At 36.3% G+C, this 113496-nt stretch overlaps 4 protein-coding genes across 9 annotated transcripts; 3 read left to right on the forward strand and 1 right to left on the reverse strand.

The window, feature by feature from the left end:
* The first annotated feature begins 12398 nt into the window (after positions 1 to 12398).
* hdac10 (histone deacetylase 10) lies at positions 12399 to 22624 on the forward strand. Of its 3 annotated transcripts, XM_067379427.1 has the most exons (21): positions 12399 to 12471; positions 12569 to 12645; positions 13910 to 14044; positions 14138 to 14234; positions 14313 to 14410; positions 15811 to 15915; positions 16037 to 16105; positions 16391 to 16517; positions 16697 to 16762; positions 17922 to 17981; positions 18115 to 18204; positions 18319 to 18425; positions 19270 to 19337; positions 19925 to 20186; positions 20269 to 20359; positions 20435 to 20520; positions 20630 to 20683; positions 20802 to 20880; positions 20959 to 21153; positions 22130 to 22325; positions 22487 to 22624. In XM_067379427.1, exons 2-21 carry the CDS (start codon positions 12581 to 12583, stop codon positions 22498 to 22500), a joined length of 2064 nt encoding a protein of 687 aa, XP_067235528.1. In that variant the 5' UTR covers positions 12399 to 12471; positions 12569 to 12580; the 3' UTR covers positions 22501 to 22624. The 3 variants fall into 3 exon arrangements, with proteins under 3 accessions (XP_067235528.1, XP_067235527.1, XP_067235529.1); XM_067379426.1 differs by having other exon boundaries at positions 12418 to 12645; XM_067379428.1 differs by having other exon boundaries at positions 12418 to 12645; positions 22130 to 22310; positions 22487 to 22609.
* Positions 22625 to 22996: 372 nt separating this feature from the next.
* On the forward strand, positions 22997 to 41157 carry parvb (parvin, beta). 2 transcript variants are annotated; one of them, XM_067380083.1, is made up of 14 exons: positions 22997 to 23086; positions 23888 to 24016; positions 33028 to 33117; positions 34407 to 34477; positions 35276 to 35378; positions 35488 to 35628; positions 35736 to 35851; positions 35929 to 35990; positions 36095 to 36114; positions 36412 to 36473; positions 36559 to 36627; positions 39803 to 39904; positions 40440 to 40512; positions 40754 to 41156. In XM_067380083.1, exons 2-14 carry the CDS (start codon positions 23905 to 23907, stop codon positions 40828 to 40830), a joined length of 1098 nt encoding a protein of 365 aa, XP_067236184.1. In that variant the 5' UTR covers positions 22997 to 23086; positions 23888 to 23904; the 3' UTR covers positions 40831 to 41156. The 2 variants fall into 2 exon arrangements, with proteins under 2 accessions (XP_067236184.1, XP_067236185.1); XM_067380084.1 differs by lacking the exons at positions 22997 to 23086; positions 23888 to 24016 and adding an exon at positions 26291 to 26543 and having other exon boundaries at positions 40754 to 41157.
* Positions 41158 to 44651: 3494 nt separating this feature from the next.
* On the forward strand, positions 44652 to 55360 carry parvg (parvin, gamma). Of its 2 annotated transcripts, XR_010893962.1 has the most exons (15): positions 44652 to 44797; positions 44932 to 45060; positions 46131 to 46183; positions 48454 to 48518; positions 48666 to 48768; positions 48920 to 49060; positions 49147 to 49262; positions 51046 to 51101; positions 51207 to 51241; positions 51375 to 51436; positions 51519 to 51587; positions 53970 to 54071; positions 54248 to 54300; positions 54427 to 54499; positions 54872 to 54917. XR_010893962.1 is itself a non-coding variant. In XM_067380349.1 (14 exons), the coding sequence occupies exons 3-14, from the start codon at positions 46132 to 46134 to the stop codon at positions 54943 to 54945; spliced, it is 948 nt and encodes a 315-aa protein (XP_067236450.1). In that variant the 5' UTR covers positions 44653 to 44797; positions 44932 to 45060; position 46131; the 3' UTR covers positions 54946 to 55360. The 2 variants fall into 2 exon arrangements, 1 of the variants encoding a protein (XP_067236450.1); XM_067380349.1 differs by lacking the exon at positions 54248 to 54300 and having other exon boundaries at positions 44653 to 44797; positions 54872 to 55360.
* Positions 55361 to 57807: 2447 nt separating this feature from the next.
* Positions 57808 to 101856, reverse strand: shisal1b (shisa like 1b). 2 transcript variants are annotated; one of them, XM_067379928.1, is made up of 5 exons: positions 101638 to 101856; positions 78364 to 78546; positions 75354 to 75567; positions 70168 to 70488; positions 57808 to 59973 (listed from the first exon to the last, which is right to left on the reverse strand). In XM_067379928.1, coding segments are annotated over exons 2-5 (603 nt in total). In that variant the 5' UTR covers positions 78431 to 78546; positions 101638 to 101856; the 3' UTR covers positions 57808 to 59972. The 2 variants fall into 2 exon arrangements, with proteins under 2 accessions (XP_067236029.1, XP_067236028.1); XM_067379927.1 differs by lacking the exon at positions 57808 to 59973 and having other exon boundaries at positions 70164 to 70488.
* Positions 101857 to 113496: the final 11640 nt, after the last annotated feature.

A 113496-nucleotide genomic window follows, 5' to 3' on the forward strand; every position in this document is an offset into this window, starting at 1 on the left:
ATAATGGTTGGTTTAGCTAAAGAGGCCTAAGATATTAAAGTCAATATCAAGGAGTCAGTCAAGCTTTGGATGGAAAAGTTATGGACTCAGTAAATGGAAGGTTTAAACTCAAAGTGTTGAGGGAAAAAATGCTCTTTCTGTGAAAAATGTGTAAACCTTTCAATATTTTTTTTTATTGTATTCAGTAGGCTACATTGTTAAAGGTGCCCTAGAACTTCTTTTTACAAGATGTAATATAAGTCTAAGGTGTCCCCTGAATGTGTCTGTGAAGTTTCAGCTCAAAATACCCCATAGATTTTTTTTAATTCATTTTTTTAACTGCCTATTTTGGGGCATCATTAACTATGCACCGATATAAAGGTTGCTGCCCCTTTAATTCTCGTGCTCCCCCTCCCCCGGAGCTCGCACTTGCCTTGAACAGCATAAACACAGTTCACACAGCTAATATAACCCTCAAAATAGATCTTTACAAGATGTTCGTCATGCATGCTGCTTGCATACATCGGATCATGCAAGTATAGTATTTATTTGGATGTTTACATTTGATTCTGAATGAGTTTGATAGTGCTGCGTGGCTAAAGCTAACATTACACACTGTTGAGATTTATAAAGAATGAAGTTGTGTTTATGAATTATACAGACTGCAAGTGTTTAAAAATGAAAATAGCGACGGCTCTTGTCTCCGTGAATACAGTAAGAAACGATGGTAACTTTAACCACATTTAACGGTACATTAGCAACATGCTAATGAAACATTTAGAAAGACAATTTACAAATATCACTAAAAATATCATGTTATCATGGATCATGTCAGTTATTATTGCTCCATCTGCCATTTTTCACTATTGTTCTTGCTTGCTTACCTAGTCTGATGATTCAGCTGTGCACATCCAGACTTTCTGCCCTTGTCTAATGCCTCGATCATGGGCTGGCATATGCAAATATTGGGTGTGTACACCCAGACTGTTACGTAATTTTTTTTCTCTGGCTTATGGTTTTTGTTGCACTTTTATGTGTGTTTTGTTGTTGCTGTTTGATCATTTCCTGTAAATTGTTTGGCGTGAATAAACAGAAATGCATTACAAAATCAGCTGTATTTATACCCAGCTGCTCTGTCGCAAATGTGCGCCTTAGGTAAACAAAACCCGATTCCGAACATTCTTATTTATGATGTTACGTCGTGTTGCAAATTTCAGGGCAATATTCTTGTCAGTTTATTACTGTTTATAATTTTAAAAAAAATGTCATTGTAATGTGATTAAATGGGATACAAATAGCAATGTATCTGATAGGATGTCATATTTTAGAGTCATCCAGTGGCAAATAAAACAGAGGTCTGTTACCATTTTACTTGTAATGATCACCGTCTGTTCCTGTCACTCCCCGGACTACACTTCCCACAATTCTCCCTGTCAGTCACATGTTCACTTCACACCAATCACCTGTTGCCACATCCACCCTAGCACACCACACTGATTACCACACCCAGCTGCAGCTCATTAACAGGACTATAAAGGACTTCCAAACACACCACCTCTCCGCGAAGTATTGTTTAACTGTTGTTGCAATTCCGAGTCTGCCTGTTCCTAGTTGCCGTTACTGCCTGTTCCCTGTTTTTGACCCATTGCTGCCTGGCACCGTTAACCTGTTTTAATGAGGAGTGCCTAATGATATTTTTTCGCGGTGGACTATCTGACCCGCTCAGTTCTGTCATGCCGCTACACGATCCAAACAGGACGTTGGAACAGTTTATTGAACAGGCTTTACTACTGAGCGGATCTCCCTTTACTGTGGGTGTCGCAGAAGAACGCGACACCATGCTTAATCACGTAATGGCCGCCGCATCAAAGAACACTCACAAAATGGTGGTCACCACAATAACAACACCAAGTCAAGTCAGCACTGATCGCCTAGAGCAACGTCACGTCTCCGCTGATCGCCCAGAGCAACGTCACGTCTCCGCTGATCGCCCAGAGCAACGTCAAGTCTCCGCTGATCGCCCAGAGCAACGTCACGCCTTCGCTGATCGCCCAGAGCAACGTCACGCCTTCGCTGATCGCCCAGAGCAACGTCACATCTCCGCTGATCGCCCAGAGCAACGTCACGTCTCCGCTGATCGCCCAGAGCAACGTCACGCCTTCGCTGATCGCCCAGAGCAGATCAGTCCGGGAGCGGAGAAGGTTGCGTTCCAGTGTGACTGATCCACCGCTGATTTCAGCACGAGCGGCTGGCATTCCTAAACCTCCGCCGGCCGCTACACTCTCAAGCCTGCCGGCCGCTTCGCACTCAAGCCAGTCGGCCGCTTCGCTCTCAGGCCAGTCGGCCGCTTCGCTCTCAGGCCAGTCGGCCGCTTCGCTCTCAGGCCAGTCGGCCGCTTCGCTCTCAAGCCAGTCGGCCGCTTCGCTCTCAAGCCAGTCGGCCGCTTCGCTCTCAAGCCAGTCGGCCGCTTCGCTCTCAAGCCAGTCTGCCGCTTCGCTCTCAAGCTCGCCGGTTGCAACGCTCTCAAGCTCGCCGGTTGCAACGTTCTCAAGTTCGCTGGTTGCGACGCGTTCAGACGCTCTGGACACGATGGACAAAAGGGCTGCTTTGCCAGTGCCCTCGGGCAAGATGGCCACCCCTGCGGTGCGTAAGGATGCAGGGGGCGTTCCAGCCACTGAGTCCGCTCCAAAATCCGCTCCAACCAGTGAATCATCGCCTCACCCTCAGAAGAGGAGGAGGAAGAAGGCGTCCTTCTCTCCTCAAGACCCAGACGCCCTTCAAGAGGCCGCTGTGGGCCTGGATACCATTCCAGAGGTCTCTCCTGCTCCGCCCAAGCGCCTTGCCCTGCCGGCGCCACCTGTGCTTCTCGCCCTGCCGACGCCACCTGAGCTCCTCGCCCTGCCGGCGCCACCTGAGCTCCTCGCCCTGCCGGCGCCACCTGAGCTCCTCGCCCTGCCGGCGCCACCTGAGCTCCTCGCCCTGCCGGCGCCACCTGAGCTCCTCGCCCTGCCGGCGCCACCTGGGCTCCTCGCCTTGCCGGCGCCACCTGAGCTCCTCGCCCTGCCGGCGCCACTTGAGCTCCTCGCCCTGCCAGTGCCGCCCAAACGCCTTGCCCTGCCGCCGTCATCCAAGCTCCTTGCCCATCAACCCCCTACATACTCCGTTGATTTCCCCAAGAACTTTTTGGGGGGGGGGCAGTATACCTAGGGGTGGGGAGCTTGTGGGTGGGGACCCTGCTCAACCATGGCCTTTAAGGGCCTCTGAACCACTATGGCCATTCATGGACTGTAGGCCACTAGGGCCATGTATGGACTCTGTCCTGCCGTGGCCGTCCAAGCCACCTGACCTGCCGTGGCTGTCCGAACCATCTGACCTGCCGTGGCCGCCCGAGCCACCTGACCTGCCGTGGCTGTCCGAACCACCTGACCTGCCGTGGTTGCCTGAACCACCCGACCTGCCGTGGCCGCCCAGGCCACCCGACCTGCCGTGGCCGCCCAGGCCACCCGACCTGCCGTGGCCGCCCAGGCCACCTGACCTGCCGTGGCCGCCCGAGCCACCTGACCCACCGTGGCTGCCTGAGTCCCTGGGGCTGCATTGGAGATCCCGTTCCCGGCTGCTGTTAGATCTCCAATGCACAGGTACTTGAAAATAATTTTTTGAAAAAAGTTATGCTTATGTTTTCATCTTTGATCCTCAGACAGCCAAAAATGAAACACGTGTAGTTATTGGAAAACTCCTGATGCACAACACTGTCCTTGATGACACTGATATGAAGACATTTCCCTTTCATACAGAACAAGATTAAACAAACCACACAATGGTGTGCAACAAGTAAATGTGTATTGCATATTAATAAATTGTAAATATACAGAGAGAGACAGATCAAGTGAAGAGATAAACTGGAACGCAGTTGTGTTTTTGTTAACAGACACGCACAGGTGTTTTATTCAAATTAGATCTGATGTCATGTTATCACAGCGACACAAACTGACTGTTTAAAACAGAAACTGGAATACGTTCTAAAAATGAGCCCTGTCAATGGGATTCTGGTGCTGTGATGTGCTCTTTTTCTCCAGCGTCAGAATGTACTCTGCAAACTCCCGAATGGATCCGTGGCCACCGGGTCTCTGGCAGATGTATTTAGCTGCAATGAGATCAGCCACAGGTGCGTCACATGGGACGCCATTCAGCCCCACCTGAGACAGGACATCTACATCTTCAGCTTCTGAACCTGTGAGGGAAAATATCACAGACTGCTCAATAAACCTTTAATTATTTTGCATGTGGTTCCAGGTTTGTTTACACCATTCGTTTGGACCTTCACATCTCTTACAGTGCAAAACATTGCAAAATGGTCTAGAGCAAAGCTTTACCTGACGGCCTATGATACATGGAATAATTAATAAATAAAAGAGCCAGCTTCACATTCTCTATATCTATCGCCTCGATGGCTGGCAAGTCTTTCAATTCAGTAGAAAAGTCGCTCCTCTTCATAACATAAGGATCACGTCCAACATATGTTGTGATTTTCTGTTTATACCTTTCTAAACCAGCACAGAACGGACTTTTCTCCATCTCTCCCATTCTAATTTTCACTGCTCGCCCTCCACCATATTTTCACATGTCATCAGAACCATGTGATTGCAAACAACCTGTTTTGCCTTGCATGTTTCCTGCTTGCTGTTTTTCGTGTGATTCCCTGTTCCCATAATGTGATCATGTCTTGTGCTTCCCAAGTCTTATGTGTCAGGTTCTGTTGTTCTGGTTATGTGACCTGTTTTCTTATTGTTTCCTTGTTAGTCATTACATGTGTTCTGGTTTAGCTTTGTTTGGTGAGTCCACACTGTAACAAATTTCTGTAGTTTTCACAGCATTATTACTGTAAAATGAACAAATCCTTACCTGTACACAACATATTGCTGTAAATCTGCAAAGCATCATGGTTAAATTTTAATGGTGGGTAAATTCTACAGTAAATTTATTTTTTGCTGTGAATCACAATAAAGAAATTTTGAGCAGGAGAAACTGAGGAGATTCCACAATTTCTTTAGGATTTGTCTTCAACAAGGTAACTTTTCTCCTATTTTGCAATGTTAGGTTAATTTACCAAGGCGTCCTCATGTAAATTCACTTGTGTTTAGGAGTGCACCAGGAGAGAGATGCAGAGAGTGGCACTAGTAAGCCATATCATTACAAACATAACTGTTTGCTCATGTAAATTTGATAGATTTCTTTTTATCTGTCAATATTTGATAATGTCATTAATTTGGTGGAGTAACATTGCTAGATAAAAGTAAACTGGAACTCTATGCACATGCATGTGTGTTAGCAAAGTGCGCTAGCCGTTTTTTCTTGTTTTTCTAGCTATGGTGTGATGAATCAAATAACGAAGCAGGCTGCAGTAAAATGCAGCAACAGTTAAGGATTTTAAAGAGCACAACATTTTTCAAAGGATCATGTTTTTCTGAGCTTTTCTGCCAGGAAAAATACAGCACCTACATAGAATAGATGCTAGCTTTTTTAAGTGAATTCATGCCTTGGGGAAGCATATTATGCCATTGTATTGTCATTGTGTTTGTTTTTAACTGTCACGGGACCCTTCATTTACTGTTTAACCCCTTTCTTTTAGGCTGCGTCAAAGAAACCACGACAGTCATTTCAGGTACGTACTAACTAGGGATGTCCCGATCACGTTTTTTTGCCCTCGAGTCCGAGTCCGAGTCATTTGATTTTGAGTATCTGCCGATACCGAGTCCCGATCCGATACTTAATAGCCTACATAAAAAAGAATAAAGAAGAGCGAAAAAACAGATCCAGGAACAGTGCTTTTCAGGTTTTTCAGGTATCTAACAGTTTTCAAATAGTAATCAAATATAAAATATCACTGCATATTATCTTTACTGTATAAAATAAATAAAGATTAATCATTATTGAAGTTACAAAAAGTATTCAGTCAAGAGCAGTGAGTGATTTCTTTGTTATTTGTTGTTTGATTTAACATTAAATACAGGCAGCAGGAATAGTTGTTTTCCCTTTAAGACATGCACGATCCAGTACATACTGTTCCACATGCGCTGTCTTTCTCGACTAATATACGTTCACTTAAGACATAACCGACTATGTTTGTAGGATACTCACTAGGACGGGCATGTTGACATAATTTTTGTATGAATGTGGCCGCCGAAGCGCAAGACTTGAAAGAGAACTCAGTATTTGCGCGCTGACTGGAATAAGCGTGTGCGCGCTTCGGATGAGCGCACACAAATCTTCTCACAGCGCGCGCGAGTTCTCTTTCGCGTCTTGTTCTTTAAGGTTTAAATCAGCAAGGCTTAAACGAGTTAGTTTAAATACAGACAGCAACGTGTGCTGTTCAGGTCTCACCTGCGCTCGCGCGCTATCAACGGGTGATGACGGCGTAAATGACTGAACATTAGAGCAGACGGCACTCGCAGTTAACAGTTTACAAAGAGTGACTGTTTTGTCCACGCTTTCTGATTATCGTTGTTGTAACGTTTTGTGCATCTATCGACTGAAACATACATTATCTGAACTCTGTCTGTTTTCCACGTTGCTATTTTAAACACACCATATTAACCAATAGATGCGTCGTCATTCAAAATGGACCGCAGTTCAAGTGCGGTCCGTCAGTGAAGAACCGTATGGTTCGATTTTTCACCGAGAACCGTTGCACCCCTAATACATATATATCCGAGTCCTGATCGGGAGGTAATGTCCGATTCCGATCGAGTCTGAAACCACATGATCGGGCCCGATTTCCGATCACGTGATCGGATCTGGACATCCCTAGTACTAACTATGCATAATATGTCGAGTCATGCTTTATAGAGAATAGAAATGAGCATTATAATATATGGTGACTGGTTCAGCGAGTTTTGTTCGGGAACTTGAGCGATATGGAACTTCACTGATATAAAATGGATATGACGAACTACATCGTTGTGTTGTGGCCAATCGATGTTGTCATGACCTCAAGTTCATATGTTCTCAAGGCCACAAGTTTAGTGTAAAATAATCTACATGATATATAGCAACATGCTTTTCATTTTTTTTCTATAGTAACTGTCATTAGTTCATTTGCTTTCAGCTGTGTTTGATTAATTAGTCTCGTTCGTATTAACTAGTTAAAGGTGCCCTAGAACATCTTTCAAAAGGTGTAATATAAGTCTAAGGTGTCCCCTGAATGTGTCTGTGAAGTTTCAGCTCAAAATACCCCATAGATTTTTTTTAATTCATTTTTTAACTGCCTATTTTGGGGCATCATTAGAAATGAGCTGATTCAGGGTGTGTGGCCCTTTAAATCTGGTGCTCCACGCCCCATGAGCTCTCGCTTGCCTTAAACAACATAAAAAAAGTTCAAACAGCTAATATAACCCTCAAAATGGATCTTTACAAAGTGTTCGTCATGCAGCATGTCTAATCGCGTAAGTACAGTGTTTATTTTGATGTTTACATTTGATTCTGAATGAGTTTGACTAACGGCTAATGCTACACTGTTGGAGAGATTTATAAAGAATGAAGTTGTGTTTATGAATTATACAGACTGCAAGTGTTTAAAAATGAAAATAGTGACGGCTCTTGTCTCCGTGAATACAGTAAGAAACGATGGTAACTTTAACCACATTTAACAGTACATTAGCAACATGCTAACAAAACATTTAGAAAGACAATTTACAAATATCACTAAAAATATCATGTAATCATGGATCATGTCAGTTATTATTGCTCCATCTGCCATTTTTCGCTATTGTCCTTGCTTGCTTACCTAGTCTGTTGATTCAGCTCTGCACAGATACAGACGTCCTGCCCTTGTCTAATTCCTTTCATAATGTTGGGAACATGGGCTGGCATATGCAAATATTGGGGCGTACACCCCTACTGTTACGTAACAGTCTGTGTTATGTTGAGATTCGCCTGTTTTCCGGAGGTCTTTTAAACAAATGAGATTTATATAAGAAGGAGGAAACAATGGTGTTTGAGACTCACTCTATGTCATTTCCATGTACTGAACTCTTGTTATTTAACTATACCGAGGTAATTTCAATTTTTGAATCTAGGGCACCTTTAAGTTGTGCCTTGTATCCATTCTCTGTTTGGTGTTACGATTATGTTAAGGTGTTTCACTCTGCCTGTTTAGTGGATTGTCTTGTCTTTGGGGAATTTATTAAACTTGGTATTGGACTTATATTCAATGCTGCAATAGTATTTTTCTGTCTGCCGGCACACACACCCATTGTGTGACAATAATATAGTATAATTGTTACAATGCGTGGTTAGGAAAGTCACAAAGATGAGGAAACTTTCAAGGACAGACTTTAATGATGAATGCTTAGAAAACAGGAATAAAAAGAAATGCTTTCTGTCACTAGAACTGATGAAGACTAAGGGAAAACTGAGGGCTTATAAGCATGAACAAACAAAGGGACCTAATAAGATAATTAATGAGACAACAGGTGAACAGAATGATTAATCAAACAGACTGAGAAACTAGGTCCAACAGGGAAGAACCAAAAACAATGAAGACAGCATACATGTTAATATAATACAATATAATGCAGCCATTATGCCATAATTGAAAATAAAAAGTGTTTAAATTTATAGTAAATAAATAAAGAGCATAGTGAGCAATCTGAGCATTGTTGCTCCCTGATTTTCATGGTGCATTGTGGGACTTTTTAGGAAGTGAATATTTCAGTGCACTGGAAAGATTATGTGAATGAGACAGCTCTTAAAATGGCTGACTCCCTGATCAGTGCTGACTACTGAACTAGGGAGCTGATTGAGGCCCACTCATTATCATGTCCACACTAGTTAATATGGTCAACATGGCAATATTAATGTTGACTGGATTATTTAAAGGTCCCGTTCTTCGTGATCCCATGTTTCAAACTTTAGTTAGTGTGTAATGTTGTTGTTAGAGTATAAATAAAATCTGTAAAATTTTAAAGCTCAAAGTTCAATGCCAAGTGAGATATTTTATTTAACAGAAGTCGCCTACATCGAACGGTCAGTTTGGACTACATCCCTCTACTTCCTTCTTTAATGACATCACTAAAACAGTTTTTTGACTAACCTCCGCCCACAGGAATACACAAGAGTTGCGTTTGTAGAGTGTGTTTGTCGCCATGTCGTCGAAACGCTGTTATTTTCATCCCGCAGTCCAATCACCGGGTCTGATTCCGGCTCAAATTGATAGGGTAAAATTAAAGACATGTTTACAGTAACACTGAGCGCGTGCATCTCCACGTTATGGTAAGAGGCGTGACCTTTCCGGGCAAGGTTCACTAAGCTGCTGTCGAATCACAACACAGGAACCGCTGACACAATCAGAACTCGTTACGTATTTCTGAAGGAGAGACTTCATAGAACAAGGAAGTCATCAGCCCGTTTTTATGACAGTGGAAACAGCGGTATACAGATAAGTAAATTATGTGAAAAATACTGTGTTTTTTTACACGTGAAACATGAACACATGTTATATTGCACACTATAAACACAATCAAAGCTTCAAAAAACCACGAAAAATGGGACCTTTAATTTAGCCAGACCAACTTGTAATCATTGTCATCAAGCCACCAGTCTTGCCTTTAGTTGTCTACATTAATGACTAATTTTTTCCACTGCAGGAAACGACTCCAGCCCAGAAGGAACTTTCCCATTCAGGAATAAAGTTGGTATTAAGGATTTTGATGCTTAAAATTCTACAGTTTTTATATTATATATACTTTCTGTTTTATTCATTTCTAATTGTATCCGGAAATTTTAATTCAGCTTCAACAAAGATGATGGATTTGTATGTTTAGGATTGTTGTATACCAAATAATAAAAATGTATAGCCTATAAATGTGTATATAATGTAAAATATTTTATGTATTTTCACATTTAAAATGTTTAAAATAAATGTCATTTTGTGACAAAAATCATGTCTTCATTTTATAGTACACAATAAAAACAGTTTACAGTAATCTTATATTTGCTGTGATAAAAAAATACAGCAGTATTAATAAAATATTGTGAAATGTACGGTAACTTGCTGGCAGCAATTAGCAAGTAAGTTGCTGTGTTCTATTCCACAGTATGCATACTGTGAATGTAATCACAGTAACTATTTTGTTACTGTTTTTATTTTTACACAGTAATTTTACTGTAATAAGAAACACAGTAAAAAAAGTTACTGTGATTTGATTTACAGTTATTATTTTGTTACTGTGTTTATTATTACAGTAAAATTTAAGTTACTGTGATTACATTTACAGTAAGTATACTGTGGAATAGGACACAGCAACTTACTTGCTAATTGCTGCCAGCAAGTTACTGTGCATTTTACAGTGTTCTTCTTACAGTGCATGTCAAGTCCAGGTTTATGTTCAAGTTTTGTTTATGGTCATAGTTTTATCATGTCAATTCTTTTTGTATTTGGTTCACATTTTGGTTAAATAAACTACACATGGATTCTTACTGCAACTCGCCTCCAGTGGATTCCATTACAGGTGATTTCAAGTATGAAATTTAATCGTAAGCTTGGTGAACAGCTTTGGAGAATTTGATTTCCCATTAATAATTAATTTATTACACCACTATGTAGGTGACCTACTAAAAGCCAAAAGGTTATTAAAAATAGCAAGACGAAGTCTGAGCATTAAAACACGCAACTAATCTTATTCAGTAAACTCTACTCTATTTTATAATAATTTGACTCCTGCTTTACGCTATTGCCTGGCTTTCGAATTCAACTTCTTAATATTGGGTTAATAGTTGCTAAATATAATCAAAACTCCCTTTAAGGCAAGTCACTTCACTCAGCGGCCATCTTTGAAACGCTTCTCCGGCAGCTACTTCAGTCATGCAAGTACAGCTGCTATTTCTTTTAAATGTACCAATAAATCATGCAGAAATTAATGAAGTCATAAATCCTGTGTGTGTGGTGTTTAAATGTTTAATTTGAATGTTTGAAATTTCATGTCAACTGCTTACATTCTCATATATAAACATTTATTTAGGTAATGTACACAAAATGTGTGTATGCAAAAATTGGGACAGAACTAAAAAGTAAATAGTAAGCGCAAATTCAGAGTAATTTTTCTCAAGAGTAATTTAATTTATGGCCCAGTTTAATATCTATAACCTACAGGAGTTTTTGATATCCCTGAAATAGTAGCTTGTTGAAAATAACAAAATATACATAAAATAGCATTTATATTATAAAAAAAAAAAAAAACATTTATTTGAAGTAGGTAGGAAAGTATCAGTTTCTTTAAAACAAATCTTAATGACCCCAAACTTTTGAAAAGAATATACATGCACACATACATAAAGTGAATCACACCTTAAAAATTACAGATTAATTTTAGCTGTGTCCTTCCTGATGTCCTCGGACTGGCAAAAATGAAACACGTATAGTTAATGGAAAACTCCTGATGCACAACACTGTCCTTGATGACACTGATATGAAGACATTTCCCTTTCATACAGAAGAAGATTAAACAAACCATAGAATGGTGTGCAACAAGTAAATGAGTATTGCATTTGAATATATGGTATATAAACAGAGAGAGACAGATCAAGTGAAGAGATAAACTGGAACGCAGTTGTGTTTTTGTTAACAGACACGCACAGGTGTTTTATTCAAATTAGATCTGATGTCATGTTATCACAGGGACACATACATGCTAAACAGTAGATGAGATGTTGCATTTGAGTGCTGTCTGTTTATTATTTTGGAAATAAAAACATTATTTAAAAAAATTTGTCTAAAAATGTCTCAACTTCTGGTAGTACGATTAAATCAAAGTCAGAGTCAAAGATCAGATCAAAACGAATAAAACAATCACAGCTGTAATAACCTTCGGTTCATTCATCACACTGAAAATTGGATGTTGATCGATCACATTGCATTTTGGGATACAATATTGCATGTGTTCTCTGCTGTATACATTTTGACAAATGTATTTGGTTGTATGGGTATTTCACACATAAAAATTTGCATACATATTATATATTGCAATAATAGTTAGAATGTTATGCTAGTATGTCATTTATATTCCAATATTGAGGTCAAAACAACCAACAAAGACAAATGTAACTACTGAAAGTGTATATTTAAAAGAGTTTATTTTCTAAAAGTTCTCAAGATCAGAAGTGACCGCAGTTGCAGGAACATTCACAGGTGCATTTGGTGAATGTAAGTTACAAACAGTTCATCCTTAAACAGAAAAGAAAAAAATCAAAGCAATGGTCAGGTATATGCACGTGTAGATTCTTTTTAATTGTAGCATAAATAACAGTTTGTCTCTAATACTTAAACATTCTTAAATCCCCATCTTTAATGGTAAATGTCTTTTGAACTTGTTTCTCAGATTGTTATTCAATGGATCGTCCGGTAGGGGGCGGTAATGCAACAGCCGCGCCGCGTTCAAAGAGCGAAGAAAAAGACACAGCATGAACCAACAGCATCAGACTTTTGTGACTTTAAAAGTGAGCACGCCTGCTTCATCGAGAGTGAATTAAAATTATAAATCACACTGATGATATATAGTTATTAATAAGTGATTTGTATTGACATCATCCACAGCAGAGTGTTTAAATGGCGTCAGGAAGCGCACTGATCTTTGATGAGGAAATGATTCGTTATAAACTCCTCTGGACAGAGTAAGTCATCGAATCACTTACAAAAGTGTCATGTTACAATATTGCTGTTATAAATGATATTATGGTGGTACCATAGCGTTCAGTGAAGAACCTCACAGTTATGCAAATACCATGGACACATGAATACGGTAATCATTCTGTTTGTTTGTGTGTGTGTGTGTGTGTGTGTGTGTGTGTGTGTGTTTTATATATACACACACACACACATATACATACATACATACATACATACATATATATATATATATATATATATATATATATATATATATATATATATATATATATATACATAATTCTTTTTGTAAGGGATTTGATTTGTAGAGATCTACATATCATCCCTTACATGTCAAAATGATCCAAAATGATCATAATTGATATCTGAGAATTAAAAATAATACTTTTTTAGTACAAGTTAAACTAAATGAAAATGGGAAATCTTACCTTGACAACTAGCTGAAATATAAGTTTTTGAAAATATTTGATTTTGTTTCAGATGTTTATTTTCTTTCAAATAACATAATTACATCAAAAATTAAGTTTTATTTGTAAGAAGTATATTATGTGTTTTTTAGTATAGCAACCTCTTAAAAAAGAGTAATAATCGCAGTTTGAAGTCAATAACAAAATTACAGTAGTTGACTGATATCACTAATTAGTTTATTACTGGGAATAATTACATTGTTGATCGTGACCATTTAATATGTCGATATTTGGCTATTTTGAATGTATCGGCATAAATCAATAACTGCAGTCTTGGCAGATTTCCTTTCTGTCATTTCTAAAATCTATCAATAGTCATGCAGTAGATAATAAACATGGTCTGTTTTCACAGAAATATCTAGTTTATTCATGAAACTCTAGAGGGCGCAGGCACAAGCTGATTGGCCTCTGCTTATCCTCCAGCCAATTAGATTGCTTGTTCATCATTTAAATAGTCTGGTTCAGTGTTTGCTGTACGAATATCGTGCAACACGCTCATCTGAACCCCTCCACCTCCCCAGCTCCACCTGCCTAGATCTGCTACGGGATTTATGTGGGTCTGTTTATGCAGCAGCATATCTTACATGCTCTCAGCAACACGTCTTTGTATCTGTTAGTAGTAGCAAGCCCATACTTGCTCTGCAGCAGCAATAATAACCAGCAGCAGCAGCAGATCTAGTCCACCAAGAGCAAATACATTAACATTTCCATATTCAGTAACATGCTAAAACTATTCTGAGAGTTGTCATGATTGAAATCTAATTGCTGTTTCTCTATCCAGTCCAGCCTGTGAGATCGAGGTGCCCGAGCGTTTGACCGTGTCTTATGAAGCGCTCCAGACCCACGGCGTGGCACAGAGGTGCACACATGTGCCGGTCCGTCAGGCCACCGAGCAGGAGATTTTACTCGCGCACAGGTTGGTGAACTTTCGGCACATGACCTTAAACCAGGCATATTTCTTTTCCTATACAATTAAGTTTGGTTTCGAAATCTTTTGTGTTTAATATAGTGAGGAATATCTGGAGGCCGTTAAACAGACTCCGAAAATGACCGTGGAAGAGCTGAAGGCATTTTCCAAGAAGTACAACGACGTCTATTTCCACCAGGTACGTCCAGATTGTTTGTGCTTGTTGGGTTCGGATGACTGTAAACGCTTTCTAACGCAGCCTCTCGTGTGACTGCAGAACATCTATCACTGTGCGAAGTTGGCGGTGGGCGCCGTGCTGCAGCTGGTTGACAGCGTGATGAAGAGAGAGGTCAGGAATGGCATGGCGCTGGTCAGGTGAGCACACAATCAGAAATAAATGGCCAAGATGTTACCAAGATCTTCAACAAGTTGACGTTCCTGCTTAAAGGTGAAGTGTGTGATATCTTATCTTCACCACTAGACACTAACATAACACCAACACTATTAACATAAACACCACTAGCTCAACATAGAAATATTTGCTCTGCCAGTGCTGTGAGTTTGAAGCAGGACTCCTTGTTTGTCTAAAACTTATATAAAACGAAACACAATAAAATAAAACATTTTTATTATAGATAGTCATTGTTTAGCCCTTTATGCACTTTGAAGTGCTGATCCTATCAATGTTGACAAAAACCCACACAAACATTATTATTAACAATATTAATAACATTTAAATGTAATGTTTTTAATTTAATAATATATTTAATTATTATTATTATTATTATTTACAATATTTAATTGTTAATAGTAAGTATTAGTAATATTTAATAATTTAAGTTTGTGTTACGTTTAATTATGAGGTATTGTTGATTTTGTTATTAGTATTAACAATATAATGTATAAATGTAATATTTAAATTTAATGTTTTTAATTGAATAATTTATTATTAACACTGTTTAATTGTGTTCATATTAAACATTAATATTATAAAATAATTGTTAGTATTATTTACACAATGAATCATGTATAAATTTAATATTTATATTATGTTTTTAATTTAATACATTATTATTATTATTGTTGTTAACAATGTTTAATTATTTTAACACTAAATATTAGTAATATTTAATACAATTTAAATATAACATTAATTTAATAATGTAACACTAATATGTAATGTTTTTAATTTAATACATTTAATTATTTATTACCATTAACAATATTTAATTGTTAATTTTAAATATTAATATTTAATACAATTTTAAATTAATACATTTAATTCTAAATTATTATTATTATATAAATATTAACAATATTAATAATGTATAATTTAATGTTTTTAATTTGATTTATTATTATTATTAGAAATGTTTAATTGTTAATATTAAATATTAATAATCCTTATAAAGGTAAAGTTTTAATTTAATAATAAATGTAATACATAAATGTACTCTCTTTAATTTAATAATGCAATCAATTATTATTATTAATAGTAAAAATTAATTTTTTAGATGAGAAAATTAATTAAAAAAGTAATAATATTTGATTATTAATAATATTGATAAAATAATTGTAGTCTTTTGAAATGAGGATTTTATTATGTCAAAACAAAAATTGAAAACAATAACTAATCATCACTTCTGCATGTTGGTTATTAGATCAATAATCTGTACTCGTATCGGTCATAAACAACACAGTATATGTCGCTCTCTAGTTTTTTTTAGTAATTAATTCTTGTTCACTTCCTTCCTTTCCTTTTTTGTGACCCTCAGGCCTCCAGGACACCACAGTCAGCGCTCTGCTGCGAACGGGTTCTGTGTGTTTAATAACGTGGCCATCGCTGCTCTTTATGCTAAACAGATCTACAACCTGAACAGGTGAATGCGTGTTACATTCTGACTGTTGAACAAAACAGTAATTTACACCTCTAATACTCAATGAAGAAGAACTAAACTGCTGCCATTGCAGAAAGATTTTCCATCTGTGGTTTCTTTCCAGGGTTTTGATTGTGGATTGGGACGTCCATCATGGACAAGGTGTCCAGTACTGCTTTGAGGAGGACCCAAGGTGAGTCCTTCTCCTTCTGATGGACAATATAAATTAATATCTAGATTTTTACATTTTCTGAAGAAAATGTGAGTGATCTTTGCCCAAGCAATATTTTATTTTATTTTATTTTTTACATTTTCCCCATCTGTTTTATCATCCACCAGATGAAAATAATGTCAACGACCTGCACAATTTGAGGAATCATTTATGCAGATAGCACAATCTTTCTCTAAGTATGAGCACTTGTAGTAGTGATGCCTTTAATAATTTAAGGGAATTAAAATGATTTCTCTTTTAACCTAGCGTGCTTTATTTTTCCTGGCATCGTTATGAGCATCAGACCTTCTGGCCCAATCTCCCAGAGTCGGACTACACAAGTGTCGGGAAAGGCAAAGGATCTGGTTTCAACATTAACCTCCCCTGGAACAAGGCAAACAAAATCAGTGCTCAAAAAATCATCAAACTATTACATGAGTGAAATGTATTTCACAACAGCAGTGAATGCCAACCCAATCCAGCTTTGAACAACCATTCTTATTAGTTTTTTCTTAAAAAGAAACAAACTACAATTTCATGATGCATGTGGTTTCTGTGCCTTGTTTTTTGCAGGTGGGCATGACGAACAGTGACTATCTCGCTGCCTTCTTCCATGTTCTTTTACCTGCTGCATACGAGGTACCGTCACACTAGAGGAAAGGCCCGTTCACACCACGGATGATAACTATAACAATAATATAGTTCTAGAAACTCATCCTAAATATAAAAGAATTGGTACCACAACTATAACGATAATGGCACAGAAGAACGATATCTTTGAAATAACCAGCTGATGAACGATGAAAACATTGACAGCCAATCAGAATCCATCCTGCTTTAAAGAGCTCAAGCATTTAAAGCGACAGATGACAAAACTGCAGCATACGAATATAATAAACAGAATATCATCCGTTGGTGTGAATGCTAATATTCTTATTGTCATAGTTATCTTTATAGTTATTGTTCTTGGTGTGAACAGGCCTTAAAGGGTTAGTTCACCCAAAAATGAAAATTCTGTCACTAATTACTCACCCTCATGCCGTTCCACACCCGTAAGACCTTCGTTAATCTTTGGAACACAAATTAAGATATTTTAGTTGAAATCCGATGGCTCCATGAGGCCTCCATAAGGAGCAATGACATTTCCTCTCTCAAGATCCGTAAAAGTACTAAAAACATATTTAAATCAGTTCATGTGAGTACAGTGATTCAATATTAATATTATAAAGCGACAAGAATATTTTTGGTGCGCCAAAAAAACAAAATAACGACTTATTTAGTGATGGCTGATTTCAAAACACTGCTTCAGGAAGCATCGGAGCACAAATGAATCAGTGTATTGAACTTGCTGTTCGGAGCGCTAAAGTCACGTGATTTAAGCCGTTGGCAGTTTGACACGCGACCCGAATCATGATTCGACACACTGAAGCAGTGTTTTGAAATCAGCCATCACTAAATAAGTCGTTATTTTGTTTTTTTTTTGGTGCACCAAAAATATTCTCGTTGCTTTATAATATTAATATTGAACCACTCTACTCACATGAACCGATTTAAATATGTTTTTAGTACATTAATGGATCTTGAGAGAGGAAGTGTCCATTGCTCCCTATGAAGGCCTCACGGAGCCATCGGATTTCAACTAAAATATCTTAATTTGTGTTCTGAGAGGTTTTACAGGTGTGGAACGGCATGAGGGTGAGTAATGAATGACAGAATTTTCATTTTTGGGTGAACTAACCCTTTAACTGTTGGGCCATTGGACCATTTTCATTGTTTCTACGTTTTTTTTCACTTTCAGTTTGATCCAGAACTGGTTTTGGTGTCTGCTGGTTTTGATTCTGCCATTGGGGACCCAGAAGTAAGAGTCTTTTTGTAAACCTGTTACTTCCCTTTCAGGATCTTGTTTAGTCCATCTATCAGGCTGTTCTCCAAAGTTTCAGCCCTATTTCATGGTCCATATGGGATGATATCTGTTATCTTTTCTGGTTTAGGGTGAAATGTGTGCTTCTCCTGAGATCTTTGCCCACCTTACCCAACTGCTGATGCCTTTGGCTGCAGGCAAAATGTGTGTCGTCCTGGAGGTCAGGTGTCATTCTCGAACAAAACTTGGATTAATTTCATTTTAAATACCCATTCTGTTCGGTTTTATCTTCAGATTGCATAAACTTCTCTTGGTTTCTTTTGATCATGTTTAGGGAGGGTACAACCTGACTTCTCTGGCCCAGTCAGTTTGCCAAACAGTCCAGACCCTTCTTGGAGATCCGGCCCCACGGCTGTCAGGGCTCGGAGCCGCTTGTGAGAGGTGAATTGAGCTGTCAATCAAGCGGCTAGTGCTTTTAAAGGATTAGTTCACTTCAGAATTCAAATTTAAAATATACTCTCCCCCATGTTATCCAAGATGTTCATGTCTCTCTTTCTTCGGTCAAAAAGAAATTAAGGTTTTTGAGGAAAACATTCCAAGATTATTCTCCATATAGTGGACTTCAACAGGTTGAAGGTCCAAATTGCAGCTTCAAAGGGCTCTACACGATCCCAGATGAGGAATAAGGATCTTATCTAGCGAAATGATCTGCCATTTTCTAAAAAATAAAATAAAAATTATAGCAATTTTAACCAAAAACGCTCATCTTTCATGTTGGAAAGGTCACACTTGGCATGGGTGGAAATATTGAGCAAATGTTTACAAAGCAATCGTGCAAAGACTAAGTCAAACGGCCTTTACAGAAAAAAGGTAAAACGATGATATCAGATGATTTTGAAGTTAGAGGAGAAAGTGAGATGGTTTTTTCACCCTACCACGGTACTTCCGCCTACGCCACACGTGACCTTTCCAACATGATTACGTAATGCGTGGCGCTCCACAGAGCTAGTGCAAGACGAGCATTTGTGGTTAAAAAGCGTATATACTAAAAACCTTAATTTCTTTTTGACTGAAGAAAGAAAGAAAGAAAGAAAGATACATATTGGATGACATGGGGGTGAGTAAATTATCAGGTAATCTTATTGGTCTAAAGGCCTGCCTGCATAGGTTAAACATCAAATGCATCCTGATTGGTTGCATTATGCAACATTTTTCCTTTTAACATGGACAAACAAACTACTTGTCACTGGAAAGCTGGAGTAATATGTTGTGTGTTCTTTCACAGCGCATTGGAATCTATTCAAAATGTCCGCAAAGCTCAATCATCCTACTGGAGCTGTTTTAAACACATAGGTTAGTGTTTGTTTACTCACTTTTGCTTGAATAAAATAAATTGTGTTTATTATAAAGTCAAATTGTATTACTCAAGTAGCAAGATCAAAGACATATACAAAAGTTAGATTTTTTAAAAGACTGCATTTATGTAATCAAAAATACAACAAAAACAGTAATATTATGAAATATTATTACAAATTTAAATAACTATTTTCTATGTAAATATATTTAAGAATGCAATTTATTCCTGTGAATTTTCAGCATCATTACTCCAGTCTTCAGTGTCACATGATCCTTCAGAAATCATTCTAATATGCTGATTTGCTCAAGAAAGATTTCTGATTAATATAAATGTTGAAACAGTTGTGTTGTTTAATATTTTTGTGGAAACTGTGATACTTTTCATTCAAAGAATCCTGAAAAAAAGCACAGCATTTATTTAAAATACCTTTATGATTCTAACATTATAAATGTCTTTATTGTTATTGTTGATCAATTTATTGCATCCTTGCTGTATAGTTATTAGCTTCATAACTAACTTTTGAATTGTACTGTATATTAGATTAGATGATTAGATATTTTTTTTATCCCCCCTGTTCTTAAAGAGGCTCATTCAGAAACGAGCACAAAGCGGCCCAGACTGGACGAGAAGAACGGCGGAACAAAAGAACCTGCAGAACCTGCACCAGAGACCAATACGGAGAAAAAGACACAGGAGATTGTGTGGCCTGAACCTTTAGCCAGGACATCAGCTTGTGTGCGAACAGTCATAGCGCCCCCTCCTGGTGTGGAGCTCTCACTGCCAGAGGGCTGCCAGCATTTGGAGGACGTTTCCCAAAGTACCACTAAAGAAGTGCAAAGTATCCGGTTGGTACAGTACTATCAAATCAAAAAACTTGGCAACACTCTTTTAGGGTCTCATTGTAACTTGTTTTTTTTCCATCTCTAGGGATAAACTTTTCCAAGACGTAACAGACCAAAACATCCTCCAGCCTCTTGGAAATATCATTTCAGTTCTTGACCAAATGATGAATAAAAAGGTGAGGAAGCGATAACACGGTCTGGTGGTTGTTTTTGTGTGCAGTATTTGATAACGGACTGTAACACTTCATCAGGTGTGTAACGGATGCATCGTGGTGTCTGACTTGAGTGTGTCCATATGCTGTGCTTTTCAACACGCACTAATCGGCCTTGCTGAACGGTACAACACTTCTAAGACTAAGAGAAAATTATTTTCAAAAATCACTTTGATCAGATCAATAATTATCTGATATGTGATATTAAATACAATGCTTGTGTTTTTGATGAAGGGTGATGGTTGTTTTTATTGGAGATGGGAATATACCAGTCATTACTAATGATGGGTGAGCCAGTTATTACATATATTTTTTAACTCTATCTATCTATCTATAGCCCCGTTTTTGGTCAGTTATTTAAAAATGCCTAGCTTTCCTTGACCACAGTGGGCTTCTTTCTCCTCAGGAAGGTGTTTCTAGTCCAGATCTGTGCTGAAGAAACCGAAGAAAAGTGCGTGAACCATTTGTCCTTGTGTCTGAGAGAGGTGCGTGATCACTCCTGATATTGTCTCAGATTTCAGCTTGTTTCTATGAAGTCACTTCCTCTTCCTGCTTGTTTCCAGGGCGAGAGCTTCACGGCAGGTTTCATGCAGGCAGTTCTGGGCATGATCCTCCCCCTGGCATATGAGTTTAACCCTGGTCTGGTGCTGGGGGTTGTGGGAGAGAGCAGCATGAAGACTCATTTGACACCAGTCTGGGGTCACCTGACCAGCCTACTTCAAGGTGTGGCACAGGGCCGGACGCTCACCCTACTACAGGTCAGATTCAGTTTTTTATTTATTAAACGGGCCAAAATATCCATCTATTATGTTTATTTGTTTTTAAATATATTTAAAACAACTACATTTAAAACATGTAAATACATTTATTTATTTTAATTGTTTTAAATGTATTTATTTTAAATTTGATTTGTTCTAAATGCATTTATTTTACATTTATTCAGTTTGAATTAAATTATATTTATTTTTAAGTTTAAAACAAATGAATACTTTTAAAACTAACAAACAAATAAATACATTTAAAATAATTTTTAATTTTATTTTAAATTTATTTTAAATGTATTTGTTTTCAATTTGAAAATGAATTTTATTATTTTATTTTTAAATAATAAAATTTTGAAATTTTACTATTTAAAAATAAAAAAATATTTTTAAATAAACTTAAAACAAATAAATAAATGTTAAATCAATAATACAATTATTTATTATATTTATTTTAAATATATTTATTTGTTTTAAATCGATTTTTTTTCAAATGTATATGCTTTAAATGTATTTATTTATTTTAAATTAAAATATATTTAAGTCAAATAAAAACTTTTAAAACAAATAAATACATTTGAAATAAATAAATGAATACATTTATTTATTTTAAAGGTATTTGTTTGAAATGATTTTATTTTAAATGTATTTTTTATACATTTATAAATTTAAAACAAATAAATACTTTTAAAACAAATACATAAATTTAAAATAAATAACTCTATTCAATTATTTATTTATTTAAAATGTATTTAAATATATTTATTTAGTGTATTCTCTTTTGTGTATACTTCTGTATGAGAGTGATATTTTTAAGTGATATATCATATTATCACAATGGCCCAGAATATTAACTGAGAACCTGTTGGGTTACCCCACAGAACATGGTGTTTTGTGACATGGCATAGTGGTTAAGCCCATGCATTACTTAACATTGCTTGCTACTAGTGAATCACAATGTGCATGTCTTCAGGGCTACGACAAAGATCTGGTGGAGGTTACAGTCGCTGCCCTCTCTGGGAATCCTGTCCCTCCCCTCGGGGCTTTAGGGACTCCCAAACCTGAAGATGTTCAGTTGATAGAAAAGCAGAGACAGAGGCTGCAGAAACGCTGTAGTTCGGTGCAGGAAGGTTGGGGTCTGCTGCGGTGCACAGGTACTGAGACTGAAGGTAACTAAAATATTAGATGGAGCATGTAACACACATCACATTATGTTCATCTAATCATACCTACATTCATATATAGTCAAATATAAATGCATTCTGTGAACTTAAAATACTTTAATGTACCTACATGAAGAATAGATGGATAACAGTGTGTGTTTGTGCAGTTTCAGAAAGCTGATGGAAGCCTCTTGAACATTGAACAACCTGCGTTTTGATGTCCAGATATGGAAAATCATGACTTCTTTACTACCTTTTTGTGATTTTTACATTTTGTATGGCATTAAAAATGAACCTGATACAGTATTTTTTTGTTTGTGGTGTTTGTGTGTGTGTTTGTAGGGTTTGTCTGATCTGAAGTGAGCTAAATCTGACCTTCAAAAATTTCATTTGGGGATGTAAGCAAGTAATAATTGCTATAAATTTTGAATTATTAATTATAAATTGCTTGCTGTGTTCCTCATTTGTTAGTTTGCTTTGGATAAAAGCTTTTGCTAAATGAACCAGGGTTAATAATTGTTATTAGATTTAGACATCTTAGCTAGCTAGGTAGACGTGTGTTTTGTTTTTGGTTTCTCTCTGACAGTAAGGGTGTGTCTCAAGATGACGGAAGTGATGTTTGTTATGACACTTTTCCATGACTATGACTAACTCTCAAAGTATATCTGGAGTGACAATTTGGTCATACTTCCTTTTTTTCTGCTATATGCCTCTTACATTATTATCTGTTTTTGTGTGCTAAATTCTTCACCACACCCAGAGAAACGGTGAGTAGCTTATACAATGTTATATTTTGTATTCTTTGATTATTTGTTTCTCATTATTAGTTATTAGCCAATCATTATCAAATAGTATTAGAGATATCCCGTTCTTTATTATCTTTTTTTTTGTGTTTTGCTGTTATTATTCATGATCTGTATGATTGTGAATGGCATGTGATGCTGTTCCATGTGTGGAAAAGGTTACCAGCTAAAACATTGAAATTAAATACAGTCGTCCAGTAGGGGACGCTGATTGGCCTGAATCCTCAGTTGAACTTACTTTTATTATCGATAATGGTATAACCACTTGAATTTACATCTTAGTCAAAGCAGATAAATATTGATTTTACGTGGATGAAGCTGTGAGGGATAGACTTGCACTTTACAGTGGTACGTACTGTATAAATGTAGATAACACAACTTTCAAAACTCACAACTTTAAAAGGGTTTGTCTTTTGAATGCTTTTGCTTTTTTTGTTTTAATGTTTTGTCAGCTGATCGACTAACATATTGTACAATCTATTGAAAATACCATCTCTCACAGCCTCATATTAGTAACATGTACCACGTGACATCGCCGCCTAGATTTAGCACCGATCTAGACAATATTTTGCATATGAAAAATGACACTGAGTGAATTTAATATCTGTTGAATTGAAAGCACATAATAAAAAATTTAAAATGGTAAAATATTTATTTTAGCAAGTCGTACCTGACCAATTAGAGCGCGCTTTCGGGCCACTACGCCCCGCCCCTTATAGACAATGCTTATTTCCATTCTTCTCACGTATTCCGTTTCTGTGACAGAAACCGCAGCGGAGCAGATGGCGGCGAATCCGACGAGACCGTCCGGGCAGCCGGGCAAGATGAAGAAGGATGAGTCGCTGCTGGGGAAACTGGGAGGGACGTTAGTTCGCAAAAAGAAGCTGAAAGAAGGTACTATTTTTAGGATATTGTTACTGTGAACAAAAGAAAGTATAAAATAATGTAATTAGAAGAGCACATGACATCATGCTGTGAATGATTTTATCTCTGTCCATGGTGCTGCACTTGATCAATAAATAAATTTATGAAAATGCTTCTTTCTCGGCTGGATATTTAACCACTTTTATTATTTATGTTAAAATAGCCTATTTATATTTTAAATATAATATTTAATATAAGTAATATGTATTTCTACCGGATTATATTACTATTACTATTATAAGTAATTGTATAATCCTAATTTAAAAATAAAATAAAATGTTATATACTCTTTGTATATCAGCATAACTTCAGCCACAGTTATTTTGTGTTGTTGTCTGGGACAGAAATAGCCAGGTCAGGAGCTCAAGGTTATTCAGATAACAATGAAGCAGGTTGTGTTGTATTTCTTTTAGTTACATTGTTTTCCCCTGTTAAACTCACAAGAGTTAAACATCTATGTCTGTGCTTTTTAGATTTCTTGTTTTGTACAGTTTTAGATTAAACTCAACCCTTCCAAGCCTCTGTCTGTGTGAACAGCTGCACAGTAAAGTGTGTGTGTGTGTGTTTGTCATTCCTGTCTCATTAAGGAACAGAGAGGAAGGGCTGATTTTAATAGTTTTTGTACTGTTTTAACCTTCACACAGTCACGCAGTTACACAATGTGTTAAAGGCTCTTTAGTGACTCTCTCCGTTTAGGGATTTATTTGGGACATTTGAAAAGAGTTTTGAAGTTTGAAGTATTTGCCTTGCTAAGTGGTTAGTCTTCTGAATGCTTGTCAGGCTTGAGTGATCTAAATGGTTGCTAAATGTAGGGTGTTTTGGATGGTTGTTAGGGGCAGGGTGTTGCTATGGCATTCTGGCTAGTTGCTTGGATGTTCTGGCTGGTTGTCAGGATGTTGCTAATGTGATTTGACTGGTTGCTAGGGTGTTTTGCTGATAGCTAGGGTGTTATGGATTGCTTTTAGGTTGTTAGGGGTCCTGGATGGTTCCTGGGATGTTCTGGCTGGTTGTTAAGGTGTTGCTAGGGGTGTTTAGGCTGGTTTTAGGGTGTTCTGGTTGGTTGCTAGGGTGTTCTGGATAATTTTTATGGGCAGGGTATTGCTAGGGTGTTCTTGCCAGTTGCTTGGGTCTTCTGGATTGTTGTTAGGATTTATGGCTGGTTGTTTGGGTGTTCTGGATGGTTGTTGGGGCAGGGTGTTGCTAGGGTGTTCTGGATGGTTGTCAGCATGTTGCTAATGTAGTCTGGCTGGTTACTAGGGTGTTTTTGCTTATTGTTAGGGTTTTCTGGGTGATTTTTAGGTTGCCAGGGTGTTGCTAGGGTGTTCTGACTGGTTCCTAGGATGTTTTGGCTGGTTGTCAGAATGTTGCTAATGTGGTTTGGCTGATTGATATGGAGTTTTTGCTGACTGTTAGGGTGTCCTGGATGTTTCTTAGGTTGTTGGTGTGTTCTGGATGGTTCATAGGATATTCTGACTGGTTGTTTGGGTGGGGTGTTCTGGATGGTTCCTGGGATGTTCTGGCTGGTTGCTAGGGTGTTTTAGCCAGTTGCTTGGGTGTTCTGGATGGTTGTTAGGATTTGTGGCTGGTTGTTTGGGTGTTTTGGGTGGTTGTTAAGGTGTTGCTATGGCATTTGTTGACATGGCATGGCTGGTTTCTAAGATGTTCTGGCTGGTTGCTTGGGTGTTCTGGCCAGTTTCTTGGGTGTTCTGGATTGTTGTCAGGATGTTGCTAATGTAGTCTGGCTGGTTGCTAGGATGTTTTGAAAATTGATAGGGTGCTCTGGGTGGGTTTTAAGTTTTTAGGGTGTTACTAGTGTTTTCTGACTGGTTCCTATGATGTTCTGGCTGGTTGTCAGGATGTTGCTAATGTGGTCTGGCTGGTTGCTATGGTGTTATAGCTGATTGTTAGGGTGTTCTGGATGGATTTTAGGTTGTTAGGGTATTCTAGATGGTTCCTAGGATGTTCTGACTGGCTGTTTGTGGTTCTGACAGATTGTTAAGATGTTTCTAGGGTGTTTTGGCTGGTTGCTATGGTGTTCTGGCTGGTTGACCTGTAGTCAGAACTGTTCTCTTTGTTGGATGTAGTTTGAAAACTCTAGGAGGAACAAGCATACATTTTGATGGAAGTCTGTGGAAAATTTGATGGTATGCTGGTCAAGTGTCTACAGATGAGTGACTTTGGTCAAGCATGTTGTTTTGTGTAGATGAGTCTATAGCCCCACCCAGAGGACATTTGCTCGAAAGAGTGTTTGTCTGTTTTTTCAGGAAAGCAGTTGTCATGACTGACAGCAGCTTTACACAGCAGATCCACACATTTTCCATCGCTGCTGTGCAGACGCTGATAGCAGAAAAACCTTTAAATATGTGTGTGTGTAAGGATGTGTACACATTGTGTGTGTGTGTGTGTGTATGAGAGATACTGACAGATCTGACTGTTGCTGCCTTCATTTGTTAATTACCCTGAGACTTGTTGAAACCCTTGAAGAACATGGATTCCAGTAAGTTTCACTCTTGTCTATGTAATTTTTACATTGAGAGTCGGTGTGTTTGTATTTAACTCATTGTGTTGGTTCTCATAGCTCATAGCTGTCTCAGTTGAAGTGAAACTATATCAGAAAAGCTTTCAATAGAAAGCAGAAGCTTAGTTTGTCATCACTGAATGGTTTAAACTACTCACAGCTTAAAATACTAATACATTTTTCTTCTTATAATAGATTGGTTGGTTATCATCACCGCTTAACATTCCCAGTCCAACAGTAATTAAAATATATTTTTTAAAATGTTTAATTGTATTGTATTTTAAAATAGACCATTAGTATACAAAAATGTGTACACATTTTTATATTATTAAAATTGAAAATGTTTTCACTTTTTTTTTCAATTTATTCAGTTACAAACTTTGCTAGATGAGTTAATATACTGTAACACTGTTGTGGTTGTTCTTTAGAGTTAGTAATGGTAAATAAGTAAGGCCATAACCTTATATTCAAGCTTAAGTTAGTAGTTTAGAATCAGCCTTTGAATAACATATTGCTGACCACTAATCTGAATTTTGAGGCAGCTATGGTACTTTTGGTTTGAGGTTGGAACATATTAAAATCAGCAGTAGATCATGATAGTTTTCTAGCACAAATGACTGACATTATCTGTAGTAATGACAGACAGTATGTGTCTGGGGACTAGCTGTGGACCGTGTGTAATACAGGAAGTGTTTGTGACATGACACAATCTTATTTTGTCTGACATCTGAACTTTGTGTTACTCATCTGGCGTCCCTTTCCCTCTCCAGCATCCCAGTGATCCCACAAATAAGTGCTGCTATATTTAAGATCAGCTCCATTCCTCTGACCGGACTGTTATTTTTGTTGGCTTTGTAATAAATAACTTTCCCCAGGCGCTACAGACATACACACCTCTGACAAACACTGCACACACACACACACAGACACACACACACACACACACACACACACACACACACACACACACACACACACACACACACACACACACACACACACACACACACACACACACACACACCCACTGCAGTGTGTGTTGATTTTTCAGGGGAGTGTTTGTTGTGTCATGTCTTGTTATTGCAGTCGCTGATGTGCAGCTTTTTACTAATTGATTTAAGCATTAAGAATCAGCTTTCTTAGAAAAAAAAACATCAGATTCACAACACAAATCAAATATCTTAATGAACTTAAATATCAAAATTTAAATCAAATTAAATAGAATAGAATAAAATTAATTAGACAACACAAATCCAAGATCTAGAAACCTTCAAAGATCCATGAGGATTTATTTCATGTGTTACAGAAATATTTGAATATATAATCCATAATAGAAAAGAAATGAATAGAATTATTAAGAGGGCACACATCTAAGATCCAGAAATATTCGAAGATTTCATGTATAACAGAAAAACGTAATATCTAATCCAGAATAAAATAGAATAGAACAGAATAGAATTATTAAGACAGCACATATCTAAGATCTGGAAATATTCAAAGATCCATGAAGATTTCATGTATAACAGAAAAACATAATATCTAATTCAGAATAGAACAGAAAATAGAATAGAATTATTTAGAAGCCGCACAAAAAATGGAAATCCTGAAAGATCCATGAAGATTTCATGTATTGCAGAAACAACTTGAATATCTAATCCATTATATAATATAATATAATATAATATAATATAATATAATATAATATAATAAAATAAGATTAATCAGACAATATGCACCCAAGGAAATCTTCAAAAATTCATGAAGATTTCATGTATTGTAGAAAAACTTGAACATCTAATCCAGAATAGAATAGAATAGAATAGAATAGAATTATTAAGACGGCACACATCTAAGATCTGGAAATATTCGAAGATCCATGAAGATTTCATGTATAACAGAAAAACGTAGTATGTAATTCAGAATAGAACAGAAAATAGAATAGAATTATTTAGAAGCCACACAAAAAATGGAAATCCTGAAAGATCCATGAAGATTTCATGTATTGCAGAAACAACTTGAATATCTAATCCATTATAGAATAGAATAGAATTGAATAGAATAGAATGGAATAAGATTATTCAGACAATATGCACCCAAGGAAATCTTCAAAAATTCATGAAGATTTCATGTATTGCAGAAAAACTTGAATATCTAATCCAGAATAGAATAGAATAGAATTATTAAGACAGCACACATCTAAGGAAATATTTGGAAATATTTGAAGATCCATGAATATTTCATATATTGCAGAAAAAAACTTGAATATCTAATCCATAATAGAATAAAATTGATTTGAATATTAAGACAGCACACATCTAAGATCTTGAAATCTTTGAACATGAAGATTTTATGTATTTCAGAAAAAGCTTGAATATCTAATCCATTATAGAATAGAATAGAATAGAATAGAATAGAATAGAATAGAATAGAATAGAATAGAATAGAATTAAGATGGCACACATCTAAATCTGGAAATTTTTGAAGATCCATGAAAATTTAATGTATTGCAGAAAAACTTGAATATCTAATCCATTATAGAATAGAGTAGAATAGAATAGAATAGAATAGAATTAAGATGGCACACATCTAAAATCTGGAAATTTTTGAAGATCCATGAAAATTTAATGTATTGCAGAAAAACTTGAATATCTAATCCATTATACAATAGAGTAGAATAGAATTATTAAAATGGCACACATCTAAAATCTGGAAATTTTTGAAGATCCATGAAAATTTCATGTATTGCAGAGAAACTTGAATATCTAATCTAATCCAAGAGATGTATTGTGTTGGAGGAAAAAAAAGAATGAATAAAGACAAATGTAGAATCCTGTAAAAAGCAGAGGTGTATCATCTCTTCATCAAGTGTTGTTCTAGTTAGTCCCTCATTAGTGTGCTCATTCATTAGTGTGTAGTAAGCAGCCTCTCCTCCTCATTGAAACAGGAGCAGTGAGGGTGGGGGGTTTCAAAGGGACAGAAATAACATGTGATGACGCGAGTGCGACTGCTGTAGCCACACTGGCGGCCTCCCACACACACACACACACACACACACACTCGCCACTAAGACTCACTGCAGGGACATTAGCGGGATTCAGTGCTGTTTAACGAGACATGGCTGGTCTACTGTGTGGAACGAAGAGAAGAAAGCAAGGTAGACTTTAGATAGCAGGTCTGTTTGTGTGTGTGTGTGTGTGTGTGTGTTCACTAGGGCTATTTTGTGCAGCAATTTAATATATCTTAAATACATGTTTGTGTAAACATTACCACGTTAGATTAACATGATAAATAAATATTTATTTATTTATTTATGAATAGAAATGCTTTTGCAATTAAACATTACTATTATATTTATTATATAGGCTATATTATTATATTATTTAATTATTTATAGAATAGTTTGTACAGTATATGTATGTTCACTATGGTTAGCGATTAGTAAATGGCTATTTTATGGTGCTTTGGTGCAGTGATTTAATACCTCTTAATTAAATTATTTAAAATTTTGTGTATAGCATCAACACATTAGATTTACATTATAAATATGTAATATAAATCTATTTCATATATGCTTTTGCAAACAAACACTGAACAATACTATAATATATTATAGTATAGTTGGTGCTTATACAGTATTTATGTGTGTCTGTTGAAATGAGCAATTAAATCACTATTTTATAGTGTAACCTTAAAATCTGTACTGCAGTGATTTAATATATCTAAATACAAATTGTGTTAACCTTAACATATAACTTTAATGTATTTTCTAAATACACAATACTTAAAATAACCGAAATGCATACATATATACAGTATTTAATATAAATAAAAATGCATTTGTATATATTGAACACTATATATATATATATATATGTGTATGGTGAATATATACAGACCTAGTATAGTATTTAATATACTGGTACAGTATTAGCATTTCTGGCTAGCCTCTGTCTCTTCCTATAGGATTTTATCTGTGTGTGAAACATGGACGGAACTGTAATCCTAAGAAAATGAGGCATGTTTCATGGTGCCCTAGAGGAGAAATGCATGATTATGATGAAAAGCAAGAAGCGTAATCTTGCAGGAAATGCAGATTGGGCGCGAGATGCATGCAGTGCTCTCTATAGGCTAGTGCAGATGAAGAACTGCCAACACAAAACTGTCCCTTTGGACCTCAAGTGTTTATCTGAGCTTACATGGGGGGCTGAACACATGAATGGCTGATGCTTTTGCCTCTTACTGTCCTCTTTGGGGCCGTTTACATGACACCATTTTCAACTAAATTTGTTCATTTACGCCATTTTTGGGGCCTGAAAACTCAAAGTGCACATTTTTGAAAACGATACTGTTTTCGAGACTGTAAACTACGAAAAAGTTTGTGAAAAGGGTGATGTCATCTGCATGCATATTACATGTTCAGTCCATAGGCATATAATGTTTCTTTACAAAGTGACATTGCCAACTACTGGCCTGGCAACAGAATACAGTGTTTTTAGTCGTTTTCGTAGATCCGTGTGAACTGGGATCGTTTTGAAACGCTGTCATCTGTATGTGAAAAATGCAAAGGAAATTTAGCATTCCTATTCATCTCAATGCAGGGTTATCATCATTAACTAATGCTAACACTTTCATTACGTGAAATAAAATGACTGAAACTTGAAATATTAAAAAAATAAAGGCAACACTTCTCATTTTCAATTACTTTAAGTTGAAGTACTAACTTCTCAATAATAGTTTCACAGAACAGGACTTCCTGAAAGCATGTGATTTGAATTTTTCTTCATGATTTGCGATGTCAAAAGGTTCATTTCACACTTTTAAGAGCCTCTAAAAATAATTTACCGGCGGCGAAAACATCTACCTAAATATATTGAAATATTAGCGATGCTTGCAAACAATTTTTTTTATCATAAAACACGACTGTCAGTGGAGAAAAATGCTTTTTTGGCTCCCGATGGCGTAGTTACGTCATCAACCACCAGGGGCTAACCATGCTAGCCAGCCAATGCTAACCAGAATTAAACGATTGTAAACTGTTATACTCATAGATATATAAACATAGATGCCTCATTAGCAGCTGTTTCTATGGGCCTCTATACGTAAGCCATCCGCAATATTAGAACAGTCAGAGCCGTGAACATTCGAGAGCAAGTTGACTGAGTGTCTGTAACCATAATCAGACGCATGTATGAATATCTATATCTCCAATGGACTTCTGCAGATGAGTTTGCTAAACTGGCACAATATAAGACGAAGGCGTCAGCTAACACAACAATAAAAAATGACCATAGTAAAAGTAAAAACATTAAAAATACCATAGTAAAAACCTGTAATATTGAGTTAATACATATAAAAACACATTCTCACCTGAGAAAGGTTATCCCATTTCTTCAGGAATTTAAATGTCTGTGGTTTTACAAATAGAAGCTGACGGCATGCTAACCGTTCCAATATGTTGGGGCGCCGACGTGTGGTCGAATGTGGCATCTATGTATACATATCTATGGTTTTACTCTCATTAGCCAGTATTAAAATACTCAAATATCTTCATGTACACTACCGTTCAAAAGTTGAGTTTCAGTTTTTTAAAGTTCCTTACCTTCCCTAAAAGTCCCTTCAGCTTACTAAGGCTGCATTTATTTGATCAAAAATGTAGTAAAATAGTAATATTGTGAAATATTATTTGAATTCTATTTTACTATATTTTAAAATCTAATTTATTTCTGTGATCAAAGCTGATTTTTCAGCATCATTACTCCAGTCTTCAGTGTCACATGATCCTTCAGAAATCATTCTAATATGCTGATTTGCTGCTCAAACATGTTGAAAACAAGTTGTGCTGCTTAATATTGTTGAGGAAATGTCATACTTTTTTCAGGATTCTTTGAAAAGAACAGCTTTTAATTGAAATATACATTTACAGAAACTTTTGATCCAGTTAATGCATCCCTGCTGAATAAAACTATTATTTTCTATAAAAAAAAAAAAAAAAAAACTTCTCTTTAGACTCTAAACATTCAAACAGTAATGTATGTATGTGTTAGTGTGAGTGTGGTTTCATACAGGAGGTTTCCTTTCTAGAGGAAGTGCACTAAACTGAAGCTGTTCTCTATAGGATCGAGATGTCGGTTACTGCTCATTTTATACATGAACTGTAATCACCTGATGGAGGAAGAGAATGAGTCAGTCATGAATCAGCTGATTAATTACTGCACACTAATCAGTTAATTAAGACTGCAGTGATGTACTGATCTAGAAACAGCAGAGAGTTACGTGATATTAGCCGTTGATATTTTCTTGAAACAAACCCTTACTGTGTACCATAGTACCTTGATATTTACCATATTATTACTGTATTCATATACTATGGTGTTTACATGGTACTCCAAGGTACTTTTATAATATTACCATGGTACATGTTCCAGAAAATATGGTGCTTATGATGCTTTATTATTCTCCTTAGTGAGTGACCTTCATGAAGAGGGTAAGAACGCCATCAACGCCCCCCTCCTGCACGCCACCCCGGAGCTGCTCCCAGAGGACACACTGCTTGGTAACATATTGCTCCTTTTCATCCATCAAACCCAATGTAATATGGAGAAATAGAGTGCTGCAGCAATGGCGTATTTTTGTAAGCCTGGTTTCCCCAACAAAAACCCAATATGACTTTTCCACTGGCTTTTGGATTATTGTAGATCAACAAACGTTTTTGGAGCTTACACATTTTTTTTTTCTTCATCATGATAATAATCAAAAATTAACACTTTTGTATTTCAAAACATTTCAATACAATCGTCAGAAATAAAAATCTAAAGTGTACTACACCATGGTCACATGACTTCAACATCACCACCATAAGCTTCTAACAATTCTTTCATCAGGGCTGCCAACCCACTCAGTGCATTCAGCGTGAGACTCGCGCATTTAACCATATGCATGGTTACTTCCTGGTTTTCATATGTACGTGTTAGTTCAAAATTCTCTGTCTTCCTCTTTATTACTAGATATAGCACCAAATAAACATGAATGAACATCAGAAGGTATGTTGAAAGATACAGTACTGAAATGTACTATGTTTCATGTCTCATGTAATTGTTCAATGAGTGTTCCAACCATGAAAAGATGTGAATAAAACAGCTTGTGAACAACGTCACATAAAGCCATTTAGTGTAATAATAATAATATTAATAATATTACCTTTAATAATATTACCAGCTGATAGGTTTCCCTGTATGTTTAAAACATACGTTGAGAGAGATTTGTTTCTTTGAGAAAAATTAGCATGTAGGCCCTACTGTACCTGATATTTAGCCAAATGAATCGATATTATAGTATCGAGTATTATCGATATTATCGAGTTATTATAGTTTCCAAGAGCACGAATATAAACATAATGAGACTGTACAAGTGACTGAGTATATGAAGTATATGAATCGGTGTAAGCTTAACTGTCATTAGGACGATAGAAGCGGAAGTGCTAAAATGCTTGTTTCCAGGTTTTGACCTACAAAAATATGCAATTACCTTAGCACTATTGACTCATTTGTGTCTGTTTTTATTCTCCTATTTAAGAATTTCAGGAGAAAGCTTCTAAGACAAAGCTGGCACTTGAGCAATACATTACTAAGAACTCCTAATCCCTATTTTGTTGTGGTGTTGGGTGTGGAGGACACTTCTCGTTTCCTCCATGTCTCTTACTCACCCTGAGTCACACAGCTGGAGAAATTCATCCACACCCACGACAGTTCTAGAGGATGGTCCAACATAATCGTCTGCAAAATCCAGCCTGTGTTTATGATCTTTATGTTGAAGAGTTTCTACTTTCATCCTTGATTTTTGCAGAGGAAAATGCAGAAAGGACCATTTTAGACCCCACGTCCAGAGAAGACCTCAATTTCAAAGACCTGCAGAAGGTAGAAAACACATTTTCCGACTGTTTACACTAACATCTCTGAAAAGATTATGCAATGAAAAGAACGGAAATGGTAGATAAAGACAATAACACCAGTGGGACTGTAAATTTGAGATTAAAGTCTGTTTAAACAGCATGCAGAGTTTTAGCTATTACTTCAAACCCCTTAAGCCAAGATGTAATATCTCTAAAGCCAAAATGTAATATAAGTCTCTGGTATCTCCAGAATGTGTCTGTGAAGTTTCAGCTCAAAATACCCCATAGATCATTTATTATAGCTTGTCAAATTTTCCCCTATTTGGGTGTGAGCAAAAAGACATAGTTTTTGTGTGTCCCTTTTGATGCAAATGAGCTGCTGCTCCCGGCCCCCTTTCCAGAAGAGGGCGGAGCTTTAACAGCTCATGCTTCGGTTGCTCAGCAACAACAAAGCTGGAGAATCTCACGCAGCCAAAATGACGATTGTCACGATGCTCAGCCTTATATTGATTGGCCTCACCGTTACTGACAATCGTCATTTTGGCTGCATGAGATTCTCCAGCTTTGTTGTTGTTGAGCAACCGAAGCATGAGCTGTCTCCGCCCTCTTCTGGAGAGGGGGCCGGGAGCAGCAGAGACTTGTATTACATCTTGTGAAAAAGGGGTAAAATAGGTCCCCTTTAACCCTAGCCCTATAGTAAGTACATGTAGTTAATTATTAACTCTTTCCCCACCATGGAATTTTCCATCATTTATGGCACAACACTTCTAAGCCACACCGACATTGCATGATTACCATTCTACTCACTGACTCTTTCTCTCAGGTTCTCATTGACTGGATCAACAGTGAACTGGAGGAGGACCGAATCATCGTAAAAGACCTTGAAGAAGATCTGTATGATGGACAGGTCCTGCAAAAACTGTTTGGTAAGACCAAGACAAGAACTTTTATGATTCCCTCCTGTTTTTGGATTTTTGTTATGGTACCAAAAGTTTTCAGTGTGGTACTAGTGAGGATTTGTGTCGCCTCCTTCAGAGAAGCTGTCGGGTTATAAGCTGAATGTGGCGGAGGTGACGCAGTCAGAGATCGGACAGAAGCAGAAGCTGCAGACGGTTCTGGAAGCCGTTAATGGAGTTCTCAGACCGCTGGAGTGGAACACAGAGTGGAGTGTCGACTGTGAGTGCTGAAAGACGCAGTTAGTCCCCAAAAAAATGGTTAATTTAGATCATCTTTAAATACATTAACAAAAATAAAGAAATTTATTGTCTGTGTCTCTTCCTCAGCCATCCACTCGAAGAACCTGGTGTCCATCGTGTACCTGCTGCTGGCACTGGCCATGTATTACGCAGCTCCCATCCGCTTACCTGAGCATGTGTCCGTCCAGGTGATCGTGGTCAAGGTATGATGACTTCAGTAAAGTGTGAAAATGCCTTCAAATGCCTTTAGCCTAATTACACAGGTTTGTTTTTGTCTCAGAAAAAAGAGGGAATCCTGCAGACTGCTCATGTGACCAAACAACTCACAAGTACTACAACAGAGTAAGCTTCATCTAGTGATGAAAGATTGTTATAACATGAATTTTTATTTTATTTTATTTGAGCTTGTGATCTGATGCTTACTTTGTATTCACTGTTTCCAACAGAATGATGATCGGAAGGTCAGGTGGGTATTTTCATACACATTTTCATGTTTTCCTTTTTAATAAAATCCAAGGCATACCAGTTTAAGGAGGTCAAATTAGTTTTTTTGCACATTGTAGCTGGTTCAAGGTGGTTTACAAGCCCTAATCTGCTTGACCAAGGTGAAAATAAACCATCTAGACCAGCTAAATGTGGAAACAACCTGACCTGAGGTAGAAACCATATAATCAGATAACACCAGGAGCTGGTTTTAGCTTAATTTTGATGGTTTGTCTATTTTTATTAGTCCCAAAAAGTTTCTTTGTATTGTCATTTGCAGAACGTGATGCTTTTGACACCTTATTGGATCATGCACCTGACAAACTGAATGTAGTGAAAACGGTAAGAAGCCAATCCGGACGGGACAAGAAGTTCTGTGTGATGGTGCTGATTATCCAAAATTAACATTTAATGTTTGTTTTCTCAGTCGCTGATCACATTTGTGAATAAACACTTGAACAAACTGAACCTGGAGGTTACGGAACTGGAATCACAGGTATAAATATCATCTGTTAAAGGGATAGTTCACCCAAAAATTATGCCAGGATTTCAAGGGCGTAGATTTGGTTTCAACATTGGGGGAGTGGAGCGTTGGTATGCTGCCTGTTATTTTATTTTTTTTAATTTGAAAAAACATCTGTTTTATGTGTAGCGTTATTGGATAATTTATCTATCTATCTATCTATATCTATCTATCATAACTTTATGGAATTTATGTATAACCATTCATCAAATTCTAACATAACGGAGTGATTCTAAAAATAAATAAATTCTGTTATATATTGAAACCGATTCAACGTTTTAATGAGTGAGCTACTTAAATTGTTCATTCAGCCAATTCGTTCAAAAGTCAGATTAAATAAGGGAGAAAACAAACACCGATTTGAATACTTTTGTCATTGATAAGACGCTATTGAAAAATGAAGTAACAAAATAGATGGCTGTTTTAGTAATTGGTTACAGTTACACTGATAGTTATGGCTAAATTGCAATGGATTAGATAGCTAAAATATATGTGGAGTGTACTTAGCTAATACAATGTTTTCATACCTCCTTCTCAGTAGGCTACATGCTTTATTCTTTTTAACGTCTCTCTTTGAACAGAAGTTATAGTCGGCTGGGAAGCGGTTCTCTTCATTTTTGGTGCTACCTGCTGTCTTTCATTCAAACAGTAGAGCTCCACTCGCGTTGTTTTGGTGAAAGTGTGATGCGCATTGGTTGGGCGTTACCAATCGGTTCAATCAAAGTCCCTTTAAGACAAGCCATTTCACTCGGCGGCCATCTTTGAAACGCCTCTCGGGCATCCTGGGCATCATGCAATCTCTTTGAATGGGGAAACATCAAATTCTCCAAAACTGTTCAGCAACCTTACAATTAAATTTCATATTTGAAATCACCAATGAAATCTATCAACAACCGGCTCATAAATTTAGTTTCTAAACGCTCGAATCATGACAAAAAAACACCTGCGTGAAGTTGGCCCCCCACCCAAAACATCTGCAAAATAGTCTCAATCGTTTGTGCTCCGTTTGTGCCGTAAAAAATTTGTTTGTGCTGCTTAGGTTTTTTAAATATTAAAAGAATATTTATAGGTCATTCTGAGGTCACTCAGCCCCCCACATGTTCCAAATTCACCGAAAATAGTCTCAAACGTTTGTGCTTCGTTTGTGCTGGTTTGTTCCGGTAAAAGTTTCATTTGTGCTGCTTTCGATTTTAAAATATTAGACTTTGAATGATAGGCGATGACGTCACTCAGCCCCCCCACATGCTCCAAATCCGCCCAAAATAGTTTCTTTTGTTTGTGCTCCGTTTGTGCTGGTGAAATTTCCGTTTGTGCTGCTTCGGTTTTTAAAATATTAAAATAACTTTTATAGGTCATTCTGAGGTCACTCAGCCCCCCACATGCTCCAAATTAGCCCAAAATAGTCTCAATCATTTGTGCTGGTTTGTGCCGGTAAAAGTTTTTTTGTTTGTGCTGCTTTCGATTTTAAAATATTAGACTTTGAATTATAGGCGATGACGTCACTCATCCCCCCCACATGCTCCAAATTCGCCCAAAATAGTCTCTTTTGTTTGTGCTTGGAGCATGTGGGGGGCTGAGTGACCTGAGAATGACCTATAAATATTCTTTTAATATCTAAAAAACCAAAGCAGCACAAACTAAAATGTTTACGGCACAAACCAGCACAAATGGAGCACAAACGATTGAGACTATTTTGCAGACGTTTCGCGTTGGGTGGGGGGCCAACTTCACGCATGTCAAAAACACTATTTTTCAGGCTGGATCAAGCTAATGCGCATTCGCAGACCTAAATGCGCATCTCTTCGGAGGCGCGCATCTCACTGTTTCTATAGAAACCGGTGATTCTAACGGCCGCTGAAGTGACGCGATGACTTTACCAGTCGGCGATTGGCTCTTATTTAGAAAGCGGGACTTATTCCGCCATATTGTGCGTTACACTTTCTCCCATTCAAAACAATACGAGTGACACGTCTTGTGTTATTCTATAGTCTTTGGTTCAATGGAGGGGGGGGGATTTTTTTGACTAATTTATTATGACAAACACATATTCAATTATAAACAAAATTATTGTTACAAAATAAATGAATTATACATATTTTAGTATAGATCTACTGTGATTTTCATGTTGAAATATTGGGGGGGGGCCCTGCAGGATTTACTCACCCTCGGGCCATCGTCTCAGAAGAACACAATCGGAGATTGTATCCTTGCTCTTCCAAGCTTTACAATGGTAGTAAAAGGGGGGCCAGATTGTGGAGCCCCATCCATTATAAAACTAATCCATACAGCTCCGGGACGTTAATAAAGTTCTTCTGAAGCGAGGCGATGTGTTTTTGTAAAAGAAAAATATCCACATTTAAAACTTTATAAATCCAAATAACTAGCTTTCTGTGGATGACCGTACACATACTGAGCAAAATGACTTGCGCAATATGAGCAACCCCTGACCTGATGTATGACGCAGGATGTAGGAGTATCATAATCTTAGACACCTCTCGCAGTTCAAACTAATAGGGCTGAGCAACAAACTCAAGTTCCTCTTCTCTTTATATATATATATATATATATATATATATATATATATATATATATATATATATATATATATATATATATATATATATATGATGTTTCTCTTTAAAAAAATATGTTTTAGACTTCTAACACGTGACCGGTGTTTTGTTTTGCTCTATCCACTTCTCTTCTGCATTCGTCATTACGTTATGCATCAGGTCAGAGGTTTCTCTTCCTCCACAAATTGATATGTACGTCTGTCTGCCGGAAGCTAGTTATTATAGTTAATAAGGTTTTAAATATGGATATTTTTCTTACAAAATCCCATCGCTTCTCTTCAGAAGGCCTTTATTAACCCCCTGGAGCCGTATGGATTATATTTATGATGGATGGATGCGATTTTTTTTGGGGGCTTCAAAACATGCCTCCCCCACTACCATTATAAAGCTTGGAAGAGCCAAGGATATTTTTAAATATATCTCCGATTGTGTTCGTCTGAAAGACGATAGTCATGTACACCTCAGATGACTTGAGGGTGAGTAAATCATGTGATAATTTTCATTTTTGGGTGAGCTAACCGTTTATCTCTCACATAGATTAAATCCGTCTCTCTAAAGCTGATGTGTGTGTAAAGTTTGCAGATGGTGTCTATCTGGTGTTGCTGATGGGACTGTTGGAAAATTACTTTGTTCCCCTGTACAACTTCTACCTCACGCCAGAAAGCTTCGAACAAAAGGTAAGTGTGCTGTAGGCTGGTGTAATGTGGACTGCTGAGGTCTGATGTGGTCTAAAGAGGACTGATTTCTTCTGTTGTTAGGGTCTAATGAAGTATAATGGTGCTTGACTAGACTGAAAGGGTCTGATGCGGTTTGATGAGGTCTGCATCAGACCTGTCAGACTGCATAAATCCACATCAGACTACATCAAACGACATTACATGATATCAGACCACACAAAGTCCATATCAGACCTTATCAGATTTGATGAATACTCTTCAGATGACATCACACCATATCAGACCGCATCAGTCTCAACGAGTCCACATGAGACAAGAAGTCTAATTCGGTTCTGATATGGTTTGTTGTGGACTCATGAAGTCTGATGGGATCTGATGTGGAATTCTAAAGTCTGATAATATGATGGTTCTGGAATTCTTATGGCATTGAACTGACAAATTACCAGAGCATTTCTGTTTCTAGCATTCAAAAACTGGTTTGTACTAATTACTAGCTATGGAAAAGAATTGCTAGAGTTGTTTTTCTGTCTTGTAGGTACATAATGTCGCATTTGCTTTTGAGCTCATGCAGGATGGTGGATTACAGAAACCCAAAGCTCGACCAGAAGGTACCAAAAAAATCAGTGCCAGCAATGTTACATTAAATACACAACCTTCAGATATCATAATAGACTAGCTCATAATCTGAGCCGGTTCACGGTGTTACCTAGATTATCCACTAGATGGAGATGTACCTCAATAGATGCAACACACTGTACCTTCCCTTCCCTTTCTGTTCTTTCACAATGACAGCTAACATATTCAAGCCTCAGTCTGTTTAACAGCAATTCTGTTGTTTGTGTCTTGCAGATGTGGTGAACTTGAATCTGAAGTCAACTCTCAGGGTGCTGTATAACCTTTTCACAAACTACAAAAACTCAGACTAACACTGAAAGCGATCCGAGTCGTGCCTCACTGATGCCAAGACTTCTGTGCTCACACATCCCTTGTGTTTCTTTTGTATGTAAGAATGAAATATTTTGTATAATTTAGCTTATTTATGCTCAGAATCTAATGTATTCAGCCTTAATGATCCGTCAGTGTAGCAGCTCATTAAAATATTTTATTTTGACTTACCTGCCACTGCTTTAAGCACTACACACGGAATGACTGTTTGTCCGGGAATGATTCATAAACCTGCACTGTGTATTATTTTAGTAGAAATGCTGTAATTATTTCAAATAAACAAGTGCTTTCTACATGCTGGAATGAATTCATTTTGACATCTCTGAATTTGATCTTGATGGTCTTTAAAATGATTTTATGAGCAACCAATAGAGTTTTTTTTTTTTTATCAAAATAAGCAGTTGCATATCACGTCTTCATACACAGAATTATTCATGCTTAACAACCTTGGTACATATAAATATTTCACCTTCATGTCTCACACAGGCTTGGAGTAGGCATGAAACAGAAGTAGTGATAGTCTTTTCTTCCATGTTGTGACATATATCCGAGTGAAACGGCTTCTCAAACAAGACAAAATGTAGGATGAGACTTTTGTCAATCAGGAATTGATTGGATGGTTGTCGTTGGCTGTTGCTGTGACATCGCTCATACTTATGCTGCATCTGAAATTGAATACTTCTCCACTATATAGTATGCAAAAAAGTACACCAAATGAGTAGTATGTGCAAATACATAAGGTGCATCCCAAATTGTGTACTTATGCACTATTCTATACGTTTGTGTTTTCTATTTTCAAAATAGAAAAAGTACACTTTAAATACCTGGATGATTTGTTTAATTAACCGAAAAAACGAAGTGTTCAATGTCGGACACTTATTTCACTCAACTGTCGCAGCTTTAAAGCAGAACTAAGTAACTTTTTTTTACCTTCATAAATAGTTTTCTAAGTCCTTACGATGGTTAATTGACTTGTAGTGGTGTGTTTGAGGCGAGCACTAACCCCATCTGACACGTCTACGCCAGAAGAGCACTTGCAACTTGAGCTGCACCGACCCGAAACAATCTCGCCTCATGTTCACGTTCACGCATGGTGACAACATGCTTTACGGTAATTCAAAAACAATGTATATATATTATGACTTTATAACACAATTTCGAAAATTACCCACCTCCATCGAGTTTACTGTATTTGCAAATTACCCACCTCCTCTTTCTTGTACTGTATTTGCAAAACTACTGCGCTGGTGAGCGTTGCAGTCGTTGTAGTCCAGAGCTGCGCTTGGAGTATTTACGACAGTGTGTTTCACTGAAGGAACCTGTAGGGGGAGCTTCGCAAACTGAGTTCTGCTTTAATTATGTAGCGGAGGGGGGAGGGGCTAGCAGAGTCCGATGTTGAATGACAAAATAACCTTTTAAAATGCATACTACACAGTTAAGTACATAGTGTATTGAACATCATTTGGGACGCAACTATAGTATTCGAAAAACAGTAGGTGAAAAGTACCCGCATGACCTACTACTTCTGCAGAGATTCTGAACTGTGCATTCGATGGAAACTTTATGAGGGAGGGGACAAATACGGTGCATTCCAAATGGGATATATCGCCCTCCGAAGGGCACCTCGGAGTGAAAACAATCATGGCTGCCATATTGAAGGGTCGTTCCAAACCGAAGTGTTCAAAACTGGCCACTTCAAAGGGCCCTTAAGAATTAAGGTTTTCGAAGGGTACAACTGATGGACACTTCGGGCCCCCATGATCCTTTGCACAGGGAAGATGTTTGGCATCACAGAATGGGTACAGGAGGCTCAGAGTTCGATTTTACCTATAATTGTACGTATAGTATTTTTCTATACGACTGTATTATTTATACAAGTTAGATTTGGTACATTATTATGGTCAAAATGATATTGTACTAAAACAAAAATACTTAACAGCTACCTTTATCAGTCTATTCAAATGTTTCAAATATAGACACAATATACATTATATTTAACGTAAATAAATAAATAAAGTTAAACAAAATGCGTGTTTACGCTGGTTAACCAGCGTACAACAAAAAAAAAGGTGCTTCCTTGATTGTCTCGTTAAGATGACGCAGAAGTGCATTCCAAAAGAAGAGGTTTTTTTTGACCCCTACACCCTTAATTCATCCCTTCGAATCTCTCACTCTGGAAGGTAAACCCTTTGAAGGGATTAGGGCATAGGAATGAGCCCTTCCGAATGGAACACAGTGATGAATGGCAGTGAAGCAACACAACTGATGCTGGTAGGTCACATAACAACATGGCGGATGTATTTCATTAATACTATCCATATTCATACTATATAGAATGTACTTTTTTAATGTTTGCGAAGTAAATTCAAATTCAAATGTAGATTTCAGATACACCGCTAGTGTTAGACATTAAAGTTTGACGTGTAACTCGCAGTGTTTGTGTTGGAGATATTAATGATTTATTATGTCTTTTTATAGAGTTATTATAATAGAGTCTTACTAAAGACAACTAGAGCTGCACTAGTCTGGATAAACTGAGAGAATCACGATTTTTTGGTTTAAAATACAGTTTACAATTCTCCAACGATTCTGAATAGACAACTGGACAAAATGTGTATTTTACTAGAGCTTCTGACAAAATGTTAATTGCTGCAGTCTATAACCACGTTTCCACCACAGGAACTTTCCCCAGGAACTAGGAACTTAGGGGTGGTACTTGGTGAACCAGGGTCCAAATGAATGTTCCGGGTAAAAAATTCCCCCTCTGAAAGTACCTGCTTGCTAGGTAGTACTTTTTCAAAGTTCAGGAACTTTCGGGGGTGGGACTTGGGCGCTAAACATGCTGATTGGTTGAGTTCACACAGCATTTTGATTGGTTGACTCCACCATTTTATTTCAACCAACGTTTTTTAAGTCTGTTGCGGTACGTGCAGCAAGAGATGTTTGCTATTCAAATCAACAATGGAGTTTAAAAATACGGCCGGCGGACTGACGATGAGGTTCAGGCTTTATTAGGCTTATATGCAGAGGACGAAATCCAGCGGGAACTGGAAAGTTACGCGCAGTCCTACGTCACCGGACTATCTTCTGGTACTTTAGACCGCTATGGAAACACAGCTAGCAATAGGTCTGGGGGAAACAAAGATCAAGATCACAATCCTTTAACGATTAATCATGCAGTTCTTCTAACCACCCACAACACCCAAGAAACCACATAGTAACACTATAGCAACCACCCAGAGCACTTTACCAACTGCATAGCAACTTTTAGCAACCATTCAGAATACTTTATCAACCACAAAAAACATCTAAGTAATCACATGTTTTTCGGAGTGGTTATTGCACTAAAATCTTAAATTAAAACTAAAATTTTAACTCACTAAAATTCATTCAGAACATGTAAGGAACCACAACATCCAAACAACCAACTGAAAACACCTAAGGAACCACACAGCAACATGCCAACAAGCCAATCTGAACACCTTAGCAAATGCCTAACACACCGCTCTCATTTTTTGGGGGGAATATGTAAATCGTAGTTTCCAGTACGAATGTACCTCCCAGGATGATGCGAATGTAAACAGATCCACAGATGGGAGAGTCTGAATCTAAATAATCCTGTTGTTTTCAGATGCTCCTTTGAGGGTCTTTTTTCAGTTGTTTGTTCTGAATTCAAACTTGTGTTTAATGGGGGAATTCATTGGGATGGTAACCATGGTAACCCTCAGGCCCAAATTACCTCTGTTTTTTCTAGTCAAATGGAGGCGTTCTCTCAGTCACAGAAAGAGAGAGAGAGAGGAAATGTATGCAATTGTTGCTCACAAACCTGGAGTGTGTTATTTGAAAAGAGGAAACATTGGATCACTGTTTGGTTGTATACTAAAAAGCCTTACTGTTAGTTACTGACTCATATCTCATGTTTGGACCTCCCATACTGTCTATTATAGGGTACGTGTTTCAATTTCAGAACATGTTTTGTGCTGTACAAACTAGAAAAAAAGGAGGAAGTGGTGCCTTACCACTTCCTGTCTGGTGTTTGAAATAGGCCTCACCCATATTTGAGTTCTTGTTTTTGTTTTTAGATGATTTAGAAAGATGGTCGGTGTGTTGAAGTAAATCGATTCTTGTAAGGAAGGTGACGGGACCGTTTGGATGACATTTCGTCTGCTGCCACACTGATAGAAGAAAGATTTCTCCAGACGAGAGCTGAGGTGAAACTTTTGACAGGAAACAGGGCTGGATTGTATTGGTCAGATATTGCTCTTTCATAGCTCAGCAGACTTATGGATTGCTCTGTTAGGTTCAAGTATTGCCTTTATCTCAGAATTGTTTTGGAGAAACAAAATGGACAAAATTGTTGGTGTACATTCATTAGAAAGCTATATAAAATGAATGTGGATAGCAAATCCCAGATAATTTTGGAATTGTTTAAGAAATGTTTGAGATAATGAGATATTTTTTTGAAATCTGACCACATTATGGAGATCTTTTCTGAAACTTCACAGGAGATGTAAATTTACTCACTCTTTCTTCTCTGGAGAAACATTTAAAAGCCTCAAAGAGCCTAAAAGTCTTCATTTGCACTAATTTTGCTGTCTAGGAGAAATAACTGAGACATTCAAAGCAATAGTTCACTCAAAAATGAAAATTATAATGCTTTTATGATCTTTCTGGAGCTTGAATGGTCACCATGATGACAGAAGAGCTGCATGAAAGTTACACATCATATGTGTCTGAAACAACCGTAAATATGCCAGTTGTCATTTTTGGCCGAACTATTCCTTTACAGAGATCTCGTTTCTTTCTCTTTCCGTCTTTCTTGTTTTCCCCTCCCTCTCTTTCTTTGTCTCCGAGTTACACAGCATGTTTTTTGTTGTCAGAAAGGTTTATGTTTTCCCCGTCAGTCTGTGTTATGTCAATGTGGGCTGGCGTGCATGATGCAGGAAGGCAGAAATCTCCGTGTGTTCTCCTCCGTTCAGCGCGAGATCAGTGCAGACTCCCGCAGTCGTCTGCTGTGTGTTGTGGAGATTCTCCGTCCTTGTGTTTTGACGTTTGAAGTCGGCTTCGGTTCGCCGCACTTCATCATAACCATAAAAATGTCCATTCGAAAACAAAACCTCGAGATGAATCAAGTCCTTGAAATTCCCTCAGGACACAAACACGCAGACAGAACCCGAACATCACTTGTTTTTTTCCCAAACAGAAGCACTAGAAACCAAATGTCTGCTGAGTAAAACTATTATTAAGTTCACTTTTTGACAAAAACAATGTTTTGAAACAGAATGGCAGACTATGGAGCTGAGGAGAAAAAGGACGAATTCGGCAATCTTCAGGGTGAGCACAATCACATCATCAACACAGTTTACACTCTTCTATCATGCACTTAAGTACGTACTTCATAATGGGAAAGGACAACTTTTGGCTACAGAGTGAATTCAGGTTGATTGGCACACTTTTTTCCCAGTCATTTCAATGGCAAAATGTTTCCCAATCAACCCGAAATCACCCCACATTTGCACTGGGACAATGAAATTGCATCTTGATGTCTCTTACTTCTTGGTGCATTTAGCTAAATAAGCTAATTACCTTAAATAAGGTGCTGCATGTATTTTTTCAAAATGTTAATTGTTCATTCATACTACTTGACAGACATCACTGAATGTTCTTGTTGGAAAATACACACTAGCTATGTTTCGAATAGCATAGGCCTACTATTTAGCCTAGGCCTACTAGCTCTATATATGTGCACAACTTGCAAATTCTCTATAGTATGCATGGAATACCTACCCAACGCTATCTCACGACCAATTCGTACGTATTTTACGAGATGGCTAAAGCCGCCTTTCCACTGCACGTCACAAACGACAGCCGTTGGACCGGAAGTCATTCATTTCCAATGGAAAGTAGTATGGTCGGGTGAAGGGGATCATTTTCATTGCTTGATATTTAAACACCCACCAGTTTGAAAACACCCACAAATACAGAAACGCCAACTTTTGTTCCACAGAGACCTCATACTCTTGAGTTCCAATCATATGCGAAGGCGGAAATTTTGTATCTGATTTGAGCTTCGGATGCTTTGAAATATTTTAACTTCTGCAACTAGACCGTATGCGACCGGCCGACCAGATATCATGTATTTTAATCAAAACTATTAGCGCAAAGTTAGAATTACCAATATTTTAACACTTTAACGTTATTCTGTAAACACTATTTCTGTAAAATGGTGGTTATCTATAATCATGTCAGAAGAAAAATTTATAATTATTAAATACATTTTTACATTGATTAGCTCTATAAAATCTACTATACTACATGCATTAATGTTACATTCATTAAAATCGCTCAGTTTTGGTCAATAAGCCAAGGGTAATGATTGCTTCACGACCAATTTCAAAGCTCTGTGCGACTGCCGCTAGGGGGCAAAATGCGACTATCGGATGCGAACATCGTGTGCAGTGAAAAGCGACTTAATTCGTACGATTTGTCTAAACAAAGGCTTAGGGGCGGGGTTAGGGGTTGGTCATTTGTACAAATTCATATGAACTCTTCAAATACGTACTGTACGATTTAGCAAATATCTTACGAATTTGTATGAGTGAGGTCATACGAAATTCGTATGAATTAGCCACCTCGTACGTACAAATTCTCGTGACATCGGGTTGGAATACCCCTTCTACATTTGCCATTATGTCCGGTATCAAGACAAATCAGGTCCTCCATCGAAATTGGGTCTCGCCAAACTGTCAATTAATGGTTACCCGATATACGAATGGAATTAATTTAAAATAGGCCTACCCATATATATATATATATATATATATATATATATATATATATATATATATATATATATATATATATATATATATATATATATATATATATATATATATATATATATAGCTTACTATATAATGCGTAAGAAATTGCGTAAAGTGCATAATAAAACCAATTTAATGTAATTTCTTACACTTGTTTAACTGTAATTAATATGTAATAATTATAATAGCCTATTAAGTGAATAACTGAACATCATTAATTTGTTTTATTTGGAATATTTGGACATTTAACACTTAATTTAACACATAATTACATTAAAAATGATTGTGAATACATGTAGGTTAAGTGCAAATGCGTTTAAACTATCCACTATGATGAGCATATATAAAAGCTATCAGGCTATGCTAACTAAAAGCTAAATAATACAGACATAAATGGTTAAATTCTTAACAGCATTTATCATGGTGAAACCCAATTTGTCACCGGTATACAACCAGAGCACACAGCACCGAATAGTATATCCCACAATGCAATGCGCTCAAACTTGAACTCCCATTTCTGTACACAGTGCAAAGGGTTATGGGTACAATAGCAAAAACATCAGAATGAGCTCACTGTACACATTTGGCTTGCTATTTTCAACATACTATGATTCAGAACACACTAGGCTACTCCTAATCTTCTATATAGTAAGTATAGTATTTAAATTAGATTGCAGTCACAGTCTTTTATGAAGGGCAGACTTACCATTCAGCTGAAAACAAATAAACATACTGAGACTTAAAATGTGGCATATAATGTGTTTCATTGTGGGATTTAAGGAGCAGAGAGAAGATTCATTCAACCGACATCTTTAGGCGACCCCAAACTCAACAAACTTAAAGAGGTGAGATACATCAACTTTTTAGAGTTGTGTGGCATAGTTATCAACATCATCTACTTATTGATCAGTTCTTACAAACCCTACCTCAATGTGAGCATCATTTCCTGAGAGTGTGTGAATATCTGGGTTTTCTGTGTTGCTTTGTGATAGGTTTTGGTCGACTGGATCAACAAAACCCTGAAAGTTGAACACATTGTGGTGCGATCGCTGGAGGAAGACCTCTATGACGGACTCGTCCTTCATCACCTGTTACGTAAGAACATTCTGAACAGGCACATTATTTAGAGAATCTCACATGCTTAAATGTCATGAAAGTGATGTAACATCACACGTTTCTTGTAAAATGTGTGAAACATCTGTCAGTACAAGCACATTGACAGGTCTTGTGTATGTTCTGAACCCAGGCAGGTTAGCAGGTGTTCAGTTACATGTAGAGGAGATTGCATTGAGTACTGATGTCCAGATACGGAAACTAGATGTGATCCTGACAGCCCTGAACGAGACCTTAGAGCTTAATGAGGAAACAGCTAAATGGAGCGTTAAACGTGAGCCAATCAGATCAGCTCTTGTTAATGACCTTCTTATATATTTATGAACACATGCCCAACATTCTCCCACTCCAATCCGTCAGTCATTCACAGCAAGGACCTGTTGTCTACATTACATCTTCTGGTTGCTATTGTGAGGCGTTTCCAACCCGATCTGGTCCTGCCTGTAAACGTCAGCGTGGAGGTCATCCAGTGTGAGGTGATTGATTAATGGAAATTACTTGAATGTGTCTAAATGTTTCCAAAACACTGAATATTTAAGAGGGTTATGCAAAACACACTGCCTCAATACTACTGTTCTATAGGTGGTTGCCAGAGTGTTGCTATGCGGCTGCTAAGATGTTCTTGGTGGTCATTTACATGCCAAAATGAGTCCACTTCCGAGTTTCTATGATATTCTGGACTTGAGATACAACTAATTATTTGAAATTTTAATACATATAATGAGAAAAAGTAGTTTTCATTTATTATTATATGCATTTTCATATTTTTTAATAATATGCAGTATATTATTAAAAAATATGAAAATGCATATTATAATGAACGATTGTATTCTTAATAATTTGTCATTGCATATTATTTGAAAAAAAATATATGCATATAATAATTAACAATTATTTTCATTTTTTTAAATTCATTGTATATTATTTGAAAATTAATATAATTGTTATAATGAACAAATGTTTTTCAATTCATCACGGTATAGTATTTAAAAAAATTAATATACATATTATAATGAACAATGTTTTCATACAGAAGAGGATTAGGGCCAAGCAATAATAAAAAAATAAAACCATCTCAAGATTAAGGTTGTTAAATTTTGAGAAAAAAATTCGAGATAAAATGTTGAGAATAAACTCGTTAAATTACGAGAAAAAAACTCGTTAATTTTCCAGAAAAAAGTTGAGAATAAAGTCATTAAATTACGAGAAAAAAGTCGTTAAATTACGAGAACAAATTCGTTAAATTATGAGAAAAACGTCGTTAAATTTCGAGAAAAAAGTCGAGATAAAATGTTGAGAATAAACTCGTTAAATTATGAATTTGTTTTCATAATTTAACAATTTTTTTCTCGTAATTTAATGACTTTATTCTCAACATTTTATTTCGACTTTTTACTCGTAATTTAACGACTTTATTCTCAAAATTTTATTTCGACTTTTTACTCGTAATTTAATGACTTTATTCTCAACATTTTATTTCGACTTTTTTCTCGAAATTTAACAACTTTAATCTTGAGATGGTTTTATTTTTTTATTATTGCTTGGCCCTAATCCTCTTCGTTATTTTCATAATTGTACACATTCATAATTGCATATTATTTGAAAAATTATTATATGCAGATTATAATTAACAATGTTTTCATAAATTGTTTTACAATTTATCAATGTATATTATTTGAAAAGGTAATATGCATATTATTTTAAAAATGTATTTAATATTTTTTTCACAATTTATAATTGCCTATTATTTGCAAAAAATCAATATGCATATTATAATAAACTATTGTTTTCATTAATTTTCACAATTCATCCCTGTATATTATTTGAAAAATGAATATGCATATTATAATGAATAATGTTTTAATATTTTTTTACTATTCATCTTTGTATATTTGAAAAATTAATTTGCATATTGTATTGAAAATTGATTTAATATTTTTAACAATTCATCATTGCATATTATTTGCAAAAAAAATCTATATGCATATTATAATAAACTATTGTTTTCATTATTTTTCACAATTCATCACTAAATATTATTTGAAAAATTATTATATAAAGTAAAAAAACTCATCAAAATATTTTTTTCCCCCTGGTCAAATAATCAAAGCTGCACATCCAGGGAAAATTTATATTAACCATTAGTATAATAAAATTCTAATATCCATAATTATCAACACTTACATTATTTCACTTTAAAAATATTTACTGAGAATGTTCACGTTGTCAGCATTCATTAAAATCTCACTTGTTAAACAGGTCACAAAAGGTGGCATCAAGGCAGATAAGCAGACAGAATTCATCACATTTCAAAGGTCTGTGAAGAACCTCCTTCCCTACTAAGCATGTTTAACATCACTTTGAAACTCAGTGACAATGTACAAACCAGCGTTTTCATGGTCCGCTCTGTGTCTCCGCAGTGATTCCGGTGAAGAGCTTGAGAGAGAATCTACCAGTGAGTCAAACTGAGGCTGAACTCTGAGCCTTTTCATTTCCATATTTATAAGCATCAGTAACTTTCAGATAGCGGAGGCGTATAAAGAAGAAAGCGTTTGCTTCTTAATCTCTCTCTTGCAATGTCTTTGCAGAGGAATGTCCCATTGATGAGCTCTTCAAGCTGGAGGCTCACAAAATTGAGACCGTGAAAAAGGTTCAGATCCAGTTCGACACATATCTAATTGTAGCCTTTGACCCAAATCTTTCACAGCTTCATCAAGTTTTCTTTCCTACAGGCCATTTTGCACTTTGTGAATAAGAACATGTCATCTCTGGGACTAAATGTGACCGACGTCGACAAACAGGTATGCAGTTTTTTTCTAGAGATCGTCTTACACTACCATTCAAATTTGTTTAATTTTATTCAGCAAGGACAAATTAAAGGGTTAGTTCACCCAAAAATTTAAATTCTGTCATTAATTATTCACCCTCATGTCGTTCCGCACCTGTAACACCTTCTCATTGCCAGCAAGATCATTAACACTTTCAATGCTCAGAAAGCAACTAAAGACATATTTAAAACAGTTCATGTGACTACAGTTGTTCAACCTTAATGTTATGAAGTGACGAGAATACGTTTTGTGCGCCAAAAAACAAATAAAACGACTTTATTCAACAATATCGAGTGATGGACGATTTCAAAACACTGCTTCATGAAGCTTCTAAGCTTTACGAATCTTTTGTTTCGAATCAGTGGTTCCAAAGTCACGTGATTTCAATAAAACAAGGTTACTCGTTCGTTACGTCTGTTTGTTACGTCATGAGTGTTTCGAAATTTCAATGGTTCACCACTGGGGGGCGTGACTTTGGCAGTTTTATACACGCTCTGAACCACTGATTCGAAACAAAAGATTCATAAAGCTTCGAAGCTCCATGAAGCAGTGTTTTGAAATCGCCCATAACTAGACATTGTTGAATAAAGTAGTTTTTTTGTTTTTTGCCACACAAAAAGTATTCTCGTCACTTCATAACATTAAGGTTGAACCACTGTAGTCACATGAACTGTTTTAAATACGTCTTTAGTAGCTTTCTGGGCGTCTGAAAGTGTTAATTAACTTGCTGTCAATGCAGGCCTCATTGAGCCATCGGATTTTATCAAAAATATCTTAATTTGTCTTCTGAAGATGAACGAAGGTCTTACAAGGGTGTGGAATGGCATGAGGGTGAGTAATTAATGACAGAATTTTCATTTTTGGGTGAACTGACGCTTTAAATCAACCAAAACTGACAGTAAAGATTATTTATAATCTTTAATAAAACAGTTATTATAAATTGTAATAATGTTTCACAATATTACTGTTTTTCTGTATTTTTATTAAAATAAATGCAGCCGTGGTGAGTATAAAAGACTTCTTTCAAAAACATTTAAAAATCATCCAAGCTCAAATTTTGAATGGTAGTGTATACAGTTTGTCAAAGAAAAGTTTACTTGAAAAGTAATTTAGTTTCATATTAAAGGGGTCATGACAAATGTTTATTCCTTGATGTTTACTTATAATGTTAATAAAGTTTTTGCACAGAAAAAAAACAAACATAAATATGCAGAAAAATATTTTTTTTCAAACTTTAAAGCTTGTCTAAATGGCCACTGTTATGATTGGCTGACTTCATTGCATAGGAAACAGTATCAACCAGTGTTGCCAAGTCTGCAGTTTTCCCACGGAATTGGGCAACACTGTTGCCACGGGTTGTTTTTCATGTCTGCAGTTTGAAGCAACCCTAAATAACATAATGAATGCAAATTTTACCTGGATAACCCAGCCAAAAATGCAGATTTTACCCCCTGAAATGCGATTGGACTAGTTTTGGGCGACTGACCGGTTTTGTTGTGAACACCTGGTAACCCTGGTATCAACGGCCCCTCTCTATTGCAAACGAGTAGGTGTTTTGTCATTTACATACAAAGCATTATAAAATCATTTATTTAACATTTGTGATGCAGCTACTGTCAGATCCAATACATTTGGCTGCTTCATCTGCCAACAAACGTTTCTTTGCAAACTCTCCATAACACCTCGTTTACAAAAGAAAATGCTCCAAACAAACATATAATCTTCGGACAGTATCCGGGATCATTCTGAAGTCTGTATAGAGATGCAAACGACCTGTCAAAGCGAACGTTCTTTCACTCTTCCATTTGTCCTGTTGTCGACAGGGGATCTATTTGCTTTTGACGCGACGCTCACATCCAGTGTAGGCAAATGTCAGCTGTTAAGTGACTGAACGCCAGTGGGCGGGGCCTATGGTGAGACGATGTATAACTATTCGTCGACGTCTTGCTCTGGAGGTAGTCATATGCAAATGTGTTTACTCGTGTGACATCACAGATCCCGCATTATCAAAACGAGCCGTTTTTGGAGCTTGATTAAATAAATGGTACAAAGACCTCTTATATGTCAAAAGATCAAGGCAAATTTGATTTCTCGTGTCATGACCCCTTTAAATATTTCCATTTTCTTTCTAAATCAACAGGCTGTTTTTTTTTTTTTTTTTTAAGTAAATGCTCTGTTATGATTGGTTAACACCTTTGTATGTGGCATGAGTAATTAAACTGGAAAAAAACAACAGCTAGTAAGATGACTGCAAAAGCTGACAAAAAATTGAATTGATTAAATGATTATTGACTTGTTTTTGACATTTCACATTCATGTTTCATATGTTAATGATTTAAAATGTGATTTTGTTAGTTTGCAGACGGAGTGATCCTGCTCTTGTTGATCGGTCAGTTGGAAGGCTTCTTCATTCCACTGTGCGACTTCTTCCTTTGTCCTGTTGGGAGCTCAGAAATGGTGAGAAAACATTTCGAGTTGTGCTCTTGCATTGACATGAGAACCATGATGTTAGCAAGCTTCGCTGCAGTTTGCAACAATAAGCAAAATTTAATCCAGGCTTATGGGATTTTACATCAGCGTAACATGCACCTCCAGGAAATGTCTCGCCATCGTATAATTAACGTCTCTTATAGGATGACTGTGGATATGACAGCACAGCAGCATAAGCCAGGTTAAGAACCTGAGGGTAATGCAAAAGACAGAAATCAAATCTAATGATCTTACGTTTACCAGAGTACTTGCAGTGTTTGAGGCATTTAGTTGTTTGTTTCTGATTCTGATTGTTTTATCGTTGTTCTTTGTTCACCTGCAGCTCCATAATGTGACACTTGCATTGGATCTCCTCATAGACCGAGGGTTTCCGGTTCAATCCATAGACCCTCAAGGTAATTATTTTGAGACTATCTGAACTAGTGAGATGCCTAGTGTGCACATCCTAAATAAAACCACTCAACACTCTTAAAAATGAAGATTCTTTTTTGGCATTGATGTTCCATAAAGAACCTTTAACATTCATGGAACCTTTCAATTGCTCAAAAGGTTCTTTAAAGTGGAAAATAAACTATATTTAGATTATTAAAATGTTAGCACACTAAGAAAAAAATGTGCACTGAAAGATTCTTTGGGGAACCAAAAATGGTTCTTCTACGGCACTGCTGTGAAAATACCCTTATTTTAAAGAGTGAAATAACTCAAATCTTATTAGGAAAGCATGGTTGTTCATTCACTAATAAGCAAATTTCTCATGTTTCTCACAGACATTGTTTCCCAAGATGTTCCAGCCACTGTGAAAGTGCTGTATTACTTATTCAAGAGGCACAAACACAAATAGGTCTAATTATAACCACTCCCAACCTTTCAATTCAATAAAACCTTCCCCGATGTCTTTCTAATCAAATTAACTGTAAATTTGCGACTTTCTTCTGACTAAAAATCATTCAGAGGCACAGAGATGACTGTCAGATTACTTTGGCTCTCAGAGTGTTAGAACACATTTGAAGCAATTGTACAGAGTGTCTCTGAACCATTTGAAGAGGCTTCAGAGCGGAAATGAGAGAACATGGCCACTCATCTCATCATGGAAATTGCGTTTGGATTCTGACAGCTTCAATTTAATTTCACCTTTTCACTCTTCCACTTTCCATGTTTTTTTTTTTTTCCTTTGAACAGATGCACATTAGACTTAATGTATCGCTCAGCATTTTTCTGCTGACTTCAAGCTGCACTTGTTTTCAAATAAAAGTGGTACATATATCTGAAATGATGTCCCTTTTTTTCTTTAATATACTTTATACTGTGTGTGTGGTTCATGTAGCTATAACCATTCTTTTGTTGGAGCAAAACCTTTATATATATATATATATATATATATATATATATATATATATATATATATATATATATATAAAACGGATGATTAGCTATAAAGCTCAAAAAAGCTAAATTTTATTAAGAATTACAAAATACATTTAATTTTGCCGCTCTTTAATGTCATGTGACCGATCGCTGTAGCGCGTGAACCAGTCATCTCTTCATCTTTACTACTGGAAACGAAAAACATGAATGGATATCAGAACAGAAGGTATGTTGAAAGATCCCGTACACCTTACTGAAACATAAACTCTCGTGTAATCGCCTAATCAGTGTTTCAATCGCGGAATTGTCATTAAAACCGCTTGTAAACGAAATGTCACGTGACGATACATTTTCCCTCAGAACAGTCATTCGGTTTCGTTGCAGCTATAAAAAATGACTTGCACTAAAATGCTAATAGATTGCTAAATGATAAACGTTTGATTAGAATGTGGACAAATGCACAATCAATCACATTATTTCTAAATTTTAGAAGAACTGAAACTCATATTGTCGTCAACAATATTGAGCATCTCTTACCCAGACTACCCCTCTATCCACCCCCGTAATTTAATTTCCTTAATGTGTGTTCTCTCAAATTGGATACAGTGAATGACTTCCATTTAATCTAAATGGCAAAAGCATTATGGGAGGTTTAAGAGAGTCTCCTCTCAGCAAATGGGCTGGGGGATTCAAGGTGCAGGCGGATGGATGCTCTGATGCCGTTTTAATGGTGAATTGCCCTTGGGTAATTTTTTACCATTGCTGTTAAAGAGCAGGAAACATATAAGAGGCTGACATTTTTCATCCTAACGCCCATTTGTTATTCGTTTATATTCATAACCGCAATATTTCAGCCTTTCTTATCCCTTGCCGTGGGTGTTAGAGTCATAAAAATGAATGGAATCTGTAGGATGGAGAGAGGTAAGAAGGCAGAGTGCAATAGAGAAGTGTAGGTGGGTTGGACAGACGGACAGAATGTCTGGAAATTCTCACATTATCAACTTCAAAAGCAGCCTACGTAATGACCCCGGCTGAGTGACCAGACGACACCCATCTAGAACTCTACAGCGCTCTGATTATATGGGTAGATGGGCTTGTGAGACACAAAACATCCGTCCCTCTCCAGTTCGCCCTCTATGTTTACTCCCAACCGGCTAATGACCTGCAGTGGTGGGGTGATTTCTGGCGGTTATTGAAGGTGGCGAATGGTTTAAATGAATACAGACGCCAGCAATGTATGACTGAAACCCCCTGCTGATGTATCATCATCTCAGGCCTAAGGCAAAAAAGAGTGAGTCACTGCTGGAGATAAAGTGTGGTAAGAACAACACATAAACAAAATTTCAACTTTCTAAAAGTTTATTTTTTCCTGTGTCCTACAAATTTGACAAAGTATAACATAATGCTACGTTGTACATAGTACCCACTTGTGAAACAATGATGAGAGTCGTGTTTGTCTGTGTTTACCAAACCACCTGTTGCAAGGTAAAAGCCAGAAAGCCGTACGAACAGGTGAAGATTGACAGTAAGGCAACTGTTTTCATGTTGATGTAAAGACTGGAGCATGACATTAGACTTTTTAGATAAAGACTGTAATTTATTGTACGTGAAGCAGGTTTCCAGCGGTGACTTGACAGTTTCAATCACGTACAGCAAAACTTGAGCTCCCATAGTGGCAAGAATCCAATTACGGCATGATGATTTTCCTTGTTTCCTAGCACGTCATGTTGATTGAAGGTCGAGGAATGACTCCTGGAAGGTGGTAACTGGTTGTTTAAAACCCACCCATTGCTTGCCGATCCCTGATACGAGTTCAGTCAAATTATTTGGCGTGAATAGCAACCAGCAAATGCCACCATTAGTACGCATTTTGATGTGGCACTCTTAAATAGCACTCTTCTTAGATTCTAGCCATTTATTAGCATGGGTGAATTTCACAAAACATGGCAAATAAAATCAAAAGGAAAATAAGAAAGGATATTTTGCTTAAAGAAAACAAAACACTATTTAGAGTTCTTATATTTTGACCTTTAGGGGCCATTTACACGACACCAAACAGAAAACTTTTTATGCGTTTTGGGCGCTTATTTGCACGACAACGGCGTTTTGGTGGCCGGAAAACGCAAACTTTTGAAAACGGGTTTCAAAGTGCAAGTTTTTGAAAACGGTCTTCATGTAAACAACAAAAATGAGAATCTGTGAAAACGATGATGTCATGCACATGCGCATTAGTGTATCATCGCCATCTACTGGCCTGGCAGCAGAATACAGCGTTTTTAGTCATTTTCATGGATTCATGGGGATCATTTTGACAATAGTGTCATCAGTACGCGGAAAACTCAAATAAAAACTTCTCCATTTTAAGCATATCCTTGTCATGTAAACATACCCTAATTGTTTATGAAAATTATGCAAAAAAAAAAAAAAATCTTGTTACTGTAATGCACATTTTTTATTAAAATATATTTAAAAAAAAAAACCATCATGATAGCTTTTTATGCTTATTTTAAATTAATATTGTACTCTAATAATGTAAGAAAAAGACTATTATAATTAGAATCATTCATTGGTAATAATTTTACTTAATCCTCAAAAGCAAAATGTACAGATGCATTACAGTAAAGACGAATGAAAGGTAAAATATGTTTAATTTTCACGAAAGTAACATTCAGTATGAAAACTGTTTAAATCTTAATATGCTTCAGATTATTCATGTAAAATACTTCTTTATTTTTTCCTTTTGATTTTAGAGGTGAAATACGTGACCTGAAAATCTTAGCATTGCCTAGGCCCACACAGAATCTGCATATTCCAACATTTTTGTGAATTTGTACTAACTGTGGCCAAAACAAAATAATGAAATAAAATTAAAAAATCTGTTTTAAAAGATGTCAAACTGAGCTGAAAGTTCAGCTGAAACATTTTTGTAAACAAACACACCAGGGTGCAAGTTTGGTAAATGACAAGTGTATTTTGCATAAATCTGTGGGCAGTGATTTCGTGCAGGCTTAGAAATGCCCAAACATCTTCAGCAGTTTCCATATGCTCTAGAATAGACGTGATGAAACACAGTCAATCCTCCTGCCAACAGACACCATAATTAAACTCACACCTGCTGAAAGCAGAGATCACGTCTCCTTCCCATAATCGTACCTGATCACCTTCACCTTGAGCTTGTTTCTGAACCACCAATTACCTCAATCCAAAGGTGGTGAAGCACAGCCATGATGCTGTGGTTCTGCTATATGAGTGTAATTGGGCTGCTGTCTGAGAAAAACTGAACACCATTACACATTTTCAAAACTTATTGCTCAAAACATGCTGTCTGTTGTGCTGTAGTCCCTGTTTGGTGCAGAATCCAAGACTGAAGAGCTTTTTTAATAGACCTCAACCTACTGATACCAACTCTTGAAATTTCAAGGACATCTGAAAATTTAACCAAGTAGATGTTTTGTTGGTCTTGGAACATTTCTATTAAACAATCATTGACCAAACCCTAAAATCAGAGGAAAATGATTGGTTGATGAGAATGCCATAAGCTGAAATCCTGAAATCTGATTGGCTGGCAGTAATACTTTTCTAGAGCAAGCAAGGATGTTGATGAAGAAACTACCTATAGTTTAGCTAAATTTCAACAGGCATGAGAAGCTGGTAACGGCTTCCTTGCAAAACCAAGGCAAGCAAAGGCCATCATTTTTGCTGACCTTTCTGAAAATGAATTGTCATGTTCAAGGAGTATGTAATCATGTTTTCATTTCAGAGGTTCAGACAAAAACTAAAGTCTAAATCTGATCAATATCAATATAGTACCACTAAACAAAAGTCTTCAAAACAACCTGACAAACATACATAATGAACTCTTCAGGGCATGAAACAAAATGGGGGTGAATAAAAAAGCTTAATTTAACACAATTTGCTACCTCACTGATTCTGAGAAAATGTCAAATCACAACAGTAGTCAAAAACGAACATTCACCATACTATTTCATTTCACATCTTCACTGCAGAACCACCCACGACATGTGAGTTTTGATATTTACTGCAATTTAACTTCAAAAGTCATGAGTGCTTGAATCTTGCAAATGACTTTTGACGACTTCATTCATCACTCCTAGCTTTCCCTGACAATGAATAAATAAACCGACACCGCACAGTTACAGAGAGTTTAATCCAGAAGAGCTCACAAAATGGCTACATAGGTCCAAAGATGTCCTGGCTGAGTTCTGTGTCCATCAAAGTCCAGTTCGGTCTGAAGTCTGTTTCTGTACTTCCACAAATCTCAGTAAAGCCGCTCCTCAGAATCTCTCGTCCCCCCACTTGTCTGCTTCCAGCTGAGTTGCGATTCTGGGTTTGTCGAGGGGTTGAAAGTTGTGCTGTGTGAGATTTGGGGCAGACAGGCACCTGTGATATGTAGGTCCATGTGGCAGGGGCATGTACTACATTTCCCATAATGCACTTCCTCACTGGGGGACTCCAGCAGTCGGTCCTTACATTTGGTTGGTCTCTGTTTAAAAAGGAGCATAAAGAATGATTAGAGGTAAATTGGAAGTAAAATAATTTAGCAAGTGCCAGAAACATTCTACAACAGTCTAATTTATAAAATCTATAGGTTCCAATTAGAGCATATACTGCCCAGCCAAAAAAAAAGAAAAAAAAAAAGTTGCTGTTTGGATTTAAATAGGCAAATACTTTGGTCTGGACCATTACTGATGTGATTATTATGTTTCTAGCATGTTATTTGTGTGGGAACAGTTACCGTAATTGATGAAATGTATAGCTTTTCATTTCTTAAACAACCATGTAAGAAGACGTATCATGGCCATATTCCAGGATGACAAAGCCAAGATTCATCAAAAATTGATGCACCTCTTGATGGAAATAACATCACAACATTTATTTCCATCAAGAGCTGCATACATTTTTGGTCAAGATCTTGTATTGACAATGCAAGAGGTGAGCACTCTGTAAAGTATGCTCCAGCACAACCCAAAGACTTTCAATGAGATTAAGGTCTGGACTCATAGGTGGCAATTCATGTGTGAAAATGATTCTTCATGCTCCCTCACAACCATTCTTTCACAATTTGAGCCTGATGAATCTTGGCTTTGTCATCCTGGAATATGACCATGATGGGTCTTCCTGGTTGATTAAGAAATGAAAAGCTACACACTCCATCAATTATAACATGCTGGAAACATAATAATCACAGCAATAATGTTCCAATCATAGACTTTTAAGCATTTGCCTATTTAAATCCAAACAATTAAGCAACAAAAACCATTCAACATTGAAAATAACAATAAAAAAAATGCCTATGGGATTTCAACCGAGGGCAAAATTCACCAAAATAAATTAATAAATTAGATTTGAAAATATATTCACATATAAAACTGTAATAATATTTCACAATATTACTGTTTTACTGTAGTTTTTAATCAAAGAAATGCTGGTAGTGTATATATACATTATTTTTAAGACTTGTAGACTTTTTGTTCTCCGCTTAATATGTGGCTAATAATACTGTGAAAATGCATCTTCGGCTCAAGCCCTCTTGTTCATTGCGACACTGCATCACCCATCTGACAGATAATTAGCTTACCATATGGACTGTGTTTCTGGATTAATTGGGCAAAATCTAGACAAGCCACCTGACTGGAGGCGGACTTGATTTTATTACATGCCATCTTATTGCAAACACATAAAGACACACACACACACCTTAGTCTTACATGGACAGACTTTTGGCTGTCAAACCAAGAACTGGTCATTTAGAGAAAAAGAGTCCATCTGATTGACATGTAAAGTGTTTTTATTGCTTTTTCTATGATGTTTAGAGGTGAGTCAATATGAAATTGGACATCATGTAGAACAAAACAAGATATAGTTGTGCTCAAGGACACCTGCAAGGCATCTGCCAAATGCAAAATAAAATGTGAATGCAGTGAGTGCAATGTGCATCAGATAGTCCAAGTGCAATATGTCTCTTTGTCTCTTTATGTAACTAGCAGAACATACTGAAATCACCTCCTCGTGTGTGCGTGTATCTGAAGAGGTGGACAGCAGAAATGTCACACTATGTGGCCTGTGTTTGGTACGGCTCTTGGAGCACATGGACATGACAAGTGCAGGTTTCACTGTGTGCTCTTACAGAAATCTGCCCACAGAACAAGAGAGAGAGACAGTGAGTTGGCAGACATTCTCTAATAATACACCATGTGCTGCAGCGCAGTTCTTTCTCTGAATCCAGGCCATGTCTCTGGTGTGAAACAGACATATGCACCCCTGACCAGAACGGGGCAGAGAGCATGCTGGGAGATCAGTCCCAGAGCAGCAGGAGACAGAGAGGTTAGCCAGTGCTAACATTAGCACAACATTAACCCAGAACTATCATCTCCATACAGTGAAACTGACCACAACATCACCGCCTCTTCAAAATAGGTTTGGGAATTGTAACGAATAGAACAATTGCAGTGCCTGACAATTGACTTTGAGGAAGGATTATTTGGGAAACAAAATTGCAATTCATTTTAATAATGCAAAACAAGGACCAATAAAATGTGGTAACATTTCATTCATTCTTTATTTTTGTGCAGTACCACTGATATAATGTGCATCTCTAACCAAACATTGTATTATTATGTGATTTAGGTCTCAAAAACCTTAAGGACAACATATAATGATAAATTTGGACAAATGATGTTCAATTTAAGAAACTTTTCATTGCTCAAAACAGTCATTATCTCGAGAATCAAATCTAACTGGTTGAGTTGTGTTTGGGATTCAATAAAAGATCTGACTCATAAGATTCCTTTGCACCGGACTGCACTGGTTGCGGTTTATGTTTGTGTTTTGCTAAAAATATCCAACTCACAAGAATCATTAGCTCAGAAATCAGACTTCACTGGTCGCGCTGTATGTTTGTAATTCGTTAAAAAGAAGCGGCTCACAAGAGTAATCAGCTCAGGAATCGGACTGCACTGACCATGTTGTATGTTTATGATTTACTCAAAAGAACCAGGTCACGTGATTCATTCTCTCTGAAATCGGAGTCATTGTGTAGAGAATCGGACTTCACTGGTCGCACTGTATGTTTGTGATTCCCTAAAAAGAACTGGCTCATAAGAGTCATTGTGTAGAGAATCGGACTTCACTAGTCGCACTGTATGTTTGTGATTCACTAAAAAGAACTGGCTCATAAAAGTAATTTTGTAAAGAATCAAACTTCACTGGTCGCACTGTATGTTTGTGATTCACTCAAAAGAACTGGCTCATAAGAGTCATTGTGTAGAGAATCGGACTTCACTGGTCGCACTGTATGTTTGTGATTCACTCAAAAGAACTGGCTCATAAGAGTCGTTGTGTAAAGAATCGAACTTCACTGGTCGCACTGTATGTTTGTGATTCACTCAAAAGAACTGGCTCATAAGAGTCATTGTGTAAAGAATCGGAATTCACTGGTCGCACTATGTTTGTGATTCACTCAAAAGAACTGGCTCATAAGAGTCATTGTGTAAAGAATCAGACTTCACTGGTCGCACTGTATGTTTGTGATTCACTCAAAAGAACTGGGTCAGCTGTATTATGCATGCCAATGCCATACAAATAGTTGGTGATGTCACTTTGTAAAGAAAGACTACACTCCTGCACATACCTATCCACATTATTTTTACAGTTTACTACACTTTGATATTCTTCTCGTTACTTCCCTACCATGGCTAATAAATCGGAAGTCTCTTCACAGATTTGCATTTTTGCAGTTAACACGGAGATGATAACGGTATAGTTTTCAAAAACTTCCACTTTGAAACCTGTTTTCAGAAGTTTGCTTTTTCAGGTCACCAAAACAGTGTTGTATAAATGAACGGCCAAAACGCATAAAAAGTTTTCAGTTTTAAGTTGCTGTATGTTTGTGTGTTTCAGTAGAAATAACTGACATGGAGTCATCAGCTCAGGAATCGGACTGCACTCTATTTGTGATTCATTTAAAAGATCCGGCTCACAAGAGTCATTCTCTTGGGAACTGGACTTCACTGGTCCCGCTCTATAAGAACCAATTCACAAGAATTATTGGCTTTTGGAATTGGACAGGTTGTGCTAAATAATAACACGGGGAACAATTTCACCATATTTTACTGCAGTGTTTTGTCCCTGTCGGCAGAAGAATGCACATGTGGAAACAACTGCCATGAAAATTGTTTCAGGTTTTTTTTTTTTTTTTTATGTCTCAACCCTAGCCTGGTAATACTCAAATCTATGATTGAACTTCCACTGTAAACCTGTTGTAAACACATGATAAAACAAATGTTTATCAAACACTCTTCTTGTTCTGGCTTCAGTTTGAAAAAGAGTTGAATGTTCTCCATAACAGAGCGAATTGCATCCCGTGTCTCGTTTCCCATTTCCGCGGTCGTTTCGGTTTTCGATTTCTCTAACCTACAATGTAAAACTCGGCGCTTAGCATCTACGTCACGGCTCTCAGCCCGCCCTCTGTTCGTTGATTGGCCCGGCTGTTTCCAGACCGGTGGTAAACAGAAAGCTCTGACGCTGTCTCAGACTGAGTACAGAAGCGAAATGAAATTGAGCGGAAGTAGGAAGTCTGACGTAGTCAGGCTATCTCAACCCTACTTTAGAAACTCTTTTAAATCTCAGTTGTTTCTCACTGACAGCAATAAGATTAAACTAAAGGTGAATAGAGACACTTTCTACTGAGGAACATCTGAGAAGCAAAGACAAAAGACCGCTGTAATCCCACATGTGCCATCTAGAGATTCAGAAGAGATTTCAGCCATGTCCTAAAAGCAATAATGAACAACCTAGCAATAAATGTTTTCTCTTGTGTTTGACTACGTCCAAAAACCATCAATCTGGCATGCTGAGCAACCAGGATCTAATCGCTTAAACCATCAATGTGTCTTAAGGGGCCACTGAAATATGGCTCTTAATAAAATGTGTCCTGTTTATAGCCTTTTAAAGCTAATTCCCATGCACGACACGTCAGTCAAACCAGATGTTGCAAAGCGAACGCACAAGATCGTCCCCCATCATTCCCCCAGGCCTCTGCCCCTCTCCAGATCACACAATATAAGAATCCGATGCCATTTAAAGACCCTGGCAGTGTTTTCTCAGGCCAGCAGGAGGGAAACTGCACGTAGCCCTCAAATAAACACAGTAAACGGGCAGAGAATGAGCTGACCCATATAAAAGGCTTTATGAATAGACCGTGAGCAGTAATTGAATTCACTTAGGTCTATTTTGGTCAGGGACCTTCATTTGTGGTTGTCTTTATCTTTCTTTTTCTCTCTCTAACAGATGTTCTCCTCTGAGCTGGGCCCAATTCAGTAAATTCCCACAATGCTCTCAACTCTGAGCCCTCATATGACATGCTATTTTTGCAAGCCAATCTCATCGAAACATATTTGATGACAATACAGCTATAGTTTTTGACCAATGAGATTTCTCTGTGGGCGGGCTAAAAAAAAGTGACTAAAAAAAAGGTCTTGTTGTTTGTCAGATGTCATGATTATTTAAACTCAGATTTTTGGAGTCGTGCCTGTTGTAAAGCTCACACATGAAATCTCAGTGACATGCTCATCTCCCTCATTTGTCTTGCGGCAGAGATTCAAAGTCTCCGCTCGGAGGTTGAAGCTTTCAGAGACTCTTGTGATTGTTAATGAGAGGGTTCGGCACAAACAACAGGCTTAATTAGAAGGGTATTCACTCACACTAACACGGCTACTGTGTCTTGCTGACACACTTTTGTGAACTGTAAGAGAATAGAGTGTGTATGCCTTCCCCTCGACCTCAGACAGCACGCCCACGGACTAGTCGCTGGGTTTCACAGAGTTAGCGAGGTTCGTTCGATCAAATACTTGAAAGATGTTCAAGAGTTGTGTTTGAGACACTAAAAGACTTGTCAAAGGCATAATTCATCTTTCTGTCATCTTTTACTCATGTCGTTCCAAACCTGTATGGCTTTCTTTCTTCCGTGGAACACAAAAGAAGATATTTTGAAGAATGTTTGAGCTAATTTTGTCAACAAATTATGTCCCTAAAATGCCTTTTTAACCCTATAATATAAATTGAAATCTGGTTTTAATTCTGGGTTATGAATCCCTGCAAATTCCAATTGCAAAAATATATTGTGTCTATATCATATTATTATATATATATATATATAAAAAAAAAACACATTTAGAGTTGTTTAGCGACAGACAACCAATCATTCGCCACCTCAGTGCTCACCTTATTAAATATTCATTATCTTTGTAACTTTCAGTCACTGTTTCAGCATCCGAGGGAAACCGTCAAAATGTCGAACAACAGCAAAACGCTATTACTGAAGTGATAATTCATGATGAATATGCAAATAAGAACGTTAATGCTTCAATCAATATGACCCAAAACTCCTTTTTGTCATTAACAAGTTTGCAATCACATGGTTCTGGTGACGCGCGAAATTGAGGGCAAACAGTGGAAATTAGAATGGAAGAGATGGAGAAAAGTCCTTTGCTGGTTTAGAAAGGTAGGCTATAAACAGAAAATCACAACATATGTTGGACGCGATCCTTATGTTATGAAGGGGAGCAACTTTTTAGCTGAATTAAAAGACTTTCCTGCCATCGTATATAGAGGATGTGAAGCTGCCGTCACGCCGCGTTCAGTTCTAGTCTGGGTTTGTTTATATCGCGCTGCCTTTCTACTAGTGAAGTTAGAGCAGTATTTAGATTTTCTGTCGTGATTGTGAAAAATGTCGCCATTGTAGGTCATTTATGCTGAATCGAGAATTGTAATAGGAACTCATGATATCGTTCGTGGAAAAAAATGGACGGTAATACAATTTTTGCCTTGGTTGAGAAGGTGAGGGAAGACGACTAGCAAATGTAATAATGTCACTAAATAAACCCACTGCCTTTCACTCAAAATAATCACATACTTTGCTGAGTTTTGTATTTAGTTTTTGTGTAATAATTAACATTATGTTTTAGAGTACGATCACTCGGCTTGTGAATGATTATAACTTGCACACAGCCACTTCAAAACTGTTCACGAGCTTCTATGGGTTTGATTTTGCTTGTCATTTGTTGAAATAAATACAAAAATACAGCGTGTCTGTGTCCTGAACGTGACCCTCCGATTCTCCTCCGTGGTCATATGGGAAAGTGAATATTTACAAAAACAACATTAAAACTAGTTACATTTACATGCTTCTAACAAATAAATGGATCAACTTCTGTCAGCTTGTTGAACACATTTATTTTATATGGACATTTTTCTACTGTACGATGGCTGAAGCAGCAGCGCGTGACACTGTTCTCATAGTAACCAGATCAACGTTGTGAACAGAAAACTACAAAACTGAAGTGAAAATACCAAATTATAATTTAGATAAAATATCTTCTCCTCCCTGCAAACGATAGCATGAAGAATGTCAATATTTAACCAAATCAAACAGGTTAAGCAGGTATCCATAAGTATCAGCAGACGCAAAACGCTATAAAGGCGACAACTTTTAAAGTTAAAAACGAAATAAGTTATAAAAAACGGTTTAAGTTATGTAAATGATATAAACACCACCTGGGTTTTTGATTTTATCGATTTGAGCAACCATAAACAACGCAAAACATGCACATTTTGAGTTTTTGATAGGATTCCTATATCCCTGCCCTCCAGACTCATTCGCGCTGCTGCTGTGACGTCATGTGCAAACAACCTATTAAAAACAAACATGTAAATATCACGCTTATAAGATCTAGTCAAAACCTTCTGAATTGAAGTTTCCTCAACAACAGAAGCTCTTTTTTTTTTATTTTCAAGAGTTTGTAGTGAAGTTTTGTTTACTTTTTAACGTTTTTGACCTGGATATGTCACAATCAAGGACAGCATTCTAGCTAACAGAAAAATGATTCTTGATTGTGACCTAGTTCTGCTAGCAAACGAATCTGGTGTTTATGTAGAAAAGGTATTTTTAAAGTGTTGGATCTGTAGCTTGGGATGATGATGATGCATCTGGTTCATGGCCAAATATGTGTAACCACGCGCTGCCTCGGATGAGAGACATGAGAGTGTGAGTAAAATCCTCTAGAGAGGATCTTAGTTTGTGAGAGTAATGAAAGAATGTGTTTAAGATCAGTACAAGTTAAGCTCAATCCAATGATAATTTTGGATTGTCCCTCATTTTCTTTTAAGAAAATCAAAAAAGTGGTTACAATGAGGTGAATGATGCAGATTTTTGGAGATTTCAAAGCAAGACACTACAGGCAAAACCATTCATTTTCATGCACCAGTCATTTCTGAGGTTTTGGGCTATTTTGCTTTCATAAAATGTCTTCTGTCAGACTGGTGGACCGAAAACATCCAAAATAGTTTGTTTTAACATTAAAGTGTTTATTTTATTACATTTTATGTATTTGCATCTGTAGGTTTCAAATGCAATACACCTCTTTAAAGGCCTTTTTCTCAAAATGAGTTTTTTTTTTTCCCTCAGAAAACTAGACTTCAGCAGCACTTACACTAAAATTTACATTTTTTTCCTATCTATATTCTGAAGGTTTTTACAGAGGGGTTTCTTCATTTAGCATTTGCCTGATTTTATACATTTTATTCCTAAAATAAAATACTGTTGTTGACAGTATTTTCTGATTCATGGAGTAAAAAGAGATAAAAAATGCTGTCTGTAAAAACCTTTAACTCTAATATGTCAACAAAATGAAACCATAATTTATAACCTGGCTTTAGCCAATGTTCAGATTTCTGTTTTGAAAATGAATGCAAATTATTGCATATTTAATTAAATAAATTAATTTGCATCGTTAAACATAATATTAACCATCCAACTGGGGAAGTATGGTGATATCTAGTTAAATTTTTTTACCTGTCTTTACCTGTGGTGTCTTTCATTAAGAAATTATAGGACCCACATTTTCTCATAAATTGTGCATTATTTGATGTTTAAATAGTTTTTAAGGGTGTTAGGCTTTATATCATTGTGTTGTCTTGTAAATCTGGATTCTTAGGGAGGTTTGGATTAGTAAACAATTATTTTTCACATTGAAATCATGTTAATATGCCTATTGTTTATTTTGTGACAATACTATTAAGTATTGTAACTTTTACATAATTTCCCCATTCACTTCCATTGTAAGTGTCTCACTGTAACCCAGATTTGTGCCTTTTTTAAAGAGGACTTTTCAACTTTCTTTAGTGTGTGATGTTGCTGTTTGAGCATTAAAAAGGTTTGCAAAGTTACAAAGTCACTCCAAAGGCAGTTATTCTTTATATCAGCGCACACTGATTCTGAACTCCTTGACATGCTTTGATTGTAGTCTCGAGTTTACAAACACGTCACAATATCCCTCATTTAAATAATTCCCACCCAAGGCATAAATGCAAAATATAGGGGCGTTAGTAGTGTGTTGTCACCATGTCCAAGAGACGCTGAAATGTATAAGAGAATTACAAAATAAAAACGTACCAATGTGAAACATCCTGTTCAAGTTGTGCTTGCAAAGGTGGTTCTGGTTGATCCGCTTGTTCTTCTACATTGTTAGTGTTTAGAAGCTGAAACTTGCGGTTATGGTAGGGGCGTGACATTACGAAACACGCTCGAAGTGGTAAACCAATCACAACATGGTGTACCAGGTGACCAATCAGAGCACATTGCTATCAGAACTAAACGTTTCCCATACAACAACGTAAACCGCTGCTTAACTACCATAGTACGATGCATCGTTAAAGAAATCAACTAGCTAGTCACGACTGTTTCCCAAAACTGTATTATAGTCATGCATAACTTCTTCAAATGTATCCGCTTGAGATCGAATTAAATCCAGGATGTTTTGCTATAAATTTCTATATTTACTAGAGCACGTACGCACATGTGCACTCTTCAAAAATTAAAGGCCAGATTTACTAAACGGCAAATTAGCGTGAGAGCGTGATTCCAAAAAAAGCGCAGATGGGAACGGAAAGTTCTGCACGTGATCTACTGACGACGGGCAAATTAAAGAACATGGATGCAGCCAGATTATTTCCATAACGATGAACGCAATCTACCAAGAGCATCGCAAATTAGCGTCTGGTTAAAGACAAGCTTATTTGCGCTGTAAATAATGGCACAAATTCCAGTAAACGGACTAGCACAAACCTTAGTAAATCACCTAGCATGATTCATTTGAATACTCTCCTCTCATAAATTTTGCATCTGAAAGGGAAATTCCTACAAATGCATATTCAACATAAGGTCAGCCGCAAAAATAACTGTGTCCATGCTGTTTCAGAGCATTCACTGCATGTCTTTAATAAATTCTAACTGTAGTTTTTGACGTCAAAAGATGGTTTGCGCCGGCACAAGCTGTTAGTAAATCTGGTACTAAATCTTTTGACAAACTAAAAGACGGAAATTATATATATATATATATATTTGAAATAAAAGATATTGATTGTACTGAATGCTTATTTTGCTCAAGATAAGGATAAGTCCACATGTCATGCAAACATGAGACAATGCAACAGGTTGAGAGCTGTCGTTGTTGTTTGTGAATGTTCGTTGAAACTATGAAACATTGATTAGAACTATGCTGATAACAATGGAACTTGCGACCATAGAAAATCTATTCTAACAGTTTTTATTTTAGAGACAATAGAAAATCTATTCTAGTAGTCACTAGAACTAAATCAAAGTACGGTTAGTTTCACTCACCAGGCCGTTGTCGTATTGTGTGTGGTTTGTGTCGGACTCTGTGCGTCTCCTGTCAGGCTGTGTCTGGCCTGACTGCAGCCGTGTTGATGTGTCTCTTGAGGTTGTGATGAGGGTTGAGCGGGCCGCCCATCTCTTTCCTCCTGTCCGTCGCCGTGCCACTGACCGCGGGCCTGTTTCAGCCAGCGGCCCCCCAGTCCGCACTTTTCCAGATAAACCCGGCACACTTCATAGTTCATGGCCGAGTAATAGAGAAAATCAAGTGCTAGTAGCACCATAACGAAGAACCCATAGATCCACACGCCGATTAATGCAGAGTAATTGCTGCGACAGAGAAAAAAGGGAAAAGTAGATACACTTAATTTTTAATGTGGTCATAAACAAGCATTTATACGACATACAGTATCAAAAAGCCTTGAGGAGTAGATGGAAACTCTTAAGCAGCACTAGTGGTCTTATAAAAGTTAAAGTACTTCAATAAATTCAAACTTCATTAACATTATATGAGGCATTTAGTGTTAATAAACCACTTTACAGTTCCTTCTGAAGTAAATCCCATACACAGACGAAAAGAAAACTTCCACGTTTTTGATGAAGCACAGGCCTTGTGCTGTCAGACAAGGCCACAACTGACAGGGACAATATTGAGGGCTCCATAATATATGATGTTATTAGAGCCAGGAGCAAAGGGGAACAGATGCCATGTGTGTGATATCAGAACTCTTTGATGCTGGTACCCAGAGTCCAACATGAGCACTCGCCCGAATGTGAGGGAAACTGGATTTGTCGAGTATATTAAAAAGAATTACTGGCTAGCTTTAACATTTTAAATTGATTGCAATATTATACATTTTGATAGTTGGAACCTCACTTTTATATTTGATGTGAAACAAATAATAAAAAAAACAGTTTATTATCAGATGTTTAGTTAGGGAAATAACTTTTTTTTTCATTGTTGTAACTCACCAGCAATAACTGGTGCCAAAATAGATTTAAGAGGAAGAACATCAAAGTGGGTCACAATGTTTTTGTTGAAGTGATTGGCTTGTCTATTATTTGATGCAAAATGACCTGCACTATTTTCCCACAAATATAAAAAAACAACAAACATACAAAAAAACAAGCAACAGTATTTAATCAAAATATTTATATACATTATTGATATTATTATATTACATATTGATTTAATTAAGCTGTTATGATCTGAATTGTGATTATTATGAATGATAGATGTTTGATATTGTATTATTAATAATAATCTATATGGCAAATTATATTTGAAAATTTTACCTCTGTGAAAATATTTTATATACAAATATTAAAATGATTAATATTATTATATTAAGTATTAAGATTTGAGTTGCGATTATTATGATTTATAGATTTTTGATACTTTTGATACTAATAATAAATATTTTCTATGACAAATTGTTTTAATGTTTAATTATATAAAAATATTAAAATGATTAATAGAATTATAATAAATATTAATTTAAGCTATTATGATCCAAATTGTGATTTATTAATTATAGATTTTTTTTATATTTTAATAATAATAATATTAATAATATTTTCTATATGACAAATTATATTTGGCCATTGTGTCACTATTGGTGTGAAATTATACACACACACACACACATACATACACACATACATACATACATACATACATACATACATACATACATACATACATGCATGCATGCATGCATGCATATATATATATATATATATATATATATATATATATATATATATATATATATATATATATATATATATATATATATATATATAAAATTATATACCAGACTCTTATGTTTAGGTTCACTTTAATGACAATAAAAAGATTAATAGTCAGTTATTGAAATGCCTCATTTTCAAAAATGTCACTTTAGTCAATTCATTGGTATTTAACAAATTTGACTATTTTTCCAAAAGTATATGGACTTTTGAAAAAATAGTCAAATTTGTTAAATACCAATTAATTGACTAAAGTGACATTTTTGAAAATAAGGCATTTCAATAACTGACTCCTTTTTTCACCTCCATTCCACCTCTTTGGACAAAAAAAGTCAGTTTCTGTCAGTTTTACAGCAGCAAAAGGAACACTGTTGTGTTTACTTGCCGCTCACGAAATCTTGTCATTGTCACTGTAACAATGGACAAAACATGATGATAACTTGCAGCTCGGCAATTGAAAGCAGACTCATACGCACACCGTCATTCATCTTGAAATCATATGGTTTGATTTGCATCTTCCGATTGGTTCATCTGTGGAGTTAGTGGCATTTGCTCATGTAGGAAAGTGGCGTTTAGCAGTTTCTGCAAACAAACCGGTATTTCTGAATGGGCTGACGCTGGGATTTAGCGGATTTGAAGAGAAAGTATTTGATGAACGTATACTAGCTATGTGCAGAGAGCATATCATTTTTGATGGAGGTGACATTTAGCGGCTTGCATCTGAAATCTTTATATATTGATGACAACACAATTTTTTTATTCTGGGCCATAATCGCACAAACTTATCTTGGGTTGTTGACGCTGGTGTGGCATTATCTCATTCTAACCTTGACTCATAATAGCCAGATGCACAATAACTCAGATCTATGACTTTATATGCCAAAGCTTTATACGTCCAAAGTCTCGGCTGCTTTTGAGACTCTGTGAGGGTGGTTTCACCTCAGGCCATCAGTAAATATCACTGGCTGCATCCTGCTGACCACAGATGAGAATGAAATGGCTTCCCATCAGGACATCCGCCCTTTCAGTAACTTGCAGTCTGCCTGAGAGCGCAGCAGCACACCATGGTCCGAGACATTTCCACATCATTAGCTGTCATGAGACCGTCTCAGAGGGATGATGCGAGGCCGTTACGCTGATCTGAGAGCTCTTCATATTTTCAGTTAATATTTGATGAGAATAGAAGCGTTTCATAGTGTTTCATAAAGTAAACAGAGCAGGTGTAACCTCTGGCCAAAAAACAAATTTAGCTTTTATACTCTCTCAAGAAATCTTTCACCTCTGAAACTACTTTCCTGCTGATGCAATCAAGGAAGTAGGGGCAGAGGAAAAAAATTAACCAATATTATTGCAGTGTTGAAATACTTGATTCTGATCGTGACATACTGATGTCAGCTATAGATAATGATGTGCATACAATGATTTTTCTATGTAGCTATTTATTTAATCGAATCTTACATAACACTTCATAATTTCAAATCAAATTAAAGGGTTAGTTCACACTGTAAAAAATGACCGTGATTTTAACAGTAAAAGACTGTAAAAATGCTGCGGTGAAAAACTGTCAATTGGTTTACAGAAAGTTTCCGTACTATATACGGTGAATAACTGTAATAGATCTAACGGTACATTTAATGTAATTTTACGGTAAAATACCGTTAAATTCAGTTTTTGGAAGTGAAAAATAACAATTCATTGTAAAATTTACAGTGAAAAACCATAAATTAACATTCCCACAATTCCCTGCGTGACACTTCACATTTGATATATTTTCGTTGAAATAACTCTGTTTCTTCTTAGTTTTTCTCATTTTTTTCTAATCAGTTATGTACATTAGGGTTTTATGTTACATCTAATGTTGTTAAATTAATGTTTATTGCATTTTTAAAATTTCATGCATGTTACCATGATGGTGTTTAGTGTGTGTGTGAATGACACTGTGTGCACCTTCTATATGTTAGTGTTGTCCTTCTCAGCTTGTGGAAAATCTGCTTGTGATGAACTTTGATTCATCATGTGACTCTCATCACCACTGTGTTTGGTGACTGTCAGTGTATTATAAAGGTACAAAACAGATATTAGTACTTCATTAGGTTGGTAAATTAACATTATATCAGTTAATGAAATATGTTATTTTACCGTCAATTTAACAGATTTTTTTTTACGTTGCTACTGTATTTTTTACGGTAAAGTCCTGGCAAACACTGCTGCCGTTTTTTTTACCGTAAATTTTACTGGGATTTTTTTACAATGCACCCAAAAATGAAAATTCTGTCAAGAATTACCATCTAGTGATGGGCGATTTCAAAACACTGCTTCATGAAGCTTCGAAGCTTTACGAATCTTTTGTTTCGAATCACTAGCTTGTGTCAAACTGCCAAAATCATGCTCTGAACCAATGATTCGAAATAAAAGATTCGTAAAGCTTCAAAGAATACATCTTTAGTAGCTTTCTGGGCATTTGAAAATGTAAATTATCTTGCTGTCAATGGAGGCCTCACTGAGCCATCAGATTTTATCAAAAATATCTTAATTTGTATTCTGAAGATTAACAAAGGACTTATTAATTCAGGGATGATGTGTGAAATGTGACAGAAATAATGGTGGCGATGGTGGCATTTCACAGGGTTGCTAATGCAAAGCCAAAATGTACAAATGACTAAACATATGATCAGTTGCTTCAGTTGCAATCAGGCCAGCTCACAATGACTATATCAGCATATAAGCACTGACTTCACTGCTTTACAACAACATATGCATTATTGCGGAGAAAAATCTAACATAGAAAGGATCTGCTCCTTTAGTCTTTTGATTCGGCAATGCACAAGAGTTTGCTGTGAAACACTATTGCAATTGCTCAAACGCAAATTATTTTAAAAAACGTAAAAAGGTCAAGACCTCAACTAAAACAAACCCTGACCACCACGATGGTGGCATAATTTATTGACCAATAAAACACCAACATTTAAACCTCTGTTAATTCTCAGTAAGAAATTATTTAGACATGTGACAGAAATAAAGTCAATATGGTTAGTAATAGGTAAATCAGATCTTTTAATCAGATCTTGAGAGATTTAATGTCTTTTACCTTCAGTTGATTTTAATTAAATGGTTTTGGCTGAAGTAACTTGTAGTTCTTGTGTTTCGCTTTTCTTCAGTTATTCTGCTTGTTAACAGCAGGTGTTCATCATTAATGTTCAATCATCCCTTAATTAATAGCTTAATTATCCCATTAACTTTAACTCTGCTTCAGTGTTATTTCAACATTATTCAGAGAGGGACCAAATGTTGATTTAACTCTGTGGATTTTACTGTGCACACTGTTAGTGTCAACACAAGATCCAGGATCACTGTATTGAATCATAAGATAAAAATTACTTGGTGCATCTTTTCCCCAGTATAATAATCCGGAGTCAACACCATGTTTCTTGTTGTTAACTCACTTGTGAGCATAGCCGTCCGGTGAGGTGGTCAGGTTGACCTGCATGACTGTTTGGAACTCGGTCTCGTTGCAGCAATACTTGAAGGCTGTGTTGTTATGGTGACAGCAGAACATGTACGTCTTGTTGTCCGAGAGACGGGGACAGTGGAATCCAAAGTGATAGCGCTCCTTGTGGTCGAAGTAAGGCTCACACACCCGAAAGTGAGCAGAGAAAGCTGTGCGAGAAGGATAAACAGGACTGTTACATGTGTAAACTGACTTACTGAAGGGATAGTTCACCCAAACCATATTTTGAAGAATATGGGTAAACAAAAGGTTGATGGGCCCCATTGACTTCCATAGTATGGGAGGAAAAGAAGATATGGAGGTCAATGGCGCACATTAACTTTTTGGTTTGCACACTACTCCAAAGATAATATAATATAATATAATATAATATAATATAATATAATATAATATAATATAATATAATATAATATAATATGATATGATATGATATGATATGATATGATATGATATAATATAATATACTATCATGGTCCATTGGTTATTTTGCTTAGATGAGAAAAAAAGGACAATTGTAATCAGATTTTTTTAGACTTATTGTAAACAATTCATCAGTACACACCGTTCCAAAGATATAATATATATTAAAATGTGTCATATTAAAGAAATGCCAGATTCATGGTCACTTTGTGAGTTTTTCACTTTAATATAATAGTGCATGGATTCAGGCAGGATTTGAACATTTATTGCTTGCTTGAGGACCACTGCTTAAATTGTTTTTGTGCATTAGCCATCATTTCAATTTCAAACCACTGATCTTCAGCCAAGTCTTTTAATTAATAAGATAGTGAATAACTGAATTTTAGTTGTAATTCAACCCTGATTTAATGATGCTCACCACATTTAGTGGACCTCTCAGAAATGGAAATGAAATTGGATGGTAAAAACGTGCATGGAATAATTTCTCACTGATTCGGACACATGCACAAAGGAAACGCAACAAGGGTTGGTGGTTTTTTTCATATGACAGTCGTAGTTCTGCTTCATTATTCATCTCCGTATTCAAAACAGAGAGTGACAGCGAGGTCTGAGCGGCTAACCCGTGTTGACACGATTCACCCTGAACAACTCAAACACAACAACAGCTCACAGACATCATGCTAGAAAGAGTAGTTTTCATCCCAGTCAGCACCACACTTGTTTTGAATTTTAATTTCTATGCGATTCAGCCTAATTAGCTCAGATAAAAAACGAAACCTTAATTTCCTTTCAGACAAAGGTCTTTATGATAAATCTTCATGCTTCATATACGACTCATGTAGATAAATTAAAATGTTCTTCAATTTCAGCTCAAGTTTGTATTCTTTCAGGCTCAACCAGAATTAATTAGACAAATGTTAGAGGAACAATAACTAGAGCTTAAGTTTCAAAACTAATTTAAATAGGGTGCAAATTATGAAGGTTTTGAGGTGGTTTAATTAAGTCTTGAAGGAAGATAACGCAAAAGGCTGGGAGTCTGAAGATTTACAAATATTAAATATTCTCTATGTATCACATAATGAACGTTTCGGAAAAAAAAAATGTTTTAGATATGCTACTTCACCAATAGACCATATAAAATATCTAAAAAAAAAAGAAGATTTAAAATATATGTAACAAGCATTGTTTAAACAACAAAATCAGAAATGGACTTTAACTGTTAAATTAGCATTTGACGAATGAGCCAGCATGTTTACTTGGTTTTTCTCACAACAGCGGAGACAACTTTTGGTCATACTACGAATAAGAGTAACAACAAAACGTTGTATTTTTGTACAATAAAGAAAACAAATAAGCACTTTCTGCCGTCTCCATCTCCTTTCTGGAGCGCATCACAATAATGAACCGAAACTTAATGTATTTATTTTCATGAATAATAATAAAAAAAACATTTTTAATTAAACCCCCACCATGGCACAACATCTAAAGACTCGTGACACCATCGTTGTTTGCTTCATGATGATTTTCTCCATGCTGTCCAAGACTTTAAACTCTGCTGCGGGGAGAATGACTCACGCCTGTCTTTAATAATTAAAGAGGTTTTTCGATTTGATCCAGCTTTATGACCTCTAATCTCACACAATCCCGCCACCCGATCAATGTAAAAGCTGGAAGCCTTAGTCTCCCAGCGGAGGTAAAACTCACTGCAAGACATCGTCTAAAAATCAGCTCCAGATGGACAATGGACAAGACAAATTGGACAGCTTAGAGATTCTGGGAAAAGAATGGCCGCATGAGAGTAAATCTGATAAGAGGATGTTTCTTCATCTATGGGCATCTTTGTGTCCCACAGGTTGATTTTTATTGAAACAAATAGGTTTTGACTTTGCTGTGGTCACTTTAAATCTATCCTGAACCTTGTCTTTATCATTTATTTTTTCTACTTAATGTTTTACTACATTTTTAGAATTATAATCAACACAAACACACATGCATTTACTGTGTGATTTAACTGAGAAATATTACATTCAAACCAAACCAAACATTTTCAATAAAATCAACATTAACATCTAAACCTCTGTTAATTTGTGTGTTTCTCTTTCCTTCAGTGATTACGCTTGTTATCATCAGGTATCTTCAATGTTGACAAAATAAATAATTAAAGAGTTCTTAATTACAATAGATGTCTGTTATTCAGAAATTTTGTTTGAATTGTACTTAGATTTTACTCGTTTTAAATGGTTGACATTTAAGGAATTAATTTGATTAATTATAATTCAATTCTATTTGTTGAATTTAATTAATAATATTGCTTGTAATCTGTTGGCAAAATTTTATAGAGTAGATATAGCATATTACTTTTTACAGTGCAGGACCAATAGTGAAACATGTATCTGCTTCTGAATACCGTGTCAGTTTTAGATATTTCTCAGGTTTTCTGATGGCTGTGTTTGAGCATATCAGCAGAATTCAGACACCAGGTATATAATGAACCGCCATTAAACCATCTGCACACTTCATCTTACCTGTAGTAGACAGAACGAGGAAGATGATGGTCAGGATGTTGAAGGAGTGATGATTGGTGACACTCATCTTCTTGTCCTCCCTCAGGGGAGGATGGAGACATGAAGCCTGACAGCTTCAGCTGCTTCCAGATGTCATCTTTATCTTCAGCTTCTGTTCATGACTGCGACAGTTTGCCAGCACACCTGTAGCGGAAGAGGGCAGGTGTTATGATCACGCCAAGACATCTGTACGGTACAATCTGGCATTTCTCATGTCTTTCTTTAATCCAAGATTGCACAATCCTACTACTGGAGGTTCACTTTATTTCCATCTCTGCTCCACCACACCTAGCCTTAATTTAAGTAAACCCAACCTAAAAAGCTGCCAGAATTCAAAGCCGCCCGTAATGATACAAGATTAGCGCATATGAATGCCACCAGATTTAATTTAGGATGTTTTCCTATATATATATATATATATATATATATATATATATATATATATAATTTAAATATATATTTAAATGTAAAATATTTCCTAAATGTATACGTGTGTGTGTGTATTTATATATACATAATAAATATACACAGTTATTTATTTTGTATGCGATTAATCATGATTAATTGTTTGACAGCACTAAGATATTTTTGTTAGCTGGGTTCTGTACATTTTGTACTTCTTTCGGTTTTGTGACAGATGGTAAACAAAATTATTGTGCATTTCTGACACACTGTAAACACGAATAAGTTAGGCTAACTATGGGGTTATGATATACTCAATTTTAAGTAAGCAGAACTATCAAGTTTTGAGTTTGTAGTACTCATGCAAGTTAATTGCTCCTAACTTGAAGTTAGCAAACTCATACATTTTGATAGCAATTAAAAGATTTAGTTAATTCACTTTGTTTTATTTTGAGTTCTGGCAAATCAAATGAGTTATTATTGAGATTAAAGGAACACTCCACTTTTTTTGAAAATAGGCTCATTTTCCAACTCCCCTAGAGTTAAACAGTTGAGTTTTACCGTTTTCAAATCCATTCAGCCGATCTCCGGTTCTGGCGGTACCACTTTTAGCATAGCTTAGCATAGTTCATTGAATCTGATTAGACCGTTAGCATCGCGCTTAAAAATGACCAAAGAGTTTTGATATTTTTCCTATTTAAAACTTGACTCTTCTGTAGTTAAATTGTGTACTAAGACCGACAGAAAATGAAAAATTGCGATTTTCTAGGCTGATATGGCTAGGAACTACACTCTCATTCCAGCGTAATAATCAAGGAACTTTGATGCCGTACCATGGCTATAGCAGGCGCAATGATATTACGCAGCGTCTCTCACATTCGTCTCCATGGTTGCAAGGCACGTTCCCTGTGCAAGCAGGGGCTCACGGGCGCTGCGTAATATCATTGCACTGCTGCAGCCATGGAACGGCAGCAAAGTTCCTTGATTATTACGCCTGAATGAGAGTATAGTTCCTAGCCATATCAGCCTAGAAAATCACAACTTTTTATTTTCCGTCGGTCTTAGTACACGATTTAACTACAGAAGAGTCAAGTTTTAAATAGGAAAAATATCAAAACTCTTTGGTCATTTTTAAGCGCGATGCTAACGGTCTAATCAGATTCAATGAACTATGCTAAGCTATGCTAAAAGTGGTACCGCCAGACCCAGAGATCGGCTGAATGAATTCGAAAACGGTAAAACTCAACTGTTTAACTCTAGGGGAGTTGGAAAATGAGCCTATTTTCAAAAAAAGTGGAGTGTTCCTTTAAGCGTGGAATAAACAAATAAATTTACTTCGATTTTTTGCTTAAAATATTCAAACAAACCTCAGTAACTTCTATAGAATTAGATTAATCACCGCCAAAATAAAAGTTTGTATATAATATATGCGTGTATAATGTAATATTGATATATTACACAAATTTCTTAAATATATACATGTATGTGCGTGTATTATATACATAATATAATATACACAGAACATTCACATATATTTTGTAAACGCATACTTTTATTTTGGAGGCAATTAATTGCGATTAATCGATTTTACAGCCTTAAAATGTTTTGCTCTGGTGCAAGCTGTTAGTAAATCTGGCCCAAAGTATAGTATTATAAATAAAGCCTACATTTTTTTTTTTTTTAATGAAACTATAAAAAACTTTTCTAGATTAATGATGTTAATAACTCATCACATTCTGTGAAAAGGGTCCAACTGCACAGTGTGCGACAGACTTTATTGGGCTTTGGTTTTGTACTAAATTACCAGTTGTTTTGTGGCTGATTTTGAAAGCGTTTTAAATGGAATCAGTGTGGTTAATCTTCATGCTGTGATTGTTCATTTTGAGCCTGTGATGGATATAATGTTTATTCTTGCAACTGTTTGGCAATTTCATCTCATTTGGGCTGATTGTGCTGCTCTGTAGGAGAAGGAAACCCAAGACAAACCCCAGACACATTCGTTCTTTCTCTCAGTGTTTTGCTCTTCTTTGTTTTCTGTGCATTCTGTGGATGAAGGCAGATCTAAAAAATATCCTTGTGGAAGATGATATGTTGTTGGGTGTATTTCTCAAAACACTATACATCTGCTAGTTTAGTTGCTGGGGAAGATGAATGGAGCTTCTGCTACAGGCCTGTGTGAGTTTCTGCTTTTGATCTCAGTCACTGAATTGGAGTAGGATTCCCCAACAGTTTGACAAAACAAGTTCATGCTTTACACGCAGGTATGTTTAATGCGTCGAATGGCATTTAAGTGGCTCTCTTTAAAGTAGAACATGTTGAACTCAGCAATATCAGGTTATGCAGCTTTTACATAGAATGAGGCATGTGATTGGACAGGAGGGGATCATGATATCAGCAAAAAGGTTTCTACATTTTGATGAAACATTATAAAGCCTGTATTTATAATGTGCACAATAACATTTATTTATGTTTAAATAGTTGTAAATGTGGTAGTTTATAATTTTTGTAATTCAATTATTTTTTGTACAGGTGCTGGTCATATAATTGGAAATATCATCAAAAAGTTTATTTATTTCACTAATTCCATTTAAAAAGTGAAATTTGTATATTATATTCATTCATTACACACAGACTAATATATGTCAAATGTTTATTTCTTTTAATTTTGATGATTATAACTGACAACTAAGGAAAATCCCAAATTCAGTATCTCAGAAAATTAGAATATTACTTAAGACCAATACAAAGAAAGGAGTTTTAGAAATCTTGGCCAAGTGAAAAGTATGAACATGAAAAGTATGAGCGTGTACAGCACTCAATACTTAGTTGGGGATCCTTTTGCCTGAATTACTGCAGCAATGTGGCGTGGCATGGAGTCGATCAGTCTGTGGCACTGCTCAGGTGTTATGAAAGCCTAGATTGCTCTGATAGTGGCCTTCAGCTCTTCTGCATTGTTGGGTCTGGCATATCGCATCTTCCTCTTCACAATACCCCATAGATTTTCTATGGGGTTAAGGTCAGGCGAGTTTGCTGGTCAATTAACAACAGGGATACCATGGTCCTTAAACCAGGTACTGGCAGCTTTGGCACTGTGTGCAGGAGCCAAGTCTTGTTGGAAAAAATGAAAATCTGCATCTCCATAAAGTTGGTCAGCAGCAGGAAGCATGAAGTGCTCTAAAACTTCCTTGTATATGGCTACGTTGACCTTGGACCTCAGAAAAAACAGTGGACCAACACCGGCAGATGACATGGCACCCCAAACCATCAGTGACTGTGGAAACTTTACACTGGACCTCAAGCAACGTGGGTTGTGTGCCTCTCCTCTCTTCCTCCAGACTCTAGGACCCTGATTTCCAAAGGAAATGCAAAATTTACTTTAATCAGAGAACATAACTTTGAACCACTCAGCAGCAGTTTAGTCCTTTTTGTCTTTAGCCACTTCTGACACTGTCTGTTGTTCAAGAGTGGCTTGACACAAGGAATGCGACAGCTGAAACCCATGTCTTGCATATGTCTGTGCGTAGTGGTTCTTGAAGCACTGACTCCAGCTGCAGTCCACTCTTTATGAATCTCCCCCACATTTTTGAATGGGTTTTGTTTCACAATCCTCTCCAGGGTGCGGTTATCCCTATTGTTGTACGCTTTTTTCTACCACATCTTTTCCTTCCCTTCCCTTCTAGACTGAGAGACCAATTAAAGGCCTTTGCAGGTGTTTTGAGTTAATTAGCTGATTAGAGTGTGGCACCAGGTGTCTTCAATATTGAACCTTTTCACAATATTCTAATTTTCTGAGATACTGAATTTGGGATTTTCCTTAGTTGTCAGTTATAATCATCAAAATTAAAAGAAATAAACATTTGAAATATATCAGTCTGTGTGTAATGAATGAATATAATATAAAAGTTTCACTTTTTGAATGGAATTAGTGAAATAAATAAACTTTTTGATTATATTCTAATTATAAGACCAGCACCTGTACTTTCTTAACATGTGCATGGTTTTATTGTGTACAATTAATCAGAACACATTTGTTTTATATATATTTCATAAAAAAGGACAACTTTAGACATTTATTAAAGGAAGCAGGGGAAAAAGAAATAAATTTAACTAAAAAAAACAAAAAAAACACCATAAAGTTTGTGAAACAGCCAAGATTTGAGAGAAAAAAATTAATTTGATATCAAGCCAGAAAAGGGATATTACACAGAAATGTCAGGAAATTGTATCCGAGAAACTTTCACGTCTTTTAACTTTTATCTTAGTCAACAGAATGGATATTTGCCTAAGCCCCAGAAATAATTATAACATTTAAAAGGAACATGCTAATCAGCTCTTAAATCATTAATAAAGGAAGTAATAAAGTGCAGCGGCTAATAATACGCTTGATTTAGCAGTCTTTATCTCTGTGCCAGAGTTGAAATGTTAACATGAAATATTAGACTGCGCCTCTGAATGTGTCAGCTGTCTTCATGAGAACATTTGTGCCGAGAGGCTCACCGCGGCTTTCTGTTGATTATGAACGGAGCGAGAACAAGCCAAGAACATCATGTAATATTTTTAGTATTTTAATTTGGTGTTGAGTGTCAGAATGTGACATTTCTCCTTTTCTACAGAATTCATAACTAGCTATTGTTCCTCTTTCTCTGCAGTGATTGCTTCTGAAAAACAGCATTTTTCTTTTTCTCCTTTACTGATAATGTCCAGCAAATTGAAATTAAAGTCCTAGGTGTAGAAGATCATGTTATCCATACATTATACTCTGGATAAGATTATTACCTCGGCTTGGCTAGAGGGTTGTGGATTGTTGCTAGGACGTTGCTATGCAGCATTTTGAATCTGTCATCTGTCTGTTGTTCTATCTATCTATCTATCTATCTATAGATCTGTCGTCTGTTGTTCTATCTATTTATCTATCTGTCAGTCAATATTAATATCACGTGACTTTGGCGCTCCGAACAGCAGATTCGATACACAGATTAATTTATGCTCCGAGCAATGTCATTGCTCCCTATGGAGGCCTCACGGAGTATAATATCTTAAATATTAAATATCTTAATTTGTGTTCTGAAGATGAAAGAAGGTCTTACGGGTGTGGAACGTCATGAGGGTAAGTAATAAATGACAGAATTTTCATTTTTGGGTGAACTAACCCTTTAAATGTATAATTCGTTTTAATCTTTATTTGTATGCATGTTTTTTGTGTAAACTTTGTTTAGCATGGTCATTTGTAAGTATTGTCTTCCATCATGTTTTTTTTCTGTGAACAAATTAGAGATTCCCCCTGATTTCCATTTTTCCCGTTTTCCGGTTCTAAAACCGGTCTGTTCCGCCCTCTTCCTCCAGTATTACAGCTTCTTTGTGCTCTCTGAAGATAATTTTGTGTGATTCAGCACTGCTTCTAAATATATAATAATTGCTATGGTGTGACATTTTACTTTCTTAACCTTCTAACTAAGCATTAAAGCGGTTTGCTGATTGGCTTTAGGTTAATGACTGAACGGCGCTCATCACACCTAAATGTGTTTTCAGCTTGTGCTATCATAAGCTGTTGACAAACCACAACATCATGCTGTACTGAACACTGAAATAAACCTGCAGAAGTAAGTGAAACACCCACCCACTCCATGCAGGCATCGTGCTGAAAAACCCAGCATGAATTTCCAGCTAGTTTAAGTTTATTTGACTAGCATAGCCTTATCAGGTGCCCAAAACATATCATTTGGACCAATGTAAAACGGCTTAATGTGTTTTATTGGTCCAGCTAGTTTCCCTTTTTTGGCTTTTAGGCAAGAAGACCAGCTAAAAAAACTATTTAAACCAGTCAAGACCATCAAACCAACTTGCAGTAGGCTGGTTTATGCTAGTCTTTCCAGTACAACATGGCAGTTCTGGCTTTCCTGCAGGGACATCATGTTTTGTTCTTCTAATTTGGCAATAAATAAACCTGAATGATATACCGCTCGATGTGGTGGGACTTAATCAGAGTCGCTGACATTCATGTCACTGTCCTGTTTTGTATAGTTGCCCTCTATCTGTGAGCTGGACCAAATGTCACGTCTGTGCGGAGCTTCATGATTAGCATCCGGTGTCTGAATTACCATAAAGTGTCCGCATTAGCATACAGTTGTCAAATTTGCTGGCTTTCTCAATTTCCAGCACTGCCTAGAAGCAAATCACAGCCTATAGGGGCGTGTGTCAATCAGAGGAGACCCCAGAGCAATCATCCCCTTTAATTGGAGGGTAAAATATGAACACTTTTTCTTTAACTCTTCCAATTCTTGTATCTCTCTCTTCTTCACATATCTTTTCACAGTGATTTAGAAACATGGCCAGAAACAACGCTGAAGTCATTAGCTGTCAGCTGAAAGCACAAACTTGCTAACAAATAATGCGTCTGACCAAACCAAACACACTTCAAAATAGATTTTAATATTTTCCCCCTCAAAACAGACAGAAGCTAATTGATGTATCTGTTTATATAGTTTTTATTAGTGTTGTCAAAAGTACTGACTTTGATACCAAGTCGATACTGAAATTTTAAAGGTGCCATCGAACGTTTTTTTACAAGATGTAATATAAGTCTAAGATGTCCCCTGAATGTGTCTGTGAAGTTTCAGCTCAAAATACCCCATAGATTTTTTTTTATAAATTTTTTTTAACTGCCTATTTTGGGGCATAATTAGAAATGCGCCGATTCAGGTTGCGGCCCCTTTAAATGCTCACGCTCTCCGCCCCCGGAGCTCGCACTTGCCTTAAACAGTGCATAAACAAAGTTTGCACAGCTAATATAACCCTCAAAATGGATCTTTACAAAGTGTTCGTCATGCATGCTGCATGCATGCGTCTGATTATGTGAGTATTGTATTTATTTGGATGTTTACATTTGATTCTGAATGAATTTGAGGCTGTGATCCGTGGCTAACGGCTAATGCTACACTGCTGGAGAGATTTATAAAGAATGAAGTTGTGTTTATGAATTATACAGACTGCAAGTGTTTAATAATGAAAATAACGACGGCTCTTGTTTCCGTGAATACAGTAAGAAACGATGGTAACTTTAACCACATTTAACAGTACATTAGCAACATGCTAACAAAACATTTAGAAAGACAGTTTACAAATATCACAAAAAATATCATGATATCATGGATCATGTCAGTTATTATTGCTCCATCTGCCATTTTTTGCTGTTGTTCTTGCTTGCTTACCTAGTCTGATGATTCAGCTGTGCACAGATCCAGACGTTAATACTGGATGCCCTTGTGTAATGCCTCGATCATGGGCTGGCATATGCAAATATTGGGGGTGTACATATTAATGATCCCGACTGTTATGTAACAGTCAGTATTATGTTGAGATTCGCCTGTTCTTCAGAGGTCTTTTAAACAAATGAGATTTATATAAGAAGGAGGAAACAATGGAGTTTGAGACTCACTGTATGTCATTTCCATGTACTGAACTCTTGTTATTTAACTATGTCAAGATAAATTAAATTTTTAATTCTAGGGCACCTTTAAAAATGTGAGCACTATTGAGTGGATTCGTAAACACCTCTGATTGGCTATTGTGTTCACGCACTCATCAGATATGTCACATCCTTAATTTATTTATTATATGTGTTGTTTTCTTGCATGCTTCCAGCAAATAATGCAGGTTATTGCATCACATAACCAGTCCCTAACTGAAATATATTTTTTTTCTTTATTTTTTTCCTGTTCTTTCTCCACTATTCTGTCCTATAAAGGCAAAAGCTCATAAAGATGCATTAGACACAGTTGACAGACACTAAGCTTTAGTAGACCGTGTGTATCAGTTTGATTTGACTCACTCTTGTCAGATAAAAAACAGCAAGGCTTAGACTATTGTTCCTCTGTTGCAATTTGAACCATATATTATGGTTCAATTCCTAAAAACGTTAGCAGCCAGCTAGTCTCAGCCTCGGATCGCATGCCCACGAACCACCCACGGTCTCGTCTGATCTTATGTTGCACAGAACACTAGAAAGCGCTAGAAAAGCTCCTGTCCCGGATGACAGTCTTCAACAGGTGCACAGGGTTTTTTTTTTTTGCTTTTCAAAGACAGTTTTGAGACACTTGGTAACAAGACAGATAGATATTCATGAGCAGAACTGTATATCCTGCTATTTCTGTCTGTGAAATGGTCAGTATTTAACAGTTACATATCAGTCAGGTGATCACTTCCTGTCCAAGTTGCGGTTCTTGGCAAGAATAAGTCTTGCCTTTAGTCAAAAGTGTGGCTGTGCATGACTAGCCAGCTGGTCAGTAAATTGTATTTACACACTAGAGCTATTTTTCACTTGCAGTTGGTGCTTGGCATGTCTTAAAGGTTTTTTTTAAAAATGGAATAACATTCATAAAACAACTGTAAAGAGACATCCTGAGATTCCCCTGCTGTGTGACTGCCCGAGGCGCTGTAAATAGCCGGAAATCTGACTGTGGGATGTTTTGTAGCCAGTCATACTGTGATGCGCTCTTTGTCTGTCAATCATTTTGAGTGACAGGGTCAGGTGCCATCGAGGTGTCTGTGAAAGGTGGGGTTTAGGAGAGAAGGGGGGGTCTAAATCAGTTGCAGAAGTTAAAGGGATAGTTCACCAAAAAAACCGAATATATATAATATATATATGTAGTATATGTAGTATATGTAGTATATAATATGTAGTAGTTGCACTTTTATTCACTTACTTATATGCATATTTGCTTTTTTTATCTGCATGTTTGTTTTTGCTCATTTGCATATTTGTTTATTTGAAGACTTGAATTGAAACAATATTGTTGTGTATATCTGGATCATCCACAGCCCATACTAATATTGGAAGCCACACGACTTGTTTTGCAACATTTATTCCCCATGTGAGCGAGCGAGAGGTTTCCAATAGCAACTGATATCATCCAAAGGTTGATCTCAAAGTTTGGTATCCAACTTCATTAAAACAAAGTGCACAATTTCTTTTTGCTTTGAGCTCCCCTCTTCACCCTTTGTATTTCGAATGCCTCTCCATCTCTAGAATTAAACCTAGAATATCTTCTGCGTCATTTTGCGATGGTGAGTTGTATGGGGAGATTTCTAAGAGCCACCTGCGGTTAATAGGTGGAATTTATTATATGACAGGGATCCAAGAGAGCGAATTATTGCACAACATAATACAGGAGCGGCGTCATATAGCAGTTCCTCCAGAGCCAATCAGACAGAGCCCACTGTGGGTGAAAACACAAGCTATTATCTGCTCCTGTAAGAGGATTCTATGTTCCCTACCCAGACCTTGAGATCTCCTACAATTTATAGAGAGAAAATCTGGAATAAGGAACCTTTCTTTTGCAATGCTGTTAGTCATGCATTTTGAAGCCAAACCTTTTAAAATTCTCTTTTAGCCAGTGAGAATGTGTCTAGCCTCAAAAACTACTGTATATTCTGTTTTTTTCATCTATGCTAATGGAGAAAATTTAAGGCATGCAGTCTGTTACATAATATGATTCATCCTTTAGTTTGTAAAACAAACAGGAAGGGTGTTTACAGTAATACATTTCCAGTGGGAGCCTGGATTTAAAAGCAGAAATGTGGCTTCTGTTAAAATGTGTTATGTGAGCCGTGTATTGTCCATCCAAAAGTTGGGAATTTTGCCCACAATTGGAATATCGCATGAATAAAGCAGTTTCCATCCCATGTGTTCAAGGGAGCAAAAGCTACGCAGGAACTTTCCCCAGGAACTAAGGACTTTAGGGTGGCACTCTGTGTGTTTCGAACGCAGGAACCAGAGTCTAATTCATGTTCCGGGTAAAAATATTCCTCTCAGAAAGTCCCTGCTCACAAGGTAGTACTTTTTCAGAGTTCAGTAAATTTCAGTGGGTTGGACTTGGGCGCTGAACATGCTGATTGGTTGAGTTCACGCAGCATTTGATTGGTTATTTGATTGGTAAACTCCACGCAGCATTTTATTTCAACCAGCATTCGGTACCAGGTTGGTACTGAAATTGTAAAAATGTGGTGCTTTGAGCGCTGTTGATCAGATTCATAAACACCTCTGATTGGCCATTGTGTCCATGCATTCAACAGATATGTCTGTGATTGGCTACAGTGATCAATGCTTCAAAAACATGTTGAAAATAGACATCAATGACATTGACCGAGCGCTTACACAGATACAATTTGGTACTTTTGACAACACTACTGTGCTACGTGTACAGTAGTGCTATATCACGCCCCTTCTTGGTATCTTAGCATACAGTATAGTTTGCATTTTTATTTGAATAAATGATTGGATATAACTTTGCATAAGGAGCTGCACTGATTATTCAAGTTCTATCTTTTTTTTATTTTTTTTATTTTTATTTTTTTTATTGAAATTATACAATTGCTTACAAAGTACAAAAGTGAGGAATATTCAAGAGAAAAGAGCCAGGGGTTCAGGGACAGCCAAACATGACATCACATTGAAAATGAGAAGAAAGAACAAATAATTAATAGTAATAAATAATACTAATAAAATCAAATAAAATAAAATTTAAAATAATAATAATAATAATAATAATAATAAAAAGGATAAAAATAAATAAATGGGGAAATATCAATTAAACAGACACCAAAAAGTGAGCATACATTTAAAGTTTTAGTAGCCTTTTTGTTACAGGAGGTAGATAAAGATTTAATATAGATCTTAACATCTTCTTGAAAATGACAAAAGTGGGGGATCACTTTCATGAATTTGCATTTGTGGATAAAGTATTTTGCAAGTAAAATAATTAGGTTGGAAAGAAAAAAAACATTTTCGTGCTGCTTCTCAAAAATAACAAATCCAAACAAGACGTCCTTAAAATAAAGCTCAAAGTCTTTATATATATAGTCTACCATAAATTGGCAAATGTCTTGCCAAAGTTTTCTTGTATGATCACAATGCCAGAAAAGATGAGAGTTTCTGGTTGTGAATCACTGAAAGTACAGTTCACATCTATATTTAATTTAAATTTAGACACAATGAAGGTTTTTACAGGATAGTACCGATGAATAAGCTTAAATGAAATCTCTTTGACCTTATTTACCAAAAGGTACTTGTTAGGAAGAGTCCAAACCTTCTTCCACAATATGTTTTCCACTAAATTATTCCATATTGAAATGACATGAGGGGTGGAAACCCAATCATTAAGAAAAAGAGAACGAATATCTCTATTACTTTTTAGTGTAGATTTAAAGCATATTCTGCCTATATACGTGTCAGTCGGGTCTGGGAGAGGCATGTCAGAACTTGTCAAAACCCTATTACAGCTTCTAAATAACATAATGACACCATTAGGGATAGCACCAAATACAATGGCAAACTGTTTTGGAGTAACAGGAATATTATAATGAGAAAGAAACTCTTGGTAAGTAAATAGGAAACCATCCTGATTAAATAGTTGATTAACCCGATTGATTCCATTCTTAAACCAACTTTCAAAAAATAAGGACTCATGTTTATAACAAATATTCTTATTATTCCAAATGAAGTAACTGGTTGGAGAAAAGTTGTGTTTGAAGATCATAGACCATGCCAATAGTGCTTGATTGTGGAAATTGGAGAGAGCAACAGGGATCTTCTCAATGCTGAAGTTACATATCAAAAGAAAATTCAAACCCCCCAATTGAGAAAATACATATTTTGGTATAATATTCCAAATAATGGATGGATTTCTCAAGTAATTCCTCAACCAGTTGATCTTAAATGTATTATTTAACGTTGTAAAATCAACAAAATTAAGACCACCGTTACTGAAGCTGTTGGACAAAACAGATTTTTTTACATAATGAGTCTTATTTTTCCATACAAAATTACATAGTAGTTGGTCAATCCTTTTACACATCACTCTATCAAGTTCTAAAGAGATGGCGGCATATGTCAGACGTGAGATGCCTTCTGCCTTAGAGAGCAGAATTCTTCCTTTCAACGATAAGTCTCTCTGAAGCCACTGATTAAATTTTCTTTTAGTTTTCTCTATAATGGGCAAAAAGTTTAAATCACATCTAAGTTTGGGATTTTTGGGGATTACTATTCCAAGGTAGTTTATTGTCTCTTTGACTGGGATATCACAAATGCTGGAAACGGAGAATTGCTTGATTGGCATTAATTCACATTTGAGCACATTAAGGTGAAGCCCAGAAGCATTGGAGAACGTTTTGATAGTATTAAGAGCTAAAGAAATCTGGTCTGAATTTTTAAGGAAAAGGGTAGTATCATCGGCCAGTTGACTGATGATGATCTCCTTTCCCATGATACTAACTCCTTGCACGGCACTATTCTTAACGTAACTGGCTAGCAATTGTGTAGTCAATATAAACAAGTATGGCGAAATGGGACACCCCTGACGTATCCCCCGCTGCAGTTCAAATCTTGGAGAGGTGCCGTGTTTAAGCTTAATGGAAGAATTACCGTGGGCATATAAAGTTTTAATTGCTCTAGTGAACAGGTCCCCAAAGCCAAATTTTTCTAAGGTTTTGAAAATAAAACCATGTTCGATAGAATCGAAGGCTTTGTAAAAGTCCAGAAAAAGCATATAACTATCATCACCTACTAACTCTGAATAATCTAACAAATCAAGAACTAATCGAATATTGTTCGCGATGTGTCTATTTTTTAGAAAGCCTGATTGTGTTTCATCTATTATGTCCTCTAAAATAGCTTTTAAACGTTTGGCAAAAATTGTGGCAATAATTTTATAATCACAATTTAAAAGACTAATCGGGCGCCAATTATCAATTAATAGTAAGTCTTTTTTAGGTTTGGGGATAAGAGTTATTAAACTTTGTGTTAGGGTAGAAGGAAGAGATCCCATACTAATACTTTCATAAATTACTTCTAACAGAAAAGGGGCCAAATCTTTTGCAAATCTATGGTAAAATTCTGAAGTGAGGCCATCTACACCTGGCGATTTATTTACTTTTAAATTTTTTATAGATTCAAGAACCTCAACTAGTGTGATGGGGCGATCACAAAAATCTTTATCGGAAGCACTAATACCATCAATGCTACCTATCGAGGCCATAAAGGATATAGTGCTGTCACAACAGAATCGGCTACTATAAAGATTCTTATAAAATTCTGAACAATATTTGGCTATTTCTTTCGGGTCTTCAGAGAGAGAGTTACCAATTTTCAACTGATGAATGTTGTTTTTAGTCAGAGATTTTTCCAATCTAAAAAAGTAAGCTGAATTTTGTTCTCCTTCTTCGAGCCAGTGTCTTCTGGACCTTACAAAGACACCTTCAGCTCTTAATTTATAAAGATCATCCAATTTGTGCTGATATTCAAAGAGAGTATTACTTTCTTCCACAGATAAGCTATTAGGGAATCTAGAAGACAAGTAAGCAATGGTTGAAATGATGTTCTCTTCTTGGGCTCTTTTAAGTTTGGCAATATTACTACAATAATTTCTGAAAAATTTGCCCAATTCAAATTTAAGCAACTCCCGATGTTTACCATAGACCCTTTCTGCTTTAGCTTTAGTCCAAAAGGAATGAATAAATTTCTTCACTTCTAGAATAACAATCTCATGTTTCAGTATTGAGCTGTTAAGTTTCCAATAAGAATTATAAAATTTAGTGGAGGATATCGGCAGTAGATCAATTTTGATTTGTATCGCCTTATGATCAGATAATGGGGTAGACAAAATATTAGTACTTAGGTTATCTTCAAGCACATGGGAAACTAACCACAGATCAATTCTCGATTGTTTAGACCTTGAATTATTACACCAGGTAAAAGAAGTGTTATTAGGATGCTTATCTCTCCAAGCGTCAATCAAATCAAATCGTTGCATTAACATTTTTAGCTTTACATTTGTGTTAGAACAAGATCCTGGAGGCCATCTATCAATCACGTTATCTAATGTGATATTAAAATCACCACCCAAAATTATATGTGCATTAGGAAATTTAGCTAACCAATGAACAATTCTCTCTTCTACCCTATCTAAAAGAATGTAATTTTCTGCCTTTGTATTGTACCCATAAATATTTATGACAATGAAATTAGAGTTATGAATTTGAACAACATGACATAGAAAATGTCCATTAGTATCATAGTTTGTATAGGGAAGTTTTCCAGCAAATAAGTTTTTGAGTGTACAAACACCTGCAGAGCGTTGAGAAGCATGAGAACAAAAATCAACAAGTTCTATCATCATTCAGTGCATCTGTGTCCACTAGTCATAGATCACATGATTTGAGACAGCAGGTGGAAAATTTGTCCATCCACTAATTGGATCTATTTTTTTTTTTTTTTACGTTTATTCATTTAGTGGATGCTAAAGTCACTTTCAAGGACAACTAGTTTGCCTGATCTATACTACAGTTCAAGAGTTTGGGGTTTGTTTTTGAAAGAAGTCTCTTCTGCTCACCAAGGCTGCATTTATTTTGTCAAAAATATAGTAAAAACTGAATTTTTTTTACGATTTAATATAACTCTTTTCTATTTAAATACATGTTAAAATGTAATTTATTCCTGTGATCAAATCAGAATTTTCTGCATCATTACTCCAGTCTTCAGTGTCACATGATCCTTCAGAAATCATGCTGCTCAAGAAACATTTCTTATAATTATCAATGTTGAAAACAGTTGTGATGCTTAATATTTTTGTAGATAGCTTTTTTCTGGATGCTTTGATCAGAAAGTTCAACAGCATTTATTCGTAATATAAATCTTCTGTAAAATTATAAATGTCTTTTGATCAGTGAATTCTTGCTGGATAATAGTATTATAGTATTAATTTGTTTTCACAACAAATCCTGCCCAATTGCTTCTCAAAACTAGCCCGTTTCAGGGGGATCCCGCAGTAAAACGGTGGTCTTGCATTTCGGGGGTAAAATTAGCATTTTTTGCTGGGGTTCTCCTGGTAAAATTCACATTCCAGGGGATAAATATCATGTTATTTGAGGTAATTTTGACCACAGACATGAAAAACAACCCTCGGAAACAGTGTTAAAGTAGCCCAATTCCACAGGAAAACCGTGGACTTGGCAACATTGGTGTAGGCTACACTGTAAATCTGAATAAGTTGGCAAAACTCAAAATTTTTGAGGCAACTGAATGCAAATGAGTACAGCAATATAAAGCATTTAATATTGGCCTACTTGCTCTCAAACCACATGCACCACTTGTTACCATGATGGCAACTCTTCAAAAACCAACATTAACAGAAACTCTTCTAAATTCACGTAACAAAACATTAATCACTATTAAATCTCCCACAAAAAAAATAAATAATAATAATTATATAACACTTAATTTTAGCATTTACTCTCCCTTTCGAGTGTCATGGGCAAAGCATGCTGGGAAATGGAAATCCCAGCCCAGTTTCAGTTAAACTTAAGTTTGTATAAATTAAAAAAATTCATAAACTCAAAACAATGAAACAGTTCAGTTGACTTCAAATATATCAGTTCTGTGAACTTGAAAAGAAAGGGCTAAAAAAAGAACTTGAAAAGAAAGGGCTAAAAAGTTCATTTGATGGAACTAATTTGTTAAATTTAAGTTTGTCCTACTCAAACCATTTAATTATTTTGAGCGTTAGAGTTTACAGTGTACTTTGCAATGTTTCAGAGTTTTATACTTGCAAAACAGTCTGATGGCTGCATATTTTAAACATTTTTTTCACCGTGTGTTCTGCTTGCCTGCTAGGCTTCAATTGTAAGGAATATTCTAGAAACTAGATGCTTTGGCGGAACTCGTAAAAAAACCCTTTGGCTCTAAATCTGGAACACATTGTCTTTGCTCTAAAACTATAAGCAGTTCAAGTTTAACAACGCCCCTGTGACAGTGGTTCTGCTTTAGTCTCAACAGGGGATTCAGACGAGCTCAGCGTCTATCTAACAGTAATCATCACACACACGAAAACAGAATGAGACAGCAGAGGCTCAAGGGATCACAGATATGATGGACTCACTCTCTCTCCTTATCTGAAACTGCATGTGTAGCTTTGCCCCCGGCTGCGGTTTTGTCCGCTTCTGTATGTTTGGTTTGTTTAGTTGCAGTATTTCCTGACTGCGGCTCTAAATAGCTGTGACCCAGTGACACACAGCTGGACAGGCCCTGTATGACTGATATTCAACTTGACAGTTTCACTTTAATGTTATAAAAAGAAAACGCTGGTGTGCAGTGAATTAAAAACTTATTTTAGGGGAAAAAAATTAACTTTTACAAAGAATTATCTTGGCAAAAAATCAAAAGCCATTGTGTACTTTATTTTTCAATTAGTACATTTTGAAATCTATTAAAATCTGCATATTAAGTTTAATTTTTCTTGCATGCTTAGAAAATAGTTTTACGTTAAATTCCCCACAGTTTGTAGTAGTGAATTCAAAAGATGGACTACTTTTTTGTCGGTTATTTCAGTGCAAAACTATTCATTTATTTATTTACTTATGTGCTTATTTATTTTGCTTATTTATATGATGGTTTATTTGCTTTTTTGCTGTTTATTTATTTTACTTGTTTGCTTATTTACTTGTTTATTTTACTTATTTGCTTATTTATATGCATATTTATTTTTCTTTTTTACTTATTTGTGTGCTTATTTATTTTACTTATGTATTTATTTGTGCTTATTTATTTTGCTTTTTTACCTGCTTATTGCTTTTTGCTGTTTATTTATTTTGCTTGTTTGCTTATTTATTTACTTGTTTATTTATTTTAGCTTATTTGCTTATTTACATGAATATTTATTTTTTATTATTTACTTATTTGTGTTCTTATTTTGCTCATTTGTTTATATATGTGTTTATTTATTTTGCCTATTTATCTTCTTGTTTATTTGCTTGTTGCTGTTTATTTATTTTGCTTGTTTGCTTATTTATTTTGCTTATTTACTTTGCTTATTTACTTATATGCATCTATTTATTTTGCTCATTTATTTATTTATGTGCTTATTTACTTAGAAGTGTGTGCTTTTTATTTGCTTTTTGCTATTTATTTTGCTTTATTTAGCCTATTTATCTGCTTATTTATTTTGCTTGTTTACTAATGTACTTATTTATTTGCTTATTTGTTTTTTCTATTTATTTATTTGCTTTTTGTGGTTTATTTATTTACAATCCATTTTAACAGCAGGGATATTTTTTATTACCATATATGTCCAAAACTGTAATTTTTCATTAAAAAAATAACATATTGTTGCAACATTTTACCAAAATCAACATTTTGGCTGATTAGACGGCAATACTGTTTGCCACATCTCAGACCTCAAATACATAAAATATTACACATTATAGACATAGTAATTTTAAAGTAAAGAGTAAAAGAAACACTGTAAAGTACTTACTGAAACAACCAGTCTCCTAAAAAAAAAAAACGCTTTCTCATTTGGATCTATGCAAATTCCATTGGTGACCTATTTTGATCTCAAAAAGGTGAGTTCTCACTGAAAGGTGAGGAGTTTGCATCTATGCCAGGGTGAAAAATGCACTGGAATAGCGCTGCACAGCATGTAAAATAATGTAATTTGTCATTCTTTTTAGCACAAACATGCATCTTTTTATGTAAATTAGTGTTGTTAGAGATTGAGTATTTTTTATTAAACTCTTTTGCATAGCACAATTAATGTTAACGCCCATTTTATTTAAAATACGTTTATATACATTATTTCTAGTGATCACGTTTGTATACATTATTTCAGTAATTCATCAAAGGATGATCAAATAATGGTGAAGTGTTTTAAAATAGAGTATAAAGCCTTGAATTGGGTACTACAACAGAGCACGGCGCTATTGGTGTTTATATGTACACACGTTTCACAGCTATTAATGGTCATGCATTAAAAACTGATTATTCACACTGTGTTAACAAGGCTTGTGATAGTGTGGATAACCCTCATTTCTACTCTCTAATTCAGTAATGACTCTGGGGTATGAACCCATCACTGAGCAGAGATGCTCTGGAGAGTCTTTGTGATGGAGGGGTTAGAAACAGAATGTGGGAGTCAAATAATTAAACTTGTATGTATAATGAACACAGATTAGATAGCGTGTGACTCTTAAATTTAATTTGTGCATCTTCAATCTAATCTAGGGCATTCTGAACAAATGCACCACATGTGTGTTTGTTGATATTCGTTATTTTCATAGAAACTGTTGTCTCATCCATTTATATGACTTTAATTATTCCAACAAGGGTACAGTTGCACTAATTGTTTAGTAAGTACTCTCTTCTAAACCGTATTAAAAGGATACTTTACCCCAAAAGTTCAGATTCTGTCATCATTTTATTCATCCTCGTGTTGTTCCACATTTGACTTCAAAATAACTCCGGTGGTTGCCTAGCTATTACTAAGTGGTTTCTGTGGTGTCCAGGTGGTTGTCAGGCCATTACTATATGGTTTCTAGGATGTTCTGGTTGGTTTGTATGATGTTTTTGGGCATTCTGGTTGTTGCCAAGGTGTTACTAGGTAGTTTCTTGGGTTTCTAGGGGGTTGCTTGGATGATACTTGGTGGTTTATAGAATGTTCTGGTGGTTGCTAAGCCACTACTAGGTGTTTTCTGTGGTGTTCTGGTTGGTTTCTATGTTGTTTTGGGCATTCTGGTTGTTGCCAAGGTGTTACTAGGTAGTTTCTAGGGTGTCTAGGTGGTTGCTAAGATGATACTTAGTGGTTTGTAGAATGTTCTGGTGGTTGCTAAGTCACTACTAGGTGTTTTCTAGGGTGTTCTGGTTGTTGCCAAGGTGTTACTAGGTGGTTGCCAGGCTGCTACTAGATAGTTTGTAGAATGTTTTAGTGGTTGCTTAGCCATTACTAGGTGGTTTCTAGGGTGTTCTGGGTGGTTGCTAGGCAGTCAATAAGTCTCTCCCAAAGTCTGTGATATTTTAGCCATAGATATCTTCAGTGAAAGATGGCTTTTCTTCCCAGCTGTTTTCCTTGTGAAATTCCAGTCTCATGCACCTCCACTGAACCAGCCATTATTTGTTTGTCATATCTGTAGCTTTTACCAAAGAATCCATGAAGTCTTTGAACAAGAACACAAGCTTCACATATTTCTGCCTTTAAAGACCCTGTAAAATGGCCTGACCCAGAATATTCCTTTTAATGACATGGGTCTTGACACGTATACACTGAATCTGTGATCTCTCTCTGAACTCAGGTCTGCTGGAGGATAATAATATGTTTCTGGCCGACGTTCTGATGATAAACTGCTCTGAGGTCTTTGTGTTGTCCGTCACCGCCCATCAGAGAGGAAACAATTAGCTGCAACGCAGTAATTAAGGGTCTTGCAAATGGAAGGTTGACTATTAGAGAAACATTTCCCACAATGCATCAACAATGCTTTTAGTAGGAAGCCGATAAGTGGTCAAGACAAACAACTATTAAAACTAAGCTTCTCGCTTTTAGTAGTTACAGGAAACAATGAGATGATGGCGCTGAAATGTTGATGCAAATCAATTTCCTGGCTGGATTGTGCAGCTGAGAATGTGTTTCGGTTGCCGGTAATCAAGATAATGTGACATGCAGCAGGAGCCAGGATATCTGATCTGAAAACCATCTCAGCATTAGCTGTGGACTGCTACATAATGGATGCTGATTGTTTAAGAGGTCTGTATTCTCTCACTGAGAAGAAATACATGACAGGTCAAATCATGATGATATGAATGGCTTCTAAAGGCTTTCTAATGCATATTCAGAGGAAGTACTTCAGGGCTTTTTGTGCATCATTAATGATTCATAAATTAGGTGCTGGCGCTGTAGGTTGAGACAGATGCCAGTCTGGAAAATCCTCTCATTTCAACTAATCAGCAATAGCAAAGGAATTTTTTCTCTCTCTCTCTGAAAAATATTTGACTCCAGAAGGTCTGTTTAGACTGGAAATGAGATTGTTCAATGATTCCGAATGATTATGTTGTGCGACTGTTTTGATTGGCTGAAGTGTTGACACCCCCAGACTCAGTCTATGAGAGACTGACTCACAGGCTTCTGTATGTGTGTGTTTGTTATTTATTATTGTTGGCTATTAGAGCCAAAGCTGTGGGTTCTAAATGGAACAGAACATTCTATAGGTCCTTGATGATGCCATCAATTCAGTATGATAATACATCAATATATCTTTTTTTACTTTATTACTTAGGGAAGCGTTTCATTCATAAATGCGTAACATCTTACCTTCATGCTGTCGAAATACAAACAGAAAGACAGAACACAACGAGTGCATCACTGAAAAGAGCTGGGGCTACATAAGGCCTATAGCTGTTCTATAGAGTCCTATACAGTGAAAAATGCTGCTTGGTTTGAAGGAGGTTATTTGCCGGACCTAAAGTGGTGCAAAGCACCATTAAAGAGACTTGAATAGTGTTTGGCCTCAGATAGAGGTGAGTTAATTGACAGTTTCTCTCACTTCAGAGCACTTAACATCTCCATTGGGACCATCCCTGCACTTAGTGTCCTGTAAGTCACTTCAGATGATAAAAGCATTTGTTAAATGGACAGCAACTGAGCTTAGCTGAAAAAAAGAATGATGCTCCATTTGTATACATATACACTTCATCTTTCTGCATGCAAATAATTTATTAGTCTACCCATCGTCTCTCTTTAAATATGTTTATTTACTTTTTAAATGACAGAACTGTCTAGTTTCTACTGCAAAATATTATTCCATTTGAATTCAGTTAGAATATTGTACAATTTCAGTATATTGTTTTCTTTTGTGATGCGTTGTGCTTAATAGTTTACACTAAAAGCATGGAATTAGTGCTATCAAACAATTAATCGTGATTAATCGCATCCAAAATAAAAGTTTGTGTTTATATAATATATATATATGTGTACCGTGTATATTTATTATGTATATATAAATACACACACGTATATGTATATATTTAACATACTTAACACATATTATGTAAACACAAACTTTTATTTTGGATGCAATTATTCGCGATTAATCGCAGAATTTGAACTATTTGTTCCACTGATAACAATGTCAACTGTTACCTGTGTATTTATGAGGCATGTGTGCTCTGAATCTATCAGTGCTTCTCCCTCTGTGTGTGTGTGTGTGTGTGTGTGTGTGTGTGTGTGTGTGTGTGTGTGAGCTGTGGGATGCCCACTGTGTTGTTTTGTTCTTAATTAAATGGTAATAAATCGCCGTCCATCAGCACACGAGACTCATGCTGAGAAGTTGATGAAAACTTCAGCACTAATTACATCACAAAATTTGTCTGAGAAAACAACTTTTATTCCAGATTGACATTCTCTCTCGCTCTCTTACACACACACAAACACAAACAGAGGATGTGCATTAATTCTTGGCAGGTTTATGGATCATTTATTGGGCGGGTGGTATCATCGGAGTACTATGATCTTTGTTTTTGACCTGTTTTCATCTTTTATTGATGTAAACGCTCTAATAAATGATTAATAATTCATCAAACCATTTCTGTCCGAATGAGGTTGTTCAGGAATGAGCAAACCTCTGGCTTTGAGTAGTAATGAACACAAGCCTTCATGGGCTGATTGCACTGTTTCACTCAGCAACACAATTTATTCTGCTAATACACCATGTTCTTTTGTTTTTTCATGCGCATTTGCACATGCAAGCAAACACACATACAGACACACACTCTCAGTATAAAGACCATCATTACCACTTCTCACACACCGCCATGGTAGAACACATGGATTCTTCTTTTATTTCCATGGAAGACACCCACCGCCCCCATCCCCCGTGTGTGTGTGTGTGTGTGTGTGAGAGCGCTCAGACATGCCTGTTTCTAAGTTACCAGCTTCACTCTGCTGCCAGTTGAGTGTAATTCTGAAACACCTTCAAGCTTCAAAACAACTTGAGTGATTTGAGGGAAGAACAACGTTTTATTGCGGTAGTACCATTGTACATTGATGGTATCAGATGGTAATACCATGAACCTTTGTAAGATTACCATATTCCTGTACATATGGTTCTCTGACAAACCAAAAAAGTGGTGTTACTGGCAAAAAAGACAGGGTTTTTGCACATTTTTATATTTTATTATATATTTTATATGTAATATAATTTTTATTTCTGTCTATAATGGTGTTAAATGATTATTATATTAATATACCATGATACCATGGTAATGTCCAAAACATTGTTAAAATCTTTTTACCAAAATTACTATGTTACTACCATGATATTCTTGGAGGTACCTTGAAATATCATGCAAATGTCATGGTACATGAATTTTAGCATCATAATAAATTTCAAAGTTGCATTGTATTTCCATCTGACACACTCACTGTACCAACGTAGTACTTTTACCCATATTATTGTATCAAAAACATGGATATTATGCCCCGAAAACCATGGTATAACCATGGTACCATATCTAAAAACATGCACTTACATAAAAGTGCCATGGTACTATTAATTACTATGTAAATATCATAGTACATAAAGTACTATAACATCTAATGCCATCAATTTACCATGGTAGTGCTACATTATTTTTTCTAAGAAAGGTATCTCCATGATATTGTTTACAAAAACATGGTATTAACAAAGTAAAGTGTCCAAAATATCTTATTACTTTTTAGTAAGGAAGAAAACAGACCAAAATCTCAGCTTTTCTGCATAAACGCACTTATGCTCTTCTGTTCTCACATCGATCACAAAGTCATAATCAAAAGTGAAAAGAAAGACGACACCTGGTGAGCGAGAGCGAACACTCGCTCCCTCACTTCTAAGTTTATGGAAACCATCCACCTCACATCAAACCCAAATGAAGTCTGACATCTCTCTTCATTCTTAACAGTATTAAACGGAGCGCTCCATCCCCCACATGAGGGAAATACTAGTTGCTTTCCTTCTTTATCAGAAACAGCAGTCGGCACTCACCTCCGTTTCCCTGGGTGGGGGAATCCCTCAGAAAGAAATCCCTTCTGTCCTCTCTCTTGCGCTCTTCCTCTCTCTCTCTCTTTTTGTGTCAGTTTGTCTTTTGTTGCTCCTCAAACTCTTTTTCAGTACACAGGGTGGCCGTTAATGTGGAGTTCATCCTGATACAGCTGGGTTCCTGGATGTGTCTGTCAAATATCAGAGAAGAGCCAAAGCTGAAGACCTCACCACTGAATCCAGGAGCTCCAAATGGAGAGAGAGAGAGAGAGAGAGAGAGAGAGAGTACAATGTGAGAAAGGAGGGAGGGGAATGTAAAGCTCTCAATGAGAGAAAGAGAGAGAGGTTGTGTGGGGAGAATTATGTTTTGTGGTTTCCTACATCTGTGTGTTTGCGTGTGTGTGTGCGCATATGCAGTGGCACCATAAAAAAATGTGGACACACAAGTAACACTTAAAGGATTAGTTCACTTCAGAATTAAAATTTTAAAAAAGACTTGAACATCTTGGAGGACATGGGGGTGAGTAAATTATCAGAAAATTTTAATTCTGAAGTGAACTAATCCTTTAAATACGGAAGAGGATTATGGCCAAGCAATAATAAAAAAATAAAACCATCTTGAGATTAAAGTTGTTAAATTTTGAGAAAAAAATCGTTAAATTTCAAGAAAAAAGTTGAAATAAAATGTTGAGAATAAACTCGTTAAATTACAAGAAAAAAGTTGTTAAATTACGAGAACAAATTCGTTAAATTATGAGAAAAATGTTGAGATAAAATGTTGAGAATAAAGTCATTAAATTACGAAAAAAAAGTCGTTAAATTACGTAAATGAATTCGATAAATTATGAGAAAAATTTTGTTAAATTTCGAAAAAAAAGTTGAGATAAAATGTTGAGAATAAACTCATTAAATTATGAGAATAAAGTCATTAAATTACGAGAACAAATTGCTTAAATTACGAATTTGTTCTCATAATTTAACGACTTTTTTTCTCATAATTTAATGAGTTTATTCTCATAATTTAATGAGTTTATTCTCAACATTTTATGTCATTTTTTCTCGTAATTTAATGACTTTATTGTCATAATTTAATGAGTTTATTCTCAACATTTTATCTTGACTTTTTTCACGAAATTTAAGAACTTTAATCTCGAGATGGTTTTATTTTTAATATTGCTTGGCCCTAATCCTCTTCCATATTTAAGTGTTACTCGTGTGTCCACATTTTTTTATGGTGCCACTGCATATGCGCGCACACTAGTGATGCGCGGGTCGTCACATAACCCGCGGACCCCGCGGGTAACCCGCGGGTCGGGTTGGGGCGGGTAAAGAAATTGTCACTTTATTTGCGGGGCGGGTTGGGGCGGGTCATTAAAAACAAAATAAATAAATAAATCCATGTTTGTTGCGTGCAATTCCCTATAGCCTATATTAAATATTTGGGAATATCGATTTTCATATTTTATTAGGTTCTTTGATAAGGTTACAATACGAAGGCCGTAGCAACATAACTTGCGTGATGTGCCCAAACCTTTGGCGTCACGTCATGAAAGCGGCGCACCAAGCAGCTCCCGGCGCCAGCCACGACAACAAAAACGGAGAAATAAATGTGCAGATGGAAGACGAGGTGTGGGAGAAATTGAGGTCGGGAATTTACATAATTAAAAGAAAAAAAATTCAGGCTGCTAAATCTAATGTTTGGGACCGGTTCTCAGAAATAGCTGCAGCAAGAGACAATCGAGACAGTACGTGAAGTGCAACTCGTGTGAAACTCGTGTGAAAAAATATACAAACACGAGAGCCACAAAATGAGCACTTCCAGCATGTCAAGACATATTTTCCGTGTGTTAAATAAAACAAAAGTGCAGTGGTTATGTAGCTGTAAACTGTTGGCCAATACAAATTTGAAATAAAAAATTATTAAGCCTGTTAGATGAATACAGACGCTGCTTTGTAAATGTTGAAAATGTTTATCATTATCTTGTTATTAATATGACCTGATTTATGGTTCATATTCATAATCGTGTGTTGTTGCCTGTTTACAGGGCGATGTTTCCAAGCACTTTCAGGCTGAAATAAAGGCTGTTTTCATTTATATTACAATGCCTAGTATGTAGGGTGACCACCTGGCTATTGATCTGTTGCAGGACAGTAGATGTGATTTTGCTGGACAATGCGAGACACCACGTGAGACAGATACATTTGTGAATTAAAATGTAAATAGTGATTTACACTTGTTGGCAAACTTGGCATACGCGCCGATTAATGTTTCTGCCGTTGGGTGCCCACACTACAATGTTGCTCTTATGGCAACATTAAATTCAACAGAATTTAATGTTAAATACAACAGAACATTAAATACAACAGAAAATTCTAGATTCACGGCTACACATGCAGGATGACAAATTTTGAGCGCGCAGATGTAATATCTGAGAGAGAGCGCGGGCGCGTCCAGTTAATCCGCCTGTGAGCGGAGATCGCTCGTGCATTTGATGCGCTCTCGTGATACAATAATGCGCTCTCAACATTTTTCATTATAACAACGCCATATATAACCCGCATTAAATGAACTATAAACGTGAGAAGAAAGTCGTGTCTGAACGTCGCAATTTTGTATTGGTTAAAACAAATGGAGAATATCTCGTTTTTCCGTAGGTGCTCGACCATTTCCGTGTGTGGCGCTTGATCGCTGCCGTTCGTTGGAAATATTTGCCATCAGAATGGATGATTACATGCTTTAAATCATCGATTTAGGCAGCTTTGAGCAGCTCCTGAGGTTCTTATCTAGTAGGCTATGTGAGATAAATCCTGGTTGTTTACTGAGTAAACTGAGTTTATGTCCACTCTCTCTATGATTGCATTGGTTAGTTATTTTCACAGCTAGAATATGACGGCTGCACAAACAGATTTTTAAATGCCTGCCAGTCATAGTTTTTATTATATTTCTTACTGTTGTGTTGTAATTTCAGGGATAAAAAAAAAAAAAAAAAAAAAAAAACTACAGACGTAAATGAAATGCTGGACACTACTTAAGTCTTGCGGGACGCGGAACAAAGCTCCCAATTTCGGGACTGTCCCGCGAAATGCGGAACGGGTGGTCACCTTACTAGTATGTATATTTAATGGCTGCGGGTGCGGGGCGGGGCGGGTTGTAAAAATGGATACAGTGGTGCGGGGCGGGCTGGGGCGGGCCAAATAATTTCATAAAAGCGGGACCCGCGGGTTGGAAAAAAAGCCGACCCGCGCATCACTAGCGCACACACGCAAACACACAGATGTAGAAAACCACAAAACATAAACCATTATCTGGTTAGAGACTTGAGACTTCTTTTAAAAACATTATAATGACAATGTGTTCAATCTTTTGACTGGCACTGTAATTTAACATAGGCCTATACAAAATTTTCTTCATATCATGTGCAATAATACATGCATGCATGAGATCACAAAAATCATGTTTTTTATCAAGAGTTGACATTAATCCTGTTATCAGCATGATCACAGAGGGTTTTTTCACACATCCTACCTGACTGAAAGGCCTCATTATGCAGCTCATTATGCAGATCTTTTGTCTTCTCAGGTGTGAATCACAGCATTATTCATGAATATTCACGCCTCCACACATACCGTTTCGTGACAAAAAGTGTCTTACAAAATATAAATCAATGTATTGTTTTAACTGAACGAGTAGGCAGGATAATTTTTACATTATTTTGAAGCAAAAACTCTAGTCTACAACCTCCAATACCCAGAAGTCTTGTGAACACAGATTTAATATTATTTTTTTGGCCTTATTTCAGTGACTTAAGCTTTTTGTTTTTTCAATAACCACGCATAAACATTATTCCTCCAGAAATACAAACATGTTGCTCACATATTATTGTAGCCTAGTTTTTGCTGAATACAGTGTAAAGACACTTTTGTCATTAATATGTTTATGAACAACTGAAAAAAGCACAAATGTCAGGGCATGTTAAAACTTCTCCAGGGCCCCAAAAATCCTCAGACCCCAGAGGGTTAATTTCTTTTTGACTGAAGAAAAAAAGACATGGACATCTTGGATGACATGGGGGTGAATAAATTATCAGGAAATTTTAATTCTGAATTGAATTAATCCTTTAAATCTCCTTTAAATCTAAATGTCTGTATTAGATAAATGTACCAGTGTACCATGTTATAATATTTTTTATTTTTGTCTATTATTCTCAATTTTTTATTAGATTCTTATTTCTATAATACAGTACTTTTTATTATTATGTACTCCATGCTTTAAAAACATCCTTTAGTTTAAAATGATTATTTATTTTATTTTATTTTATTTTATTTTTTATTTTTCTTAATTTTTTTTTTAAGTCCTGGTAGAAAGTTTTTTTTAGTTTATTTTTAATTTAACTTTTCTTATTTCACTCTTTTTTTTTATTTTGGAGTGAAATTAAACTATTTGATTATTTCATCTAATGCAATCATTAATTAAAAAGCTATTTTTTTATTAATTTTTTTTTTATTATTTGTTTTATTATTTGTTTTATTTTTTATTATACATATATAATATTGGACCCAGACTGTTTTTACTGCAATTTTAAGGTTAGTTAAAGTAAAAAAAAATGGACCAAATTAAATATTTTAATAATATATTATATTGTTATATTTATTTTATCTATTTATATTATATGTTGACTTCTTTTAAAGGAGATATCCACAGACAAATAAACCTCTGTTTGTGTGTGTGTGTGTGTGTGTGTGTGTGTGTGTGTGTGTCCTCTTTTCATTAGACTTTAATCTAATTTACTCTGACACTCTTCTGTGTGTCCTTTGTGTATTTTATCACAGAAGGTTATGTCTCTTACTGAAACACACGCACGCGTTTGACTGTCAAGGGATTTCAACCATTATTAATGACTAAATTACTCTCATGCCCTGAGTGTCATTGAAAGTGTGTGTGTGTGCATGTGATGGGGTCTTTTTTGCTATTAATATGATTAAATAAAATTCCTCTGTAGTGTCACTTTAAACACTTTCAGTGGCTCTGAATTGCTGTAAGATTCGCTCTCTTTCACACACCTGCCCACAAAACAATATTAAATCCACGAACGCAAGAGCATATGGTGCTGTCAATAAAGACACACATGATGAAAGGACACCAGGGCCAGTGTAGTCGAGGAAGAACTGTCACTTTTGGTAAACAATCTTCTGCTCCAAACACAGCACATTAATTCAGCTGTGACCCGCCGGAAGAGCCCGACTGGGTTGTAAATCACAGGTGTAGCGTCAGAGGAAAGATGTTTACAAACCCAAGTTCTCTGCATTTGCTTAAACATTTATTCCTGGGTGAGAGACAACCACGAAATGAGCTCTCAAAGCAGAAAGCAGTCACTCGAGGACAACTTACGCCCGCCACAGGAAATAAAGAAATTTAGGTCATCATGAGTGATTCTTTTGGAACTTCTGAAATGCTGAAGTTTCAGGCTGTTGTATTGATGGAAATGTTTGGTATTTGCTGAAAGGGATTGGAAAATATTAGAGGGGAGATTATTTGGCATGAAATATGCCAAAAAACACAAGTTGGAAATTGAAAGGGAAACTGTTATAAACTAGTTGTATTCTAGTTTCATAATGTAAAAAGCTTGAAATGTTGTTTACATTTCAGTGATATTTTTAAATTAAAAACAAGGTCATAATGCTCTTCAAGGGGCAACCTATATTATGCTCCACAAGATATAAGTCTCTGGTGTCCCCAGAATGTGTCTGTGAAGTTTCAGCTCAAAATCACAGATCATTTATTATAGCTTGTCAAATTTCACCCTATTTGAGTATGAGCAAAAACACGCTGTTTTTGTGTGTGTCCCTTTAAATGCAAATGAGCTGCTGCTCCCAACCCCCGTTCCAGAAGAGGGCGGAGCTTTAACAGCTAACGCTTCAGTTGCTCAACAACAACAAAGCTGGAGAATCTCACGCAGCCAAAATGATGATTGTCAGTAACGGTGTTCAGCCTTGCTCATCCCCTTTGTTGTGTGTTCTCATGTAAATTTTGGGGTTTGTGATGTCATTAACCCGGGAAGCTCTTTGTTGTCCCTACCAGCCGTTTGTTGTAGTCCTTAAAAAGCTTGGAGTAAGCAAATAATTTCTCAACATTTCATTATTATCAATGTTGAAAACAGCTCTTTACTATTTTTGTGGAAACCGTAATACTTTTTATAGAACATCAAGAACATTTTATTCTCCAAAGCTCCATATAACCTTCTCAAAACCCCTTTTTTTTTTTTTCTTTCCCGAACCTACAAAGAACCTTTGAGGAACCTTTATTTTTAAGGGTATACAGACAAAGTAGACGTTTCGCAGCAATCTGTGCTGTTTATGTGTGATTATTGAGTTCTCTTGAGGTTTATGAGTCTGCTGAACATAGTTCTCTTGTTGTTTTTCAGGACAGACTGTACAAGCAGGATCAACTTACACTATTTGAGCTATTAAAGCAGACAGACTGTTCTGGACAGATGTGCCAAACCCCTGATGCTCACCACAGCTCTACATTTTTACAAATAAAGGTTACTCAGTAGATCTGAGGCTTTTTAGTGGGTTCTTCTGGAGATTGAAAGTGTTTTTGATGATACATTATGAGTTCTTAAGGTCAGCGTATTGGATTCTTGGTTCTTTGAACCATCAAAACACTTAGTTTAATGTACCACAAGAGATTAAATAGCTCTCTGTGGACCTTTAAACCTTTATTTTTAGCAGCGTACAGTGAGGTGAGGCTGCAGTGATTGTGTTATCAGCCTGTTTTGCTCTTTTCCCGGCACACATGAGAGTCATGGGTCATGACCTCTGTCCTCTGCTTGACGTGATCTTCACCTCACGGATCACCTGCAGATGGAGGTCTTGCGGACTGTGTCTTTGCCGTCAGTGTGATTATCTCTCTGTTAATAGTGCACTGAAATCATTTGGCAGTTTGTCACTTCTGCTAAAAATCTGTTACCGTCTCGACAGCTGCATTTCTTTAGCCCATGTCGAAATGTCTCTGATATTCTCATTTCTATGGCTCCCTCCTTCAGTGTTTCTCTATGGATTCTATGGTATTTTAAATATTAATAAGACTTGAGGTATCATTTAATTACATTTCAATTCATGTTTGTTCATAATGTCCTCTCTGTGGTGTATCATATAGTTTTATGGACTTTCCAGACGTACATAAGCGAAGGCTACAACATTACAGTGTAGGTAAGTGATTCACATTCAGTTCATTCATACTAGATGAGTTATGACTTTTGACTTTTGAGTTATGACAACTTTGAGTGAATTTATGTTCCGCTAACAAGCTACATTGAGTTAGAGGAACTTAATTTGTAACATTAAACAAATTTTTAAGTTGAATACTCAATTGTAAACTGTAATTTTGACCTTCAACCGTTTGGGCTCCATTGAAGTCCATTTTATGGAGAATAATCCTGGATCCTTAATTTCTTTTCGACTGAAGAAAGAAAGACATGAACATCTTGGATGACATGAGGGTGAGTAAATTATCAGGAAATTTTCATTTGAAAGTGAACTAATCCTTTAAAATGTAGCTAACTTGATTTAAAAGGGAAGCTCGACTGTAACGACTTTAAATAACGAGCTTGTAGCTTTTCCAGCACTGTACTCAACTCGTCTCGTTCTCTCTTTATTTATGTGACAATTCATTACACAGATGATAGTTCTCCACATGGCGGCGGCTCCCACAAGGAAAACTACCTCTCTAATTTAACTTGCAGAAACCGAAATCAAAGAGCCGCTATGAAACAAATTAGAGTACATTTGAACCTCCGACTGAATGACAATGAATAAATCAACAATAAATGCAGAACCAGTCCACCAAGGCAAACTTTAGAGCTTGTTGGCTGTAATATAATCGGTGTGGAAACAGCACTCGGAACGTCACTGCTGGGATCAGTTCTGCTCTCTGTCCAAACAATTATGGATTTTTCTTTAGCGCAGAAAATGCACGGATCACAACACATCAATACCCGTGGGCTCCAGACGCTGGACGGCGAGAGAATTAGTTATGGGAGAAGGTGATCGGCTCATTACTTACAAGCACACAGGTTAAAGGTCAACTCTTGGACGCCGGGGAGTGTCTTTGAATGTCATCCGTAATTTAAAGCCATCATTCATTTCCCGATTCTCCCTGGGGGAAACACTGTTGATCTGCCTGTAGGTTTATTCTGAAATAAATTATTTGGAGAGAAAACATTCAAAATAATAAATAAAAAATCCCATCTAAGTTCAAAAATAAAAAAAGTGAGCGGATTGTATTGCAAATCATATTGGCAGTAAGGTGGGACACCGCAGAGAAGAACTGTCCTGTGCCGATAAATTCACAACACCTGGTAGTCTGGCTTTAGATTTGGCTGGGTTTTCCTTGTGATTCATAATATGCCTTTTCAAGTCAGTTCTTGTCAAAAGCAATGAATTATATTTCTAATTCTAGCACATGAAGCTTTAAATCACCCTGGGCTGATTTCACCACTGGCCATTTGATCACTTTTTGTGGCCTGAATTGAGTCCCGCAAGCCTCTGAAGGACAAATGAAGTTTCAAAGAATCCGGGTTGAATCAATCTCAGTCCTGATTGATGAGGTAAGTCTGTGATTTTGGACAAGTGAACCTAGCAGAGACCCAATCTTGGTGCAACCTGCAGACGGCTAATAGCAAAACTGCTCAAAAATGGGGTCATATGTCATACCAAATGTTTCCTGAAATGGATCATTTGGAATACCATGGAAGAAAAAAATACAAGCTATAGAGCTCCAAAATTGACAAGACTGATTAGAATCTGAGAACCAAGTTGATTTTTTATTTTTTTTTCCCAGACTGAAAAATCAAACCAATACAGAGTTAAGATGGCAGTGGAATGTACTGAGCCGTACAATCTTGTCAAATAACAGCATTTTGCACCAAGACTGCTGGGGGTAGGCAAATAAAAATGTAATTTTTCAGTAACATATTGAGGTATTGATCTATACATATATATATATATATGAAGGTGTATTAATGCAAATTTCCTGTCAGTCCTGTGTAAACTACGACACGCAAAGATTTTTTTTTATAATACAATTTTATCATGAGAAGGCAGAGCACAAGACAACAACGGAGCTATAATGAACATACATGTTGTAATTATGTGTTTATGAGAGGTTTAATTCAAATCAAATACTGCCAAACTGCTCATACTACTTCTGAATAGGATGTCTACTTCGTAAAATGTATGAAAATATGGAAATCTATGGTTAAGATCACTTAAATAAATGGAGGTGCCCTTACATGGTCAGTAATGGAGCTTGGATGTCATCTAGTGAAAAAGTTTGGTACTGCGCCCAAACAATATCTTACTGAAAGCTCATTTTTGAAATATATCAACCTAAAATTTGTAATGTTGACATTTTTTACTTTGATTTTCTTGCAGTTTAAGAGTAAAACATGTTTTGTAGTATATTATTATAAAATATAAACAATTATATTTTTATATTTTCAAAACCTTAAACTTCCATGACTCTTTTTTCACTTCTAAAACTGCAGCCCTAGGTCTATATTCCAAAAGCATTCTTGAATTACAACCATTTAAGTTTGGATAGTGCATTTTCATGTCTATGCGAAAAAAGGGGGTTTCTCAAAATTCCATTCCTGAAAATCATAGCGATCAGCCGACTATGAAATAAGTAAAAACAGATTTGGAAAAGGCTCGAATCCAATTTTCATATGATATTGAAACCTGTGATAGGTAAAATTTCACCATGTGATGGGATTTTGCAGATCACACCACATATATATTATTTTTATATATACTAATAAATGAATGCATAGTAATATCTATTATCATCCTTATTATTCTTAAAATTATTATATGTAATGTAATAGATTTATAAAAAATTATATTTATAAATTGTTCTAAAATATAATTTATTTAAAGATACTTATTATATAAAATTATATGAATGATATTATTATTATTTTTGTATTACTTTATATTTATATATTTTATAATGCTTTCAGATGTAGGATTTTCAGCCCGGCTTAATGCATTTCCTGCTAAAATCAGCACAGAAAAAAAATGCAAAAACTGTCCACAGATTCCGTCTGGACCATGAATCAACTGACATTTCATTAAATCATGACACTCAAACACTTGTGAAGGCTGTTGGCATAAATGAGAAGCATTATGTATCTGGCAGATGCTTTGCTGTGATCAGGCTGAATTGTTGACGGTAATCTCCGAAGCCGCTGCATATTATTATCACATATAGAGGTTTTATTTAGCTGTTAGTTGATTCTCTATGGGGAAGCCTCCATTGGGATCTGTATATGCAGACATTCAGGACTGTGTATTCTGGTTCTAGATGTCAATCAAACCCGAAAGAGGAAAAGAATGTATCACAGTCGGAGCCTCATGAGGAATATCATCCTCTCAGTCTGAATAATCATGCAGTTTGTGTTTGTTTCTAGGCTGTATACTGCAGTCTTTCTCCATGGCAGCAGCTATAGCAACAGAAAAGAGCCTATGCAGGACTAGCTTCTCAATCGTCACACAAAATTAGTTTTCTTCATCGAGAGCCCACCTTAAGCCTGCTATCACCGAGAATCTAGTGATGCAGTGATGATACGGCAGTCTTGAGTAGTTTTGTGTCAAACTATTACACAACTGTTCTCTGGTGTCCTCAACAAAGTTTTATGAACTTCTCTGTTTCAGATGAGTGATTCAAAGTCCCACATGAATTCTGCACCTGAACTCTAGAGAAAACTCTAGAGAAATTAACCGTCTGTATTTGAAGTTCCACCCATCCTCTGCACCTCGTGAGTTTAAATGTTTCAATGTAAAATAATTAATTATTCAAAAATCTAATTTGCTAGTTAACAATTGGTTGCAACATCCATTTTGTGAAATTCTACAGATTTTCCTACCAAATCAGTGTTAAACAAGTTCAATTTTTAATGTTAACTGTTAACTTTATTTCCTGAGAAACTTTTATCAATGTACAGGGTTTGAATTTGCTTTAGAGAATCTTATGGATCTTCAACAAAATCCTGAGGCCTCATTTGCATTGATAACTGCAGAAACGTAGATTAGATCAGCCCTAAAACCCAGACACTGACGCTCCTCCTCCTGAAAAAAGAAAACAGCAGATGTAAGAGAACATTGCTGTTTTCATCTCTTTATTTGTGCCGTCTGTGTCCCAAGGATAAGTTCTTCTGAATATCTCGATTATATGTGCAGACATCACGGAAACATACAGAAAATCAATTTAACAGATTTATCACAGACCTCTCGCTCATAGACACCTGCTCACGACAGATGACAAACATGACCTTAGTTTGGACAGCTGGGTGGAGCTGCACGGAGAGTTTGCACCTTTTTCTCTTTCATAGCTCAGGACGCTGGTAGAGTTTGAGCTTGTGTTTAAATCTTGTCCTAAAATGTTTATTAGTATTGAAATATCATTTTCAGACTTTAATTTAAGACTTTTGGCAATTTCGAGCACAGTTTGAAACAGTGTTGAACGCATTTTAAACTCTTGAAGAGACGTGAGGTCTTTTTTTTTTATTTCAAATTGTGCAAAAATCAGAGACCTCAATATTCAAACATTTTTCATCATATTCCCCAAGACCAAATGATCTGAGCTGTCATCTATATTCATTTGATAGATTTATCAGCAGTTTTCTCATTTGTTTCTCGCATTTAATCTCATCAATGTCTTTTGAGAAACAAACTCAATAATACAACTTAATATTTAAACCTTAAGCAAAGTATTATTAATATTTTACTTATTTCGAATGATGGGCCACCTGTCAGCACTTTTTTATTCTTTGTGGTGTTTACTGAGGAATGCAAAACTATTTG

The sequence above is a fragment of the Chanodichthys erythropterus genome, chromosome 24 (genome assembly GCF_024489055.1).
Source record: "Chanodichthys erythropterus isolate Z2021 chromosome 24, ASM2448905v1, whole genome shotgun sequence".
Taxonomy (NCBI): domain Eukaryota; kingdom Metazoa; phylum Chordata; class Actinopteri; order Cypriniformes; family Xenocyprididae; genus Chanodichthys; species Chanodichthys erythropterus.

Bases quoted from the DNA above. Each gene is read 5' to 3' on its own strand.
- hdac10 (XM_067379427.1), top strand. From the start codon at position 12,581: ATGGCGTCAGGAAGCGCACTGATCTTTGATGAGGAAATGATTCGTTAT. The intron at 16,518-16,696 runs GCAAACAAAATC...TGTTTTTTGCAG, and splicing joins TTAACCTCCCCTGGAACAAG to GTGGGCATGACGAACAGTGA. The intron at 17,982-18,114 runs GTAAGAGTCTTT...TTTCTGGTTTAG, and splicing joins CTGCCATTGGGGACCCAGAA to GGTGAAATGTGTGCTTCTCC.
- parvb (XM_067380083.1), top strand. From the start codon at position 23,905: ATGGCGGCGAATCCGACGAGACCGTCCGGGCAGCCGGGCAAGATGAAG. The intron at 35,991-36,094 runs GTAAGCTTCATC...TGTTTCCAACAG, and splicing joins CTCACAAGTACTACAACAGA to AATGATGATCGGAAGGTCAG. The intron at 36,474-36,558 runs GTAAGAAGCCAA...TTGTTTTCTCAG, and splicing joins AACTGAATGTAGTGAAAACG to TCGCTGATCACATTTGTGAA.
- parvg (XM_067380349.1), top strand. From the start codon at position 46,132: ATGGCAGACTATGGAGCTGAGGAGAAAAAGGACGAATTCGGCAATCTT. The intron at 54,072-54,426 runs GTGAGAAAACAT...GTTCACCTGCAG, and splicing joins CTGTTGGGAGCTCAGAAATG to CTCCATAATGTGACACTTGC. The intron at 54,500-54,871 runs GTAATTATTTTG...TGTTTCTCACAG, and splicing joins TCAATCCATAGACCCTCAAG to ACATTGTTTCCCAAGATGTT.
- shisal1b (XM_067379927.1), bottom strand. From the start codon at position 78,430: ATGAGTGTCACCAATCATCACTCCTTCAACATCCTGACCATCATCTTC. The intron at 75,568-78,363 runs GTAAGATGAAGT...CTTCTCGCACAG, and splicing joins CCTCGTTCTGTCTACTACAG to CTTTCTCTGCTCACTTTCGG. The intron at 70,489-75,353 runs GTGAGTTAACAA...TCTCTGTCGCAG, and splicing joins CCGGACGGCTATGCTCACAA to CAATTACTCTGCATTAATCG.